This window comes from Podarcis gaigeae, assembly GCF_964106915.1.
Source record: "Podarcis gaigeae genome assembly, chromosome: 11".
NCBI classification, from domain to species: Eukaryota; Metazoa; Chordata; class Lepidosauria; order Squamata; family Lacertidae; genus Podarcis; species Podarcis gaigeae.
Window position 1 is genome coordinate 34,823,471 of NC_139687.1, and position 144,179 is coordinate 34,967,649.

A 144,179-nucleotide genomic window follows, 5' to 3' on the forward strand; every position below is an offset into this window, starting at 1 on the left:
CCTCTTTCTTTTTTGTCTCTTCCTCATCTCTTCATCACCAAGTGAGAAATGTTAGAACATCTGCTAAGTCTCCAGTGCTCAGACACCAATATAAGCTTAGGTTTGTCTTTGTAACTGAATTACCATTTTAAGCCTGCCTGAACAAAGGTCGTGTATCTGGTACTCTTCAGCAAGTATTCTGAAGTACCGTATTCACAAGACTATTTGTGTTATTATTGTTTTAAGGGGGAGGAAAGGGGTAATACCAGGAAAATCAGTCTTTAAAGCATCCTGGATTAACCAAACTAAACTAGCCTATCTAAACTTCCTTTCTAAGCTGCAAAAGGATGGTACTCTACTAAACTCAAGAATGGAAGGATAATATCTAACAAATATATCCATTTCTAGCATCTATTTACATCCCAATACTTATCACTAAGACTTATAGATGTTGGATGCCAAACCTTAGAAATTTTGAGCAAAACCTAAATAGAAGTTTCTCCATATATATCATGTACGTATACAGATATAGACAAAAGCTGTGTTGTGTTATGAGCACTGCCATCTTTACAGTGATAAATGCTGCATGAGACTGAATAATTCAAATGACATTTGTGCAGAGAGACCACCCACTTAAATAAATTTGATTTCTTTCATAATGTCCTATCCATAAACTGCTCGAACTGACAGGAATAAACAGCTGAAAGCTACAGCTAGCATATACAGTCATATGCTGCTTAGATATAATGGACTTCTAAAAAATATAAGTTTATTTCTTGATCATGTTTTGTGGTGCCTAATATGCTCCCCCAAATTCCTCTTTCATCCCATAAGCTTGCAAATAAGATTAAAAGGGGCTGTTTTAAAATGAATGCTTTGCCAACATAAAATAATGTGAGGCAGTGTTGAAACATTTTGCTTTCGTCTTGGAGCCAAGGCAACAAACTGGTGGGAACTCATTCCTTTTTTTATAAAATGACAAACCACAGTGACTCATCCTTCGTTCAAGCAGCCATTTTACCCCAATAATCTTGTTGTCATGGTTGTTCTTGAATTACTACTACTTTGAAGGCATTATGGGTATCCCTTTCCGCAAGGATAGCTTTATCATATGTGCCAAATTGTAATGCTGAGATTGAGCCGAAACATGTTCCGTCAAGGGGCATTCCCGACTCTGAGACCTTCACTGCCCAGAATACTAAGTCTAAAGTGAAACTGACCTGAAATTGGTAACAGGACAGGACAACGATCAAAGTGCAGCTGCCTCTCTTGAAATGAATCTCAGTACTTCAGACTCTCTGCATAGGTGTGTGCAGCACATTTCATTATGGTGTGCATCCAGAGGTTTTTTTTCAGGGCGAACATTTATTGATACATACTCATAAACAGTCATAAAGAACATTATTTATAGGCATCAAACAAACTAAAGAAACTAAAACTTAGGTAACTGTGAATATTTAAAATCAACAACTAAACTTTAAAAATAAAAACTTAACAAGACTCAAAATACCAACATTTTGTTGTACTGATAAACAAGCATATACAAAAAAAGAATTGGTTTTCATTACAGTGGTACCTCCGGTTACAAACTTAATTTGTTCTGGAGGTCCATTCGTAACCGGAAACTGTTCTTAACCTGAGGCGCGCTTTTGACAATGGGGTGTCCCGCTGCACACACACCTCTGGCGTGCTATTTCCACTCACATCCTGGGGCAGTGGTGTAGCGTGGGTTGTCAGCACCCGGGGCAAGGCAAGTAATTTGCACCCCCTAACCCGTGGATTTGCGCCCCCTAACCCTAACCCCCAGATGTTGCGGCCGGTGCAGCCGGCCCCCCTGCACCCCCCACGCTACGCCACTGTACTGGGGCAAAGGTTGCAACCAGGAGCAGCTGCTTCCAGGTTAGCGGAGCTCATAACCCAAAGCGAGCGTAACCAGAAGTGTTCATAAATGGAGGTACCACTGTATTCTTATATTTCACCTGATAATGAGCTAAACTAATCCAAACTGACCAAAACAGATTATGGTTTCTTCATCTTCCTGTCCTAGAGAGTCCCACCAAAGGTGGATTGCCTTACTGAAATTCCAAGGTAAAGTGTAGATTACCTAACATATCCAGATAGAAAGCTTCACCGTTTCTATAAAGATCCTGGCTCTCAGCCACAACAATTCCCATCTCAAGCATTGTCAGTAGGCCCAGCCTTAACTGGTGTGTGGGCTTATTAGATACATTTTAATTGCTTTTGTAAAGGATTACTGCTAACAGAATGCTATGACTAAATGCTTATTAACAGGATTACGTAGAAGTTGCTTATTATTATCTCTGATGGCAATGGGTCTCTTGCTTTTAATGCGTCTGTACAAAATATGGATTCTAACATTTTCAGTTAATTACAGTGGTGTTACTTGGAGGTCAGCAGAGCATGAAGTCAGCCCATCTCTGACCAGGTAGGGATGCAGCTCTCAGAACTAACCTAAACTGGTAAAAGGACTCCATGCCACAGAATAAACCTGTATTCCTAGTGGCCGAGGTGGTCGAAGCAGCATCCCCAAATGCAACCCGAGGGAATGCAACCCTGTCCATAACAGGGTAGCTCAGTCGGTAGAACACAAGACTCTTAATCTCAGGGTTGTGGGTTTGAGCCCCACGTTGGGCAAAATATACCTGCGTTGCAGAGAGTTGGACTAGATGACCCTCGTGGTCCCTTCCAACTCTACAGTTCTATGATTTCAGGACTCCTTCGTCAAAAGTTGATTATAAACTCCCAGACAAGAGCCTTGACTTGCCTGTGCTACTGCAGAGGAGCCACTCTTTAATTTATACAGTACTTTAGTCACATCAATGCTGCGGCAGAAAAAATCTAGTTGATTAAAATGAAGTTGTTCAAATATTTGATTAAAGTAAAATGGCTGGTCAATGTGAAAAGAATATAAATTAGGAAGTGAAGGGTGTTTATAAGTAAAACATGAAGTTGTCTTCCGAATATTGGCATGTTATACTGCACAAGATTCAAGGTGTATTAGTCATTGTGAGATCTGACAGTCCTGTATTGTTGACAATATTCAGTGCATTTTATGAAGTACACAGTTTCTCTGTTGACAGGAGGACTTTGTCACTCTCGACCTCTTCACTTACCGACATAATTTCCCTTGTAAGCTGAGGAACCTGGGTAGGTTATGACAGCATAGGCTGACATGATGAAGAGGTTAACAGTTTATCAAGTATTGCTTGTAGCTTTTAAAAAACAAGTTGTATTATCATTCTTTCGTGATGCTGATAGCACCAAGCTTGCAGGTTCGATCCCTGTAAGGGACAGCTGCAGGGGGATGGATGAGATAATTCTCAGGGCCCCTTCTAATTCTATTATTCTTATCATGCCATATACAAAATAACAGGCTAGAATAGTTTATTATGTGTATCTTAATTTGTACTATATTTAGAAAGATAAACAAACTAGGAATGGTTGGGGTACTGTACCTTATATGTAACTGAACAATTCAGACAAACAGGAGGCCTTATTCACAAGCGCTGCTGTGTTTGCGGAGTGTACATGACTGGGGGCCGTGGGGTATTTGGCTAATAAGTAGAATAGAAATTTTAGAGAATTGATTTATGTGCATGTTTATTTAAAGCATTTCAGCCAAAAAAGGCTTCCAGAGGAGTTAAAGATAATTAATAAACAAACAAACCAGGAGGGCAGCTTGCAGGCTTGCAATCTAAAAGACACGACATAAAGTGGAAGGCAGGGAGGCGGGAACAAACCCAGATACCACTTCTTAACATTAGAGAGTTATTTTAGAAACAGCTGGGATGGAAATACTTCAGGGAGAAGAGGAAGCAAAAGGAGTGGGCCGTTCAGCAGGCCCAATGAAGTGGCCATGCTTCCTATCTCTCCCTCTACTGCAATCTGGTGGAATGGCTGTTGCCTGTTGGAAGAATAAATAAATGCATGCATGTACATAGTTTGCATATATCACCAGAAATAATTTGTACAGAATCTCCTCATTAGTTGTTAAGTCATTCATTCATTAAAGATAACGGCTTGTTATTGAGTTTTTTTGGAATGTCCTTTGTGGCACCGTAGTATTGGAAATCACTAGTAAATAACTAGTTAGGATTGTGTGGTAAGTTACCTTACTGCACTCTCTTTAGGACTCCTTCTGTAACTTCTAAATTACATTTCCACAGACATTAGTAGCACATCAGAATATTTCACAACTCTAGTTACACATAGCCACACTGAGGCTATAGGCAGTACTTTATCACCAGCCATGTGTATCAGTCTAGGACTGGCTTTTTTCATAATATAGCACAAGAACCTAAACTGTACCAAAAATTGCTTCTGAAAAAAATACTTTTGACTGGTCGCTATCTTTATTTACTTTAGCATAATACTGATTTTATTAAAGATCTAATACTTTTCACTCTTTGGGTTGTATCCTACCAATTTATAGTTAAAGCAGACCCACTGAAATTATTGGACCTAAGTTGCTTTCACCATTTTGCTCTATGCACAGTCTGCATGCACACAAACAGTAAAGAGGGGCTATCTCTGCTCAGTTGCCTGTGAATATTTGGCTGTGGCTCAGTGGTAGAGTGGTAGAGTTGAAACAAAATATTGTTATTATGTGGGTCTATTTAAAACCATTCCTTTTATTTGCATACTCCATCTAATGGGGCATATTAAGGATTCCAGTGACAACATAATGAAGAGTTGAGTCAATAGACAACCCTGCCTGTTTCCTCAATATTGCACCTAAGAATTTACCCCTGTCCCATCCTCTTCATTGATGTTCAAATATGGTATTCCATTCAAGATGGCGATTGAGATAGTCTGGTGAGAAGAAAGTTCTTCGTTGTACTTCAGAGAAAATCTTTTTAAGCATTCCTTGATTCTCGGGGGAGATATTTGGCAGAGGCGAGAAATACTGCGTGACTTCTACAGGGCAACACGTTAAGACTTATAACCTTGAAAATATTTACAACCATATTATAAAGTGCTTTTAGTTACTGTGTTAAAGCAGTTAGAGGTCTTAGCATGAGGGTTTCTAATTTGCAGCCAGTATTTTCATCTGTTTAGGTACAGCTAGGGTGAACCAGATAGGTACAGATAGGGTGAATCAGCCCTTTGGAACTTCTTTATTACGGCCAGTTATTTTTAAGGAAAGGGCTGGTGCTCTATTGTTTTTATTGTAACAATCTGTATGTGAACATTTATATGTATATATTGTATATGTATATGCATCTATTTGAAAAATTAAATAATAATGATGATGATGTTCAAATATGGCAACTCTACATAGTCAAAAGCTTTAGAAGCATCTAAACTTTAATAGGGCAATCAAATCTGAACCGTCCTGGGCTGGTGCATTACCATCAGCATACACTTTGGGTTATCATACCTGCCTTTTTAGCACCCTATTATCCAGCTTTTATTAGCAGTTGAGCTGGTAATAGATACATATTGGAAATTTTTAGAGGGTGCAGTGTTGACCATACAGTACCAAAAAGTCCAGCAACTAGTGCTGATAGAAAAAATAGCTACTAAACTTAAAATACCAAGCAGAATGAAATGAAAAGACATATATTCTGATGATTGGCATATTCTTATTATATACAGTGTAAAAGATGACCTCCACATTATTAAAAAAAAATGGTTGCTGACTGCATGTGGTAACAGGAATTGCCACACAACTGGAATATGACTCGGGATATGTATTTGTAATGTAAGAAAATATTTAAAAACTATACAAAAAACAGTAATGAAATATCAAATCCAAAAACATTTTAAAAATCATAAGAACACCCCAAAACTTTATTTTCTGCTATTCAAGGTCAAGACTAATGTCTGTATACAGATAGATTCATTTGGCTTTAAGCAGTAGATGCTTTAATTGTGTTCAAGGGAAATAAGGTTTAGGCCATAATGTCAGTGAAAGCGTAACAGCCTGATCCTGGGTGTGTTTCCTGTGAAGAAAATTCCACTGCATTCAGTGGGCTTCATCCCTAGTAAAAAATGTTAAAGATAAAAGTGTCAGCATGGAACGCAATTCCTTTTGGAGGAAAGCCCCAGTGAAGTACATAGCTGTTCAGGTTGCGTTCCCCCTTAACTTGTTCAAATAGCCTGGGAGGAAGAGGTTAAGGCAGGGGTCAGCAAACTTTTTCAACAGGGGGCCGGCCCACTGTCCCTCAGACCTTGTGGGGGGCCAGACTATATTTTCCAAAAAAAGAGAGAAAAAGAACGAATTCCTATGCCCCACAAATAACCCAGAGACGGATTTTAAATAAAAGGACACATTCTACTCATGTAAAAATACGCTGATTCCTGGACTGGATTTAGAAGGCGATTGGGCCGGATCTGGCCCCTGGGCCTTAGTTTGCCTACCCACGGGTTAAGGCTTCAATCCTTTAACCCTTTACTAGGGAGTAGTTCCACTGACTTAAATTGGACTTTATTCTGAGTATATAAAATGCATAGATTGATAGGGTCTTGAAACCAAGCGTTATGAGGAATGTTTGAGGGAGTTGAGTATGTTTAGCCTGGAGGAGATTGACAGGAGCTATGATAGCCATCTTCAAATATCTGAAGGGCTGTCACATGGAAGATGGAGCAAACTTGTTTTCTCTTGCTCTGGAGGGTAGGAAATTAACCAATGGCTGCAAGGAAGGTGATTCAGACTAAATTGCTGAGGTTTTTTCCCCCAGTATGGCAGGCCTAAACAGTTTGACAGTGGAACAGAGTTGGTGGACTCTCCTTCCTTGGAGGTTTATTAAGCAGAGGTTGGTCGGCCATCTGTCATAGATGCTTTAGCTGAGATTCCTGCATTGCAAGGGGTTGGACTAAATGACTCTGGGGGTCCCTTCCACCTCTACGTTCTAGGTGTGCACCAAAATTGCTGTTAGGAAAATGGTGTAGTGACGTTTTGGGGGTTTTTTTTAGGCCTGTGGGGAGACTCAAGGAGGGAAATTGTTAGGGAATTTCTCAAATGTAGGTAACAGGCATTGCTTCCTTTGGGCAGGAGAGGACTTCGCCTGCATCCCGGCCTGCTTAGATAACATGTTGTTGTTGTTGTTTAGTCGTTTAGTCATGTCCGACTCTTCGTGACCCCATGGACCAGAGCACGCCAGGCACTCCTGTCTTCCACTGCCTCCCACAGTTTGGTCAGACTCATGTTTGTAGCTTCAAGAACACTGTCCAACCATCTCGTCCTCTGTCATCCCCTTCTCCTTGTGCCCTCCATCTTTCCCAACATCAGGTCTTTTCCAGGGAGTCTTCTCTTCTCATGAGGTGGCCAAAGTATTGGAGCCTCAGCTTCAGGATTTGTCTTTCCAGTGAGCACTCAAAGCTGATTTCCTCCAGAATGGAGAGGTTTGATCTTCTTGCAGTCCATGGGACTCTCAAGAGTCTCCTCCAGCACCATAATTCAAAAACATCAATTCTTCGGCGATCAGCCTTCTTTATGGTCCAGCTCTCACTTCCATACATCACTACGGGGAAAACCATAGCTTTAACTATACGGATAACTATAGATAACATGAGACCCCCCCCAATGCTCTCTGCCGCCCCCTAGAGCCTGGTCGGAAGGGGTGAGTCTAGATTAGCAGGCCTCCCAGCGACAAGCGCGGGTTAAAGGGGCGGCCTCTTCTGTCTCCCGCGGCCTCCTCTCCTCTCCCTCAGCGCTCGGCTGGGCGGTCCGAGGGGAAGCTCTCCTCTCTCTCGGCGAGGGCGGGGGGAAGAAGTCAGCAGCCCGGCGCGGGAGCGGCGGCTCTAGGACCCAGGGGGATGCGGCGCGGCCGGGTTCTCCGAGCCAGATTGCCAATTCTCCTCCGTGACTCAGTCGGCTCTGCGCAGCGCACAGTAGGCGGCGGCAGCGGCGGCCGGGGCTGAGCGCAAGCGAGCAGCAGGTCCGTGGGGCTCGGGGGGAGGCGGCCGTGTGGGGAGCGGGGGAGGGGGAGGGAACTAGGCCGGGCCCACCCGCGGGGAGCGCCGCCGCCGCCGCTTCCTCCGCCGCGCTGCCCTCCCCGCTCGGGCCTAGCGTCGCCTCCTCCTCCGCCGCCTCTAACGGCGGCCGCCGCCTGTTGTCTTTGCAGAGCGCCAAGATGGAGTACGAGTGGAAACCCGACGAGCAGGGGCTCCAGCAGATCCTGCAGCTGCTCAAGGAGTCGCAGTCCCCGGACACCACCACGCAGAGAGCCGTGCAACAAGTATCCTCCTCCCGAAGGGGTGGCGGCGCCGGGAGGGAAGGAGGGAGCGCCAGGCCGGGCGCCAGCGGCGGGAGCCCGGCCGGGCCCAACGCCTGGGCCCCCCGCCGCCGGAAGGGCAGAGGAGCCGCGCAGGAGGGAGAGATTCCGCCGGGCGGTGGAGGAGGACGAGGCCGCTTCCCTTCGGGGTCGCCGGCTGGCGGAGGCCGGGGGAGTTGTAGGCCCGGCCTCCGCCCGGCCGTGGCGCGGGCTTTGAACCGCCAGGAACGGAGGCGGCGACCCTGCTCTGGCCCCGCGAGGCTTCGCGGCCTCGCACCTGTTGCCAGCCTGGCGCCGAGCCCCGTTTGGCTTTTTAAAGGCTTGGCAGCTCCGGTGTCGGGATCTCTCCCCCCCCCCCCCCATCTCCGGGTCTGGGCAGGAGGACCTTTTCGGCCATGAATTCTTCCCCCAGCTCAGCCCTCCGCCGGTGGTTCCTCTGGATAACCTGACTGGCTTTGGACGAGACACGTGTAGAAGCGGTCCTTTGTACCCCCGGGGCACGGAGTCGTGTCGGACCACTCCGGCGCACGTGTGATTGATAGCGCCCGGCGAGGCAGCTGGCTTTGTTGGCATTTCGTTTAACAGGTAGAAAGGACGGCAGGTCGCTATTGCAGACGAAGAGGGTAAGGGTCACCTTCAGAAGTGGGGAAATAGGCTGCAAACCGTTAGTCCCCCGTTTCCTTTTGTTGCATTGTGAAGACCCATTGTCTGTTGTGGACTCGGTAGAGAGCTGATGGAGGGGCTTGCTTGTTGAATGTCGGCGTATAGGAGACACTCATACTTCTGCTAAAGGCTGGATGAAATCAAAGGTTTCTCGGTTGAAACCTCCTAAAGCATGTAGTTCTTACATGTCCATTGGTATGGTTAAGACAAAGCTTGCGGATGTATGTTTATAGCATTAGGGTCCAAAGTTACAGTGTTTGTTTTCCCTTGGACTAGAGATCTGGGTATGATTCAGAAGGCTGAACCAAAGTAAAAAGCATGCAGCTAATCAAACATAAAATGTACGACAAGGCACAGCGCTACTAAAATCAAATGATTGAACAACTGGTGGTTGATAGGTATGGTTCAGATTTTCAGTTTACAAATGTGTGTTTTATCCCCATTAAATTCAGATTTCCAGAGTACTTTACAATGAAATATCACTGAGCATGGTGTAGTAAACGGATGGGAGAAATGTAAAAAAAAAAATCTCATTTTTTACAAATAGTGGTCATGATGGGTGACGTTTCACCCACAACTCTCCAATTTTATGAGCCTATGCTGGGTCACACTAGATTGCCTTATTTCGTTTTCCCATCTACACTCCCTCGGGGTAGGCTATTGTCAGGGACAACGAACTATTTTGGAACCTAATTGCAGAAAAGTGTCACAACAGTCCATGGGTGCAGCTAAGGTGGTAGATTTCCCTATGAGTAGAAAATCATAGAATTGTAGAGTAGGAAGGGACTTGAGGATCATCTAGTCCACCCCTTGCAATGCAGGAATCCTGCGCATGACCATCCCTGGGTGGGCTCAAACCATCAGCCCTCTGGTTAACTGCCAGACGCACTGACCCATTGTGCCACTAGCCTGCTTTTTGGCTGACCAAATGGGACGAACTTACTACTTTTCTGACATGAATGTCATGACCTGCATCTTGCAAAAGGATCAGTGAGAAACTTGATCCTTACTTGACAACTGTCTAGGCTTCTCTGCTGAAGTTCTTACACTTTGAGAACCGTTGACAAAGCAGTGGGAACATAAGGAATTTTCTACTTAACTGGAGTCCTTGTAGCACCTTAACCATTATTTGTAAGGAACCTTAATTACAAATTACAAAAATAATATGCTTTTATATAGATAGTAGGAAGATACAAGCAGATATTGTTTTCAAAGCATTGCTCAATGGCTGGAATATTTGATATGTCCCTCCTACCTCTTTGATAGTTAAGTGGGTGTAGGAAGGGCTTAGCTAACAGCCCATATTCAGAAGTAATGTACACTCTTATTATTATTCATTAAATTTGCATACTGCCCTATACCCGCAGGTCTCAGGGCAGTTCACAGTTTCTCCTATTGCTTTGTGCCCAATCTGATAATCTGATTGCTGGGTTGGTTCGTTTCTGGTTAGAAGTATGATATCACAGCTGCTGATAGATGGTGAAGCTGCACCTTTTTAAAACATACATTCTTGAAATAGGTATGTGTTTGACCACTTTCTACCGTCTTGAGTTTGATACATCAACATGCAGTATGCTCAGTTGATGTTTTGTAATAGGGAAAAGTAATTGGGTACATTGCATTGCCTAGAATGCCAGACTAATTTTGCTAAAATAGATTCATTGGCTTTCTTCAACATCTCTGAAAGTGACAAGAACACTGGAAAATAACTTGGGAGTAATCAAACTCAATAGAAGAGAACAGAAAACACTCCTGTAGCGACACCACACTGTTTTCTATGGCTTGCACATCTTTCTGACATTGTTAGTAAGATGAACTATAACAACCATATGTCTACATGTGTACATACAAATATTTATTTAAAATACTTACAATGCTATTGTATACATGCCTTCAAAGGAGTTAAATTTAATTCAATGGGGTCTGCTCCCATGGATGGGCTTACAAGATTGTATCTTTACTGTCTGCAACAGCATTTTACTAGAATACTTTATCAAAGTTTTATTTATTTCTAAAATGTCTGAAATCTTCACATTGTTTCAGATTTAGATTGCAATCCTAGACATGGGTACAAATCTTTCAAAGCTGGCGTGACTCTGAGAGTGTGAGTAGCTTTCATTGCAGCCTAAGGCTGCAATCCTATCACTCTCAAGAAGGTTCCATTGGACCCAGTGGGACTTGTTTTTGAATAGGTGTGCATGGGATTAACCTATAGGATGTATAAGCATGCATAGTGTAAACAGGTATGCTCACTTAATATTGAAATGAATCTGTATGCATCAGTTGATTCTCGCAGTAGCCAGTCTGCGAGTAACTTAACTTTAAATGACAGCAAAAATCTAGGTGAGTTGCAAAAGTTAGCACTGGGTTTCTGCCAATGTGGTACTCACCAGATGTTACGGACTATAATTCACATCACCCCTGACCATTGCCGTGGCTTGGGGCTGATGGCAGTTGTGTTTCATTGCTTGAGTCTCATGGGTTGAGGCCAGCAGAGACACTAATTTGCTGCCATTTGCTTTGGATTTGACAAGGCCTAAGGCAAGTGATGGGGAGGAATGGTTTCTGTATATGCTAACCCCTACTAAGCAGGGAAGAGCAATGATCTGCATTGCATTTGCATCCAGCAGAGAGCTAGGAAACTGTATGGGAAGCTCTTAACAGCAGAAGGGAGACATAGCTATGCATGCTTCCACATGGTACTGCGTTAACTTTCCAGTTTTTTCTATTGTGGTTGTTGGTGGCAAATGTTCCTTGTTATTGACAGCCAGTTAAATGGCAAATAACAAGACCTCCAGATTTGTACTGAAGTACCTTGCTGTGTTTGCTGTCCTGATTACACTTTGTCAGTAGTTAGAAACTTTTTACTTCCAGTTTTGATCTTAAAAAACAACAACAAAAAACCAAAACAGTTTCAGCTGCATGTTTATATGTATTGAGAACTTGCAAACAATGCACAAGAAATGGTCTTTAACAGAATGCTCTACTGTAGAAACTGGAACAGCTCAATCAGTATCCAGACTTCAACAACTACCTGATATTTGTTCTTACGAAGCTAAAATCTGAAGGTGAGTCACTAGCTCTATACCATTTTTAATAAGCACTCACAAAACTAGAAAAAATACGCAGGCACTTTTCATGTTTGGGGGCTTTTTACTTGCAATTTTGTAGATTACAATCATACTGTGTTTGCTGTGTGTGATGAAAGGCACTGTAGGAATTCAGTACATACATAAATATAGTCTGTAGGCTTGATTATAATCAAATGTTCCTTATGCTGTGGTCCCAAGATCAGTTGTTTTGAAATAAATGGAATTTGCTTTCAAGCACATCTGTTTAAGTTAGGGTTGTGAGTAACAGGTATTGGTGGAGCTTTCCAAGATTCTTACTAAAAAACCCAGATGTTTTCATGTCAATGAAACTAGTCATGGTGTTAACATGGCTACAATATCTTACAGAAAAGCAAAAGTTGTTCAAGGGCAAGGGTCCCCCCCCCCAACATTTATAAAATGATGGTGATGTTAAATAGTACAGATATTTTAACTGTGGAGGGGAGAAGCAGAGAACCTTTGCTTAAGGGAGTGCACAAAATTATGCACTTTTGCTAGTCTTCATTTATTTTGAGCTACTGTTATTCCTGTGTGCAAGTCAGTTCTGCCAATTGTTTAGATATTTTATGCCCCCTTTAGTAATCTAGCTCTCTATACATTAACATTGGCTCTGTAAGAATGCATCCATCTTTAAAAAATAAAACATTCTTTTCTAATCCAGCTTTTGATGCAAGGCTCCCTGTTAGAGCCTTCTAAAGGCCAGTGTTTGGATCCATAACCATGTATTTCCTGCTAAATTATTCAAGCTCCGGATTCTTACTAAATGTGGCATTTGGATAATAAAAAAAGCACTGGTTTTTGTGACGGTAGGATTTGGTCTTTATGCAGGAAGTGTACCTCTAGTTTGGGTTTTGTGCTTGGCTATTTTATTTCCTGTTACAGTGGAATCCTATTCATGGCCTGCTTAGAACTAAAGACACGTTAAGTTCTATTAAATTTATTCTCAGGTAAGTGTATGCAGGACTTCAGCCTTAATCTGGGTGTTCAAATCATAGAATGTTTTCCAACAGAAGTCTATATTTTTAACACACTTGAAATTCTGTTTAACTAAATAAGCAACAGGGTTCATTCTTAGAATGTCGGTATCTAGCCTGGCTCACCAATTCATCCAGGAGGGGTAAAGGTAAAGGTAAAGGTACCCCTGCCCGTACGGGCCAGTCTTGACAGACTCTGGGGTTGTGCGCCCATCTCACTTAAGAGGCCAGGGGCCAGCGCTGTCCGGAGACACTTCCGGGTCACGTGGCCAGCGTGACAAAGCTGCATCTGGCGAGCCAGAGCTGCACACGGAAACGCCGTTTACCTTCCCGCTGGTAAGCGGTCCCTATTTATCTACTTGCACCCGGAGGTGCTTTCGAACTGCTAGGTTGGCAGGCGCTGGGACCGAGCAGCGGGAGCGCACCCCGCCGCAGGGATTCAAACCGCTGACCTTTCAATCGGCAAGTCCTAGGCGCTGAGGCTTTAACCCACAGCGCCACCTGCGTCCCTTCCAGGAGGGGACAAAGAAGCAATTAAGACATCCTATGTCAAAACTTTCCAAAATGTGGTTAATACAGATTCTTCTTTGGCATTTGTTTGAGTATTTGACTAAAAGATAAAAATGAAAGCTTTTTAGTAAAAATATACTAATAGGGTCTAAATTGTATTATAGTTTCTATTCCTTGATTGTACCTTAATGTGAAACTTATTTTTAAGCAAATATTTTCTTTTCTTTTCTTTTCAGATGGGTTTTAGTGTATAAAAAACCCTCATCTGCCTTATACTTTTTTTTATTTATTGGAGGTGAAAATATGGCATTGCCATACAGTAGTTAAGAATGAGACTTATTCACATGACAAGACTTTTTAGGATTTCTTTTTCCTTAAATTTTGATGCAGGCCGTGGGAAGGTCCTAATAATAATAATAATAATAATAATAATAATAATAATAATAATAATAATAATAATAAATTTATTTATACCCCGCCCATCTGGCTGGGTTTCCCCAGCCACTCTGGGCAGCTTCCAAAAGAATATTAAAATACTGTGATACATCAAACATTAAAAGCTTCCCTAAACAGGGCTGCCTTCAGATGTCTTCTAAAAGTCTGGTAGTTGTTGTTCTCTTTGACATCTGGTGGGAGGGCGTTCCACAGGGCGGGCGCCACTACCGAGAAGGCCCTCTGCCTGGTTCCCTGTAAATTGGCTTCTCGCAGTGAGGGAACCGCCAGAAGGCCCTCGGTGCTGGACCTCGGTGTCCGGGTAGGACGATGGGGGTGGAGACGCTCCTTTAGGTATACTGGACCGAGGCCGTTTAGGGCTTTAAAGGTCAGCACCAACACTTTGAATTGTGCTCGGAAACGTACTGGGAGCCAATGTAGGTCTTTCAAGACCGGTGTTATATGGTCTCGGCGGCCGCTCCCAGTCACCAGTCTAGCTGCCGCATTCTGGATTAGTTGTAGTTTCCGGGTCACCTTCAAAGGTAGCCCCACGTAGAGCGCATTGCAGTAGTCCAAGCGGGAGATAACCAGAGCATGCACCATTCTGGCGAGACAGTCTGCAGGCAGATAGGGTCTCAGCCTACGTACCAGATGGAGCTGGTAAACAGCTGTCCTGGATACAGATTTAACCTGTGCCTCCATGGACAGCTGTGAGTCCAAAATGACTCCCAGGCTGCGCACCTGGTCCTTCAGGGGCACAGTTACCCTATTCAGGACCAGGGAATCCTCCACACCTGCCCGCCTCCTGTCCCCCAGAAACAGTGCTTCTGTCTTGTCAGGATTCAATCTCAATCTGTTTGCCGCCATCCATCCTCCAACCACCTCCAGGCACTCACACAGGACCGTCACCACCTTCACATGTACAGTATTCTGGGCAGATGGCTTCCCACTACAAAGCACAGGATAAATAAACTCTGGACAAAGTGAGGTGTTGTTCTCAAGATATTACTCTAGTACCATAGGCCTTATTCCTTAGTGACAGCCATGAAGTATAAAACAATTTAAATTTTATACTTGATATTGTGAGCCCTGCTACAAGATGGCTGGTGTGTCCTGTTTCTAGGTAAAGGAGTGCTTCACTTATATTGTACAATCAAGTTCTTGGCTTTTTTTAACAGCTAATTTTAATGTGTCCCTGATAAAGATTTGCCATATGAAATATTAGCTGTGTTTAAAGCTTCTGTAGAGTATGTATTATTTTACTAAAATATTTAAATTCCACTTTAAAACTCTTCATTTTAGATGAACCTACACGGTCGTTGAGTGGTCTCATCTTGAAGAATAATGTGAAAGCTCACTTTCACAATTTTCCTAATGGAGTAACTGATTTCATTAAAAGCGAGTGCTTAAACAATATTGGAGACTCCTCCCCGTTAATCAGAGCCACTGTAGGTGAGTTGCAGGTATTTAAAAGTATTTGTAGGCCAGTTCTTGGTGGCAACTGTTTGCATGCTATGCTAAATGACTTGAAAGCTTCTGGGAGAGATGTTTTAGAGGGTTTCTTAAAATGTGTTTGTTTGTTTGTTTAATAATTGAGAGGTCCAAATATGCTAGGGTACCAATCCAACCTGATTGGATAGGATAGTGTACTGTACTTCAATATTTTAATTACGGTAATATTGGAATATTGTGGTCTATATTACCCGTAGTGAAACATTTTGAGATAAATCAGTTTAATATATCATTGGTTTCCAAGTCCTTTGTTCTTATCTTCACAGAAAACAACATTTTCTTTCTTTAGATGTTTTTGTTTTGACCATTTACTATGCTTCTGGACAAGTTGTGTGTTAAAGTAATATTTCATCTTTGTGACTAAAATTGAAATGGGTTTTAAACTTCAGCTGACTGTGAACTGCCCTGAGATCTTCGGATGAAGGGCAGTATACAAGTTAAATAAACAAGACTTTACTATATATACATTTTGGTTGTAGTGACAATCAGCAGTGTGTTATATGTTAGTTCAGGGTAGAAGAAAGTAGTTGCTGTCTACAAGTCTTTGCAATGAAAAGTCACACACAAAGTAAAGGTAGCTGTGTTGGCTCATAAAAAAATTAGGGCAATACCTTCTCTTGGGCTAACCAAAATAATCACAAAATGGTGGGCAAGGTTCTGATGAACTCCTCATCAGATTAGCAGGTGGAAGGGGTCCACATCTGGTAAGACTCTTCAGACAGAATGTGGGAGGAGGTAGCAGAGATCCGAATGAAACTCTTAGGTGCTGTGCAGTTATCAGGTTGCACAAAGACCTACTGGGAAGAGGAGAAACCGTGGCTGATTCCCCATTTCTGGAAACACAAACTCACTGCTACCCAGAAGCTAGTCATTGGAGTGTGGAGTATGGTGACATTGTTTTGACATGTGGAAAGGAGGATGGGTTAAAGCTTTCTCCTTGCACTTCAAGGAAGCAATTACTTTAAAATCGATTACATTCTGTGAATATATGGTTGGCTAACTTCTGAAACATTTAAATGGCTTTTTGCTGGACGCAGCTAAATTCTCCACAGTTCAGTCTCCTCCACACCTCCAAACCATGTTGATAAATAACAATTTCCATGCTTTTGAAATGTAACATTTTAAGGAAAATGTGTAGAGCATGATTATCAAGGTGGGGTTTTTACTTACAGAATGCAAATACAGGTCATATTTTATTCTGTGAAGTAGGAGAGGAGCACGTTTCCTTTGGCACAGCCACATTTTGCAAGTGGAAGTGTTTTCTTAGCTGATTCTATAAACTACAATATTTAAAGAAGGATTATATGAATCAGTGTTCCGCAAATGGTTTAAGAGAAGCTATTTATATTAGTAGGTCTATCCTCTTGACCACTACTTGTGATGTAGCCATTCAGTACATTGAATATCTTGGAGCTGGATCATAATGATTTTAATCAGAAGTAAGTTCCCTGCTCCCTTGTAAATGTGCACAGGGTTTCAACATTAGGTTTGAGCCACAACATTGGAAATTGTTCTTTTGAAGTCTTTACCGCTAGAAAAGTTTAGTGTAATCTGTTTTGCTTGTACTGGTTATTTACTGATAGTTCTCTTATTTCCCTCTGCCACTCATTAGAGTGTGAATATTTTTATAGCTTTATGGTATAGCTAAATGTCTTCAGACTGAAATGATTGGCTTTTTTCTGTGCTTTGAAGGTATTTCGGAGATCTTTCAGAGCTGACTGGTAATTGTTCCAAAGAGGAATGACTTAGCAACTCTGCCTAAGGGGGATAGTAGTTCCATAATCTGAACCTAATAAATGGTTTGTTATAAGGCAAATCCAGCGATCAGTTTGAGTGTGGTCAGTGTTAAGATTGGTGTTAGTTTTGTAGAGCAAAATTATTGATCTTTATGCACTAGTATAACTTGGTATTCACATGTTTACTTTAGGTGAACAAGTGTGGTCCCCAAGTGTTCCCAAAGCTGCCATAAATGGCTGCCTGCAGCTAGAGTTGTAGAGGCATTACTGCCCTGTAAATACGCAGTTGAAAAGCTGCATATGTAGCTATACCACTGCCTGCTAGATTCCCTCAACCCCTGTAGTAATGGCCAGCAGTGGCCATCTATCTGCCTAGTGTTAAACAGTGTTGCTTGGAATGTTGATTTCATCACTTAATATTTCTGTAGCTTTAGAAAAATGATGGATTTGAGAGCAAAGGAATTTCTTTACTTATCAAATTAATTCTGTTCACAGGCCGAAAGATCAAACCATCTTTCTGTTTAATATTCTAGAGAGGAAGACTGCTCCTGTTTCCGATATAATTCATTTGTTAACACTTGTATGCTTACATCAGAATACTAAATGGGTTGGTTATCTTTATTCTTTTTCCAACAAATCCAAGGTATCCTGATTACAACCATTGCCTCAAAAGGAGAATTGCAGAATTGGCCTGACCTCTTACCAAAGCTTTGTAGCCTACTGGATTCTGAAGACTACAATACCTGTGAGGTATGACTTATTTTCCATCTAGTACTACATTTGCATTTGGTAGAAGATAACCAAATTTTAAATTGCATTTAAACTGCATTGTAATCTAACCATAATTACTACTGAACAGTGTAGGAATCTATTTTTACCTTTAATCTTCCAAAAAGCGATTTAAATGATCCTGCTCACCCAAGCACATTAGTGTTGATCTGTTACCCGTAAGAAAATAGCATAACTCTCAGTGAAAGTTGATTGAAATATTGGGGCAATTGTTGTATAACAGACACTCAATAAGGTCCAGTTTTTTTGCTGCCTGATACTCAAGTGTGCAAATGTTCATTCACATGTCAATGCAATCCTACAAAAAAAAGAATTCCTGTTTAGTATTGGAGACATCCAAGAGAACATGCTAAGCAAGACTTGTTCATGCAGATTTTTGCATTTATTCAATCTTGCTCATTAACCTATGTTGTTCTAGCTCTAGGAGATCTGGGAATACTTTAGGCAGGATGCTTGGGTGCCAAAACTTCCTCTGCTTTTTGATGCCCAGATGCTGGGTGCTTTCCACTCCATCCACTTTGGAGGCTAACGTGGGGAAACCTTCCCACTTCATCCCTGGAGTCAGTCTACATCTTTTACTTCCACAGCAAATGGTTACAGGATCCCAGCCAGGTCTAACTGATTGGTTCCAGCAGGATTTTCTTTTGCTTGCATTTTTAATCTAGAAATTGCTACCAGGTGTTATTTTTTAAATAGGAGTGTACTGAGATAAGGGAGTGAGGATTTCTAAAATAATAAGGTGTCCATATAGAATTTTCAAACAATCACCAGAACGTGTGTTTATTTGGCAGGGTGCATTTGGAGCTCTTCAGAAGATTTGTGAAGATTCTGCTGAAATCTTAGATAGCGATGCATTAGATCGCCCTCTCAATATAATGATCCCTAAGTTTTTACAGTTCTTCAAGCATAGCAGTCCAAAGATAAGGTAAGAGATGACCATGCATGTTTGTATACACACACACACACACACATTTTTCACATACTTCAGTTAGCAAGATTTTATGGGAAGGTATTTTAAACATGGCTAACTTGAATGCCATTTCAGGCCAAAAACAAATTGTTTATCTAGTCTGACTGATACTCTTCCAGTTTCTGAGACTTTGAACAAATGCGTTGCATTTGCTGAAGTTCCTCAGCATCGTTTCATGAAAGCATGGTTCACTTCACTGGAGCTTAGCACCATTGTAAACAGCGATTTACCTGGCCTCTAGGAAGGGAAACTATTGTAAACCAGAAGCGTCAGTTCTTTTTGCCCAAGGCAGTTGCTGTGACGCAAGTGATTACCAAGTACAAGTGGGAAACCAGTCAATAAACTTTTGTCATTAAGGCAACGTAGGTGTATTTTTACTGGATACTAACAGAAACACCTCCAGTTGTCTCCTGGATGTAAACTCTCTCTCCCCCGCCCCACATCTTAGTGTTCCCAAACTACTCAATTAACCACACTTGAATCTTAATGTGTGTATGACATTTGGAAAGAGCCTTGACTTTGGACCTCTCTGGATCCCAGCTGCAGTGTTCATGTTTTGTAACTTGTAAATCCTTGGGCTCACTTAAAATTTGGGCATGCTTTGGAGATTACACTTGGTTGTAACTGGTGTAGAATGTTTTTACTTTTCCTGAGTCTTTTCTGGTTGCTAATAGTTGCTATACACACATGCTATAGCCATTGTACTACTAAAATAGCTTTTGGTTTCTTTCACACATCAGTTTCAAATCTGTTTTGAGTCTTAGAAGTGGTGAGTGTACTTTTTTATTTGATTTTTAAAAGAAAAAAAATTCATTTTGTAGGTCCCATGCAGTTGCATGTGTCAATCAGTTTATCATCAGTAGGACTCAGGCTCTTATGTTGCACATTGATGGATTTATTGAGGTAGGTGACACAAAGTTTCTTATCTTTTCTGAGTTTGATCCTTTAAAATTGTTGATAAAATTTTAATTAAACTATGGAAATTGAACACAAACATGCAGGTCTCCCACACCATGAAAGCAGGGTAAGAATGCAATGTGTGAAGTCGTAAAGTTGATTAGTGTGTGAAACCATTGCAGAGCCTAGAACTCTGAACAATAGCTGCTTTCAGGTTCTGTATTATATATATAGCAGGGGTTGGGGACCATTTTGGCCTGGCAGGCCACACTGTCAGGTAGCTGCGTGCAACCTGGTATGCTTCCCACATTCCCTTCCCTTGGGAAAGGCCAGTGGGCTTACCTGGTGAGGAGGAGGGCTGATGGCTACAATTTTGGGGTAGCCACGAACTGTGGATCCTTCCTTGTGAAGAGCTACAGTAGTAATTAAATGGAAACTTAAAAATGGTCCCTGCAGATATCAAACCTGGTAGAATTCCCACTATAACAATTGTTTCATAAGTGTTTCCCCCCTGCCCAGCCAAAAGGCTCTTAGAAGCAGAAATTTTATGGCTATGCAATGGATGCAATCCATTGGTGTCTGTGCATAAGTGGAATTGACTTCTGTGTGCACAACAGAACTTTCCTTCTGTCTCCTCTCCCTGCTTGCCCCCTCCCCTAAATCAGTGCTGGAGAGTTGAGGGGGGCATGGGAGGTGTTATGCAAGCAGAAGTGTGTTCATGCAACATTGGATTTCACCTAATAGCTTTTGGCTTGAGGAAACACAACAGACCCCCAGTCCCCAATATGAGCTAATCCAGTAAAAATGTCTATTTCAGTTGACAGATGCTTTTCCCCCAATGAAGTTAATCTTTTTATCTTTATAACACAGTAAAAAAAACTGCTGGAGCTCTGAAGTAAATCTGATAGTAAGGCAAAATAATAATTCTAAAAAAATAATATTTAGATCCACTTCTTTCCTTCCAAATAAGGGGATTACTAAAAACGAAACAACATATTTTAAACCTCATAGATGCTGTAAACCATTTAGTTTGCTCCTATTCACAACACCTTTTCCCCTTCAACAGAATCTCTTTGCGTTGGCGGGCGATGAGGAGCCTGAAGTACGTAAAAATGTGTGTCGGGCTCTAGTGATGCTACTGGAAGTTCGAATGGACCGCTTACTTCCTCACATGATTAGTATTGTTGAGGTAACTTTTTTGAATTTTGATTAAACACAAATGAATACACAATAGCAGTTTTTTTGTGTGTAGAAGGAGAGGGAGAAGTAAATGGGTGAGATTCACATATGTTCAGACATACATGTGTGTGTCAAATGTAAAAGGAAAGCCATACTACTTAAATTCGCTGAGTGATTTTTCTGCATATGTGGGGTTATTTTTTTATTTAATTTGTATACCACCCTACACCCAGAGGTTTCAGGGCAGTTCACAGAAAAAAAATCAAAATATAAAACCACAAAATATATAATCAAAATAAAAACAACCACCCAATAATGCCCCCAACCCATCATTTTAAAAGGGCATAGGATGTCAATCAAATCAACAATTAGCTTAAAAGGGAACGTTTTTGCCTGGTGCCTAAAGGTGTATAATGAAGGCACCAGGCGAACTTCCCTGGGGAGAGCATTCCAGACAGGGAGCCACTGCAGAGAAGGCCTGTTCTCATGTTACCACCCTCCGGACCTCTTGAGAAGGCACACAAAGAAGGGCCTCAGAAGATGAGGAAAGAGGCGGTCCTTGATGTATTGCAGTCCTGAGCCATTTAAGGCTTTATAGGTCAAAACCAGCACTTTGAATTGGGCCTGGAAACTAATTGGTAGCCAGTGCAGTCGGACTAGGATCGGTGTAATATGCTCAAACCATCTTGCTCTGGTGAGCAACATGGCTGCTAAATTCTGCACTAGCTGACGTTTCTGAACCATCTCACAGGAAGCTCTGTATATAGCGCATTGCAGTAATCTAGCCTTGAGGGTTTTTGTACTAGATTAAATATGTATTGGCTGCCATTGCAAGTCAAATACACTGTTGAGGATTGTTCTAAATGTTCTATTTTATATTTGTGATCTTTTTCCCCATTTGCCATATTGTGAAGTGTGGATACCTAAACACATTTTGTGAATTTCCTGATTCAGAATGGCTCAACTGCGATCTGCAAGGTTTTACAAACTCCCTTGCCTGCCCCAGCATCATCTCTGACTGTTGGACATCAGCTGGAGTTGATGAAAGCTGGAATCTAGCAACATTTAGCGGGCCTTAATCTTCCATCCATATCCTTAGCAGGGCATTAGAGCAAGTGCTGGTTCTCACATGCAAATGTCTGCATATTTTCTAAGTGTGATCTTTGCAGTGTATAGGACATAGCTGTCAACTTTTCCCTTTTCTTGTGAGGAATCCTATTTGGAATAAGGGAATTTCCCTTAAAAAAAGGGAAAAGTTGACAGCTATGGTATAGGATCACATGGAGAAATCTCATTATGAACTGCTCTGTATATTGATACAGTTTGCAGTGATTAGCAAACATTCCTAAAATCATGGGAATACCTTTTTTGGACACTGGGAGTGGCATGGAGAAAATTATTTAGTTATTCATAAGATTTTAATGCCCCGTAAGGGTTTCCTTCTGTCTTTCTCATACATGTGACCAGTCCCAAGTAAAGAATGCACTTTCTCAGACTTGGAAATGTCAGCACTAGGTAGCTGCCAAGCAAAACAGTTTGTAAAACTGTGGTACTACGTATTTTCAAATTAACACTAATCTACATCTACAGTGATTACTGGTTTAAATGATAATGCAGGAAACATGCAAATCTAGGGGAAGCGGAATAATCTAGGAACACACTCTCTGTCATTCTCACACTCACGCTACCAACTACCAATGGTTAGCTGTTTGTGAAATATGAGCTTGAGCAAAAAAAATATTATCATAAAGGGTCAGTCAGTGCAATGGGAAAGAAATGAATTAACTGTGGTGTTCATGCTTAGCTGGTACTTTCAGTTAAAAAAACAACTTTTGTAAGCAACCCCATTGGTGGTGGATTGCTACATTAAACTCTTTTTAATTAGATCACAGTTACAAAGAAACTGACACCTGTGCCATTTTATTTTCTTGGCATTTTGTGTAGTATATGCTACAAAGGACTCAGGACCAAGATGAAAATGTGGCTTTGGAGGCTTGTGAGTTTTGGCTGACTTTGGCTGAACAGCCAATTTGTAAAGATGTTCTGTGTCGGCATCTTACCAAGTAAGTTGATCCTACGCCCACCCCCCCTCCATAATTTTATAGATTCAGAATTTATTTGCATCATGCTTTCAATGTCTTTTTTAAAAAATGGATTTTGGGAACAGAGGCAAGAATCCATGTATAAAACGTATACATTCTTTTGCATTGATGGTAGCATAGTTGAGAGTGATCATTGGTATACCTTGGTGGTGTTTCAGTGTGTGCAAGGAAGATAACTGACACACCTTTTTAATACTGGGGATGTATGCAAGGCTGCTGAAATCTTATGCTTTCAAGTGGGGTTGAAGGGGGGGTGTCCCTGTAAGTGCTAGAGGCTAAGAAGCCATAGATGCCTCAATGAATGCTTCCTGGATACCTCCAGATTTTATTGGAGGCAAAGGAAATTGTACAGCTGCAAACCAGCTGATATTCAAGAAATGTCCTTTCTCTTTAGGTTGATACCTGTGTTAGTAAATGGCATGAAATACTCAGAGATAGATATAATTCTCCTGAAGGTAAGTGTGATTTTCCCCCCCTCATTTGTTGAAGATACGCCACTGTCCCTTATATTAGATACTCTTACAACGTTTGCCTTTAACATGCGCAATATACGCAGCAACATACGCAACATTCAACAACTCTCAGTTATTTGTGGACTCTGACCGCTTTTTTGCAACATTGCTGGTTTTTGCAGCCTTCCCATTTGTTGATTCATGGGCTATGAAGGGAAGACTCAGTGCACTGAATTAAACAATGGGATTGGGTGCAGGGTGGCTATGAAGCTAAAATATAAGGAAAGCTGTATTTTCCAGAGTAAGATAAGTTTTTGGAAATATGCCAGTTTGCGCTTATATGTTGTAAACTCAGAAGTCCACCTTCATCTTGTGAATAGAGTTAAATCACACTTTTACTTTACCCCAGTGCCCAGAGGTTTAGGGCATGTAACATAATGTTGAAGTCTCAGCTCTGCACTGATAATACAAAAACGAATACACTGACATTACTTCAGCATGTATAGGCTCTTTGCCATTTTGGTTTCTGATTATAGGGAGATGTTGAAGAAGATGAAGCTATCCCAGATAGTGAGCAAGACATAAGGCCCCGCTTTCACCGTTCACGGACGGTAGCACAGCAGCATGAGGAAGATGGCATTGAAGAGGAGGAGGAGGAAGAGGATGAGCTGGATGACGATGATACTATTTCTGACTGGAATTTAAGTAAGGCCATATAAAATACTGTGCAGTCAAAATATTTATGTGGTGAATTCATAGAATTGTAGATTTGAAATGGACTCTGCAAGTCATCGAGTCCAACTCCCTGCAGCGCAGGAGTCTTTTGCCCAATGTGAGACTCACACCCACGACCCTGTGATTAAGAGTCTACCAATTGTCCTTATTTTATTGTTCAGCAATTGTTCACCGATTCAGCAATTGTTCTGAAGTTATAATGCCAACTTTGTAAAAATTCCCTTAACTTGGTTTTTTAAAAGTCCTCTGGATTATGTTCTGTACAGTGGTACCTCAGGTTACATACGCTTCAGGTTACATATGCTTCAGGTTACAGACTCCACTAACCCAGAAATAGTTCTTCAGGTTAAGAACTTTGCTTCAGGATGAGAACAGAAATTGTGCTCCAGCGTTGCGGCGGCAGCAGGAGGCCCCATTAGCTGAAGTGGTCTTCAGGTTAAGAACAGTTTCAGGTTAAGTACGGACCTCCGGAACGAATTAAGTACTTAACCAGAGGTACCACTGTACTTCTAATTTATCAGTCACTGAGCACAAGTAGAATATTTTCTTCTGGATTTTTGCAACTGTTGCAGCTTTTCGATAAAAGGGGTGAAAACCATTTATGAAGTACAAACCCTATTGAAATTAATGGGGGTTTGAGGGCCTTTTTAGGAAATCATGCTCACAGTTGAGCAAATAAAACTTTTCAAGCTTTTCAAAAAGTTCTGTTACCTAATACATGTCTTGAGTGTTACTCAGATGTGATTCAATAAAAGCATTCAAAACATGTTGCACATCTTGTGAATTGCCTTCATGAATGCTGTAATGAAAACTAATTGAGCAGTTAAACCTCCTGATAATATGCATGGAATTATTTTGTTTTGATTATTCTATAAAGCTTTTGTGGCCTACAATTAATACGAACGTAGCATTGAGTTGAAATTTTATAACTAAAATGTGTCTCGGGTGTATTAAATGTGTGTTTGTGTATCTATTTTAGGGAAGTGTTCAGCTGCTGCTCTTGATGTCCTTGCCAATGTATTCCGCGATGAATTGCTGCCACACATTTTGCCCCTTCTAAAAGAACTGCTTTTTCATCCAGAGTGGGTTGTGAAAGAATCAGGCATCCTAGTACTAGGAGCAATTGCTGAAGGTTAGTCAGTACTTTCAAGGACAGGCTACATTCCGTGTCAGCCCCTAGCTATGCTTTTTCTCCTCCTTCTCTCCCCCCTCAAGCAGGCTGTCTGCTTGTTGTGATCTCTGTCTCTTCCTGCCCCAAACGCCACCTGTTGTTAGTTGCCTCTGCCCTCTTGTTTTCTTTCCTTGTTGTTCTCTCCACCATCCCCAGTGGGCAACAGCCACCACTTGTGTTTGCTAAAATACGTTACCTCCTGGAAGTTTGTTAATATTATGGATTGTTTTTTCATGCTGGCTTCACTCCTTTGTGTGTGTGTGTATGGAGGGCAGATTCTGCTAGGCATGTCTAATTTGTAACCTATTTTTACAGGTTGTATGCAGGGTATGATTCCATATCTTCCCGAGCTAATCCCTCACCTTATTCAGTGCCTCTCTGATAAAAAGGCTCTTGTGCGCTCCATTACTTGCTGGACTCTTAGCCGCTATGCACACTGGGTAGTCAGTCAACCCCCAGACACGTACTTGAAGCCATTAATGACTGAGTTGCTAAAGCGCATCCTGGATAGCAACAAGAGAGTACAAGAAGCTGCCTGCAGGTAGGTCAGAGTCATAAAAGTATTGCCATTGGTCCTCAAAGAACAGGGTGGAGATGTGAAACCCTTTTTCATTGTGCTATAATAATTCTGTTTGATCTTGAACAGCTTTTCATTAGTCTAGACAAACATTTTTGAAGTTGTCTTAGGAGTTTCTCTTCTGTTCTAAATGCCCTTGTTCGTTATAGCTGCTTTTATTTAATTTTTTTGTGGGAATGATAACATTTATCACTGATTCTCACTTTGCACAGAACATGAATGCTGTGTATTGTCAAGTCAGCAAGTTCTGTTCTAGGTATTATTTTAATAATTTAATCCAGAAGCACATTCAAGTAACCCATCACACCCACTAGCACTTTTGAATTTCCGTACCTTTGGAGCCTAGCTTTTACTTGGAAACTTGGGGCCTTTTGAAAACCCTTCAGGTTTATGGCTTTGTTTTATTTATTAAAATAATTTACTACCCTCTCTTCATTGTTCACACAATCCCAAAGCAAGAAACAATTTTGAAATGCAATAGAACAGTATTTCACTTAAATACAATTTAATGTGAAACCAAACAAAATATGACTACCTTGGCCAAGTACTTTAATCAGATACTTGGGTGATGAGCAAAATCTTTACTTCAGTTTAAGGTAGGGTTTCTCCATCTTCAGAGGTGTTTGTCTCAAAGAGAGGAGTGCATTCTCTAATTCTGCATACTAAATTTTTCTTTTGCTTCTTAGTGCCTTTGCTACTCTAGAAGAGGAGGCTTGTACAGAACTTGTTCCTTATCTCGCTTATATACTTGATACTCTGGTCTTCGCATTTAGTAAATACCAGCATAAGAATCTGCTCATTCTTTACGATGCCATAGGAACTTTAGCAGATTCTGTAGGCCATCATCTAAACAAACCAGTAAGTATTGTTATCCTTTCATTCAGATTAAACTGATAATTTTGTTCACCTCTTAATTAGTCCTACATTCTAGAGGCTTATTTCCTTACTTTGGTGTGTTGCAAGCGGGAATATTTCAACACACTCCATTGTCTTAAGTACCAAGCAATTTGCCCCATCATCCTTTAACAAAATTTCAACATATCTTTTACTGGCCTGAATATTGCTTCCTTTCTGTTTGTTATGAAATATTATGAAATCTGTGGTGCTATCTTCATCAAATTGGAGAACTGTGCTAAAACTAACAAAATGAATTTCTGTAGGAACGAAAGTAAGGTTCTACACTTTGGTGGGAAGAACCAGCTTCACTAATATAAGATGGGGGACACCTGGATTACCAGGTGAAAGAACCTGGGGACTGTAGTAGACGACAAGCTAACATGAGTCAACAATGTCATGCAGCAGAGCAGCAAAAAAGGCTAGTTTAGTGTCCAGAACAAGGGAAGCAATAGTACCATTCTATTTTGCCTTGCTCAGACAATACCTGGAGTACTGTGTCCAGTTCTGGGCACAACAAATTATGGAAGATATTGACAAGCTGGAACTTGTGCACTTTCTCCTTTCAACATTCCTGTCATGTAGGTTAGACTGAGAGCTAGTGATTACCCAGTGATCTTTCTTATGGAGTGAGATTTGAATCTGGGAGTCTCCAGACCATGTATGACACTCCTTTTTGGGAGTTTGTGGTTGTCAGTTGGTAAGGTAAACCTTTGGAGATTATTCCTCCATAATTTTGATACTACTGGATTTTTTGGGAAATGGTGTCACATGTTTGAAGTGGAAACAACGTTGGATTTAATGGAATTTACAATGGCTTACTTAAATGTGTCATTTTATTTCATTGTCTTTAGGAATATATTCAGATGCTTATGCCTCCATTAATCCAGAAATGGAACATGTTGAAGGATGAAGATAAAGATCTTTTCCCTTTATTAGAGGTAATTGATTGATTATTTAATTTCTTTAATGCTTAATATATTAAAAATATCTCTAAGCAGCGTACAAAAAAGAAGCAACAGACAACTTAAACGAAATATTACAAAAATACACTGTTACATATAAAAATGTTTCACACACACACACTCATTTTCCTTCTGATGCTCTCAGCCTCTGGGTCCAAGCAAACTCTCAGCTCACCCGCAAAAGTCTCACAATGGAAAGAGTTCCTGGAAACAGCAGACATCACTCTAGTCTCTCACTATAGACTTGTTTCTTAGGGGCAGGCCCAAGGTGGGTGCTACTCCCTCAAGCTCCCCCACAGCTTTGTTCTATTCAGCTGCACTCTCCACACCCAGTTCCAGATAGAGCAGGTTTGTTGAGTTTTGCAGGGAGTCCAGAAGAGGGGGGAAAGGGCTCCCCTCCACTCACTGCTCTTTCTTCACCCTCTGTCCTCTCCTCCTCCAGCTGCTCACTAATAGTTTTGCAGTTTTCCTTGATACACACACGCGAGTGAAGCTTCTCCTGGGAGATTAATTCTATGCCCATTTACAATTCTACACCCCTTTATTTGGGAATAAACCCCATTCCGACTTGGTGGGATTATTGACTATATGTGTATCAGAATGCATTGAGCTCATTAGGGTATATTTTGAGGGAAGGACACATAGGGTTGAGCTGTAGGAATTAATGATGTTGGTAATTCCATGGGTCTTGGCATGGCCAAAGCTAGAACTCTGGCCACACTGTTATGAAGTTCCTTAATTCTGCAGTTCATGTACTTCGAAAAGTTGGCCTGTCTAAAAGAAATTGTTTGTAGCAAACATGCATGCCTGCAATTGAAAGCTCATATCAGTGAATATCCCTGATACTCACTACTTTTTCTTCCACATTTCAGTGCCTATCTTCGGTTGCCACTGCCTTGCAATCTGGCTTCCTTCCATACTGTGAACCTGTGTACCAGCGCTGTGTAAATCTGGTACAGAAGACTCTTGCACAAGCCATGGTATTTTTCTGTTGTTGGCCTTTAGAGGATGGGGAGAATTATCTTCAGTTGCATTTTAAGTGAAGCTTGTTTTCTGGAGAGATTTGTAATATTATTTCACCAACTGAAAATAATGTTAATAGCAAAAATGGTTCATTGTATGTCACGTAATTAAGCCTTTTAAGCAGTGTCCAACTGTGTGTTTTTATTATAGTTGCACAATGCTCAGCCAGACCAGTACGAAGCTCCAGATAACGACTTCATGATTGTGGCTCTTGATTTACTTAGTGGTTTAGCTGAAGGACTCGGTGGCAACATTGAACAGCTAGTGGCTCGGAGCAATATCCTGACACTCATGTACCAGTGCATGCAGGTGAGGCAAATAATCCCCTTCTGCTGCCTCACTTTTGAAATAGAATGCTTAAAAACACAAACTTACTTCTGTTTCTCTCTTTCAGGATAAAATGCCCGAGGTACGACAGAGTTCTTTTGCCTTGCTGGGCGATCTGACAAAGGCATGTTTTCAACATGTGAAGCCATGCATTGGTATGTGACTTAGCAAGGCAAATTCTTCAAATATGGAGTCTTGTCCATGCATGGCATCCTTGTGACTAGAAATGCTCTTTCTATATGTAAAGGGAAATTTTGAAAGTTTTGTTTTTTTTCCTAATAGGTTTATGGTACAAAAGAGAATATATTATTGCCATCTAAGTTTGATGTAGAACTTTTCCTCCAGGACCTTGTTTCTGGCTAGGCAGTGCCTAGTAAACACATGCTTACTTTATAGCATAAGATCCTGTTCAAAATGTTGGAAATGTCTAAAGCTGCTTTTTTTGTTTCATTGAACACTTGTGGTTATATCTGCATCCCACACAAATTGGTAGCTGAGGTCCCTTGCTTGCAGTGGAATTGAATTTAACCTTATTGGGCTGTACCAGGAGTTTCTTATGCCTATTAAGAGTTTCTGTCTAAGAAAAAGTGATTGTCCTTCACATGGGTTTTCTGCTGAAGTTACATGAAACTGAACATTTGTGTGAAGTTCTAGTTGTGGGAGAGTTTTAACAGTGTGGCTTGTGTTCTTTTCAGCTGACTTCATGCCAATTTTAGGAACCAACCTTAACCCAGAGTTCATTTCTGTCTGTAACAATGCCACGTGGGCAATTGGAGAAATTTCTATTCAGATGGGTAAGGTTTGCTTCTTTAAAGTTATAGTTTGGATTTTGCATGGTATAGATTAAATTTTTTACTAGCTGTAAATTCTGGTGTTCAGTTGCACTTATGTACTTGTTATGAAAGCATATGTTCAGGTTTTTAATGAACTGTTTTATGTGTTTTTTCTTTCTTTCTAGGTATAGAGATGCAGCCTTATATTCCTATGGTCTTGCACCAGCTTGTAGAAATCATTAACAGACCCAACACACCAAAGACTTTGTTAGAAAACACAGGTACCCTACAACTGAACTCTTTGCAGTGAATGAAGTTATGCAGGTGTCTGTTTGTAAACCAGACTATTCAGAGAGTCGTAGGTAAACTGCATCAGTTTTAAAGCAAAAGCAACTCAGTTTGGATGGTGTTGCAAACCTCAGCCTTGTAATTAAGTGTCAAATTAAACAGATTTAATTTTCAATTAGCAGATGCTATTGATTAAGGACTTAAACGTAGCATAGAATTTGACATCCTTTTTTTATAAATTGTATGTGTGTTCTGTGCACATAGCTAATTTACAGAAGCCTTCTAACTATAGCCGGCAAGAGGATGCAAGCAAACTGCTATTAAAAAAAGAGTAGCTGACTATCATATATTATCTATATCTTGCTAATTTGTTACATAGTTTATTAAATATAGCATGCTCTTAAATGGAGACCTTAGAAATTGCAGATTGGTTGAAGATTAAAAGACCCTTTAAAATTGAGTTTGAGGCTTGTTCTGTGCTAGTAGAAAGCATGTTCTGTGTGTGTTTCTTTTTTTCTTTTTTAAAAGAGCTTTTCATTTTCTGAAAAATGCTAATTGTCATCTCTGTCTGCACTGTAATCTGATACCGGTGATACTAAGCCTATGAATGCAGATTTATAGTTACAGTCTGAAGTGAAAATGAATGGTTACCAGAATTTCAGTCTAGACATTGATAACTTGGCCATTGCCTTCACGGCTGTGGGTGGGAGTCAGGTTATATTCTGTGCATGTTTGTTAAATATCTAGCAATGAGTGCAAAGACTGTAACTGTATATTTTATGTTAAACTGGAAGATAAGCTACATGGTAATTTGGCACATTATGTATTGCACTATTCACAGTACGTTTGCAAACACATGATGTGTCTTGTGGAACAACTCTTTTAGATCAAAGAAGTCTCCTGGCAGTAACTGGGAGTGACACCTATACATTTTCTTTATGGTCATTGGTACATTACCTGTAGTGCTTGCTTTTTACACAGTGCAGAAGTTAAGAGACATTTGATCCCTCACCATAACTTCTAAATATTAGTTGTAAATACCCAAAAGGCTGATACTACAGATAAATGTTGAATGTGTTGTACTTTAGGTTTGTTGTGGGATATTCTGGTCTATACTGTAGGATGTTGTCATTCTTGAAATCTCAATGCAGATCTACCATCGATCTACCAAAACTAGCACCTTTTAACATTATAGTGCTTTTCCTAATTGACTTCTTATGTTGAATGGCTGCTTAAGAAATGAACTCTGTAAGAGTACTTGCCAAAAATAAATTCCACTCTGTATTCTCAACCAGTATATCATTTCCATTATTCTCTAAATAATGGGAATATAATTCTAATGGGAATTGAATGAGTGTTGCGGCAAAATCATACAGAAAACCTTGTAGCCCATAGCATTGGAAGTGATCTCAAAGGTCATGTAGGTCAGTCCCTTGCTGACACAGGAAATCCACTACTATAACATCCCTAGTTAATGGTAGGATAGGAATTGTTAATATTAGAGGCTGATTCATGTATAGCACAATAAATAATTGGAAAACAAAGCCAAAAATTTTCTTTTAGCCATATTAATTGTGATTCCATTTTATAGTGTTGGTATATCCTACACCAAATCTCATAGTGAAAAGAGCATCATCTGCTTTATTGCATGTGTTCATGAGATTGTTCACAAATGCCTGTTCTGGAGTGTTGCACAATGTCTTTTAAGCATAGGCTTCTCTGCTTCATATGAATCTGCTGGATTTTAGTATTCATGTAGTTTGCTTCAAATAATCCTTAAACATACCCACACTCTCCCTTTTCTGAAGAATTACTCTGCGAGTTGAGAGAACACCATTAAAGCCACACAGGGTCACTGTCCAAGCAGCCTCTTCACATGAACGGCCAGGTGCCTGACAGATCAGTTCACACTGAACAGATCCCTTCATATTTATGCAGGATCTTTGACTCCAGAGATTAATTCTGGCAATTGTTGAATCGTTAGATAATAAAATTAAAAGCTGCCTTATCTTGTAATGAAAAGCTAATACAGATACAACCCCTGATTCCTGCTGAATTTAGCTTTTATCTTTAAAAGAATTTTTTGAGCGTTATGAATAGAATGCCGTTTTTCCCCTGGAAAATCGTAAATTTCAAAAGTTTGTGTTACTTTGATTTTAAAATTAAGACCTGCCATTTAAATTTTAATTACAAATAGTATTCTTTCAAGGAAGCCAAGTAGCTGTGGGTTTTTAACCCTGAGAGATGGGCTAGCAACTCAGTGTAATAAATAACAGTGACTTGTTACTAAAGGTGACTCAAAATACCTTTTGATTAAATAGCGTCACGGTTTGAACCATATTATTTAGACTGAGCATTTGGATTTTAATTTGTGCTTTTGGTGTTCTCTCATTCGCTTAATTCCTTTCCCCCTCCTCCAAATAGTATGCCACATTTGCTACCCCTTATTTTTAGGGGTGGTAATGAACAGCACTGGTGAAATCTTATGTTATTATCATACACAGGTTCTGTTGGTTTCTGTTTCTGAGTTATTTGTTGTTTTTTCTTTATTTTTCTCCTTCCCCCCTCATTTGCTCATGTCTTGGTTGGCGTTTGGTGGTGTATAACCGTGATTGCGTTACCTTAGCAATAACAATTGGTCGTCTTGGTTACGTTTGTCCTCAAGAGGTGGCCCCCATGCTACAGCAGTTTATAAGACCCTGGTGTGTATTATTCAATCTTTTTTTTATTCATTTTTTCTTCACTTTCTTCTTTCTTTCTTTCTTCCTTTCTTTCTTTCCTCTCTCTATCTCACTTCTAGATATACTTTTCAGTTGGTTACAAAAATCACTATTCTTAATCATTGCCAACCATGTGACTAATCTTGTCCTATCAGGTTTGTGAGTTTTTTTAGCAGTACCGTCATGTATATATTTCATGTTGTGGCTAACAACTAATTAATGCATGGGATAAGATTGTCACATGCTTGATGTGTTAAAGCTTGATTATTAAAAGCATTTTTTAAAATCCACCAGTATGATTACGTGCATGCGAATAGCATAAAACGTTAAAACATCGCATTACATTACTTCAAACTCATTTGCGATTTGACTTGCTGTCTGAAATATATGTTTATAAACTTGTACCAAAATAGCTTGCTTGCTGCTGTAAACAAGTGAGAGATGTTCTGTTCCTGGTATTTGACAGACTTCATACTGTGGCAGTATATGCTGCTATTAGCAATGAAAGCTAATAGTGATACAATGCAGAAAATAGATAGAGGTATTTAATGGAATATAGGTCACTTGTGCACTACAAGAAAGAATTTGAAATTGGCTGATCTGGCATCTATGCTTTTATTCTATGGGTTTAATTCTATGGGTTTCAAATCAGGTTGAAAGTGTACAAAGTAAGAAACCTGACATGTGCTGCATAGTCCTTAAGCTTCATTGGGACACTTATTCCATCAAATACAATACCAGCTAAAGTTGGATGCAGAGATTAATCTAACCCTTTGTTCTTTGTTTTAATAGGTGCACCTCTCTCAGAAACATAAGGGATAATGAAGAAAAAGATTCAGCATTCCGTGGAATTTGTACCATGATCACTGTCAATCCAAGTGGAGTAGTCCAAGTAAGTCTTGTCTTGGTCTTGATTGGCTTAGATGAACACATTGCCCCATTGGCTGCAGATAAGAATTGAGGTGGTGGTGTGTTTTTCAAGGAAAAAATCAAGACACATACTGCCCAAAGTACTGTAGCAACAATGCTGGGAGACATTAAAAAGTGAGGACCAGAGATTGGTAGGACCTTTTAAGCCAGACGTGTGGTCTAAAATTTGACTTTCTGCCCCACGTTACATCATCTTATTTAGATACCAGATTTAAACTCTGCATATGGGATGAAACCAGTGGTGTTCACACACAAACTGAAGGGGCTTCTCCTTCCACAGTGGGACTTCACCTTCCTTTCCTCCCTACTGCAGTAACTTGCACACACCCAAAATCTGTTTTAAGGACTGGGAGACTATCCAGAACAAATTTTGAAGGAGGCAAAGTGGTGGTCCTGTTGCATGAGCAGAACTGCACTCAGATAGTGTTGGATCAAACCAATAATGATTCTCCAAAATGCCTCAGGAAGCTACCCCCTCTTAATTCTGTTACTTATGGTAGCCACTTTGAGATTGCTGTATTTTGGAAAAATAAGAAACTGCCCAAAGTACTTTCATAGAGTGGATAAGATCTCCATTCAGTTGAAGATTATGTCATATCCTAGATAAGCAGATAGTATTCTTGGCTCTGCATAAATGTTTTGCAAAAATTAATTTCTGGAATTCTGCTCTGTCTTTATTTTATTGAGGTATTGTTTGGCCGACATGTATTCAAATCCCTTTTTGAATAACAGTTCTTAGATTATTGGCAGACTAGAATACCTGTAAGCAAGAACTAGATAGTGTGACTGTCAGCACCTTTATTTCTATCACTTTGTTGCCACATACATACATACATACATGTTCGCCCCAGTTGGCTTCAAATAACATCAAGTGTTGGTCTGTTTCATTGTGGATTGGTCACTGCAAAATACATTGTTAAAGGCTTGGTCTGAGTATATACTATTTCAAATACCAGAATTGAAAATGGGCACTTCAAAATGTTAGTGTGATTTAGTGATATGATGATGTGTTGTTTTCTCTTTAGAATGATGAGTAAAACTCAAGAAAGCTGGGGTTGTAGTATTTAAAATCTTACGTTTTGCATTCTTCAGACCAGCTTCTAATAGGAATAAATTTGATGCAGAAGGTAGAACTTCAGGAAACCTTTTTTGGGAGGTCAAAATATCCCCCCTACCCCCACAACAGCTGCTTTTTAAGAAGTGGTGGAAACAGTGGAAGTTCAAATTGTGAAACTCCTGCTTCCTCCTCCAGTGGGGTCAAACTAGATGCTAAGTTCAGTTCTAAAAACATTTATTGCTTACCTATTCTTTTACCATCAGTGGGACTTGCTTCCAGACCAAGTGCTACAAAGAGGAACCCTGCACATTTCTCACAGTTGATCATTTTAACCTTCTTAACTAACTCCATTCTCCTGACCCAAGCCCCTGCATGTGTTTCACAATTCACATGAAGTTCTTGGAGTTCCTGTCTGGAGCCCAGCCACCCATTTGAATGCTTATACAGATCACAGATTTGTTATTGAAATCATTGCTGCTGTTCCCTCTAAAAAGCATACAGGAGAAGGAATTTGACATAGGTGCAAAAGGCTTCAGAATTTTTATTGTATATAATAAAATGTTTGATGGAGAAACTATAAAATGTAGATCTAGGCCTCATCTGCACTATACTTTTAAAGCAGTATCATACCACTTTAAAGTCATGACTTCCTCCAAATAATCATCAAAACTAGTTTGTTACGGGTTCTGAGAGTTGTAAGGAGGCTCCTGGTCCCCTCACAGAGTTAAAATTCTCTGAGTGGTTAAACAGGGAATTGTAGTTCTCAGCACTCTTCACAAACTGCAGTTCCCAGGATTCTGTGGGAGAGAAGCCAGGGCGATTTAAATGGTATAATAGCACTTTAAATGTATAGTGCCGATAGGTCCCTAGAATTTAATTACATTGATATTTCTGTGCAGAATCTGTCCATTTATAAGTACTCATCTCTAATTTGCACATTTTGAAAACATTTGCAGGACTTTATATTTTTTTGTGATGCTGTTGCATCATGGATTAGCCCAAAAGATGATCTTCGAGACATGTTCTGTAAGGTAATGAGTTATTTCACATTTTTTGTTTCATGGGGCTGTATTATTAGAACATGTGAAGTTAGAGTGTACTTAAAGTGGCACAAAAAGAAGGTAGCCTACTCTGGTGTTCTGAAAAATTGCTCTACAGTATTTCTATCTGAGCATTCATAGTTAGTGGTGAACTCATTATGATGTCCAACAGCCTGATAACTCCTTCCAGAAACTAAGAATTGTTAACACACACAGTTCCATCGCTGCCCCCCTTGATCTTTTCTAAGTAAAACAGCTGGAGAATGGAATGTGTGTGCAAGAAGAGATGAATATATGCCTAGAATCTAGGGCTTTTTGATGGAAGGAAGATAGTAAATCACATAAATTTGTGGCACAAATAGAACTCATTTTTTTAAAAAACAAGTTTTGGATCTAGTATGTGACCTTTTGCAAACACTGTAACCATTATCAATGTGCACCTAGTTTTTCTGTTATCAGATGGTCACTCTTCTAAGGCTTTTAATTCAGTTGCTCTTTGAAGAAAACATTTAACTTTCTGCTCCCCTTTAGATCCTTCATGGATTTAAAAATCAAGTTGGAGATGAAAATTGGAGGCGTTTCTCTGACCAGTTTCCTGTTCCCTTAAAAGAACGCCTTGCAGCTTACTATGGAGTTTAACCTAAAGTATTCAAGCTGCAGTACCATAATGAGGGGTAAGCTGGGTTGACTTTCAAAGCTCCTCCCTTTTTCCAGTGCATGAACTGTTCTGTATTGTGTATGTTGACTGGTGGATAAGCTGAAGTTTTAACCTCCCTCAAATAACCACAACTCTTCCCCTATTTAGCAACAGCTAATGGAGGAGACTCATTTAGTAGATTTTGTCTGTTTATTTACTCCAGGGCTGGGAACCTTTTTGGCCCCACTTATCAGAATGGCGTTGCTCGTCTGCCTTCCAAACACCCAAGTGTTGCTGTCAGTTTCTGAGAGGGAGAAGTGGGGAGCTCAGCATAGTGTGGGCACAACAGGGCAGCTAATCTTGACAACCCTACTGCCTCAATGAGTCACCTGCACCTTGCCTCTCTCTGTAATTGGCAGCAATGGCTGGTGAAGGCAAGTGAGCATCGCTGTACTGCCCCACCAATCACTACTACTTGCAGGCCAAATTGGACACATCACCTAGCATTGCAAATGATTTGGTGCTTTGAAGTCCCAAAGTCAGCACCTCCAAGTGCAGCCAAATGGAGCAGGTGCAGGTCCCTTCAGCACCTATAGCAAACAGGATTGGCCACCCCAAGTTCTCAGCTGATGCACAGGTGTACAATCTTCTTTTATTCAAAGTTTCAGAAGCTCCCAAGAACCAGCCGGTTGGTGAGCACTTTGGAAGGTGTGCAAGGGGCTTTGCAGGCACTGCCGATCACCATGCCTGCAAAGCCCCTTTTGGCCGAGCCCCCACCCTTGCCTGCTCCACATTGATGTCAGGTGCAGGGTAGGTGAGCATGGCTTGACCAAAATAGCCTCATGGGTCAAATGGGGAAGACTGAGAGGCCAAATCTGGCCTGTGGGTTGGAGGTTCCCCAGGTTAATTCCTTCTCATGGAAACATGCCAAAGGCCATAAACTGCTGCAGTAGCATTCTCTTTATTCAGCTAAGCTAAGCCTATAGCTAGCTTCTCTTCTGCAAGCTTTTTTTGTTGACTTCACATTTTTTAAAATTACCTTATGGAACCCGCCGTACCCTTGCATGGGTACAAAGCAGCCTTCATATATAAAGTGTAAGAGTTGCAGAGATGAAACTGCCAACCATTAATGGTCATTACTTGTCCTCTTCCATGGTCTCTTCTGAAGGGTTACTGGTTCTTCCTGCAAAGTCCCACCTCATGGAAGAGAAGCCACACCCCTCATTTACTCCTTGGAGAACTTGGGGTGAAGATCAAGGCTTTTGCAGGAAGGACAGGGACTGTTGCCAAGTGAGGAAGGGTTGTTTGCCGCAAGCAAGGAAATAAATTTATGGCATCTTCACATACAATCATTGATAGCAGGGTGACCGTTTATCCATATCGCATGGAATTTGCCCCCTGTCTGTTGGCAGGGGCTGAAATAGAGGGAAATATATCTGATACCTTAATTCTAGTAGTTCTGCATATAGCTTTATAACTATCCTGCTAGAGGTTTTGTCAGTTGCTTGTCTGGGATAAACATCACAATGGTATGAGCTTCCAGTAAAACATCATAGGTGATGTTTTAAACCCAGAATGACTTAAAGTATGTAGAAGAATCTACTTCAGGAGCATAGAACCATAGAGTTGGAAGGTACCCCCCCCCCTTGAGGGTCATCTAGTCCAGCCTCCTTCAATATAGGAATCTCAACTACAGCATCCATGGTGGATGGCCATCCAGCCTCGGCATGGTTTCTCTGCTGAGATTTCTTTCGTTAATTCAGCTGGCTTTGGAGTAGAAAGAGGAGAGTACCACCTGCGAAAACTGCTTGTCTTTTGCTAATAAAAAGAAAGTTGAAGGCAAGGAAATGGAACATCACTCTAAATATATTAGTACTGCTGTGACTTTCTCTTGGAGGTTCACATTGGGGAAGGGCCATAGCTTAGTGCAGGCTTCCTCAACCTCAACCCTCTGGATGTTTTGGCCTACAACTCCCATGATCCCTAGCTAGCAGGACCAGTGGTCAGGGATTATGGGAATTGTAGTCTCAAAACATCTGGAGGGCCAAGGTTGAGGAAGGCTGGCTTAGTGTATGCAGAAGGTCCCAAATTCAATCCTCAGCATCTCCAGATGTTTGGGAATGGCCCTTGGCTGAAACGCTTGTGAATGGCTGTCAGTTGGTGTAGGCAGTACTGAGATGGATAGATAGACCCTGAAGGTTTGTCTCTGCATAAGGCAGCTTCTTATGTTTTTAACTTAATCACTTTGCATTTTTGACTATGTATTCAGATCGTGGTGTATTTTGTGATAACATTATTTTAAAACACTTGTTTCCGAACACTAAATCTGTGACTTGCTTGCTTCTTTCAGGTCCTTCAGTCTGGAAGACTGGGAGGGAGCCTCGACACCCAGGGAAAAAAATGTTACCCTTTACTGGGGGGAAGGGTAAACCAGTAGGGAATACAGTACAATCCCAAGCCTACTGGGAGGGGCGGGAGGGAGGTGTTGCCGTCACTGTATTAAGCCGATGTTGGGAAATGTTTTAACATCTGGAGCTTTTGTGGGTGGAAGTCTGTCTCCTGTTACAACTCTGCACTGGATGTGAAGAAGCTCAATATATATATATATATATATATTTACAACAGCACATTCTGCAATATTATGGGGAACTGTACCAAAATGAAAACTATAAAATTGAACCATAGAGATATGTAAAGAGGAAATACACTGTGTGGACACTATAAGGGAAACCGAAGGGTAGCAATTGCAGAGAGCAAAAGGTGTGTCGTAATAAGGGGTTTCTGCATTGTTTCATCTTGATGGGATTCCTAGGTGTTGCATGTTAATGAAGAACTAAACAAATGAAGTTAGTACAGTTAAAATAAAGCTTGCTGCCTGTATTAGGAGCAGGCACTTGCAGCGTACAAATTTAAATAACCCCATAATAAAGTAATAAAGGTTAACTTGAACAAAATGAAGCAACCTGCAAGATGCCAAATGAGTCACTCCTTTTCATTTTTTTGGGTGGGGGGAGGGGCATTAGAGAAGAAAGGTGAACCTTTTTTTAAAAAAACATTGAAACTTCAAAGGGTAGTGGATATGATTTGATGGTTGTACTTCATTAGATTTAATTTCTAGAGTAAGGCATAATTCTTAATGTGCCGTTTAAGGTTCAGGCATGCATTTTGGATCATAGTGATCAAGCGTATTTTTAGTGGGAAAGTAGCATGCTTGCATCAAAGGGTGAGAGTGGTATACATTTACTTATGTTGCGCCAGTTTTGTGTTGCAGTTTACCAATTCAGTATAGCCCTGCGTTTAAAATTCCTTTATGATTCTGTGGATTTTATTTTTTCTTAGTAATATAGGTATGAAATACTGTAGTGACAATTAGGCCTCAAAATATCTTTTTAGGATCTGTTAGGATTAAGATTGATATTGTATTGTGTAACCTGCACAATGTGGAAAGCTGATATAGCTGTGCAAAGTATTGCCTCTGTGCTGTCAGTGTAATGTGCTTTCTGCATGGTTATACTAGTGATTTTTATCAAACCTAAAAATGACTTAACATGGTAAGACCTGTTTAAAGGCTACATAAATGTTAGTTGGCACGTAAAGACAATGGTAGAAAACTGATAACATGATTGCTACATTTCAGTGTTTATTCCCACCCAACGTATTACCTTTCTATGATTTTCTCCTCCGCAAAGTATGATCTTAAGAGATGCATAATTTGGTGGATGTAAAGCAGGGTATCTACACTGTATTGGCGCATGTTGGTGGCCCTTTGTATCCTAGAGAGGACACAATGGTGCAAGTTAAAAGCTACAGAGTGAAAGTTGGTTTGGATCCTCTTCATTTCATTTGTTTTTAGCTTTTCTGTTTCCCCACCCCCTCTACTCACTTGTATTCCTGTGAATAAATCCTTGTTAAGTTAACCCTTTACTTTTCTTTCCATGTGTATTTTCTTACGTACTGTGAATGTGAAAACCTAACTGGTACACTTGATCTTCTGTTACTATTAAAAAAAAAAAATGGAAGTTGTGATTAATTTAGATTGCATAAAGAATATCCCATGATGATAAAGGAAAAATGGAGAGACAATAGCTCTGCTGGTCGGAGGCAAAAGCCACACGTTTCCATTTTCCCTTAAGTGCTGCAAAATTAATCTGTGCAAAAAAAAGCAAAAGAAAAAAAAGCCATAACAGCCGCCTTACATTTTTGCTTCTCATCTTTGCATTGCAAAAACAACTACTGGAAAACTGTTTTTGCAGGGTCTGACTTTGCATGATTTGGTTCTTATAAAGGTTGTTGGATGATTTAGCCATTGCACTGACGTTCAATCTTGTGTGAGTGAATTAAAGAAATCTGGCTTCAAATTTTTGTTTGATGCACGGTAGCATGCATAAATCTTACACATTCCTCTCTTTTTTTTTCTTTACAAATTTGAGTGGATTAAACATGCTTGAAAATGACCTTTTTAATACATGTCCTATATGAAAGCCTATGAAGAATGGAATTAATGCTACTAGGTCTTGAAATCTACTGGAATAAAACTGCATGTGGTGATCTACTTTAAAATTAACTTGCTGTGTCAGTAGCTACAACTTTTCTTTTGGATGAAAACTGTAGTTGTAGCTTTTCCAATCATCAATTCCTAAGAAAGGAAATCTGAAAATTTATTTAGGGTGAAACTTGCCTTAGACAAGGGTTTGCATTAATCTTTCTAAAGACAGAGCATTAGCCCAAAATTTCTATATGGAATTCTCTAAAACAAACTTAATTTGTTTTACCCTTGTGAAGTTGAACTGTTAAGTAGCCACTTACATAAATATATATACATATATATATATATAATTTTATTACATGGGTTAATGTAGAAGGAAGTGACTGTTCTACTGTGACTTAGTTGATCAGGCAGAAAAGTAACAAACAAGAAAGCAATATTGTGGTTAAAATGATAATTATTGTTATTAAGTTCATAGCAAACCAAAACATATTCATTCTGAGTAAAGTATAGCATATTTGCAGAAACCACTTGGGTTAGAATTTGAGATGAGGAGAGCTCTGATACAACACTAACAATTGTAATTCAACTATATTGCATCATGGGATATATAAAGCATCTTTTCATGTAGTCTTGACAGTTATTTGAATGTTGACTGAATGTTGATACTGGTAGACTTGTGAGTTTGTCTTTGTTACATTCCAGTGTTCTCTGCCTCTTGGCATGCTACAAGCACGGCTTACTAAATCTGCTCCTTACACAGTGAATAAAGTGCTTAGTGTGTGAAACTACAGAAATAGCCGCTGCTAAGTGATGTAGATTTTCTACTTGAATATTTTTGTTGTAGGAACCTCAGGAGGTCAGTGTTTACTGTTTTTATATATGCCTTTGTTTTCATGTCTAAGGCCCCCTTGCTTTGAAGGATTCTAACAGTGAATAAAGCTGCTGATCAACCTAAGTTGGTAACAGAAAGTGTATTTTAAAACATTTTAAATGCATCTCTTTTGCAGTTAAACTTGTCTAATATTATAGGGTTTTCTAGTGGTACACTTTAACTATTAAGGGAAAGAAGTATCTTAATGTTCATTTCATTTCTTTAAATCTAAGGGGAATGGATACATTTTGTAAGTTTTTTTAAGCTTGATTTGTTTTCTAAATTGGTGTGTAGACATCAGTTATAAGATGTAGATCCTACCTTTTGCACCCTGATGCTTCGGCATGTTTACAGTGAAGCAAATTCTATTCCTTTAAATGGGACTTGCTTCCAGGTAAGTATGCTGAGGATAGCAGCCATAAAAGGGTGCAGTCATGGCAACATGCATAGAATAATGTTTTCAAATACATAGCCAATGGGATTTTTTAAAAAGAAACATAAAGTAATTTTAGTTTTGTAATAAACACTATTGATACACACTGTGATAATTCTGAATTTTTATTTAGCATTAGCATGAATTACTTAAGCTACATAAATATTGTGTAATTTAGATTTATACTACTTGTAAGAGGATTTCCAAAGCTGAAACCTATGTTGCTGTTTGGATAAGAAATATTCATACTAGTTTTATCTCAGGTAAAATACTCTTCTACCCATTTTGTTCAACTAGAGGCTTCTAATGTGTCTTAAGTGTTCCAATTTGTCTTTCATATAGGAACTGCCTAATGTCTTAAACTCTCGTATCTAAATTAACTTACTGTGGAACAGCAATGACTGTGCTTCAATATAAGTCACCTATTTTATTCATATTGAATGTATTAACAGAGATTTGTAACATTCTTCTTAAGAGAAGAATGCACCTGCGCAGAATAGCACCTAAAAATCAGCATAAAGAGTGCTTCATATTGTGCAGTGCAAAGGTTAAGTTCCTGATTTTTAAAATTAATTATAACTTGGCATAAATCCTTCTGATATATTTTTCTTGTGTAGATGCCTAGACCTTTTTAGCGTAGTATGTAGAGTCAAAAGAATAACACTTCTTAATGCAGTACTAAGCAGTTAACTTCAGCAGAGAGCAGACTGCTGTTGTGAGCTACTGAATACCAAGCAGTAATCTTGTAAGATAATGTTGCTGTTTGCATATGAATTTATTATGTACTGTGTAAGCATTTGGCTGTCTGGGATACTTTAATGTTGAAATGAAAATATAAATAATCTTTACATATTAATACAGTTCTACTCAACACTGCACTCAGTTTCAGATAACTTCATTTCAGAACTGTGTCCATAGCCCAGTTTTGCTCTTTCTACTTGTCAGAGCAAATGAGGGTTGGACTGTCCTGAATAAAACTTTAATAAGGGCATACATTGCAGCTTTTATTCACTAAGAGAATAAACTAAAAGATACTTAGATCTGTGTGTGCATGACAGGGAAACTAATGGTTAGTTTAGTTTAGTTTTGCTGGACAAATGCACTTCTTACGCAAAACCGTTACTTTGCAAATCTGTTTCAGGGCTCACAGTATGTTACCTGCCACGCATGCCACACCTTTACATGTCAGTTCATTTAAGAATGGAGGTCTCTTTTGGATGTGCAAGAAAGCTACAAATCCTTGGCTAATTTTTGAGGGCACTCTTTCCAAAACTTAAGGGCACTCTTTCTTCTCCATGCCCCCCTCTGGGGGGAAAAAACATAATCAAAAGTTCTCTCAATTAACTCCTACCTGTCCTAAAATTAATTGTTAAAGAGTTGGATGTACTAACAATAGTTGAAGTAGCCAGATCTTTCTGCTGACAACTTAGGTTGTATGAGTTATGCTTGAAAGCTTTAAATTGAATGTGTTTTCTGTATGTTAGAATATTCCCTTCAAACATATCCTTCCACAACCTCTAAAGCTGTATTGAGTTGATTTTTCCTGTCTGCCTCTGCTAACACAACTTCATTCTAAATAGAATATGGTTTTGATTTTTGATAAGCTGCTGAATTCTAAAGAGTTTTTTGGGGCCACCAAATATTTTGGATCATGCAGAGAATATATATTGTAATGTAGTAATTTTGTATTTACATTTGTATGATGTGACAATAGATGTGAATGTTAATCACTGCTTGACGATGTTAATAAAATTTGTTTAAATATAGATGCTGCACTCTTGATTCTTAATGGAAAGAGGAGGACTTCATTCAAGATCATTGGTTTGCTCTAAACTGAATTACATGCTTGTGTTGCTTTCAGTTTCTTTTGAAATTAGGAAGCAGTTGGGTTTGAAGTTTAGTGTGATAGCTAAAAATATTTGCATTCACACATAATGATACATCACATTTTTTTGAGATGCGAAGGGACAGGACAATGTCACATTGAGCCTTGTTCACATGCTCCCCTTTTCATCATTGCCTCCTCACTCCACAAATCTTTCAGTTTCCCTAAACAACTGCTTATTGTGTTGTGCTGGTCATGCATTATTATTTATTCCTGCTGCATATGGTCAGTTGTTGAACAAGCCAACTTAGAACTGTGGGTTATTAAGGTAGCTTGTTCAAACTAACCATCATTTGTGGTCTAGGTAGCATGACATGCTGGGGTTCGAGGAAACTGAAAGTAAGCTTTGCCAAAGTTGTGAACCTAGCCGCAGAAGGAAGAAAGAGATGGGGGAGTGTGTGAGCCCAAGGCTTGCTGTGGCTTCTCCCTACTCCATGCTTATTTCACTAAAGCATGATTTGTGAACACAGCCAGTGTGTAGACTTAGTAGTACTGTTTCTTATTTCAATTTGCTTTGGGGGTTTTTTTGTCTTTGTAGCAGCAGCAAACAGACGAAAGCAGTGAGATTTGAAGATGTCACATTAACATTTATTTGAAATCAGACTTCACATTCAGAACAGGAACATATTTAGCCAGTTGAATGTTAAGCTGGTATTTAAACTTTCTTAACATGTTTTCAGTAAAGTGAGAGATTGTGGCTTGTCTAAGATCATCAGAGAACTTGAAGGCAAGTGCACTGACAGCATGAACTGTCCTAATGTAAAATGAATTGTGGAGAAGATTGCATGATGTTTGGGGACAGTTTGCCTTTTTCCTTTCAAACAAAAAAGGGGGAAGGAATCTGTGTCCGGGGTTTAGAAAAGCTTGCAAAAGGGTGTTCCATTGTCTTTTTAGTGTTTGCTGCAGTATTTTTCTTCCTGAAAGGTTTATTGGTTTGCTCCCATGGTTTTTAAAAGGACCCAAAACTGGCATATTAATGCTTGAACTATTATGTAGAACTGGTAGTGGGCCTCTTAAAGAAATCCACAAGGCTCTCTATCCTATGGTAGCCTTCTAAGAACAGTAAATAAAGGTGCCAGCTATTCCAACCACCAGGGCTTGAACTGCATACAAGTGGGGACTCGCATATCAGAAGTAACGTCAAGGACACCAGTCACTTTGTGCTTGAGATACTTGAGCAGCTGCATTCAGCGTGGCACTTGGAAAAGTGGACGTAGTAACATGAAGCAAGGGAGCGCTGTAACTTCATAGCAACAAAGTCTTGGAACTTAGAGCACTGGGGGAAATACCTTTATGTCGTGTTCCATCCTAAAGTGAAGTGGTGCAGGTATTAGCCTGACCGAATGTCATTTATATTTATAAAACATGCATACTGGTTTTCACCTATAATGTAATATTTTAATAAAATACATTACTTACAAAAATGTAATAAAACACCGGAAGATAGCTGAAAAACGCTGGAAGCATCCTAGTTATAATTAGCAGAAGAAGGTTGGAATGACAGTGCTATCGCTGCAGAAGGGAAGGTACTAAATGGATGTGCACCGGGAAAGAATGAAGTGCTTGTAGAATTATCAGGCTTTTGTCAGTAAAACCCACCAAAACTGAAGTCTAAAATGGACATATAAAAGCATAAACTCCTATTTTAAGACCTGAATTTTTAATTTTTGTATTAGCCAATCATAGATAATATTTTGTGGAAGCTAAACTATACTAGATGTTACAGTTTAAAAGACGCGGGTGGCGCTGTGGGTAAAACCTCAGTGCCTCGGACTTGCCAATCATATGGTCGGCGGTTCGAATCTTTTGGTCCCAGCTCCTGCCCACCTAGCAGTTCGAAAGCACCCCTAAGTGCAAGTAGATAAATAGGTACCGCTTTATAGCGGGAAGGTAAACGGCGTTTCCGTGTGCTGCGCTGGTGCCAGCTCGCCAGAGCAGCTTCGTCACGCTGGCCACGTGACCCGGAAGTGTCTCCGGACAGCGCTGGCCCCCGGCCTCTTAAGTGAGATGGGCGCACAACCCTAGAGTCTGTCAAGACTGGCCCGTATGGGCAGGGGTACCTTTACCTTACAATTTAAAAAGTGTGTTTGGCTAGAAGGTGTTTAGGGTCTAGGTGGATTGCAACGGAATTTGAAGAGAACTAGGACATGTAGTATGAACATGTTATTGGGGAAGTTAAATAGATGTGTGTGTGTGCGTGCGTGCGTGCTTGTGTGTAATTATTATGATGTGCAAGGTTTTTTGAGGAGACTGCATCTGCATATATTGTAGCCTGATAGCTACAGGCTGACAGAGTGCTATTAAAACCATTCCGTGGCAAAATTTTTAGAAGATTGCCAATGCCAGAATGGTTTCCACAGTTCACTAATGCACACTGAATCCTGAGCTGGGGAGCAGAAGAAACTTCAGTGGCGTAGGAGGATTAATGCTGATGAGAAGCACTGAGTTGTTCAAAGTTTTTATTTGTTAATAGGTATAAGGTAGTGAAATTAAGGTGGTAATGGCAAGTAAGATGAGGTGGGGTGGAACAATGCTTTTGAGAAGCAAAATAGACCTCAGGTTACATGAAGGACTGAGTCAGTGTGCACTGCCATGGCTGTAGCAACACTGAAGAAGTGGGTATAAAATTAATCCATAACTGAAATGTTGAAATAAATTACGTTGTGGTGAAAGAAGGAAATATACAGAGTGTGGTAAGTTGGAAGAGGGTAAGAGGAAAGGGTGGCAGAGGGAGGAGATGGTCCAGAACTGGAGGTGAGAATATTGGGTAAGAAAGTCAGCAAGATTGGAAATGTCAAAAGCAAGAAAAAAAATATCAAGATCTGACTTTGCATTTAAAGGAGTGGGATGGGAATTAGAAACAACAAAGCAAATGGAGAGATAGAAGGGAACAGATTCTGAGAAAACCTTCAGAGATTAGAACTGTCTGGCAGGTTTTGACAAGAAGACCAAGTATACTACTCTGGGTGTTGGCCTGAGGTGTGTGGGAGAAAAAGACTGGCAAATGGCAGCAGTGCCATCAGAGGGGAATGCCAGATTTCAATGAGAGCAAGATGCTAAAGGAAGGGAAGGAGAAAGAAAAGCAACTGCTTTCTCTGAAGGAGCAGGAGATCAGGAACAAGAGAAATGAGAGCAGGAAGGTGATGATAGCAGATAACATGGATAGAAATTGGAGATACCAGATAGGCACCGGGGAGCAGGTAAGACTAAAGTAAAAAAATTAAAAAAAAATGCATGGATGACCAAGACAACCAACAAAAGGAGCTGAGTGAAGGAAGGAAGATTGAAATTGGTACAAATGAGATCCCGGGCAGCGTTATTCTTCTGCTGTAGCATTAGCATTGTGAGCAAAGGGGCTGGTGAATGAATCCAGAATCTTGAAAGTGAGGGGAGAGCTTGTTCATTTTGTAAAACGATCAATAAAAATGAGAGCACATGAGACATAAACGCTTCCACATCTCTGAACATAAGTCATTTGAACAAGGATTCAAAAGAGGAGAACATTCTCAAGGTGTACAGTTCATTATGTATTTCACTTTTAATATGGTATGTAAGGAATGCAGCTTAACGAACAAGATTTTCAGCCTGGCTGAGAACAATTTATTAAATCTAGAATAAACCACTCAACCATATAATCACTTTTCAAAATAAGCATGCCTTTTATATTGGATTTTAATCTCAGGAATGTAAAAAGACCAGTATTCTTTCTTTTAAAAACTTTTAAAAACTGGCCAAAGAATCCCCCCCCCTTGCAACCAGCCCCCCCCCCCACTTCTCACCCAATTGATTTTTCCTCTTTGGTGTGGTATGTTTTCTCACCAATTTCAGTTGGTGATTTTGTTGGACTTTTCTACACTAGGAAGGAGCAGAAATTACATGCATTAACTCATTTGTTTTTATAAAGCTTGAGCCCAGTTTTAGGCTTTTGGATAATAGCTGAAAGCGAAACTCCCTTGGGGCACTTTAAAGATGTATTATGACAAAAGCTTTTGTGAACTGGAGTCCACATCATCAGATATCTTGAAGGTTTATCCTCTTCATACCCAGGGTTGATATCTAGGACATTACTAAAGAGGCATGCTAACCAGTGTGAGGTGGTTTGGTAGTTATGCGACCAGTGCCAAAGAAGGCATCATAAACAGCCATTTGAGTGACTACAGGTACCATTGTGGCCCCAAAATCAGATATACTGGGGCTACAGGATGTCTGTACCACTGAAGCTGCAGTGCTGGAGGTGCCATTGGGTGAACGGGGGGTATGAGCAGTTTGTACAGCTAACAACCATGTTTTAGTATCTAGAACCTGAATGGAGAGGCTGAGGCCCTCCTATGAATGCTGAACTTGCATAATTCCTGACTACTCACCGTGCTGGCCAGGGTTTATGGAATTTGGAATTAAACCTATGGGAGGCCACAGGCTCCCCAGTTCTGATTAAGAAGGAATTTCTGGCAGAGGCTGATTAAAATCAGAATGCATGTCTGAAAAATGGTACATATATTGGGCATATCAAGAAGTCAATAAAGAACGCATTTGAGGTGATCTTGAAGCTAAAACAGTGCTTTTTTCTGGGGATACTAAAGGGTCCCCAAAATGTTAAAAGTGTGTCGCTTACTGTAACAACTTCATAGTGAGTACCAGTTTATTCTTCTTCTTCTTATAAAGCAGTGTAATACATAATGTTAGTTAAACAGTCCTGTGTTCTCTGTCATTCTTGGGGATGAGGTTAAAACTGAACCTGTGACAGCAGGTATTATGAAGGCAGAAGTTGAGTTAGTTTTCAAGCAGCCATGAAGGCAGTGCCTGGGGTTTCACAGGTCAGTCTGAAATCAGGGCAGCCAAACGCTTTCCCATCATGACACCCAAAGCCTCAAGGAACAATTGTGGTGTGCATACTTAGTGGGTTTTAATAATGTGGGCATTGATTATGAGCAGTGGTGGTGAATTTGCCATTGGAAAAGCATATTTTAAAGGACTCCAGAATTTAAAGACCGAGAAGAACTTGCACAAACTAAAAATGAGGACAGTGCCTGCTTAAACTAAATGAGGAAAAGGGAAGAGCTCTCTCTTAAGGGGGGAAAAATAGAATAAATCTCTAGAGAAAAATTCACAGAGTTTCTGAAAGGGCAAGTACTTTCTCACTAACATTAGTTGAGTGTTACAATCCCTGGGCTCCTTAGGGAGGAAGGGTGGGGTATCAATTGAACTGAATGAAATACATAGTGAAATAGAAATGCCACAAAATTCCAAATTCTACAGAAAATTTCAGATTACATTCCCTGTTGCCATGACAGAAGAAAAATGAGAGATGCACATAAGTTTTATCTTGTGAACTGTCCTGAGATTTATGGGCAGTATGCAAATTAATAAATAATAAAATAATAAATAATAATTCAAAAGTGTCAAGAGAAAAATGGAAAGAACAGTTCTGTGAGCAGAGAGCTCTAGAAACTGCACCCAAAAGTGCTCTGCAAAGACACATATATGAAGAATTGTGTGGAACTGTATAAAAGACACAGAGGGGAAAATAAGGAAACGCAGGACCAGTCTTCCTGTACGTTTAATAGCTGTACATAAGAACTTCAAGGTTTAAAAAAGCATTACTGTTAAAGATGGGTAGAAGATCATTAAGCTGCAAGCCCTTGATCATCAAGCTGCAAGAAGCCTATGCCAGCAGCAAAAAATTGAAAATAAGGCACTTCCAGCTTTCATTATAGAAATTCACCTGCTTAGCATAAGTGGCTATTTTTCTCCTGTTCAGTTCATGTTCAGTCTGGGTAACATCTTCCAGACATCAAGAGCTTCCCAGACACATTTGGTGTCCTTATCCACAGAGCACCAACATAAAATCCAAGTATCACAACTCAGTTCTGTTAGAAAAAGATATACTGTACTGAGACAATGCACATGCTGACTTCACTAGGTTGGACCTAGATCAAGCCTACTCACTATTGGAGGGTTTGCCATGTTTTGTCTGTTCCTACAAAAACAGTGGTGTAGTGGAGCAGGAGCAGGTGCCAACAAGGCACTGGCACTTATTTCATGGCAGGGGCAATGATGTCATCTCCAGGATTGCTATTTGCCAATCCAAACATATACAAAGAATAAAACTTAACAGCAAAAGATATTAAAACACGTCAACACCTATGCATCTGGATAGGCTTGCCTAAACAAAAAATAGTTCAACATTTCATTCTAACAGCGGCCAGCCTGATGTCTAGAGGAAGCCCGTAAGTAGCACAAGAATGCAGCAGTACTCTGCACACTTGTGATGATTCCCAGCAACTCAGAGGCATACTGTCGCCAACAGCAGAGGTCAAACACTGCCACAATGGTTGGTAACAGTTGATAGCCCTGTCCCCAAATTTGGCTAAACCTCATTTAAAGCCATCCATTCTTTTTTCTGTCCTGAATTTTCAAACATTCCACTTCATTGGATGGACCTTGATTCTAATTGTATGAGAGCAGTAGAAAAACCTTCCCTCTCTATTTTTTCCCCACACCATACATAATCTTATACACCTGTCATGTTTTCTCTTACTCTCAGCATTGTTGGTTGGATCATCCACATCTATTTTATTTTTTTATTCTATTAATATACTGCCCTTACTCCCCAAGGAGCTTGTTGGCACTCAAATAGTGTAATAGGATTTACCCTTTCGGAAGCCATGCTGATTCTCCTTCAGCAAGACTTGTTCTTCTATATGCATGGCAACTTTGTCTTTAACAATGCTTTCTACTAGTTTGTATGGAACAGACTTCAAGCTAACCAGCCTGTAAGTGGTTGATTAGATTAACATACTTGGCTAAGGGTTCAACTGCCATCAAAAGCAATTATTTATTATGACCCACTAAAATGACAAAAAATAGCAAGCAACCATCTCAGTCCTCCAGTCCTCTTCAGTGCATGCAAAGTGGGAGCAGGGCTGAGAAAAAACCTGACTTGGCACCACCATCATTAGTCAAAAAATGCTTACTGTGATAGTGTTATTTGTTGTTATATGGATTTGGCTGGTGCACATTCCATTTAAAGCACACCCACCCACAACGCAGATCCTGGGAGCCCTTGTTTAAGGGTGCTGGGAATAGTAGCTCTGAAAGGGGTAAACTGCAGTTCCCACAACTCTTTGCAGCCGGCAGTGGATGTGCTTTAAATGTATGGTATGTCCCCAGCCAGGGATGCGGGTGGCGCTGTGGGTTAAACCACAGAGCCTAGGACTTGCTGATCAGAAGGGCAGTCGAATCCCCACTACGGGGTGAGCTCCCATTGCTCGGTCCCTGCTCCTGCCAAACTAGCTGTTCGAAAGCACATCAAAGTGCAAGTAGATAAATAGGTACTGCTCCGGCAGGAAGGTAAACGCTGTTTCCGTGCGCTGCTCTGGTTCGCCAGAAGCGGCTTAGTCATGCTGGCCACATGACCTGGAAGCTTTACGCCGGCTCCCTTGGCCAATAAAGCAAGATGAGCTCCGCAACCCCTGAGTCAGCCACGACTGGACCAAATGGTCGGGGTCCCTTTTTACTATGTCCCCAGCCTTTGTGGGAATGGCAAGTGTCATGCTCTGTTTGCGTCCTTCCCATGGGCCACTGGTGATAGGCCAATGTAAGAACATAATGCTGGAACAACAACAGGTGGGCTTGGGGGGTCTTCTCTACCATCACACCACTGCCGAAGCCAACCAAAAAAGCCTCAGCGTGGACCAGAATCGCTTGAACTCTGACCAGTGGCTCAGCCTCCTCTGTTGTTTTATCCACACCCCCCCCCCCGCGGCTTCCCTCCACACCTGTTGGAAAAAGTCGCCTTCTTAAAACCTGCTTTGTTGATGCCTTTCCATCTGGAAGGCTCCCCAGGGCGCATTATGTTAAGATATCCCTGGGTGCGGTGGGAGGGGGGGATACCCAGCTTCTACACGCCCCCACCCCTCAGACCCACAGCATTCCTCGACTCGCCCGCCCACCCTCCGAGCCTCGGCGCCGGCCGCTGCCCCATAAGCTGGGCCTCCCTCCCTCGCTCGCTCCGCCCCGCCCCTCTGGAATCTGCACATCCGCCTCTCCGCGCCTGCTCACTCCCTTCTCCAGGGAAGTCGGCCGTTCCTGCGCCGCCCGTGTTGTGCCGAGCCGCGGTGCGCGCGCCTTGGCCGGCAACCTGGCGCATGCGCCCCTTGGAGCTGGCTGGCTGAGCTCTCCTCTGTGGAGAGAGGGCGAAGCAGAGGGGACAGAGTTAGAGCAGGACGACGACGACGACGACGAGGAGGAGTTGTTGTGCCGTGAAGGGAAGGGCGGCGCGCGGCGGCAGTTCCCTCTTTCTCCCCACCCGCAATTCCCGGTGGCTGTGTCGGACGGGGCCGGGCCGAGTCAGCGAGATGGTCATGGCGTACTTTGTGGAGAGTTTCTGGGTGAGGAGCTGTGGGGGGGGGTTTGGCTTCCCTTCCCTCCCCCCCCCCACCGCTCTCCTTTCCTCAGGGGCCGGACCGTGTCACGCACAATGGAAAAGAAGCGCGGGGAGGGAGAAGAGGCGACCCGGACGGCGACCCGGAGCCCGGCGGCGGCGGCGCCTCTGCCTCTTCTCCTTCCCGGCTCTTGCGCCACCTTCGGGGCAGGGTTCGGGCCTGCCGTGGCGACGGGTTGGGATACGAGGGGGGCTGCGAAGTGCGGCGGCCTCGGCTTTTACCTCACGGGCCGCTCCGGGGCCAGTGCCAGCGGGGGGGGGGGGGGGCGAGCGAGCGAGCGAGGCCGGCATGAGGGGACGACTGGCTTGTGTGGCGGGGGCTTATCCCAGGCCAGTGCCCTTGTGTGGCTCCTGTGCTGAGGGTGCCAGCCTCCCCCGGCTCTCTCTTTTCCTGGGCGGGAAGGAAATCCAGGGCACCTGTTGCTTTGCCCCGAGAGGAGGGTGACTGGGGGGGGGGGCCATGGCGGCTTAAAATGTGCCCTCCTGTCCCCGAGGGGCGTCTCTCGAGGCGGCGGCGGGACGGGGACAGGCTTCTGGGTGAGGTTGTTTACTTATCCTCTTCTTCACTCTCGCTGACAAAACCCTAGAAACTGAGGCTTCTTCGCTCAGTGGAAGTTTACTCGGGATCTTCCTTCCCTTGACTCTTCTACTAAATGCCGCTGGTGAATCTTCAGTGTCTTGTGGAATCCAAAACTACTCCATTGTAGTGCTGCTTTTTTAAAAAAGTCTTGTTTATGTTTTTTTATTAAAAAAAAAGCAAGACGAGGTCTTTATTTATGACTTAACAAGGCGATCTTACCAATCCATTAAATATAAAACGTCTTAGCAAAGGAACCAAAGAGATGAAGTAATGATAGGAACCTCAAGTCACTGTCTGGACATTGATTTTTTATGTGCTTATTACATGACTTTTGAGTTAAGCGGTTAGAGGTTTTTAACAGTATGTAGTAGAATCAACATAATCACCTAACTACAGAGCAAACCTGCTTTGGGTTTTAAAAAAATATCCTCTATACGTGCTTTCTTTCAGAGACACTGTGTTAGTGTACCTGTGCTTTCCAGGAATGAAACTGTATACAAGAACATACAGCTTGTGCTCTTTTTCTCTGCCTCTTCTGCACTTCATGATTCAGAAGAACAGCAAGCTAGTAGTTTCATGTAATGATTTAAATAGCATGGATAGCTTACTAATAAAATAATTAGATGTTGCCTTGGAATATCTGCTATCTTAAAAGTGTCACTAAATTTTTGTCCATTTAAAGTTTCTAAGAATGCTCATTCAGCTTTGATTTCCTTAAATTGGATTTGCTTTTCTCTGAAAGCTCAAGAGTCCCAGTGAATTGCTGCTTAGGAATTTTGTGAATTAGTACCCAATTGTAGTTGCTGTCTGCCATTTACCTTTTGGGACTTACTTCTGAGTAGACATGTATGGATTTGCAGCAGAAGTGAAAGAGAAAGTTCACCTGAATTCATTGTGGTGTACACCGTAGTAAGTGTGCACAGGATTTCAACCTTAGATATCTTGGGGCATTTTGAGACAAGTAATGTGACCAACTGTTTCAGAATCAACTGAAATGTTGATTATGGCTTTATAAATGTTTATATATGGCTGAATGTATTTCAAATGACATCTTTTGAAGGAAGTATCTGTTACAGATATTGGTAGTATATTTGGGGTGGCAGTTCTGCAGATATCTGTACGTTCATTATGTCCATGATCTAGTCCTTTTATGATATAAAAGTCAGAATATATAACCTATTGTTTCCTCATACTTATTGCCTGTATTTTCTGTTCCTGTATTTTACAGTTGGGTGGTGGTGGTGACTGGGGTTTTTTTAAGAGTGTGAAATATGTGGCAATTATTGATCATTGCTGGAGAAGAATATACTGCCATTACTGAAAACCTACATACCTTCTTGGTGTCAGGAACAGTTACCTTCTTGGTGTCAGGAACAGATAATGCTAATAACTTAATTATTAGGTTTAACAAATAACTGAATCCAGGTTTAACTGGTGTCAATTTCAAGGGAAAAACACTGGCAAATGAATGTTTCTAATTTTGATGAGACTAAAGGCCTATTTAAAAGTAGATCATGAATACCACTTTGTAACGGAACGTGTGAACTGACGCCATAGAAAAGCATTCTGTATGAGGTATTGTGGCCATGATGTTGAGTGAAAATATTTGTTTCTTATCGATGAAATCTACCTTCACTATATTTTTCCCTAGAAACATTTCTAAAAACAGAAACTCTGCTCCAAACTCTAGGGTACACCAAGTGGTTGAGTGCTTATTAGTTTCAAAACAAAATGGAGCCACCCCACAATAAGCTAGTTTTTTTCTGCTTCCTTGAGGAGTGCCCTAGATATACAGAATTTTATAAATTTATTAATGAAAAGAAAAGTTAAACTGCTAACAAGAACTTGGGAATTTACAGAACATTGGTAAGAGTTTAGCTTACAAAGAGATGGGTGGGGGAGGATCTAAATAAATAAATTGGTAGACTGTGAATCTATCAGTCAAGTCTATGTCTGAGAACAGTTTAAGATATGGAATTTCCATTTTACTTAATCAATTATAATATTTAGAGCTCACCTTTCCTTCAAGGAGCTCAAGCTGCAATACATGGTTCTCTCCTAGTCCATTTATCCTCACAACAACACTGTAAAGTTAGTTAGGCTTAGAGAGAGTGGCTGGCCTAAGGTGAGCTTCATGGTTGAGTGTGGTTTTGAGCTTTGCTTTTCCAAGTCCTAGTCCAACACAGCCTTTCTCAACCTTGGGTCCGCAGTTGTTTTTGGACTACAACTCCCAGCATCCCTGACTACTGACCCTGCTAGCTAGAAATGATGGGAGTTGTAGTCCAACAACATGAGGGGACCTAAGGTTGAGAAAAGCTCATCTAATCACTAGAATACAATATTTCTTGTCAGTTGTAAAAGAAAGCAAAAAGCAAATGAAGGGCAGAGGAGGAGAGGGAATTGACCTATTCAGCACCCCACCACCTCAGCTGAGTGCCCTCCTCCACTTCATAGCTAAGAGATTATTGAGTTTGACACTGGCAACTCTCTAGTGCTATGTAGAAGGCCAGCTGTAGAAGGCCAGCAGGGACAGAAACTCCTGAAATTCACTTTGCCCCAAGGCCTGAAAAGCATTTAAAGGCTCCTATTCTGGGTTCTCGGAATATACTGCAACATTGTGCTGCAGGTCCCTCTTGTTTTTGAAACTCATTAGTGATGGAACAATGATAGAACATTCCTGCATTGCAGGGATTTGGACTAGATGACTTTTGGGGCCCCTTCCAACTCTACAATTCTATTCTATAAAATGGTTTCAAAGTTATAATTAACTGTTATCCCAGTGACTTTGCCTGAAATGTATATAGGGACACGCATACAATGTATATGATTTTTCATTCACTCTGACACTTGATTTGTCAGTGAGGGTAGAAGGTAACAGGGCTAATATAAATAATCCCAAAATTTGCAGAACTGACTGCAACTATTCTGTTAATTACTTTTCATAATAAAATATGTCAGGTCTGATACTTTGGACAATTATATGTCTTTGAGATATATATGCATTACTCTGAAACTTCCTCCTTGGAGAAACTACATTGGCTTTCTCCTTGTCCTTCTGCTGGCAAGTAAAGACATTTTTGTTCCAACAAGTTTTTGGGACTGCTTTTGATGAAAGGGCTGGTGCTGTGCTGTTTTTATTGTAATTATTTGTATGTTTTAAACAGATTTTATATGTGTGTATAGTTTTACTTCTATTAATGTTTAATTGTTTTTTAATTATAGCTTTTAGTTTTGTTTTTAGTGATTCTTGTTTTTACGTAGGTAACCCGCTATCAGCCCAACCAATACATCATTCCTAATACAATGAAGGAAATATGCCAGACTGTGATGTGGATTTAATGGGCAGCAAATCCCAATGCACGTAGATTGTGTGACTTGGTTGATTTTTGCTGTTTGCTTACAGTGTATAGGTGCTGTGTGTATATAAACTAGTTAAGGCAAAATCCAAATACCAAATTCTATAATACAGTTTATAAATTGGAAAGGGACCTTTAAAAAAAACTGCAAAGAAAGCCCTGACTTGAGCACATCAGCACTGGCACAAAAAGAAAATAGGTTGATATGTTCATTGCTAAGTCTAGCCCACTGCTCAAAAGCATCCCTGAGAGAGAAAACCATCCAGCCATCGAGCAAAGAAGAGCTTGCCAAGACAGGCTAGTCTAATGTTGAACATCTCTTGCTGTTAGGAGGTTTCTCTGCATGTTTAATCAGAATCTGCTTCCTTGCAATTTCCACTCACTGTGTCTAGTCCTGCCTTCTGGAATAACAGTGAACAAGTCTGCTCCATCTTCCACATTGCAACCCTTTAGATAATTGAAGGCAGTTATAATGTTACTTTTTGATCTTCTCTTCTCGGTGCTGAGTACACCCCTCTCTTTCCACCATTGCTGATAGCTCTTGGTTTCCAGATTCTACACTATTTAGGTTGCATTCTTCTGGACATACTGGATAAGGGTTAAAGCTCTCTAGTCTTACTCTGCCAGCTCCAGCAGACTAGTAAATATTTTTGTAGGCTAGTAACTTTTGTGGGCTTATTTGCAGTGCAGATATAATGAACATATACAATGAACATGCAATTATTGTTTCATTGAAAGAGGTATTTTAATTCATAATTCTTCTAGTTTTATAGGCTGAAAGTAGTAAGGCACTGTTAAGCACTGAGACTTCTAAAAGTGGGTTCATGTTTGTATAGAGAGGTACTTTGCTTTTTAGTTAAATTCCCTGCCCCATTACAGGATAACTTATTTATAACTGATCATTTGTGGTACTGTAAACTCACATCTGGTTTGGTGCTTTAAGACCGTTTGACAGTTGCTGCTGTTTCCCTGTAACAGCCTATTAGTACACTGCATTTTTAAGTACAGGAGAAGGGGAATAGCCATCTTCATATAGGATCAGGAGATCAGATAGTGGAACACTCAAAAAGCTTGCTGTGACCAAATGACTAGACATTTTTCAGATAAAATTGCTTGTATCCGCACTGGCTTCTGAGAGGAATGGGGCTTGGACATTGTTTAGTCAGGTTGTTATGGATCCTTTTAAGCTTGTATTGCATGAGTATGTGGACAAGTTGCTTGGAAGGCTGAGACATATGTGTTCTATAGGGTCTTTCCCATCCTGACAGTTCAGATCAGCCAGAACTGGGTTGGTCATGTGGACAACTCTGAAAGATTAGTTCCCACAGTTCTTAAGGAGGCAGTGGTATAATAATAATAATTTATTATTTCTACCCTGCCCATCTGGCTGGGTTTCCCCAGCCACTCTGGTAAAGAAGCTGTATTTGAACCCAACAAATAGTGTACTTACTTCCTAGTTTCCAGTTTCCAATTTTGGAGATTTTGGTGCTGGAGTGGGTGATTTCATCCAGGTGATTTTAGAGGACACTTACTGCAAATTTTATGAAAATAGAATGGAGGATGTGGCTTAGTATGACTGTCTATCATGTGAAACCTCATGGTTGTTCAGTGTTTGCAATATTTGATAACTTAAAACAAAAAAAATCCTTCCAGTAGTTTTGACTATGGCAGACCAACACGGCTACCTATCTGTAATTGATAACTTAAGTTGGTGTTTTCAAGGCCTATTCAGATTCTGGGAAGTTTATCTATATATGCATTTACTGAAGAGAAATTATTGACTTGTTTAGCCCTTGGATGCTAGTAGTCAGTATAATATGGCTCATGCCATGGAGTATGAAACCAGCCTTCAACTTCCAGACGTTTTGGACTAGAATGCTTACAGTGCTTGTTGGGGCTGATTGGAGTTGTAGTCCCAAACACCTGAAGTGCATTGGGTAAATTATTTTTAAGTACTTGCAAAAATGTAAATACTGTGGCACGAACTTCTTTTACATTATGCAGTCTGAGATTAAATAAGAATTTTAGCTTCATTTTTTTACTTGACCTGCACAGGCAATCAGGTAACATTCATGTGTATTTGCAGTTTTATTTTATCCCCAATGACAAATCAGGAAAATATATAGAAAGTACATTATTTAACATTTCCTGAAAAACATTAATTACAACTCTGAAACTGCCAAGCTTGCAGCTTGTAATCGTATTGGTATCCACTAATTATTACTACTTTTATGAAACAAAATTTTAATGGGACATTTTCTACAGAAAAAATTAAGCATTGGAAAACTTCCTGCAGTTTTCCCACTTTGCAAAACTTTCCATGGTACATTACTGTTGTCAAACCTGTGACAATCACTCCACAATCCTAATACCCTCTTGCTACAGAATGCTCAGTATAAACTGGTAGTCACTTGCATGAGCCAATTCTCCCTCTTCCTCTGCCTTCCATTTTCCTTTTCTCTTTTGCAATTGAAACTCTCAGCCATTAAACCAATAGATTCCCACAGCTAACAAAGTTCCCCAGGTGAGTGTTGAGAACTACTAACAGAAAATGCAGAAATTGAGGAATTTAGCATAATTGCTCCTTCCAAGGAAAAGTGTCAGAAAAGACAGTAGTTCCTGTAGTAGCTAGAGAAGATAGGTACAGTGCTATAGATACAGAAGACATGTTCTGGTGGTACAGAAAGCAGAGAATTGGTGCCTATCTTACAGGGCTCCTTGTTTGAGCCGCACACTGTCTGAGGACCTAGCATGAACTTGAAAGTTCCATCTTCAGGCAATAAAATGAGTTACTCTGGTATTTTCTCATTTCTGTGCCTTCTGCCCTATAAGTTGTGAAGAGGGTTTTCAGAAACTTTTCCACTACCCTAAATTGGTTGTATCTGATTTTGTGTGTTTATATTATTATTGTCAGAAAACAAAACTGAAAGTATGTCATCTTATTAGCTGTATGGATTTCCAGAAGTTTTCTTGTTGAGAAAGGTAGTTGAACATAACAGGCTCCAGCAAATCTACTCTCCAGCTTAATTATGGTGACTAGTCTTCCTTGCTCTGGAAAGTGATTGATGACTAGGCTCAGGGAGGCTTTTAAGTTTTGCTTCTGTTTGTGATGATTAGATCAAATTCAAAAAGGTATGGAAATTCAGGAAACTGAGCCAATCTCTCTGTAGGAGGAAAGGTTTACTTATTTATGCTAATCTGTTGCAGTAAACAGGAATTACAGCTTAAAAACAAAGTAGAGGGAATGGAGGGTGAAGCTTGATTCTCTCATTAGGTTAGTAACCTTTTTGCAATCACTGGCTGTGTCACAGTCAAGCCCCCTCCCAGGCGAGGAAACAAGCAGGAAAACTCCTGTGGAATGCATTCAAACACTTCTGAGGGTTCATCATCTAGTCTACCTAGTAGCAGTGAAGGCAGCAAAGAAGGCATACTTAGCTGCCTCCATTACATTGTCTTCTTGCCATCCAGCAGAGCTTTTCTGGACTGTGTGGGGCCTCTTACAGTCTGACTTGAAGGAGGTGGTAGAACCAATGGTAGCTCGCTGTGACTTGCTTGCAAAGCATTTTGAGAATAAAATCGCTTCAATCCACCTGGATCTTAACACTGCTGTTACAGCAGATGAATCTCAAGGGATGTCCAGAGCACTGTTTTGGATGAGATTCAGTTAGTAAGGCTTGGATCAGTCACAGCGACTATTTGCACTCTGGACCCTTTCTCCTCTTAGCTGATAATAACTAGCAGGGAAGGGACAGCTGACTGCGCCAGGAAGGAGATTAATGTGAGAAGGGGTGTTCCCTGCCTGCTTGAAGGACGCAGTGCCAAAACCACTCCTCAGGAAACCCTCCTTGGATTCAGAAAGTAACCACCAGCTGGTTGCTAATTTACCCTTACTGGGTAAGGTACTTGAACAGGTGGTTGTGGACCACATCCAGGTGCTCTTGAAGGAAACAGATTTTCTAGATCTATTTCAATCATTGTTTAGGCCCTGTTTTGGCACTGAAACTACTTTGGTCGCCCTGTATGATGACCTTTGTCAGGAGAGAGATGGGAAAATCTGTCCTTGTTAATTCTTCTTGACCTCTCAGCGGCTTTTGATACCATCAACCATGGTATCCTCCTGGAGCGGCTGTCTTGAGTTAGGGGTGGGCGGCACCGCTTCATGGAGGATCCAGTCCAACAGAGATTCAGGTTCATGTGCTACCTCCCTTCTCCCACACAGCTGGGAGTACAGAAGATTTTGCTTTTTTGGTAATTAGAGTTTGCTTTATCATTGTGGTTAGTTTAAAATGGGGAACATTTTTGAAATGGGGCAAACATCCTGTTGCAAAGTAGTAGGCTACATTCCAGTAAGGGACAGGGTCAGACTCAAAAATTCATGTGTCACATACAACCACACACCATTATCACAAACAGAGAGAACACACTTTCTTCTCTGCTCTGATTTTCTTGCTCCAGATCTTTTTGCAGCGGAAGGTGCTGTAGTTGCACAGCAACATCAGACAATATCAAAAGCCTTTTCCCTCTGGGTGCTCCCTGTTGAGCACTATGTTCTGCATCCAGCCCATGGGCCAGGGATCCTTGCACCCCTGGTTTAAAACAAGCCAACTTCAGATCATTATTTCTGAAATTGCTTTGTTTAGTTTCACCATAATTTAAGGTTAAATACAAATCTAGGTTTGGACCACATGGCAAGCTGTAGGTAATGAAAAGTGGAATATTCAGATGCTTCTTGGCTATGCCAGAGAAGTAGAGAGAGAGTACCTGAGCCCAAGTATTGCTGCAGCTTCTTTCTTCTTGTGCATGTCATACTAAACAATGGTTTAGCTTGACATGTAAACCAGGTTACTCAGTTTTCACATTCAAAGTAGTCAACTTGCAATTCAAATTAGTGCATACCAAAAATAAAGAAATGGAAATAGGGTAGGGGACAGCCAAGAAAATAATCAAGTAGAACCCAGATACTCTTTTTCTTTGATGTGCTTCCTGTTTTGGCCTAGCACTTTAAATAGTAAAATGTTTTCATAATATTTTCATTTCTGATTAAAATCAAAAGGTGGTATTTGGCTGACTCAAACTTTGTTAAACAAATGTTCAGTGTGTTTGAATCAATGCTGTTTTACTCAAAGGAAGTACCATGGGGTTCAGTGGCGCTTACTCCCAGATAGTTATGCATAACATTGCTGTCTTGGAATGCATTACATAGATCGTTGCATTTGCATATAACAGAAAGCCAGTAATTTGAGTTTACTAAGCCATGAGTTGCCTACCATGCAGCCTCTTTGCAGCCATTTCTCCACTTCCTTTATGCAAAGACCTAGCATTTAACTCTTATCCATAACATTCAATTGTGTGCAAATTCAGAAATTCTGGTTAATAGCTTCAAAGCAAGCTAGGATATAAGGCATTCTCTGGGTTCATATCCTGGCTTGTTTTGAGTAGATTGCAAATGAGTTTAGCCTTTTAAGATTCCACATGAACACTTTCATGAAAAACTAGTAGTTCTTCATTTTTGTGAATAAATAGTCTTAGAAAATTCAAATAATTTTATTAGCCAAATTCTGCTCGTTCCCTGTATTTTGTGGTTCTACCAGGAAACAGCAATGTAACTATTTTGTAACTAAACTGATATAAAACATAGGGTAGTATTCAACTGAGTTTTACTTGGAAAAGATCCACTGAAATTATTATACATAACTAAGTTAGGTCCATTAATTTCATTGGGTCTCTTCTGAGTAAAACCTAGTTGAATACCACATGTAAACCTAGGGCAGTTAAAAATATGAAAGGAGAAGAAAAAACCTGTAGAGCAAATTTCATGTTGAAAGTGGTTGTGGTGGAGGAATTAAGTATACATAAAACTCAAGTTACATCATTATACAATATGTGTATCATGGCAGGACTGGACTTCACAGCTTGTTACTAGATAGTAATGCATGGCTTCTAAACCTGGCTATAATTTGTATACTTCTGTAATTTTAATATTTAATTAAGCAAGCAAATAATTAAAGTGCACTTAGTGTGGTTTAAATACTAAATATGTTCAATCTTGGGAATGCTTGTAAATATTTTATACCAATGGACAGAGTATGGCAAACAAGCAAGCCCAATTTGATCTCTTAATACAGAATGGCAAATATGATCTAATAGCATTTCAGAAACTTGGTGGGATGAAACTCTTGACTGGAATGTCGAAATTGAGGGGTCCAACCTGCTCTAAAATAATATATCAAACCGGAAGGGAGGTGGAGCACCATTATATGTAAATAATGTGTATACTTGTAAAAAGATCCGTGACTTGGAACATGGAAGGCAGATTGAGAGTCTATGGGTAAAAATATGTGGACTTCCAAGCCAGACTGAAGACTTGGATGATTACTTGCTAGAGCAGTTTACCAATCATTCAAGAAGGAGAGAGAGAATAGTTATGGGAGACTTCAACTTCCCTCATATATGTTGGAACTCAAAATATGCTAATAATATAACAACAAATTCCTCACTTGCCTTGCTGACAATTCCATCCTGTTCATTCAGTGGCCAGATGTATGCCTATGAGAAGCCTGAAAGCAGGACTTTAGTGCAACAGCATTCTTCTCTCCTGTGATTCCCAGCAATTGGTATGCAGAGGCATGCTGCCTTTAACAACATAGGTACTTGCCATTGCGGCAAGTAGCTATTGTTAGCCACTAGGGAATATTCTGGGACAAGTTGTGGGTCCTAAGAGTAATTTAATCTGGTGGACATGCTATGTCCCCATGATCAAAATGCTCAGAGTGGTCTTGAGATGAAGAATGAAATTCAATTCCAAATGAAGCATTGAAAAGAGTAAATGTTGTAATGGGTAACTTAAACTTCCCCCACTTCTGTCATGTATGTTCCATGACAGAAAGGTGAAATTTCTGGATACCCTAAATGGCTGTGTCCTAGAACAGTTGGTCATGGAACTGACTAGAGGGGCATCAACAACTTATGTACTTCTATTTTAATGACAGATAGGTAGCCCTTATGCTTCCTTTCCTGATCTGCAGTATACACTCCAGCTGAGCGTCTAACATTGCGTTTTTAAAGAGCTCCCAAGCATTTTTGAGTGATTTTGCCCACTTGACTTTGCCTTTCAGCTTCCTTTTTACAAATGTGTTCATTTTGGGGAAGTATCCTCTTTTAAAATCAAATGTGACTGTTCTGGGCTTTCTTTAAAAAATACTGTGTTATCAGATTTGCTAATGTTAATATAGAAACTGCAGCAGCTTAAGTTGCTGTATTTACCAATAGAATAATGGAAGGAAGCTATTCCTTGCTTCGTTACATATTGTAGAAACAAGAATGCTGTTGAAAAGTTGCTGCACTGCTTAACAGGAGTTTTAAAGTTCAAATATGCTGCTTGGATAGACAAGGGTGATGCCTTCTATCTTTTCTGCAGAAATTTCATATGGCACTAGGATAGTTAACAAAACAAGGAGTTCCTGTAATGTGTTTCCTGTTATGAACTGGTTTTTTGGAAATGCTCTGGTCATTTGATAGTGCTTGCACAGCTACTTTCATTTCCATGTTAGCATTAGAAGTTGTTTTACTTAGTTGATGAAGAGAATAGTCAAATTTAGTACAAACATTTATTTGTTTTACTTTATAGCCTTGGACTTAAAGAATTGCTATTGGATTCTTGTTCATTAACACTAACAGTTTGTACAGGGTTCTTTATGAACTTAAGGTCATGTATACACATGCTTCCCAAAGGGCATATGAGGAACATTGGGCTGTACGCCTTCACAGAAGGCAAATAGCTCCATGTTTGCAGCATCCTGCCTTGCATTGCATTTTCTGAATTTGTTGTGTGATAAAGTGTTGAATCAGGAATACAAGTATTATTGGGTGACATGTCATTTAGAACCTTAACAGAGTAATATGGCTTAGAATGGAAAGATTACTTTGTGGCAATCCTAACTGATTCATTGTAATCTAGATATATTACAAATGCTTTCTGAACAGATTTTCATTTTTAAATGCTAGTTAAAAGCCATAGTCAGAAACAAACTATGGTTTAATATGGATGAGCAGCATGCTTTTGTACACAGCTCAAAGTTCTCTCTGTGCTCTTCCTGCACGCCTGCTTATGCACCACCAGGAAGTAAACTGGAGTCATGATGTCTAAACCTGGGCTTTGGTTTGTTTCTCTCCAAACTACAAGTGATAACCAAAGTTTGTTTTGTTTACTGTTCATGATTGATTTGAGGGGGAAACAAACCACAAGCCTTAGTTCGGATGTCACAACAAGCCACAAACAGGCTTTTTCCTGGTGGTGTATCAACAGAAGGAGTGAGGAAGGAGCAGAGCAGCAATTTTTCAGCAGCACACATAGGCATGTTGCACGTTCACATTATATCATTGTTAGCTTTTGACAGTGGTTTGATGTGGTGGTTTAATGCCATCAGTCACTATTGTCAGAAGGAACATTTATCTAATTTGGAGCAGGGAAGAACAACACCATGGCCCTCTTGTTACTCTTGGTGTACCATGTTGAACAAGACAGTAATTGCTTACTTCTCAATATAGCTAAAAAGGAAACAGCCCTTCTTGAAGCATTTTAGAATGGGACAAACCTCTGTTGGAAGTAATAAGTATGCAAAATATTAAAACTGGAGCAATTAATTTTTTGCGCTTCATCTTTTAGTGTAAGAGAAGGCTAGTAGAAGGTGTGGACTACACAAGAGTGATGTAGTCCCCATATGAGGGTGCTGTTTGTGGTCCCTACTATTGTTGCTCCACATTTCTAAATAAACCACATTATATTAATAGTCCTACTGTGATTTACTTCCAGATACTTTGTTTCACAGAGTTTGCTTCTAGTGCTTGTGCAACTGGTTGTGGAGTGGCGCTAATGAGTGAACTTCTTCTGTTGTTAATTCTATTATTCATAACTTCAGCTAAACCATTTAAATTTTTTTTTAATCATAGGGGGAAAGGAACAATGGCTTTGATGTTCTCTATCATAATATGAAACATGGACATGTATCTACAAAAGAACTAGCAGATTTCATAAGAGAAAGGTATGTGTGTTTATTAGCTACTTATTCTGGCATACTTACATAAACCACTGAAGACATCTTTCTGAATACTAGTCAACTACTATATTACAGTTTAATGGTTTTACGTCATAATTCTATGCATGTATATTAGACATAAGCCCCACTGAATTTAGTGATGCTTAATTTCCAGGTCTGTGTGCATTGGACTGCAGCCCTAATAAATCAAGATAGCTTGGGGAGCCTCCAGTCTGTGCGCCATTATTGCCTCAGCCAGCCAGAGAGCTCCTGAACCTGAGAATTACTCGCATGCAAAGTCTTAATTCTGCCAGGATTCTTTCTCAGTGTACTGACACTCATCCAGCCTACATTGGTTCAGAACAGTCATGGTCTCTTTTGATTCAGATTTAGCAATGAAATAAACCTGGCTGGTGGTAGCATACTGAGGACACCAGAACTCAATCTCTTAGTCACTTGTTTCCAAAACATGTGCTACTGGTTGCTAAACTGGTTTATGCTTGCTGTTGGAAATGCAAGGAGGCCCTTCAAAACAAGAAAGAATGGGAGATGGTTTGGGACTCTTTATTTAGGTTGATTGACAGCATTCTGTAAATCTTAAAATGCATTCAAAATTGTTAATGAAATACAGAGCTGTAGTTTTTATAAAGAATTTTGTCACTGGGTTATGACCATTTAGAATGGTGAAACTCCATAGAGTGGATAATAGTCTCCCTGTTGTAAGGATCTTATAGAAATGTTTTTAATATAAAGTAGATGCTTTAATTTGTTTATGTTTTGATACTTATGTTTTGTATCAGATTTAATTTATTAATATTAAAGAAAAAAGAACACTGAAAGTTTTGTCTTTCTGAGAACACTACATAATCAAAATTTTCTCTTCTAGAATTATGCATGTCTATTTTTTGATCCAAGAAATTAGGCATTTTCACTAGGAAATGCAAATTCTGCATTCTAGTCATGAAAATTAGTGCTCATATCAGTGAGTTAATACAAATGTTCCTTCCCTTCAACAGAGGGAGAACCTTGGATCCCACCTAAGTTGATTTTGCAGCAATACATTGTCCTTACATAGCTTATTTTTCACATGCTATTTGGGTTTACATTAAGTGTAATTATAGACTAGTGTGCAAAGTAGGAAAATGAGCTATTTGGAGAACATCTGTTTGTACTTTAAAATATGAATTTGATACAATCAGTTCAAAAATTAAACAGAATTCGGTATAGAGCAGTATTATAAAAAAGGGAAACAATGTATTTCTGTGGTCAAAGTTAAATGTTGTAGAGAGATATCTATAGAAGTATGAACCAGTTTCCAGTAAGCAGACAGAGGAATTTAAAAAGCAGAAGCTTGAAGTGTACTAAGGGGCTTGAGTATTTTAATGGAACGTGGGGGAAAATCCTTCTAATAAATAAAGCTGCAAAGTTTCAAATAGGATTAGCTGTGCATCGTTCATACCCTTGATCCTCTGTCCCATAATTTAGTTCATTGTCATCCGTTTCTTTAAAATATTCTAATTTGTAACTCTTAAGAGTACGAAATCTCTTTCCATGGTTACTTAAAGACTTGTACTGTTGCAAGCCCTTTGGTCTTGTGTTAGAATGTTTTTATTTATTTATTATTTAAAATCATTTATAAACTTCTTTAGATTAAAAAAGAAATCTTAGGCAGAGAATATTATCTGGTGTTGTGTGTTTGCCCTTTGGCTGCTAACACAAAACTTGATGTAAACTGTAATTTGAGTCCCAAGCTTTGCTCTCATTAGTACAGTTAAAGATATATTACAGCCATATCACTTTACCCCTCATGTGGAAGAGATGTGGTGGCACTGTGGTCTAAAAACCAATGAGCCTCTTGGGCTTGCTGATCACAATGTTGACAGTTTGAATCTGCGCAATGGGGTAAGCTCCCGTTTCTCTGTCCCGGCTCCTACCAACCTAGCAGTTCAAAAGCATACCAGCACAAGTAGATAAATAGGTACCGCTGCAGCAGGAAGGTAAATGGCATTTCTGTGTGCTCTGGGTTCCATCACAGTGCCCTGTTGCATCTGAAGTGGTATAGTCATGCTGGTCACATGACCTGCTGTCTGCAGACATACGCTGGTTCCCTCAGCCTGAAAGCGGAGATGAGCTCCCCATAGTCGAATTCAGCTGGACTTAACTGTCCAGCGGTCCTTCACCTTTACCCCCTCATATAAGACACTTTCTGCTGTGTCTGAAATTGTCCAAAAAAACCCCTTTATATTGCCACTGTAGGACACTTTTTAGACCTTCAAATACATTAAGTAGAATCTAGTGCAGGAGTCAGCAACCTTTTTCAGCCGTGGGCCTGTCCACCATCCCTCAGACCTTGTGGGGGGCCGGACTATATTGGGGGGGGGGGAATATGAATGAATTCCTATGCCCCATAAATGACCCAGAGATGCATTTTAAATAAAAGGACACATTCCACTCATATAAAAACATCAGGCAGGCCCCACAAATAACCCAGAGATTCATTTTAAATAAAAGGACATTCCACTCATGTAAAAACACACTGATTCCCAGACTGTCCATGGGCCAGATTGAGAAGGCTATTGGGCGGTATCCGGCCCACGGTCCTTAGGTTGCCTACCCCTGTTATAGTGCTTTAAAAGTAATATTTCAAACAAACTTCTCCAATATTTGGAATAAAGTTGCATTGAAACATCAGTGTAACTGCCTTGACCTAGGGATATAACGTTAGAGGAATTAATCATGCAACAAATCCAAATTAGTTACCTTCTCAAGGAATGTATCTGCTAGGTATATCTGGGATTAGATTGTATAGAGAGGCAATTTTGTGCAGCAGTCAATATCAGTTTGCAAAGGAGTTTACAAAGGCTTAATAAGAAAGCACATAATATTGTTAGACACCACCCATATCTTCATGAGTAGTGTGAAATTTCAGGGGTTGCAGGCACACTTTACCCAAGGTCTGTGTTTCCTTTTGGACAATGTGGCACAGTAGAGGCTATGGTGTCTTGATGATATATGGTTTATTTACACATACTGTACAGTGGTATCTCGGTTTAAGAACAGCCCTGTTTACGAATGATTAGGTTTACAAACTCTGCAAAAGCGGAAGTAGTGTCCCGGTTTGCAAACTTTACCTCGGTCTAGGAACGGAAGCCGAATGGTGGAAGGGGACCGGTAGCAGGAGGCCTCATTAAGGAAAGCATGCCTCGATTTCAGGATGGTTTCGGTTTAAGAACGGACTTTCAGAACGGATTAAGTTCGTAAACCAAGGTACCACTGTATATACAACCTGAATTTAGATCAGACCACCCAACTTTTCATACCAAGTGGGCCTCAAGAGAACTGTGACATAGAACTCATGGGCTGCACACCACCTTGTCACACACACATGGGGGGGGGGGGGTTGACGACACCCCAGCCCTCATGCTGCCTTCCTAAAGCTGGCTAAGGAAGGCACCAGGCTTTGCGAAGGAGATTTAAGGTTCTGGCAGGACCTAATGCCCTCCCTCTCAAAGCTGGGAGAGCCCTAACTAGGCTTTGTAAAGGGGATAGAAGGACTCTAGCACCCTGTCAGAGCCCTCACACTTTCTTCCCAAAGCCCAGCACTTCATTTACCTGGCTTTGGGAAGTGAGCATGAGGATTGTGAAGGGTAGGGGCATCCAATGCTGCTGACGACCACGTGTTGGACCACCCTGGTCAATATAGAGGGGTTCAAACCATTATACTCAAAGAGGGTCTCTTGCTTCTCCCATCAGCAGAGCAGCATTTGGGTCCAAAACACAGAAACCAGCCATATTCTTTCTCCTGTCTGTCTGTCTGTCTGTCTGTCTGTCTCTCTCTCTCTCTCTCTCTCTCTCTCTCTCTCTCTCTCTGTAGTTTCAGCCTACATGCTGTCCCTGGATCCCCTTCTTCTTCCTTGTTGCCTCTAACAGACTGAAAAGGATTTTCCTGAGCCTACATTATCCAGACTGAAAACCTAAACCCCTTTTATCTCTGCCCACTAACACACACTGGAGGAGGGGCTCCATTCCTCTTGATAGCAGGCATTGAAAATGTCCTGATGGCTCAGCTTTTGATGAGTCACAACCCGTCTTTGTCCCCCTAATGACCCACACTCAGCTATTCTTCTACCTACTGGTTCATGTGACTCTTAGAAAAAAAGCACACCTTAGCAGATTGAGTTAAAATACATGATTTTAGGCTAGCTTTAGACTAACTTAGGTAGCGGTTTGTTAACAAACAGTGCATTTGTTCATGTGCTCTAAGATTTGTATGTATTTCACTTTTGGTCTGCTGATTGCTGATTGTCTTCTTCCGTTGATAGAGCTACAATAGAAGAGGCATATTCAAGATCAATGACAAAGCTAGCCAAATCAGCAAGCAATTATTCACAGCTTGGGTAAGTTATGATGATTAAAAACAAAATAATTTTGTGCAGGTTCTTGGAGGAGCTTTTCTGCCTTTCTCTGTATAATATAATATTAATACTTAATTATATTACAGAATTATCTGGAATGTGTGTGGATGTATACAACACTTAAAACTGAGCTCTGTATGTGTGTATATGGCTTTGAGAGCCAGTGTGGTGTAGTGGTTGAAAGCGGTAGTCTTGTAATCTGGGGAACCGGGTTCACGTCTCCGCTCCTCCACATGCAGCTGCTGGGTGACCTTGGGCCAGTAATACTTCTTTGAAGTCTCTCAGCCCCACTCACCTCACAGAGTGTTTGTTGTGGGGGAGGAAGGGAAAGGAGAATGTTAGCCGCTTTGAGACTCCTTAAAAAGGGAGTGAAAGGCGGGATATCAAATCCAAACTCTTCTTCTTCTTCTTCTTTCTCTTGTGTGTGTTTTCTGAATAAAAACAAAAACCTTTGCATTTAAAGAATATGCAAAATGTTTGTGTATTTTGCATGAATTTGCTGAAGCATGATATACTCTATGTATGGTAGAACTTGGGTAATTACGTGTTGAATATGGGAATGAAAAGAATCTGTCCTACCTTACAAGGCAATAGCAATTATTATAAGATAAAGTATGTAAAGATATAAGATAAAGTATGTAACTATTAGCCTGGTAGCTGCCACATTCATTCAGTAGAAGGAAATATGTGGATGCAAAGCTACTTCCTTTACTGAATTGAATTTGGGCAGCCCTTAGTAGCTTACAAGTTTAACCCATATGGGACTCTCTCTTTAGTGGAAATTTGACATTTAACTTCCTAGAGGAGTAATACTTTAATAGGTGCTCCATTTGAATGTTAAAAAACCTAAAACATTGATGAGTTCTTCATCTAAACATTTGTAAAAACAATTGAAAGTTATTCACTGTGGTTATTTTTTATTTATTTTTTGCTTTCAAGCTATTTCAGCACTAAAACCCCCATTTTCTCTCTCTTATTTGTAGGACATTTGCACCAGTCTGGGATGTTTTTAAATCTTCATCAGAAAAATTAGCAAGCTGTCACTTAGAACTTGTTCGGAAGTTGCAAGAACTAATAAAAGAAGTGCAGAAGTATGGAGATGAACAACTAAAAGCTCATAAAAAGGTTGTGTGTAGTCATTTTAATGCATTTTAATAACTTCAGATGAAAATATTAAATTGTTAGTGTTTAACACACATGTCATATTTAACAGACTAAAGAAGAAGTTTCAGGAACTTTGGAAGCAATGCAAAATATTCAGAATATTACTCAGGCCCTTCAAAAAGCAAAAGAAAACTACAATTCAAAGTGTGTGGAACAGGAACGTTTGAAAAAGGAAGGTGCAACACAGAGAGAAATAGACAAGGTAATGTTTTAAAGGTTTAGCTGCCTTTCTTTATAGTTTAATAGTCTAACTGCACAAATAGAAAACATCCATACGGCATTGCTGCTTTTAGTGTTTTTCAGCATAAAAAATAAGGATAATCAAAGGATGTCTTCTGCGTAAAACAAACAATAGTATGTTATATAATAGTATAAAGTAAGGTTCTGTTTGCTTATTGAATTAGCTTGTGTCTGCACAGGTGCAACATTTTGAGATTCACTGAGGCTGTAATCCTAACCACCTGATGTAGATGATGAGGGTGGGCCAGGATGCAGCATGGGCTCTTCTCTGCCAGCAGAGAGTAGTGTCACTGAGTTAACTTTGCTGTGACAAATGCCCGAACACTGCCTGAGTGGGCAAAGTCTCCCACCAGTGGTAGCCAAAAGCAAGCCCTCGGGAAACAGCATGTTCTGGTGGGATCCACTAAGATCCATGCCACTGTAGATCCCTGAGGAGCTTGATCCTTTGGCTCCTTAACTTGCCAGCCCTACAACTGGCCCAGCAAAAATACAAAAAAGCTGCATCTTCCACCCTGACTGGCAGGAGCAGGCAACATTTTGGAGTAGTGGAACCACAACAGGATCCAGTCTTTGACCCGTGTTAGGATTGCCCTGCTCAGTTTTGTTCATGTGTTCAGTTATGTGTAACCCCTGCTGAATTTACTGTGAGGAAAACACATTTTCCCCAAAGCACCTTCTATTAGGCTATGTAATATGTCTCAGACTACTAAAAAATAGTTACCATCCATCTAAATAGATGTCTTAACATGGTCAGCATGCAATAGACTCTGATGCCACAAGCAAGTATGATTACTTTCAGCTTGAAAAGTGTAGCGGCATTTGAATACATAATGTATTTGACTCCTCTGAACAATTCAGTTTTCCACCGTTGAAGTGCAAAGGAGAAAATGATTATGGTAAATTCAACTTTGGGTCTAGTTGGCATTTTTCTTTAAAACAAGCATAGTGCTACACTGATACTGTGCAGTGTAACTGAGCCAATAAACTTGATTTTAATGGAAAATCGAATATATGTAGTGAGATTCAGGAAAGATTAACACCATAGTTTTCACTACTTGTTTATATATAATTAAATAAATATTTGAAAGGATTAGTAGAGAAAAGATATTAAAATAGAATTGTAGAATTGGAAACGGATCCCAAGGGTCATCTAGTCCAACCCCCTGCAGTGCAAGAATGTCAACTAGATCACACATGACAGATGGCTATCCAACCTCTGCTTAAAAACATCCAAGGAAGGAGAGTCCACCACCTCTCGTGGGAGTCTGTTCCATTGTTGAACAGCTCATTTTCAGAACTTCTTCCTGCCATCTTGTTCTATGTTTTCCCCTTCGAGTTTCAACAAACTCAGTTATTTTAAAATGTGTTAGAAATTACTAACAACTGTGTTTTAACATTGCAAGGTGATATAGCAACTTAGTTTCATGTGGTATGTTGTTTGCATGAGCCCTCATGTGGTAAGAACTGGAAATTACTGTGAGGGAGCAAAACATGAAATTGTAAGTCAGCTAAATTGATTGTAAAAAGTATGCCTTGTTATTTCTTCCTTCCCTACAATCATTATTATTATTATTTTATTTTAGGCAGCAGTAAAATCCAAGAAGGCTACCGATACATATAAACTCTATGTTGAAAAATATGCTGCAGCAAAATCTGATTTTGAACAAAAAATGACAGAAACTGCACAGGTAAACCTTCTTTTCAGTATCTGCAAGGCAAACACTATAATTTGCACAGTCTCTGCTCTTCTCACTTACAATTTCCAAGGAGTCTGGAAAAAGAGAATACAGTCAGCAAAATAAATAAAAGTGTTTCTAATCTGCACAGTTGGCTTTAAGTTCTGGGTTCAGAATTTGAACTTTTGTGTCAGGAAATACTTTTGGAAGTTTTAAGTGCATGGGATAGAGAAACAACATTATACTCCCCCTGGCTAATTTCTTCTTACATAATGATTTGCTTCTTTCACCTGGATCAAATTTATTGTGGAATTTGTTGTGCTATTTGAATATTGCCATTTTAGTTTTGATATTAAACACTTAACTTTTGGTCCTAAAACTGTTGTTAATAAATAGAGAAATAACATAAACATGAAAAATATGTGAAGTATGCCTGCCATTTAAGGCAAGCTGAGAGCTTCCTTGGCAAAGAATGTCGTATTTGCAAAGCAAACAAACTGTACTGTGTTTGAGTTTGTGTATTTTAAGTTAGTTCTTTGTGTTGCACTAGAACAGAAGCTTCACATTGCATACTTGTTGGAAGATTCTTAATGCACATCTCTTTATTTTGATTAGATTTGGCATATCAATTTTTAAAAGTACAATGGCATTTATAGGATTGGATTGAACTGAATATCAATATAACTTTGTCCATTGGAGTTGTTGGTGACTGCAACAGAAGGGCAGAGTAAAAAAATAAAACAAATAAACAAAAAAGATTGATATAATTTCCTTGATCAAATTAAGTTCAAAATTTTGAATATAAAATATATATGCCAGGATTTAAGTTAATAAAGCAGAAGTTTCAGCTGTAGTCAATGAAGGCTAAACCTCACACGGGCCTTTTTTTAGTCTCATATTTTTCAGTTTTTTAAGTGTGCTGTCTAAACTCTTAAAACCCACAAAAATGGGTCTGTTTCAAACATGATTGTATAGGGGGGGAAAGACTTTTTTCTACTCATCATACTAAGACTTTAACTTTCTGCAGTAGTAATTTCATTTGGCACGCGGGTGACGCTGTGGGTTAAACCACAATGCCTAGGACTTGCCGATCAGAAGGTCGGCAGTTTGAATCCCCGCGACGGGGTGAGCTCCCGTTGCTCGGTCCCTGCTCCTGCCAACCTAGCAGTTCGAAAGCATGTCAAAGTGCAAGTAGATGAATAGGTACCGCTCCGGCAGGAAGGTAAACGGTGTTTCCGTGCGCTGCTCTGGTTCACCAGAAGCGGCTTAGTCATGCTGGCCACATGACCCGGAAGCTGTACACCGGCTCCCTCGGTCAATAAAGCGAGATGGGCGCCGCAACCCCAGAGTCGGTCATGACTGGACCTAATGGTCAGGGGTTCCTTTACCTTTAATGTTCATTTACTGAAATGTTACATGTGGCTGAAATGTATAGACTTTAGGTAGGGTTGCCATACGTCTGGAAATTCCTGGACATGTCAGGGATTCAAACGGCGAAATAAGCATCCAGTGGAATTTTGAAAAACAGAAGAAGCTGTACTATGTATAAGTGAATTTTCAGTTACTGTGGATAGGGCCTTACTTTTTCACATGATTGGTAGAATCTTTGCAATATTAAGCAGCTGAAGGATGAGTTAGAACCAAGACTAGATACAGCTTAACTGATGAATGTCTTCCATAATCCCAAATGTGAAAGCAAGCTAATTATGGGAGCTCAGTGGACAGTTCAGTATATCAGTATTTGAAATCCAGTTTTGACTTAAGCTGTTTTAACTCTTAAATAAGCCCTAAACACAACACTTATTTGTTCTGCAGAAATTTCAAGACATTGAAGAAATGCATCTGTTCCATATGAAAGAGATTATAGAATGTTTTTCAAATACAGTCAAAGAAGTTCACTTACAAATTGGCGAGGTGAGTTTTTTATAGTCTTATTATTCAGGCTATAAATTAAGATGTATTTCATCTTCACTGAAGTTTGTAGGTATCCAAATTTAGCAGGAGTTGTATTTAATCTGTTTCTGTAGGTGTGGAGGAAGATATGGGTGTGTGATAAACTTTCAATCAAATTTTATAGATTGTTCCTCCAGTACCTGTATCAAGATGTAAAAATAATTTTGGTGATTATGTCTTTCTAGGATATGAAGAAATAAAAAACATATTTGGGCCCATAGAGCTTAAGTCTGTGGGAACGCCCCACCATCAGACCCTCACTTTTCATACTTACGGTTGTAAAGAGAGAAAAGACAGCTTTACAAAAGTCTAGTTGTGAGGAGCTTCACTTGAGATGATGGAGGTTAACCTCAATGCAGTAGTGGTCTTTGTCTTGAGACCTCTGGTACTGGGAAGCATTGGAAACTACAATCTGCTATAGTTTCCATGTTTCCCAGTATCTTTAGATGCCTCAGAACTGGATATCTTCTGCTGCTTTGATGTTCCTTAAAACATTCACCCTTCCTCAGTTCAAGGGTTAGATTGGGAAAAGGGTGGTCTGGTAGTGGGGAGGGCTTGAGGAGTGGCACTGAGTCAAAACAGTTTCTAAATGGGTCCAAATTTTAGTGTGGTTTGAATATAACTTATAATTGGCCCAGACAGGGAACTCATATATTCACAACTCTGAACACCCCGATCCAGAAATCTGGTGGTAGCATGAGAAAACAAATGTATGTGACTAAGGTTGTTGATCTTTGTCACTTGGGACAGGGGCACTTCAGTCAATGAAAGTAGTGCCCTCCAGATGTTGTTTGAGGACAACAACTGTCTTTCTTCAGCATTGGTGATGTTGATAGGCACTGATGGGAGTTACAGTTCAACAACATCTGAAGGGCACCACATTGGCAAGCTCCATTCTGGTATATCTGGCATGGGGCATAATTATTTTGCTGTTACCAAACAAATTTACTTGGAAGTTGGTGTATCTGGCATGGGGCATTATTATTTTGCTGTTGCCAAACAAATTTACTTGGAAGTTGGTCCCCTTGACTTTTATTTACTATAAAAAGGATGCCCCCTGAATCTAAATGAAGAAAACTCTTCGCTAGGCACAAAGTGAAAAATATATCTCTATTGGCATTTAGCATAAATGAATCTTGTCTCATAGCTCATTTCCAGGAGTAAAAATTTGACTGCTGAATTTCCATACTGAATGCTTTTATCGTCATCTTGACTGTTTGAATTCTAAAACTTTAATTTTTTCCTTCATGTAATTCAAGAGATCAGTTTGCCCATCTAGGATCTAAAAACAACCTACCATAACAGTTTATATCTATTGTACCTTGTGTTCTAGTATTTTTATAGTTGTGCAGTATTCATTATACTATTAGAATGTTGATGTAGCATTTTTGCATATGGTTAAAAAGTAACGCTAAGCAAAACTTATTTTTTATTCCTCAAATCATTAGTTTGAGCTAAAAATACAAATATTTGAGATCAAAGGGATGGTGTTTATGATTTTGAAATTGTTTCTTTACACTTTTTTTGTTTTGGCCAAATTCTTATTAGGAGTTAACTTAGATGGAGACATGGATGTGGTTTAATTTATATCATTGCATGTTTATATCAATTATAAACAGATATATCATGCTTATACTAAAAATGAAAGTGCCCTTGAGGGAGACAGAATGTATTTCTATCATTCAGATATTCTGAGTAATCCTAATATGTTTGGAAATGAAAGAGAACCTCAGTATGCCATTTGCAGACAGATTTGGACCCAAACAACTTTTTTAAAGAAACTAAGTTGTTCATATAAGACACACATTTCAGGATCTCAGAGGGCCGTAGTAGTCCTAGCTTATTATATTAACAGTACAGTGTCTAAAATCCAAAGAGTGGCCAAGACATAGTCAAAAATATTGTGCTAGCTCTGTGATAATATTTACTTCAAACAACTAACACCCCCCCCAATCATATTACAAATTGCTTTTGAAACTAAAAGCAGTTTGCCAGTCACCATAGGGAATGTTTGAGAAAAACAACCCTAAGGCTTACAGAACTAGTTTCATGGTTTTTTGAGTCACTTTTTACTTATAAGAGCAAGATGGGAAGTGTAATAATTGAGCAATCCGTTAGTGTGCAAATTGCTGAAGCCCACAAAGTTATATTTACTAGTGTTCTTTTTCTCAAAGGTACATGAAGAATTTATAAATAACATGGCAAACACAACAGTTGAAAGTTTGATACAAAAATTTGCTGAGTCGAAAGGTACAGGCAAAGAGCGACCTGGTAAGAGATACAAAATAATTGATTTTTTATTTTTTAAAATAAAAGATTGCTTGATATTATCTTCCAGTGTTCAATGCACACACGCGTGCGCGCACACACCTCCATCTATGCTCCTCTTGAATAACTGATACTATGCATATAGAACTGTAATTTACTGGCAGTAATGAATGTAGATATTTAGTTCACTATCATGATTCTTTTTTTCTTTGGATAATGCCAGTTCAAAGGAAAAAAAATGCTGGGGGTGGGACAACTGTGAAAGGGTGAATTCCATGCTGGGTATCATTAGGAAAAGAATTGAAAATAAAACAGCCAACATGATAATGCCATAGAAATCTAGGGTGCAAAAATACTTTGATTACTGTGTATAGTTCTGGTCACCACACTTCAAAATGGATATTGTGGAGCTGGAAAAGGTTAACCAAAATTATCAAGGGGATAGAGCAACTCCCCTATAAAGCAAGGTTATAGTTTTGGGTGCTTTTTGGTTTAGAGATAGAGTAAGTGGAGGCATCATAAAGGTATATATGGTGTAGGGAAAGTGTTCAGGGATTCCCCCCCCCCATAAACCTAGAACTTGTGGACATCCAGTAACTGAATGTTAGAACAGGACTGACAAAAGAAAGTACTTCTTCAGTTGGTGCATAGTTAAACTCTGGCACCTGCTCCCACAATAAGTAATAATGGTCATCAACTTGGATGGCTTTAAGGATGTCTAAGAGGATTAGACAAATTCATCCAGGATGAGGTTATCAATTGCTGCAAGTCATGGTGGCTAATATAACACTGAATACCAGTCGCTGAAAATGGAAGAAGGGAAGAATTCTGTTTTGCTCAAGTCCTGCTTGCAGGCTTCCTATGGGCATCTGGTTGGCCATTGGCCTCATTCAGCAGGCTCTTCTTACATTCTTACAATATAAAAATAGTTTTGAAATCTTTTATTTCCAGTCAAACAAAGGTTAAATTCCTTCCCTGTGACATTCAAACAGATTAAATTATTGATTCTCCAATCATATTCTTTCCTGTATTCAGCTGTATTTTTTATTGCCTAATTGTGTTATGCTTAAAATAGTCCATAAAAATTAATAGCTGTGTTCTGCAAACAGCTGCCAAGTTTACCATAATTGTTCTGAACTTGTTGCACAATATTTTTAAACCTTGTCACATTTGTTTCTAGGCTAGCATTCTGATGTTCTGCAGATCGGTTACATGTATCCAAGGCATTAATTTCCATGACTAATGTGCATATATTACTTAGCATTATCTTATTTGATGTAGTATTGGAAAATCCCAGTAGAGACAAGACTTCAAGGGCTGCAGTTTTGTACCCATGTACCTTGGCAGTGAGGCTTACTTCTGAATAAACATGTATAGGATTGTAAATCAGCTTCCAGCTGTCCTCATTCTAAAAATAGAAACCTTTTTTATTTTTATTTTTTCCGGGATCATTAAATGCACATAAAATACAAAAGAGGAAATGTTGTAGAAATGGCTGATTTCAACTACCCTGATGTAGACTGACTACATATATGTTCCAAAGAGGTAAAATTCTAGATACCCCAAATTACTGTATCTTAAAGTGGTTGGTCATGGAACTGACCAGAGGGGCAGTGACCTTGGACTTAATCTTTAGTAGTATCCATGACCAGGCATCAGATATGTGTTGTTAAGTCAGTTGGGAGCAGTGACCACAGTGCTATTAAATATACATGTAAATGACTGATTGCTAAGAAAATCCAACACGGTCAGGTTTGATTTCAAAACAAGAAACTTGTCCAAAATGAAGGGATTTGTAAAAAGGAATTTGAAAGGCAAAGTCAAAAAGGTAAAATCAGATGCTTGAGAGTTGTTTAAAAGCACCATGTTAGAAGTCCAACTGGAGTGTATGCTGCAGATCAGGAAAGTTAGGAGGGCCAAGAGAATGTTAGCTAACCCTCATTTTAATTGAACATCATTGTATTCAAAGCAGAACACAATACCTGTAGACACCATACATAAGTGCATGCACACAGCAAAGTTGATGTTGAATTACAATAAGATGCAAAAAAAAAGTTAAGCATTGACAACTTAATTAGAGCTTAAATGAATGCAAAACAAATACATTACAATTGATTTTTACAACCCCTGTAGAAATTCCAGCCAGGAATTTACAGACCACATTGGCAGCTGTACCAGACCCAATTAGTTCTCCCTTACTTTAAGGGTAATACTTGAATACACTTTGCCTTCTCAGCTTCCATATTTTGCTTGAACATAGATATGCCCACAGTGTATATTAAAGGACAGAAACGGTATAGCCTCTAGGTTTCTGTTTTTTATAAATAAATTGCTTCTACAACTTTCTGCAGTGCTGCTTCAGTTTTTAAAAATAAGTATTGCTTTTTTATTTTGGCAGACTGAAGTTACAATAGGGCATTATTTGACTGAGCAGATGAGTAGTGTAAATAGGAAAAAGGAGAGAATCTCAGGTTGATAGAGTTGGAGGAAATCAGTTTTACTATTTCTTTTTTAATTCACTGGCAGTGTGCAGGACGCAGTAGTTAAAAGTTGTGATCTAGTAGTATACATAAATGATTTACAAAACCCATGGGCTGCCCCAGCTATTATTCAAGGAGGTAAAACCTGTTATGGTTCCTCACCTGTACACAACTCTTAAAGGTACAAGAACCCTGAACTCGTCTACATTTGCTCTTATGCATGTATGTAAAACACATTCTAAAATGCTGGGAAGGTTAGACTGTTCTGGTAGTTCAACTGGTTAACACTTCTTCTGATAAAGTGTGGAAGAGATAAAAAATGGGTATACAAGACTACAGTCATACCTCGGGTTACAGACGCTTCAAGTTGCGTGTGTTCAGGTTGCGCACCATGCTGAACCCAGAAGTACCATATGTTCCGGCATATAAGATGACTTTTTAACCCAGGAAAACCACCCCAAAAGTTGGGGGCCATCCTATACGCTGGGTATATGCGGAGCCACCTGTTGGGAAGGAGGAGAGGGAGCCGGTGAGCAGAGGTTCCCCTTCTGCCGTCGCTCCTCCTCCCTCCCCACGGAAGGGGACGCAGCCTCCTGTGACGCAGTGCGTGGCCCCGCCTCTTCCGTACCGGGACAGCGCGTGTTCGTTGGCCACTGCTTTCTCCTCACCACGGAAAGTCCTTCCAAGTGTGGTGCTCATCCGCATGCCTACTGCTGCCATCATGGGAGCCAGATCCGGCCTCCATTGTGGCTTCGCTCAGCTCACGGATGCCATGAAGAGCCTGCCGCAGCGAGGTTGCGCGCGGCTTCGGCCAGGGCTCCAAAGAGCTGGGCATCCCCACAGGTGAGGGCCAAACTCTATCGGAGGCCAAACTCTATAGTTTAACAGCAAAAGTTGGGGGTCATCTTATACGCCCAGTCGCCTAATACGCCAGAACATACGGTACCAGAACAGGTTACTTCTGGGTTTCAGCGCTTGTGCAGAAGCGCTAAATTGCACTTTGCGCTTGCGCAGAAGTGCGATCCATGCATGCGCAGACGCAGCACTGCAGGTTGCGAACACTGCGGGTTGCGAACGTGCCTCCCGCACGGATCACGTTTGCAGCCCAAACATCCACTGTACTAAGATACAGCTTGGACTTCAACAGGATGAACCCTTAGATTGTTTGCTTGGAGGAATAGAAAGTAGAAAACATACACAAGATTTGTATATTTTGAGTCTTAATCTTCTGGGTAACAATGGCATAATGTCATATACTAAAACATCCAGTACATTTGTGGGTTTTAAAAGACATGCAGTACAGTTAAGGCCCAAGTTATACAGAACCATTATTTTCATTCTGCATTGTGTGAGTGGACTTCTACTCATTCCACTGGCTTTTAACTTCCTCTTGCCCTCCCTTCACTTAAAAAACCTGCTCCAGAAGGTCCTCCAATGTTAAAGCAGATTTTGAGGGTGCGCAAGGGACTGCAAAGAGTAATGTGAATTCCCATTGTGTGGATGGAATTACATTACATATGCATATGGACAACTTTGGATACAACCCATAATACTCAAAATTATCCTGAACCTCATTGTTTCATTTTCTTGTTCATATATTCTTAGAATAACAAGATCTAATGCATCTTGTTTTCTTCGCTGATCACAGACAAGACAGAGCTCCAGCACTAGTTCTTTATTTCATGGGGAAATTGATCTGGATCCACTCTGGTTAAAGTTAGTTGTGTGATGAAAGTCCGTAATTGGATTTACATTAGTCATGATTGAACTGTTCTGTTGCAATGTGATTGGGTCATGACTAGCTGAGTTGTAATCTAGGTATGATCATAGTGGTGTATGGTCAAATAATCTGATACATGGTCTTCCCCTTTAACATAGCATCTTGGTGAATTTTTGTTAGGACATTAATTAATAAGCATAAAACTAACCTTTCACAGCAGGTTAAAATCCTACAAAGATATGTCTAGGTCTGACCTGTCATACTTTGTAGCTCACAAAAATGTTTTGAGATTTATCTTTATTGTGTTTCCTTTTTTGTTCTTGGTTTCTTAATTTTCATTTTAGTACCATGAATTAATATCATGGATATTGTTTGAGTGTGCTGATTGCATTGTGATCACTGACTCTCTGTAACCCAGGGAATATAACTTGGCATTGTGTTAAATGATTAAAATTCATTTTCACTGGACTTGTCTTGATAGAACCTTTCAGGTGTAAAGAATATGAAATGGAATTTTGTGAATTTGACATGTATTTACCTTCAGTGACACAGGTACTACTGGCCTATTGTTGTTCTAAAGGGGAAACCCCTAAGTAATTGAACTGCTTTGATTCTTTAGTATCTCTGCAGTTAAGGCCAGTTGCCAATCATAGTAAATATTTGTAAACAATATGTATTGCATTTCTTTTCACATGCTAGATTTTTTGATTAACATCTTTAGTGACTTTGTTTTGTTGTAATGATGTGGAAGAGATAAAAATGCATCTTGTCTTTCCAAGTCTAAATATAGCCACAGTTATCTAGAGAGTGGTTTGGTTTTTATTTATCAGTCAGAAAAAGCTACTGTTGGAGAATATTATTGACTGACAGTTTATATATCTCTCATTTTCAATTTGAAAATTTGTTGGTGCTAAATATGAAATGGCATCAGATGTTAGCAAGGAAAAGATTGCTTGTGTGTTTGTACATACAAAATTGACCTTTGTGATCCAGCTTAACATCTAAGTACTAAGAGCAACCATTTGTTTTGACAGCAGAATTAATTGAGGCTAAAACAGTCGAAATTCCACTTGTATCAAGCTGTTCATTAGGAATTGCTCTCTGGCTTTAGTGCTGTCAGAAAAATAACCTGTTCTGCTATGATTAAATAGCAGAATGATGGTCGGTCCACTGCATTTGAGAAAGAGGTTGAATAAACTTTCTACTGCGGAAACAATTCAGAAGTGACACGCTGCAAGGGGGGTCAGAATGTGCATTGATATCCAGCTGAGCTGTCAACTGGCACTGAGCCAGACACGCAAAGCTTTGCCATTTTGAAGCAGCATGTGAGGCATATGCAGTTTTTTAAAAAATTGTCCTCCTTTCATGCATGATTTAATGCCAGAGGGGAAAAACCCTTTTGTTTTCATCTAAAACCAAGCATATTGTCTGCAGTTATATTTGCAACTACAAGTAGCTTTTTAAACTTATGTCACTTTTATATAGAGGCTACTTTTTATTATTCAATGTAACATTTTAGCAATATGTAAAAACCAGTTTGTTGAAGTATTAGTTGGATAGCATTCCTTTATGCTCCACAAAATATGTTCCTAAGATACTCTCTTTTTTGTTTTAATTTCCATTGTAAAGCTACTAAAATATTTTGAGAATGCATGTGTACTGTTTATCTCTTATAAAGCAAGAATTTTCAACACACATCCTTTTTTCCTCCTTTCCTATTTAAATAGCCAGCATACAGTATTTTCCACTTCATTCATCTTTTCCCTTTTTTAAAGAGTTCCTTCAGACCCATGAGTGTGTAGCTGCTGTCTTCATCAAGCTTGGCTTATCCATTTCTGCAGAATACACACTAGTTGACCGATCATGACACTTTTCTCTAACTGGTTGACAAAGCATTTAACTGTTTTCAAGGCCATTAGTGCCACTTCACAGATTAATTAGGTGGCAGGTGACACTGTGACATGACTGGGGTTTTTTGGTTTTTGTTTTACTGTCTCATTAATCTCTCTTGAGAGATGAAGTGCATCACTGGTAACTATTTGTCTAGCATGCAAAAGATCAAAATAGAATTGGATGTAATACTATATTTACTACTATTACTTCATCAATGTAGTTTCCAGTTCAGCTGAATTTGTCAAAGTGGTGTCAGCTATGTTTGTTTATCCTTCTTAAATAATTGTGTTAACAGCACAATATCAGACTCCTGATACTATATGCCTTATATGGTAATGGAAGATATGATTTGCATTTATATGTATATTTCTTATAACATAATACCATATGTTTAAGATCATGTAACTTCTGGCTTCCTGTGGATCAGTATAACTAAATCAGTGGCAGGAAGCCTCTTTTAGGCCGCTGTTGTGGACTGGCTGGATTCAGAGGAGTGGGTGGGGGCACCAGTTGGAGAACCCCCAAGGAAGTAAGGCTTAGAGCAGCTTTTCTCAACCTGTGGGTCCCCAGATGTTGGACCACAACTCCCATCACTCCTAGCTAGCAAGGCCAGAGCTCAGGGATGATGGGAGTTGTAGTCCAACAACATCTGGGGACCCACTGGTTGAGAACTGCTGGGTTAGAGCCAGGGGACTGGTGGTGGGATGACAGTGAGTGGTCAGAGGGAGAAGAGGGAGCAGACTGCGAGGAGGAGGTGTCAGATGCTGAAGAGGAAACAGGGTTTAGTGAGCAGGAAGATGCCCAGCTCCAACTGTCCATTCCATCTGTAGCTATGGTAGACTAATGCTTGGAGGCAGTGATGAATTAGATGAGGGTTAATAAACTATTATTTAATCCCAGTAAGATAGAGGTACTATGGATAAGCAGTTATGAAGTCTAGGAATTGAGGAGGTGGAGTATTTAGGATAGGGTAGCACCCACCCACCCCCAGTGTAGCAGGTACATAGCTTGTATGTATTTGAGCCATAGCTATCATTAGAGGCACAGGTGACCTCTGTAGCAAAGGACTGCATACAGTATACAGTGAACGCTCGGGTTGTGAACGTGATCCATGTGGGAAGCACGTTCACAACCCGCAGCGCTGCGTGTGTGCACATGCGGGTTGTGATTCGGCGTTCCAGTATTTCCAGGTTCAGCGTGGTGCACAACCCGAAATCGCGCAACCCGAAGCGTCTGTAACCCGAGGTAACCAGCTCTAGTTCATTCAACAGCTACAACCTTTCCTGGACCGAGATAGCTTGCTATCAGTAACCTATGTTGTAGTGACCTTGCAATTGGATTATTGCTATGAGCTCTACATGAAACTGCCCTTGAAAATGGTCCAGAAATTGCAATTAATGCAGAATGCAGCTGCCAGGTTGTTAACTGCAATATCCAGATGGAATCACGTAACACCTATCCTAAAAGCTCTGCACTGGCTGCCTGAATGCTGCCAGGATCAATTCAGGGTGTTAGTGATGGTTTAAAAAGCCCTATGTGTCTTGGGGCCCAATTATCTGGAGGAGCGCTTCATCTAATACCAGCTAATTCATTTCTTGAGATTGGTGCGCTCTGTGTCTTTGTGTATACTCTTTTCCCAGTCTCTGCCAGGATTCAAGTGAGGCAATACACATAGAAGTGCTGCCTCTGTGGTTGGATTGTAATTCTGGAATGATGTCTCCTTAGTTGTAATATATTTGTACTTTAATTGATCTCCTACATTTTTTAGTGTATATATGTTATTAGTGCTGTTTTGTTTTATTCTGTTCATACGTTTGTACATCACTGTGGGTTGTTTCCGAGGGTGGCGGTTTGTAAATAAATACATAATTTATTGATTAAGTTTACTTTGTGTGTGGATCTCAACTTAGAAATCATTTTGGTAGGGGTGTAAGTCTGTAGGTACTTGTGCTTTAAAAGCTGTCCCATTAAAGGCTGGATAAGTGGTCTACAAGAACTCTATCTAAAAACTACCTGCAATCCTGTCTAACAAACAAACAAACAAACAAACAAACAAACAAACAAACAAACAAACAGGTTCATGTGTGGTATATCTATATAATTCTGCCAAATGCAATATGTGTATAGTAAGACATTTTTGTCTTATAATACTCATTGATAGGTTTTATGATCTTTCTGAATTCAAAATCTAGTGAAGTCCAGGAGCTGCTCATTGGTTAAAGCAGTTAAGACAAAAATCAAGAGAAAGGTGTATACAACTGGGTTTTATTCCAGAGTAAAAATACATATGCTGCACATTGTATTCAGTAATATTTGCATGCGTCTTAACATCTTTATGTTACAAAGAGGCATCATTTCAGTTCTTTCATAATCACTGTTCACACATTTATTTGAAAGAGAAGCAGCTAAAACTAACATGCATGCACAGTCCAGGCATTATGTGTAGCACAAGCATTTTATATCCTGAAGGCATTTCTCCCCTTAAATCTCATTGAGATACCTATTGCATAGAAGTACCGGTAGATTTGGTTGTCTTTTGAATGGCCTAAACTGTGTTATTTTATCCTTAAACTGTGAAGGGGTTACAAAATGTAACTTCCTGAGTTTAGATACAAAACTTTCTTATTTACAGTTTGTAAAATTGCTCAACTGCACTTTAATTTTCAGAATAGTCTAAAAAGTTTCTGTTAGTATTACAAAAAACATCGATATAGTCTCTACTTGTGCAGTAACAAGTAGCCTCTTTTTGTAGTTAAAACACTGTCCTAGTTCTTGGTATGAAAAAAAGAATGCCACTTAAAATCAAATTATCAAAAAACAATTTTGGAATGCACTTCATAATAAACCTTGACCATTTGGTCTGATGGCTGGGACCGAGGGGAGTTAAAGTCCAGCAGCTACAGATTCAAGAAGATGAAATCACATTAGGGGTTTGACTGGTCTCAGTAGGCAGCCAAAATTTGTGCTTCTCATTAATCCTATTCTTAGGAGAAAATAGATTCTCATTCATCATGGTGAAAAAGCCTCTGTCATGTGAAAAGTAGTGATCATTGTCACTGTTTTTTCACTGTTGCCAAAGCTTAGTGCAGTCTTAGGGATGAGACTCTGCCCTTCTCCAGCCTTGGGAGAAGGGTGGGGGTTCTTTCCAACCTTAGGCTAAAGGCTCCTCCAGACTGGTGGTGTTTTTGCAGATGTCTTCTGCAACATATAATTGACACAATAACAGTGCATCAGTGCTGTATGATTTTTTAAATTGCATTTTATTGGTTTTTTTCTTCTAATGTATGTATTTTATTATATTAGTCTGACCCCCACCCCCCAAAAACCTTTAAAATTGCCAGGAAACAGCAATTGAAATGAACTGTGCTAGATGCTGCATATTTTAAAATTGCATTTCAATTGCCTCTTTCATTTCTCATACATTATTATTTTAGTCCATGGACTTGTTTGGAACCCACTGATCAAACAAATTGATTTAGTAAATACTGCCGCCCTAGTCTTGATGCATAATGTTTCTCCATAAATTAAAACAAGAAACAGCATTAGAATAACATTGATTTTCCATCATTTAAAGGACTTATTGAATTTGAAGAGTGTAATACAGCCAGTGCAGTTGAAGGTGAGTTTTTCTTGTATTGTTTATCATTCAAAATGTACGTCTTACATCATTTCTAGTGAACATTGGGGAAAGGGTTAAAAAAAAATAAGGCTGAAAAGTAAGAAGTGAAGTCGTTTGCTCTAATTAAGATGAAATGAAGTTAATATATTTCTGATATAACAGGAAATGATCAGCAGCCTTATGTTTTGTCTCAATTAAGAGTCAGAACTTGCTCAGTGTGGTCCCATCACAGATGCTAGAGAGAAGTTGGCTAACTTTCAGTATCCTATTAGTGAGGGAGTGGCAAATTTCACTCACATGCATGCATGTGAGTGAAATTCATATACATGTGAGTGACATTCATATATATGTCGTCATATATGAATGTCCCTGTATCTAAAGCATGCCATTTCCAAGTATCCCATAGATCTTCTGTTCAATACTGTGGTGTTGCTTCTTGGTGCCCAAACCACTTATTAGCACCTTAGTGGAAACTAAGCCAGGGTGTCTTGGATGCTTTCTGTTGATCTAATGGCAGAGCTAAAGATTGGGGTTGATGGTTTGAAGTAGTTCCATTCTTTTTGTGAGAAAAAATTCTGAAAAGATGGCTTCACACGATGGAATTTGTCCTCTAGGATGCACCGGGTTTCATTTTTGTCCTCCATACTTTGGAAACCTCTATAAAACAAAGGGGAGAAAACGTATGACATATTGGAATAATATACCAATAACATTTAAGCTGGTTCTGATGAAAAGGGATAGTACTAAGTTCTGGAAGCATTGAACAGATACTTTGAGTGATAAACTACTTGAGGATGACAAGACTAAAACTCAATCCAGGCAGGACAAGATGTGGGTATTGGTAGTTCTCTTATGTGCAACATAAAATGATACATAATATCTTCATGTTATTTACCGCAATAGTGTATCTCATTCTGGATATGCCTGAGTCAAGTATCATTTTCTGTACATAAGGGTGCAAGGATTACTCTGCATACAGATCATTTCCATATTTACAAACTCGAGCTGCTTGCTGGAGATTCACATACCTATTCTGTTAACTAATATTTAATTTTAATTTCCATCTAACAACACATTGTCTGCTTTGCAGGGATAAAGCCTAGAAAAAGAAAGCATTTTGGGTTACCAATTAGTAGAAAGGGAAAAGATGCAGAATCTGTGTAAGTATGTTTCAAACTTGTTAGTAAATTGTTTAATGTTTGGTTTGTGTTTTTTTAAAAAAAGCATAAATATTTCTATCTTTTTAAATTTTATTATTAATGCTGTAAGAGATAATGCTCCAATAAATTCCTATATAGCCCTCCCCCCAAAAAAACCTTCCCCAATTTTTAAGTATGGGGGTCACAGTTTGGGAATCTTTATGGATTCTAGGTAGCAACTGTGGCTAGGAGTGCTTTTCCCTAAGTCAGGTTAGGGCACAAGCTGCATCAAATTTTTGGAGGATCATGGCTATTTCTTAGGGTTGGATTACTATCACCCGTTACTGTAGCACCCTGAATTATCATCAGCAAGACTTCTGACTGGAGCCAGGATTTTGAGGATGGGACTCCTTTGTTATGGTAGTTTCACAGGCTGTGCATCCCACCATTTTCTGAGGTGTGATCAGTGGCAGCTCTTGTCAAGACCTTTGCCCCTGTGTCTACTTCCCCCAGGAAATCCTCCTGGCCACTTCCCTAATTTTCCATAGGCAGCTAAATACATTGTTATTCTAGCATCCCAGAATTTATGTGTAGTTATATATGTGTGCTTTTATTAATGTTAGCTGCTGCTGCTGTTGTTATTTTTGTTGCCTTGGGCATTTTTTTTACCTGAAAAGTGATATATGGAAATGGAAAATGGAAAAGTGATATATGAATCCTGAAAAATTAAATAATTGTCTATAGCCTGATTTTAAAGGTGTTCTAAAGCAGCTATGTATCTGGTGAGATGTTAACTAGAAAACCAAAAGAGTTTTTGGTAAATAAAAGCCATAGCTATTATAACAATTCACTATTTTTTTTAAACAGGGAATGTCCAGATGCTGATTCAGTTGTAAGTATTCTTATACTGATTAAAGTTATTCAATAAAGTTGTTGTTGTTGTTAATTGAATTTATATACCGCGCTATACCCGAGGGTCTTGGCGGTTCACAGTCTCTTTAGTTTCAAACAAGTTATGTATAGTGTGTTCCTTTCATCATTTGTATTTCTAGTTCCTCTTGGCCATATTATCAGTGTTTAATTTGAGATGACAGAAAGGTGGAACTCCCTGTGGCTGAAATGAAAGAATGGATTTCCAGAATAATCTGAAAATTTTCCTGTAGAAATGGCAGCTATCAACCCATGTATTAGGCCTCCAATATTCTAGAAAATTCATGGGTTTGGTTTCTTTTGTTTAAACAATTTTGTGAAATGAGACTGTCTCATAATAAAAAGCACAAAATAAACAGATATAAAATGTATATCTGTCAAATAAACTTTTTCTCTTGTAAACCCACTCTGAAGTTGCTTTTTTCTGAACTGTTGCAAGAAGCCCTAGCAGATCAAGTTTGTGTGTGATTTTATGTTGCTCAAACTGATACGTTTATTCCAGGAATTAGGCCATTCACAGAGTGAAACATTAGTCGGGTTGACTTACAATGTTTACTCTTTGACTTGTTTGTTTTGTTGCTCATTGTTTAATAATTAATGAAACAAATCCAAGTGTAAATGTGTCTGGCATATTCCTTTCAAGCTATACCAAGCGTGATCGCTCACTCTCCCCTTCCCCAGAAGAATAACTCAGTTTCATAGTTTTCAAAACATAAATTTTATTTCCTTTCTGTAGCATTTTCAAAGTGTTACACATATACTCAGTCTCTTTTAATGCCAGTTTTACTAAGAGGCAACATTCTTCAAACTTCACTTTATAACAAAAGTTATGCAAATATAACAAATATGTGAAAAGCACTAAGTAGAGTATTTCCCACCATCAATTTTCTGTCATCAAATAGATGTCCCCAAATTGAAAATGTTTTCGGTATTGTTTGAACTGGCTGGCATAACTCATTTTAAATATCTTCAAAATGTATCCATGTGTTTTTAAAAATGTAGCATTGAACTTGTAGTTGATAGTGACTTTCTTGTGTAGAAGCAGAAGGAAACAAAAAGCTGGTCTTAAAATATTGATCACTGCTCTAATGCACTTGAATCCAATGCCTTTAGCCAAGGCAATTTAAATGCCTTAGTAGAGATGGTATAATAGTGATTGTGTTGCTACCAGTGTAGCCTATTGTGGTGTTCACCTGGTCCTTTGAAACATAGATCCCAATATATAATGAAATAGATCAGGGGTGGGGACTTCCTTGACTCTGGGAACCAGATCCTTATCAGGATCAGTCTTAGAGGCCAAATTTGACAGGTGGGCAGGGTGTATTGCTCTTAGGAGGCTGGGGAATGTGTTAAGAACCCCCTAGGCTACCACTGGATAGGCAAGTAAAGGTTTTAGGTCACATTGAAGAGGACTTACCAAGGCAGATATTTGTAAGCTGAAATATAATTTATAATTATTATTTTGTAGTTACTATTCTTTAGCTAAATAGCAATATTTCATAAGTATGAATATAGCAACAGTAGAGCACTGTAAACCAGCTGCTCCATATCTATGCTTCTGGACCACCACCTTTTCCACATTTTACGCTCGCATAAAAAGCCAGCTTGCCTGCTGCTGCTTTGGTATTGCATCCTTGTTCACAAGCTATCCAGAGTCTTTGTTTAACGGTCTTTGTTGCATTTAGCTATGATAGGTAACGCAATAGCTTTCCAACTTTAACGATATAACTTCAGAAGTTCTTTGGTTGTATGAGAATGTACACATGGCCTCTAGCTATTTGTATTTGTTCGGTTTACTTTGTTGTCAAGTCTCGTTAGGACATTTAACATGGTTAGCTTGAGGTCAAGCATAACAAAAGCTTCGTGATTCTAAACAACTAGTGCTAAGGTATTGAACCGTGTGATGCCACTCTTTTTAAACCATGTTGCTTTATAAAAGCAAAATGTGCAAGTTCTTGAAAGAGAAACTGTCTAAAGAATCTGGATGAATATTTTCTGATGCATTTTTCTGGTTTCTATTATGAAATTGGTATTTGTTGAGAAATTTGTAATCCTAAGAGAGAGAACTTGTTTTGCAATGTATAAAAAGTGTAAAATTGCTAATCTTCAGGGAAAGGACATAAGCATAATTAATGGGTCTATAATAAAGCTGTCATGTGATTGCCTTACCCATTAAGCATTCTGTGTAAACTAATGTCAGTTGGCATAGCTCTGTCTGTTCTTGACCAAAAATTACTATTACGATGCAGTAGAAGAAACTGCTTTTCACATTGAGGTTCTACAAGCAGTAGATGCAAGAGTGATTCTTGCTTCTGCTTTTCTGGGATAATGTGAAGTAGGTATAACTTGCATCCACATTTTGTTGCTTCTCTGAATCAGAATCAGAATCCGATTGCTTCTCTGAACCTGCCAATGCACCCAGAGTTTATTACATCTGTAAAATTTCAGGGCATTGTGATGGTGCATTGGCATTTTCATTATGAGAGCCTCACATCCAGGGGGTCGGCAACCTGCAGCCCATGTGCCACAAGTGGTCCATGGGGGTCATTTAAACGGCCCATGAGCTGCCCCCAACCGAGCCGCCCACTCAGCGAGCCGCCCTGTGCTGCACTAAACTGGCGCAGCACAGAGCAGGGACTCACTTCCATGGCACTGGAAATCGCGTGTGCAGAAGCTGAAAATTGCATCTGCATAGACGCAGGCACCGGAAATCACGCGATCCAGCCCACAGAGCGATCTCCGCAGGCGTGAACAGGCTCAGGTCCATCTGTACATACTCAAACCTAAATTGAGAGGCTTTGGGGGTTACAGGTTATCTTACTCTGTATTACTCTATATTAGCTTAATTCTATATTAGCTTAATTTCACCCATTCTAAACCCTAAATGAAGTTTTTAAAATGTATTTAAAATTTCCTTCAGAAGGTTGAATAGCATGCATAAAAATAGTAAAGCAGTGTAAAATAGCAAATACTATATTACGTCTAAAAGGGGTCAGGGCTTCCTGAATGTCAAGATGAAAGAAAAGTAATTGAAAATGCCATTTGTGCTGCTATCATGTGCACTTCCCCCCCCCCCCTCTATCATGTGCACTTAATTGGGAATGAATCCCATAGAGAAGCCATCTGTTCCTGGTGCACACCTTGATATAGCATTGCTGTTAAGAGCAACATATGAAAATGCCATAACTGTTCTTGGTAGGTTGTAACAAACCAGTGCTGGTCTTGCAACAGAGTTGTAGGTTTCTGGCAGCTGGCAGTAGTTTATACCAGGTACAATATTGGAACAATAATCAAAGGCTGCAATGTAGTCTGTCAAGGTTATGAAAGCAGGAATAATAGGTCATAAATTCTTTCTGGAGTATGTAATTCCTATGCTTGATTGGTCAGCTATCTCTTGTTTTAAGTGTTATAAGGGGGAAATAGCTTCACTAATGTGGTATATTGTGTCTAGTTCAGTGGACAGTGTTTTGGACATAGATTTCAAGAGTATCTTTTTTCTCCAGACTCTCTAGCTAGGTTTATCTCCCAATTTTGATTCGCCAATTGTACAAAATGAACTGTGAATGTTATAAGACTTGTAAAGTACCAAATTATGAGTGCTGTAACCTGATTCCTCTGAACTCGTGGCTTGAAGTTCTGATGACATAAGCACTGCTGCTTTCATAAACAGGTTTAAAGATAATCAACACTACATTATGCTTGCTTTGACATCTATTGGAAAAAATATTTTGATAGTGATGGTCATCTAATAAGTTACCTGCTTTCTTTCCAGAACATTCCAGATGTTGATGATGAAGGTTATAGCATTAAACCAGAAGCTAGTCAGAATATCCTTTTATTGTAATGCTTAATTATTAACCTAGAGCATGAGCCTGCTGGATCCATGTCAAAGGCCAGTCTAGTCCAGCATTTTGTTCATGTAGTAGCTAACCAGATGCCTAAGAGATGCTTCAGATCACAAGCAAGAGAATGCTTGATAGCATTCTCTTGCTTGTGATCTGAAGCAACTGCTACTCAAGGCACCCTGCTGCTTGATACTGCAGCCATTGTGACTAGTGGCCACTGATAACCTTATCTTCCATAAATTTATCTAATCTCCTGTTAAATCCATCCCAGTTTCCTGTGTATTCCACCATTATTGAATAACCCTGCTTTTTCCACAATCTGCATGTTATCTTGTTTTCTAAACTAGAAAGCCACAAATATTGTAACCTTTCCTCATAGGGAAGTTGCTCCAGCCTCTGCATAATTTTGGTTGCCTTGGCTGTGTACAATCTCTTCACAAAGCTTTATGAATATGTAAAGGACTAATATCAGTGATTTTTGTGGGTCTTAAAAACCCTGTTTAGCAACTTATTAACTTGCAGTTGTTCTGTGTTTGTGTGTATGCATAGAGCAGTGCTATTAGTCATTATGTGATTAACTTCATGACGTTCACCTTAACTGCAAATAACATACCAAAGAGAACCACTTCTATTCTTCAAGTGATTCTGACTCTGAAGATGATGAACCAAGGAAGTTCCATGTGGAAATTAAGCCTGTACAGGCAAATAGTAGTTCTCATTATACAATGCCTTCACTGGATGAATTAAAAGAATCAATAGGGAACATCACACTTTCACCAGCTATATCTGTAAGTAAACTGAGCACAATATTTAGTATATCAGGCACAGTCGGTAAATAGTACTTTAAAACTAACCATTTTAGCACAAATGTAGAATATCTCAATTGCCTATTTTTAATAAGTTATGGATTTCAAATGATAAAAGGATGAATTTTGGAATGTGGTATACCAGGTCTTTGGAGCAAGAGTAGAGACACTGCCTGTGTATATATGGAGTTAAGGGAGTACATATGAGGTTAACATAGAGCCACTTTTTTATTAGCAAGAGCCTCATTATTCAGAAACAAACACCGCAGCCCAGCTTTTGAAGCTATATTCTGAACATATTATGTTATATTCTAATTGTAATCATATATGCTGAAGTCAGATTTTTAGTTTAGAGAGAGTTCTTTGTGCGTGTTAGAATTACAATATTTTTGGCATGGTCCTACCCCATGCCAGTCAAGGCAGGCGAATACATTTTATTGGATTCCTATATTCCATCTTAACTGTCTTTAGAAAAGTGAGAAATGATCAGGTTCCATCCTACAGTGCAACCTGTCACATAACATTATTCGTAACTACAGTTTGCATTTTACATGGATAAATATGTCCCTGGCTGACTACAAATTTATCTTCCCCAGACTATATCTGCCTCGAGTGTATGAATCCAACAAACTATTTCATCTGTGCTTTGGCTTTTTCTGTACTGGAGTGTCTGCTGCTATTATGAGATGGAGTCTGTTTCTCAAAAGGCTAGGGAGAAGGGTTTAAAACAGTGTTTCTCTAACTTGGGTCCCCAGCTGTTGTTGGCCTACAATTCCCATCATCCCTAGGTAGCAGAACCAATGATCAGGGATGATGGAAGTTGTAGTCCCACAACTGTAGGGAACGAAATTTGAGAAACACTGGTTTAAAATAAAACATTTATATATAATCCAGTACACATCCATTTTAACTATTTGTGTGTCAAATCTGAGCTTTTTCTATTTTTTTGTGTTGTTTTCTTTGTGTAAAGGTCATTCTAGATCAGGGGTTGTCAACCTGTTCCCTACTGCCCACCAGTGGGCATTTCAGGATTCTAGGTGGGCGGTAGAGGGTTCTACAGCACAAGCTGATTCCTCCTTCCATTGAGCACTGGTGGGCAGTAAGGAAATTTTACCATCAAGAAAGATGCATTAGTGGGCAGTAGGTATAAAAAAGTTGACTACCCCTGTTCTAGATCAACGGTTGGGCTCTAATACCCATCAGCATGGCTACTGGTTGGGTGATGGGACTTGTAGTCCAACATCATCAGAGGGCCATAAGTTAGCACACACACCCAGCTCTAGATAAAGATGGATACAAATATACAACTAGTGATTCAGTATTTTGGTATTTGAGATCTCCAATAAACAGTTGGTACCATTCAGACCAGGGATAGGGGTGGCGCTGTGGGTAAAACCTCAGCACCTAGGACTTGCCGATCGCATGGTTGGCGGTTCGAATCCCTGCGGCGGGGTGAGCTCCCGTCGTTCGGTCCCAGCTCCTGCCCACCTAGCAGTTCGAAAGCACCCTTAAGCGCAAGTAGATAAATAGGTACCGCTTTATAGCGGGAAGGTAAATGGCGTTTCCGTGTGCTGCTCTGGTGCCGGTTCGCCGGAGCAGCGTCGTCACGCTTGCCACGTGACCCGGAAGTGTGCGGACAGCACTGGCTCCCGGCCTCTAGAGTGAGATGAGCGCACAACCCTAGAGTCTGTCAAGACTGGCCCGTACGGGCAGGGGTACCTTTACCTTTTTTTACCATTCAGACCACACCATCAGGATTCTTGCCTTTTTCTTTAAAATGTTAAAATTATATTTTACAGTTAGGCTTTTTTATTACATTAACGTTATGGCTTGATGCTTCAAGATTTAAAGTTGTGGGGAGGGGAATACAGTAGTACATTTAACTTGCACCAAATCGTATGTAATTATGTTTTCCCTATTTTATTTTGTATGCTGACATCAGAGACATAGTCCTGTAAGTATTAAATTATATTTACCATAGTTTACTTCTAATTAAAACTTAGCCGTGTGGGCTGGTGATTGTTTTGAGTGTGTGCATACATGTGTTTCATGGTGGTGAACTTCAAGCTTGCTTTTTTGCTACACTTCTAAGACACTTTGAAGCGTTAGAGGCAATTGGCCCCTGACCTTATACTGTGTGAGGTCAGGGGCAAGGGGACAAGTGGCTGCCTCTTGTGGAGCAGTGTGGTCCCCATGACAATCATCTGAATTGGGGCACTATGTCAATTTCATATGAGCAGCTTTTTAAAAAACAAAAACAAAAAAACTGCATTTTGCTTCCTTAGCTGCTATTGATCAGTAATTTACTTTCATATCAGCCCAGCACAGATTTCTCAGGGTGGCTTCACAATTTGACGCTTAAGCAGAAGCCATTTGAAGCTGCTCCCACATGGCTACTAATGTGCACACAGGTTATTTCAAGAAAATGCAGAGTAGCAGCTGCTTGGCTTTAAAAACACCTGCCAACAGTATTCAGCCTTGGTCATGAAGAAAAAAAGGAAGAGGACCAACTTAAGTGGCATAAAGTATTGGCTTGCAATAGAAAGCAGTCATCACATTGCAGCAGTTTTAGGCAATCTGCATGGAATGGGATGGCCATATTGTGAAAAGCCACCATCGGTTAATTTTACCACAGATTGCAAACTTAATCTCCAGAAGATCTACCCAATATTTCACTACCTGTCTCTACCAGTTACTTTGCCTGTTAGAGGTACTAAGCCTAATAGCTAGTGGTGGCTTTGAAATTTATCTCCAACTGCCAACTCTTTAGTTTAGGAAGAAAATATTTGTTCACTAAGCATTGTTCATTTTTGTTATTTTTCATCTAGGCACAAATGAACCGGAATTCATCCAGTAAGTGTGTGTGAACAGCTGACCATCATCTGGTTTTTCTTATGTTTATATTGGACTTTAACTTCCTGTTCATGAAATCATGCCTGTATAAATTGTTTCTTGTAAATGAAAAGTTGTATGTGGTGGAATATCAGGGAGTCCTAAATCAAGGTTTGTTTTTTTTCTGTTGCCATGTTAATGACTTTAATGACAATTCACTCCCCTGCCCTCACCCACAGAATGCAAAAGTCTGCCTACATTTGGTAATTGTCCAAAACAGATATATATGTCCATAATAAAATTGATTAATAAAATGACTGTGTGATATTAGATGGTTTTAATGGAACTCTTAAAGAATCCGACAGTAGAACCACACATTAAAGCTTAGTGCTTGCATCCTGGCTTTAGGGTCAGGCTTTAGGTTGCAGTCCAACTCCCCTTGGTGCCAGGCTTGTGGAGAAAATGGATTTGGTGGAGATATTCCTTCAGGCACCCCTGCCAGCCTCCACCCACAGAGTAACTGCTGGCATGGAGCTCTTCATTCCATTTGCTGGATGGACAGAAGTACTGTGGGATCCCCTGGGGCAGTACCTCACAGCTCCCAAACAAGGGTGTTCCAAGGTGGGGCTGGCCCATGCTGGGATCTGCTGGATCCTTAGCCTCACTGATGTCACTTGATGGCATCTGACCCAATATAGGCTTAGTTGCTGCTCTTACTCCACCATGCCCCGCTGCTGCTCAACCAGGATTTGGATTGTCCTGTAAGCTATTTCTAATAGCACTTCCAACTTTCAAAAAGGAATAATATATTTGTCCTGTTAAACTTTTCTAAAACCTTATAGGATATGGTGACAGTTTGTACATGCTGTTAAAAGAACTAGCCTTCACTGGAGCAATGTATATAAAATATGTGACAAAGCTCTTCTCCTGTGTGCTGGTGGTGCTCAAAGAAGACTTATCTAGCTTGGCCCTAAAAGGAAAAACATTAGAGAGTTGTGCTCTCCCAGCTTTTTGATTTTGGAGCGGGGCATTCAGAATCAGGACTGAAGCCTGAGGAACTACAGGTTAACCCCCCCATGCTATTTTCAGCTGCTATTTCCCTGTTAGGGCAATCATACAAGTACACTAGTTCCTTAATGGGGTGAGTAGGAGCTAGGGAAGGACACGGGTGGCGCTGTGGTCTAAATCACAGAGCCTAGGGCTTACCGATCAGAAGGTCGGCAGTTTGAATCCCCGCAATGGGGTGAGCTCCCGTTGTTTGGTCCCTGCTCCTGCCAATCTAGCAGTTCAAAAGCACGTCAAAGTGCAAATAGATAAATAGGTTCCACTCCGGCGGGAAGGTAAACAGCGTTTCTGTGCACTGCTCTGGTTCGCCAGAAGCGGCTTAGTCAAGCAGGCCACATGACCCAGAAGCTGTACGCCGGCTCCCTCGGCCAATAAAGCGAGATGAGCGCCGCAACCCCAGAGTCGTCCGCGACTGGACCTAATGGTCAGGGGTCCCTTTACCTTTAGGAGCTAGGGAACCTTTGCAGTTGGCAGGGTGCTACATGACAGACTGATCTACATGTTCCCATATAGAAGTGACTTCCATATAGGAATTTGTCAGGTATTAGTTACTTGAATACTAAAAGTTACTTTGTCAGCACTGTGTACATATGTGCTTAATTGTAAAAACATGTCTCTTTCTAGATTTGCTTAAGGGTTTAAATACCTATTAAATACTTAGTGATTTAATACAAGTTATTAACCTTTAACTGCAAAGACAGGCTTGTACCCCAAATTTTCTTATGAGCATGTTCAGAAATCAGGGTTTTCCCACAGGCCTGTTACCAATGCACCTCTGAAAATCTGTTTTTGAGAGCTGGAAGTCTCTTGAGAATAGTGCAGGGGGCTATAGATAGAGAGAAATTGTTGCAAAAATCAACCATCTTCTTACATTAGAAGAGCAAATTAGAATCCAAGCCATAGTTTGAGAAGGATATTGTAATGCCTGTGTTTTACAGTAAAACTATTTTGAGATCAGTATCTTGCAAAACTCACTTCCTATTTATTTTTCTATTCATATCCTGTTTTTTTTAAAAAAATTGGAGTCTTCAAAGAGGCTCTCAACATTTATAAAATGCATTGGAAACATTAAAAACTATACATCTTAAAAACTAACAAACTGATTCCGTTTAAGCAGGCATTTGATGTCCTTCCACACCCATGTCCTTCCTGGATTCCTTCTCACACAGCAATTTTTGTTATAAACACTTTTGGCAAAAGCAGAAGATTCATACTGTGATGCATTTCCACTTCATGTCAGTGTTTGAGTTGTTTTGTATTACATCTTTGCCATTTAAAACATTACTTTTATAAAGCTGGCTGATTTTGTTAATTAAATGTCATGGCTTTCAATTGTCATAATATCTTTTAGGTGAAGAATTAACAAAATCAAAGCTTTCTGCTTCATCTAATGAGTAAGTTTTACATTAGACATTTATTTTTATTTGAAGAGTCACTGAATATTAGGTTTGAAGGGCTTTCTCCCCGCCCCCCCAGATTCCTGTGTTCAGTGTTCAGTTCTGATGTGACAGTTTAGGTGTGGGCTGCTTGAGACTCCAAAAGATGAATTTCTGCATTTATTTATATATTTTTTCATCCTTCACTTTGGATGCTTACCTGACCCCCCTTTTAATTTGTGCTCATATCATGTGATACATTACAATGTACATAGCTTTGCATCTGAACATTTATATATGTTCTGCCAGAAGAATATAAATCACTTTCTTGCTGTCATAAGCCAAAGTATTTTTGTTATCCATAAGTAAAAAAAAAAAAAAAAAAAGTGCCTTAAAGTCAACCTAAATTCTACAAGGCCATATTGGAAAAAATAATAGCATCGTTGCAAACCAAGGCCAAAAAGAATCAATTAACTTGCTAGCCATGCATGATTCCATCCCCACCCTGAAGTGCTGCTCTTAGAAGCTGCCATTATATAGGAAGTCCTTCAGTGGAGTGCTAAACAGATTGCTTTGTCAGTGCAAGCTTTTCTGCTTGTCTGAGGGAATGAACTGCCCTCTCCTCCCCCCATGCGTTGTTTCAGGAGTTCCCCTGCCCCTCCTGAGTAAATTTGGGGGTACAGGGGACACGTAGTGGAAGCAGGGGAAAGCCCAATTGTACAAATGGAACTGGGGGGGGGGCAGTTAGTTGAATCTGGCCCATAGTTATTGTGTGTAAAATGTATTTTGTTCTATCTGAATCAGAAGGTTTTTTAAGTCAAATCAAAAAGACTTGTGACAGAATTTGATTCAGATGCTTACAGAAGGGGTTTCATTCCATCCGCCTTTTCCAAATAAAAAAATATGGTATAGCAAATTTCAATATGTCCTCATCACGTACCATGTTTTTCTTTACTTTAAAAAATAATAATTTAATAATTGTTTGGTCAGCAGTTGTTTGATCTTATTTTACAAACACACAAGTTCCCAAAGTGGTTTATGGCACATAAAATAGAAACATCAATAGCAAAAGTAACATTGGCATGTCAAACAATTGACAGTTTCAGGGACAATGTCTATGATAATTCAATAGACCATTAAAAAGTAACCCAGCAGCTCAAAGCAGCTGTAGGAGTGCACAGATGTAAAATTAGATTAAAGCTACAGTATTCACCCGACTAAGCTGGCAGTAAACCCCATTGAATTCAGTAGGGCTTATTTATGAGTAGAAATAGTTAGGATTGCATTATTAATTAGCCAAGTTCTCAAAAATGGCAATAATGTATTAAAAGTTATAAGAATTGTAATACTTTATATTGATTTAAAAAACCACTAGTATTCTCCCTTTCAACATTTGTAAGGGAATAGTTTCTGGTGTAAAATATTTAAGTATGCATTATTATTATTTTAATATGCATATGCAGCTTCAACTGTTAGTTCAGTTCTAAAAACATACCTGGTATGATTTATACTCATTTTATGATGACTTATAGGAAGGGGAATAATGACCTCCTGGCATGGGATCCACTCTTTAGGAATTCTGGTGATTCATCCTCCCTGACTTCAACAATGTCTTCATCTTCATCAGGTAGGTTTATTATTAACAGAGAAAATCCTGTGGAAGTGCCTCTTTTCCCATTGGAACACTTTAATGACAAGTGTGCAATGTAAATAGGATTTTCAAACGTAGTCACAGTAATGTCAACTTACATATGATTTCTAAAAAAGAAAATGCTGATAAAGAACATGCAGATCCCACTTACTGAACACAATTTGTTCCCTGGAAAATATTTGCATAACGAGTCCATGATTTCCATTGATTCCTAGGGGAACATTTCTAATCTGGGATTTTTCTGATCTCTCTTACCACTTTTTCAATGATTTTTTTTTAAATGATTGTAGCCAAACAGAGAAAAAATGATTTGTCCAATCTTTCCTCCCCTGATTTGTCCAATCTTCTTCTCTCCCTCCCTGCATGGTTTCTGCCTGAAAATGGTTCCAGCTCCCCACCCCTCAAGTACCAGTGATACACACCAGGTCACCCCATTCATTCATGATCAGATCATGGATCAGCCTGGTTTTATTACAGACAGTAATGAAGATGCTGCTTCTTGATTGAGTCTTGCTCTCCTGGCTTCAGCAAAAGGAACTCGAAGCCTCCGGAGCACAGCGGTTCCTCCTGCTGCGCTCCAGAGGCTTCAAGCGGCTATCCCTGAAGCCTGGAGAGCGAGAGGGGTCGGTGCGCACCGACCCCTCTCGCTCTCCAGGCTTCAGCGAAAGTAATGCAAAGCCAAGAAGCGCAGAGGGAGCGCTCCCTCTGCACTTTGGAGGCTTTGCGTTGCTATTGCTGAAGCCAAGGAGCCTGCATTCACTCCATAGGATGCACACACATTTCCCCTTAATTTTTGGAGGAGGGAAAGTGTGTCCTATAGAGCGAAAAATACGGTACTTTCTAGTGCTACTTTTTAGAGTTGTATTCATCCTATTGTTACCACTTGACCACCAATGTTGTGGTCAGTACTGTTGAACTGTTTAGTCCAGTAGTTTCTATGTTTAAATTAGTTTTCTATTCCAATAATTAGTGTACTAGAATATTTTATTGCTGTTCGTAAATGTAAATTTTATAGAAATATATTAATCTTTACTATTGCCTTCCAGCAAGACCAACTACCCCTCTTTCTGTGGGTACCTTAGTGCCTCCTCCAAGACCAGCTTCTAGACCAAAGTTGACTGCAGGGAAACTCAGTGGAATTAATGAAATTGTAAGAGCAATACAACTTGCCTTAAGTTATATTTATCTCTTAGTGTAGCTTTTCCTACTTAACTTTTGTATGTATTCATGCTTTTGCATTTTGTTTTCAAGCCAAGGCCATTCAGCCCTCCTTTGACCTCCAATTCCAGCCCACCTCCTTCAGCTCCTTTGGCGCGTGCAGAGAGTTCCTCCTCAATATCATCTTCTGCTTCATTAAGTGCAGCAAATACACCTACAGTTGGTAAGGAAGTCTATCAGTGATTCCCTGTGTAGTATCTAATTCTAAAACTTTTTTAGCCTTTGAAAAATGGATATAAAAGCTATTTATAAATCCTTTATATGAGATGTGAACATAGGCGCCGACTCCATGGGGCCTGAGGGGGCCCGAGCCCCCTCAAAAATTCGTTTGGGGGGGCTCTGCCCCCCCAATAATTTAAGAAAATTATTACCGTAAATTTCGCTCTATAACACGCAGATTTTTTCTCCTAAAAAGTAAGGGGAATGTCTGTGCGTGTAATTGAGCAAATGTGTGGTCCCTGGAGCTGACTCGCCGGAGCGCAGGGGCAAAAATCAGGCAAAAATAAGATCGGGCGGGCGGGCGGAGGGAAGGCGGAAGCTGCTGCTTTCCTGCATTCTGCCTCAGGGTCTCTCTGCCCACCTGCTTCTGTTGCTGCGTTTGCTCAAACTCAACAAAGAGCAGGGAATCCCCTGCCCTCTTGGCAAGCAGAGGGTTAAGGAAAGGATCGAGTCCTTCTTTCTAATTCTTTCCTAGTCACACTGCGTGCAGGCTCCAGCCCACCACCTCCTCCTCTCCGTGCTCTAGGGACTCGCAGGTGGGAGAGAGAGAGAGAGAGGGCTGGCTTGGGGGGGGGACTTTTGCCTTCCTTTCCTCCCCCCCACCCCGTTAAACTCCTCCCCTGCATTCTTAGCCAGCTGCTTCTCCGCACACCCCTCTTGTGCTTCTTGTCCCTTCTGTGTTTTTCCTTCCCTCCCCAATTAAAACGTGGTGACAAAGCACGGATCCACATGGATCCTCAGGATTTTTGCATTGGGTCACTCCAAATTCACCATCAGATCACATTACATGTCCATGGCTACAGTCTGTACCAAAAAAATCACGCACCCACTGTTGCCTGGGGCTGCAATGGTGCAAAAACGTGGTTACAAAGCATGGATCCACAGGATTTTTGCATTGGGTCACCCCAAATTCACCATCAGATCACATAGCATGTTCATGGCTACATCTTGCACCAAAAAAATCACGCACCCACTGTTGCCTAGGGTCACAGTGGTGCAAAAACGTGGTTACAAAGCACGGATCCACATGGATCCTCAGGATTTTTGCATTGGGTCACCCCAAATTCACCATCAGATCACATAGCATGTTCATGGCTACATCTTGCACCAAAAAAATCATGCACCCACTGTTGCCTAGGGTCACAGTGGTGCAAAAACGTGGTTACAAAGCACGGATCCACATGGATCCTCAGGATTTTTGCATTGGGCTACTCCAAACTCACTGTCAGATATTAAAAATCTTTATAAAATAGAGAATTAAATACATACAGAATGTTAAATTTTCAGTTTTGAAATATTAGTACTAGTTTAGTACTGTATTTCTATATTACTATACTACTGTATTAGTTATTTTCAAATACTTAAATATTTTTAGGGTATAAGACCCAATTAAAGCCCGTTATTTACATACAGTATTACAGTATTTACATACAGTATTAGGCATACTGTATTAACTTTATTAACTGTATTAAAGCATTAACTTTGAGATATTATTTTTATTTAATGAACCCTCAGCCTTATTCAAAGTAAGCTTAAATTAGCTATTTCACTTATTAATCAAAGTGCTATTACTGTGCGACAGCAATATTTTATGTTTTATTCTTTTAATGATAGTTTAGGATTTATTTAAATATCATTTCAGTCTTTTCAGAGCTATATATTCACTGCTCTGTAATCGTCTATAAGCATAATTGTTACTGTAAATTAAATTAGCTTTTTACGAAAATACCGTGCGTGTTTATGTTTAGTTTCTTTTTTCAAAGCCAAAAAGTGTTTCAGGCTTGTCGAGTTTCCCAGAGTGTGGAGTTATAGAGAGTCGAGTTTTCGGGGTTCTAATGTTGATCATATGACTCTAAAATACTTTTAAAAAACTTTAAAACTCACTAATTTTCATCTAAAATTTAGAAAACCTCCCGGGGCAGGACCCCGGTATGGGCCCCCCCAATATTTTTTATAAGTCGGCGCCCCTGGATGTGAAATAATTTGTTTAGGAATAAAGGAGCTGTTCCAAAAAGGGCATGAATGCATGCACACACACCACACACACATTGCAAACATACAATGACAGGATTCATTTTAACAGGATTTTAGACTTTAAACATAAGTGATCTATATTTTTCTACAAGTGGGATATCTGCATGATAAAGCCTATAAGGTACTGATAAGTTTCTTTTGGAGAGAATACTTATTTTCATAGGTGAAGTTTTTCTCCCTCTGCGAAAAAGCTTTTTTAAAATACTTAATTATTAAATAGGTTGTCTGGTTTTGTTCATGATAACAAGCAATTATCCTAACAGATTTATCTGGATTGATTTTCAAAGATTTAAGATGCAGCATTTGACAAATCTGGCCTTGCTCTTTTAAAAATCATTGTATCAGCTGAATGGAAAACATTTTTAATGTGTTCACCAGCAGTACGTAGAATGTTCAGCTGTTGTCTGGGGGTCATGTTAGCTGTCTTATAACTTCTGCCTCATCCTTCAGGCCAAGAGAAAGGAACTTACGCAGCTTCCTTCTTTCCCTCCTTCTCTTGGTTGGTTATAAGTCGCTTTGGATTGCCTTTGGCAAGATTTAATTAAATAATAATAATAATAACCCAAATTATTTTTGTAATGTGTTATTTTAAGTAACATATTTAAAGAAATTCCTTCTTTTTCATCACCATCTTCCTAAGTAATCTTTTTAAAAGTTACAGAACATACAGAATTACTTGGCATTTATTTTGTTTTATACATTATTGTAAGAAACATTCAAAAATAAAGCCGTATTCACAGTGTGGGGATTCCAATGCCCAGCTGGCTTTGTCCCCTGCTGTGCTTGTGCCAGGCCTGTCAGCATATGGGCCCTGTGTACATGGTCTCTACCCCTCAAAGCCATCTGTGTGAGGGAAGAGTGTTCTGCAGATTGGGCCTACATAGCCTTATTTCCAAGGAGCAAAGAGGGCCAGTAGGTGTTGTTTCAGTCTTCCACCACACATAGATATTATGTCACCTGCATTACTCTGAAACTTTTTGTTGCTGTAGAACTACATGGTTTCTTGTTCTTTCCAAAGTGGAAAAAATGATGTGATTATCTTACTTTAAAGTGGGCAAGGAAAAGTTACTTTTCTGCAGTCATTATAGAGGAAATGGAAATAATCGACATTAACTGGTGGAGTCCTTTGTTAAATATAGACTTGTTATCTATATTAAATTGTTGATATGATGTTATACATACATATATGCATGCATGCATGCATGTATGCACAGGTATTTTCTTCCAAAAATCCTAGTGCAATATCTTAAAATCTGCATCATCTAATATTTGTACTTTAGTATTAAGTCTTACATTAATAATTAATGTCTTTTGAAATTCATAGCTGAAGTAATCCATCTTTGAAGTTGCTAACATGATAGGAAATGACATCAATAAACTCTATGCATTCTAGGTATTTCACGTGGCCCTAGCCCTGTCAGCCTTGGAAACCAGGACACTTTGCCTGTTGCAGTGGCCCTTACTGAGTCTGTTAATGCCTACTTCAAAGGAGCAGATCCCACAAAGTTAGTGAAACATTTGTTTTGAATTTTATATCTTGCATTAAAAAAAAGATTAAGGTTTTTGTTTTGTTTTTTACTTTGGAAAAAATAATGGAACTTCAGAAATGAAATTCTAATGTATATTGTCCAGTGTCTATTTGGATAAATACACTGCTGATGAAAGTATGGATTATGTTGTTAGATAACTATTGAATGTCATTCAATACCTGCATCAGACTTGGTTTTCATTTTTATTTGTGAATGATTCTTAGGGTAATATTAAGCTGTGACTTCCAACTTGTACATCAGACTTCTGCTTATGCAAACAGGTCTCCCTTTTGTCTCTTTCCCTCTGTAGCCCCAAAAATTTGCTCCATAGGTTGGGAGACTCCATAAGGTTGGGGGGACCTTCTGGAGTAGCTGGGGAATAGATGAGGAGACAGGTAGCTCCCTAGAGGAGATGAAAAGTATCACATCTACTGTTGTGGCATTGGATCTCGCTGTTCCTGGGAACAAAGTCTACCCAGTACCATATTTATATACCACTTTTCTACATAAAAAGGCATAAAAGCTAACATTGTATAAGAGCACATAAGAAGCCATTTCAGAGTCTATACATAGCATTTATTACCTGTTTCCGAAAGGCAACAAGTTAGGCAAGTTGTTCTCTTGAGGGAGGGAATTTTACAGTTCTGGAGCTATCACAGAGAAAGTCCAGCTCCCAACTGGAGATGGTCTAGCATCCAAAAAAAGACCTCAAGCAATATTTCACTGGTTGACCATAATGGGAGTCATGAGGCATTCCAAAGGTACTCAAAACTTGTGCCATATGTTTAGAACTTTCTGCTGAAATCTCTCCTTGTTCTAAAATTGCATTATAAATGAGCAATCTTAGTAAATTTGATTGTTAACTAATACTTTTTTCCAGTTAGATTGTTATAACAACAGACATGTTTTGACTAAATGTAGCATGCATCCTAGTTTGTTGTAAAAGTAATGCTTGTAATTTGACATCTTTTTTTTTAGATGTATTGTGAAAATCACTGGTGATATGACAGTCTCATTCCCAAGTGGAATTATTAAAGTCTTCACCAGCAATCCATCTCCAGCTGTGCTCTGCTTCAGGGTAAAAAACACAAGCAAACTAGAGCAGGTTCTTCCAAATGCACAACTTGTATACAGGTTTTGTATTTTTTTATCTAATAGTAAACTATCTAATCTATAAATGTGCTTTGTTGCATTATTATCTTTTTATACATTCTCTCATGCTGACACCCTGTTCACCCTGCAAATATGCTTTGGTAAATTGCATTGTATATTTTATGCTTCATTCCAATTCTAGTGTTACTTTTAGAGATTTAATAAACTTGCAAGTTTCCATTAGAGCTCACTTAGAACAAATTACTGAAATAACCTAATTTTAAACCATAAACATTTTTCGTAGTACCATGATTCACAGCTCCTTAAAAAGCTCCCCCACCCCCCGCCAGGTTCACCACGCAGAGTCCACATTGCATGCACACACAAGACGTAGAAACAATTCCCAGAGGGGTAATTCATAGAGCAGTAGTGGGTCCATGGTGTCTGAGAACTGGACGAATGCTAAATAAATGGTGGTGCTAAAGAAATGCATAGTGGCAGTGTTAATTAACCATAATGTCCACAGCAGTAGTGCACTGTTTCATGAGTAACAGGGATGTCTTCCCACCTCCTAACTATGCTGGTATTCCCTACCCCATGAAGCTAGTTGCATTTCCTCATATGGTTTGATATTACAAACAGATTACATAGCATGCTTCGTTTCCTCAAGGCAAGCATCTAATGCTTTTTGTGATTTTATTTTATTTTATTTACATTATTTTTTGAAACATATTAAGCTCCTTCATTTGAGGAAGGATTTAATCCAGTTTTGAAACATGTGTTAGAGAATAGTTCAGACATTACTCATCACATGAAACCGGAAAACTAAAAATGTATCACTTGTAAACGTTTAGGTGCAATCTTAACTTGTTGTTGATTTGTGCCTGTGTGCCATCATAAGGATATGTGTCATGAGTCCCCATAGGTGTTTGGCTTGCAGGTTGAAAGTATGGCAATACATTCTCTTATCAGAATTCTTTGATTCCCAGGAAATCTGAGGGTTGCTCTGCAATTTACTAGCTTTCTGCAGGCTCAGGATATGCCATATATCTTCAGGATTCCTTTTTAAACAATTGGCCGTACACGACACACAGAGTACCTCATTCATTCCTGAGAAACTACAGCCTTCATTTTGAGTTTAGATATGGATTACACTGGTCTCTTAATCGCAGTCACCTAATTTTGAGCCACTGAATAAAAAGTTTATTTCTTTACTCAGTACAGAACGTGTTCACTTAGGGCAGCTGCTCAAGCTGGACAGAAACTGCTGTGTAATAGACACATATGAGAGTGATTAAGGCTACCATCTTAGAGCAGCTGTCTCTCTTACTGGACAACATGAATTTCCCCCAGGATATGCTGTTTGTGTGTTTAAAACTAGCATGCTTTCTTCTACAGGATTAAACATAAATATAATTTGTGCAACATTTATTATGAAGTAAATTAAATTCATCCTGGGCTGCTCCTGTCTGTGTGTTACAGTGGAAGTAGACTTCTAGCTACTTCATATAGCACCCACTCTGTAAAAATGCAAAATTGAGTATAAAATTGTAGAGGTAGTGTATTGCAACATTTTTACCATCATACTTTATTCATTTACTTACATACTGCTTTTTATTTATACATCGTAAAGCAGTTCACAATATGCATAAAGAAATAACAGTTGAACTTTCCAGATAGTCATATAATTTCAGCAACTACAGAAGCCAAAGAATTTGCATATAGGGTGCTGAGGCAGAGAATGTGTGAAATGTCAAGTCTTTCTAGTTATATATGGGCAGTGGGAAGTGAAACCAGAAACTTCCAGGTTGTAATTTAGCCTCTCTGCTACAGCAAAACATCATGAGCAGAGACAAAGTCACTGTTCTGCAAATATGCAAGAGTTCATTTAGTTTTAATCGGTGGGTTCCATAGCAGCTCCCATTTGTCTGTTTGATCTTCTGCAAAGGTATAAAACAGTTCTTCTGTGTGTGCTGCGGACCCTTTGGATCCAACCCCCATCCATAGAAGTAGTTTTAAAAGACGGTTAAAAACTTTGTATTCCTTCTTTTACAAAACATTTCCAATATGTAAGAAATCTAAAACCTGTGTTTTCACCAACTTTTTGTGCACAGTGATCCATCACAAAGCGATTCCAATGTAAGAGATTTTTGGATGGACATGCAAGCTGTTACAGTCTACCTCAAGAAGCTATCGGAACAGAATCCTTCGGCTTCTTACTATAATGTAGATGTTCTAAAATATCAGGTAACCTTTTATTTTTTACTTACACCACACTCGCTTGGCCTTGCATCTGACTGCAAAAAAAGTAATTGACTCTCCCTTGATTAATTTGTTCAGACTGTTTTTCCTCCCAGTATTTATAGAAACATTCTGGTATTTTCTTTTTAAGGTGCATATATGATAGCCTAATACTTCTGATCTTGGCTGTTGTCCTAGCTACAACATGCTGTTTGTTGCCTTTTTTGCCCAGATGGGTTCAAAGATCAGGACGAATACTTTGCAGTACTGAAAGACACATCTTGGAGCCAAGAGTTCATAACTTCAGTCTGTGTCTTTATCATCTAAAAGTATTTCCTGGCAATGTAGCCATTTTCAGGAATTTTTATAGTACAGTAATGTGGTTAATGTATACATATTAAGTGTAAAGCTTCTGATTAAGTATATTGCAGAACACAGCACAAAATTGAAACTTTTTTGTTTTCATTATTGGACCTAAAAGTCATTATTTGATTATTTTCAAAGGTATCTTCAAATGGCATCCAATCTACACCTCTGAATCTTGCTACGTACTGGAAGTGCAATAGTAACACTACTGATGTAAGAGTCGATTACAAATACAACCCGGCCTCTATGGCAGTGCCAACTATGCTTTCTAATATACAAGTCATGGTACCAGTTGATGGAGGTGTAATGAATATGCAGTCACTTCCTCCAGCAAAATGGTAATTTTTTAAAAAAATATTATTATTATTTTACTGCTGATACTACATGGAATTCATTCCACTATGCTGCTACTGTTTTACATCTAAAACATTGTGAAAAGCAATCCTTTTATTTTTAAATTTTTCACACCATGGTACTGATATTAGGAGTGCTGTACATCTCCTGAAAGATAATACACAGAAAATTAGGTTTTCTGCTTTAGTACAAACCTTCAACAAAACAATTTTTTCAGGATATTTTAGACTACAAAGTTAATTTCCTTGTTCTGCCCAGCATCTAGCATATTCTTGTTAAGTAAAAAGAAAAAATTAAAATTAATGAAAATATTTATTTATTTAAGCAATATATATCCTGCTACGATTGTCTCTTATCAGTTTACAGGCATACAATACCAAAAAAAAGTACAAATCAATTTAAACTATAAAATCAAACTTCAGTTAAAGTGCCTGCTGGAATTAAAAAGAGAAGTCATCATAGGCACTGAACTTTCAAAAGGAAGCCAGCCTGTATGACCTTTACCTGGAAGGGAGTTCTATAAAAATTTGCCATTAGGCTGCAGTCCAATAACCAGACTTTACTTCTTAACAGGAATTCAGAGCAGATGAAAGCTTTATGGAAATTATCTAGTATTTCAGAAAAATCAGAAAATGGAGGTAAGAAAGTATTTTTAAAAAAATTATAGTTAACCACTATATATTTCTTGTTTATTTTCTATTTCAAATTTAACAAGTAAGCAGTGGAAAACTGATGCACTGATGTTTGGTATATAGATAATTTTATACATTTCCACATTTTTATATGTATTATATATTTATATCAGTGTATTTACATGTCTTGGGGGGGCCCTTTCAGGCGGAAAAAGATGCCTATTAATGTATTTCTGGGATGCGGGTGGCGTTGTGGTCTAAACCACTGAGCCTCTTGGCTCAGAAGGTTGGTGGTTTAAATCCCCATGACGGGGTGAGCTCCCGTTATTCGGTCCCTGCTCCTGCCTACCTAGCAGTTTGAAAGCACGTCAAAGTGCAAGTAGATAAATAGGTACCACTCTGGGAAGGTAAATAGCATTTCCGTGTGCTGCTCTGGTTCACCAGAAGCGGCTTAGTCATGCTGGCCACATGACCCAGAAAGCTGTTTGTGGACAAACGCCGGCTCCCTCAGCCTATAGAGTGAGATGAGCGCCGCAACCCCAGAGCCATCTGCAACTGGACTTAAAGGCACTTTTATGATTTACCTTACCTTCAAAAATAAATTCAACTATATATTTGCAGTTTTAAAGTTGGCCTTGGATATTATAGGCTGTCGCTTTGGTCATCAAAATAGCAATGAGAAATAGTGGTTTTGCCTATTTATCCTAAACTCAATTAAAGGAAACCATGGATAAGTTTAAATGAGTGAGTGTGCAAGCACAGGCTGTGAAAATGTGGTCACCACCTCCTCTAGTCCTTCTACCACACTACCTGGAGCTAGGTCAGCTGATCAGTGCAGTCAGTGAGCCCCAAGTGCCAACTGGAAGCTTAAGTTCCCAGTTGCTCCTTTGCAGCTGTGTCTTAACCACCCCACATTTGACATCACATTACATCAGGTTTAGAGCAAGTGGATGTGGTTTGAGAGAAATGCCATTGCAAGCCACATTAGAAGTCCTACTGGGCCTAAATAGGTCCATGGACTGAAGGTTCCCCACTGCAGATGTTGACTTTTTATGTGCTGAAATGTATTATTGCCTGTATTATTGACTTATCAAGGTATTCTCCAAATTATTTCCCATCCAGCTAGATGGTGCATTACAAACCAAATCCTTAATTATTATTCACTTTGTGTGTGTTTTTCCCCTGAATAGGCTCTGGCTCCCTCAGAGCCAAATTTGACCTTTCAGAAGGACCCAGTAAGCCAGCAACACTTGCAGTGCAATTTATCAGTGAAGGAAGCACACTTTCAGGAGTAGACGTTGAACTAGTAGGCACTGGCTATCGGCTTTCCCTACTTAAGAAGAGATTTGCCACTGGTAAGAAGCATAATCCTAATAGGGCATACATTTCTTACTTTTTTAAATCATCAGTGGGATGTGGTTAATGCAGTACCAGTTTTCCCTTTCATGGAAGTCAAACATACCTCCTGAAAGTACACTGTGACTCACTGTGGTTCTGCTATACTCAGAACCATGAGTGCAAAGGGGAAACATTTTTCTGTAATGTAGTAGACTCAGGAGAGTTTCCTGTGTCAGTCACAGTGCTTTGACATGAATCTCCCCTTCACATTTTACAACATTTACAATGGCAAATACCCAATGTATGTTCTACAAGCATATCTGTTGAGAAAAGTGTGTGGGGAAAACCTAAGTTCTGTACTCACTTGACATCTTGGAATATAAGCAACTGAGTGCTCTAACATATACAATTCAAACATTGAAAACAGTGCCACCATTTTGGCTGGCTGTGTTAGCCAACCAAAAATTATGATTGCCTGTCCCTGTCTCTCCCCTTGTTGGCTCGCTCCCTCCCTGCCTTTCCTGTAAGTAAGGCTGGCAAAAGACTTGCTGCTTTGGTTGAAGTTCCAGGTTTGGGGAGAAGAGTGGAACTTGTGTCACCAGAGCACAGGAACCTCTTTGCTATGGCCAGTGGAAATGTGGAAGCATACCGTATTTCACTGCATACTAGTCGCCACCGTGTAATAGTCATGCACCCTTTTCTCAGACCCCAAAATTGGTCCCAGAGCATTCCCTGCGTAATAGTTGCAGAGGTAAATCTGAGGCAAGCTGGGAGTAGGCACAGGGGGCTCCTGAGGCAGTGAGGGCCAGAGTCCAGGCCCTCACTGGCTTGCCAGCTGGAGGAGACAAGACAAGGCAAGGCAAAGCCAGGCCTGGGCTGGGCTGCTACTGCTGCCACTGCCACTACTGTCGCCACCTTGGACTTGCAAAGAAGGGGAAGCAGCAGGTGGGCAAAGGTCTCCACTGCCCATCCACCACCTTCCTCCGCCTCTGCACGAGCAAATAGCCTTGAGAAACCCAGGAAGAAAGAACTCTTAACAATGACTGAAGCCGCCACCTCTCCCAACAGAGCTTCGCGCTGGGAGAAGGCAAAATCCAGCGGAAAGGGTGAAGTCTGTGCCTTTTGCTTTGTATTGCAACAGTGCTCTGTTAAGAAAACCGGAGTCCATAGCATGTTGTTGCTTCTTACCATAATTCACCTTGTAATGGACGCACCCCCCCTTTTTTGGAAGGGAAAAATTGGCACAAAAAATGTGACCATTACGCGGCAAAATACGGTAATTTAAAAATATTGCCTTAGTTCAAGAATCAATAAATCATTTATTGTGTTTGACTAAAAGCCATTACAAATTCAATTATAGATCCACAAGTCAATTAAAACCTGTTAAAAGAAATACAGAGATATACATCAATTTACAATAAGTCGCATTAATGAATCGCCTGCACAGTCTACAGCAATGTCTTTTATATGGCTAGCATATTTTAGCAGTTTTAGCAAATAGGGCTGTTTTGTATGTGACAAGTGGATCTTAGTTGTTATCTTTAAATAGAAGAAAATTGTTTTTAAGTAATTAGTATAACTGTTTTTCACTTTATTGAAAAGGTATTAACTACAGAAGCTTTTTCTGTCTTTCAGGTCGATATATGGCAGATTGCTGATGAGCCAGTGTGGGGGCAGATGAGTTCTCTCAATGAACAGAAATTCACTATTTTACTACCTTTCCAACACTATTTTAACATGCATTTATTTTTTTTAAAATGTGTTGCTTAGTTTTTGAGTCTTATATCCAACAGAAATGCACTTTCCAAAATAAGTCATTTAAAACAAACTATCTATTTTATTAGCACTGAAGTGAACTCCAACACTATCTGTAGGTGGTCATCTGAAATACTGGGAAACAAGATTACACAAATGCTTAATACTTATGTAGCCTCAAAGCCAAAATAGCAGTCATTTCTGGTATTTAAAAGGTGTGGTGCTTTGTGATACCAAAAGCAACCACATTATTTTAGCTTTCTATAAATATTACTGAAGTATACTTTTTTCAGTTTCAATATTGCCATTTCATTTAAAAAAGTGGCAAAGTAATTTTTGTTTCATTCTTGTATATTCATGTGCCATATCTGGTTAGAGATGCGTATACAAAATAACTTGATTTTCATATACCATATATAATTAAGTGTATATTATTTTATAAAAGATGGTTTTAAAAATGTAAAGTGCAATGTTTTTTTAAAAAATTGCAACAGACAACAGATATTTACTTCTGCCATTAGTTAACGTTATGGGAGTTGTAATTTTTAATTAATGCTGTAGATTAATTTATTTTTATATGGAATGTATAACATTTGTGCCTTTTTAAAACTGTGCCTATCAAAATGTCTATATGCCTCTTATTTCTTTTTTTCTATGTCTAGATCTTCCATACAGAAAAGCTGATGTTTTTCTGTGTAATATGTACAACTACATAATTTCCTAAAGCAGGGATTTGGAAGGGAAACTTCAAATAACTCTAAAACAGCCGCTAAAATATTACATTGCTTCCTTGTGGGTTGAATGCAATAAATGCAGCCACTGTAAAGGGAACTGCTTGACTTTTATATATTCACAGAAAAACAACTTGATATCAAAATTTAACTTCAGTATCACCAAAGATGTGTAAAATCCTGAAGGTGTGTTAAATAAGTTTAAAACAATTTATACAAGAATATTTATAGCATTCCCTTTTGCTAACTATAAAGTTTTGAAGTTTCAAGTGCTTTCAAAGGTGACATGAATGTAAATGTAGTAGCTTTAGAGAAGTAATATTTTTCAATGTTTATTTTGAGCAGAACAAAAATTGTCATTCATGCTAATTTCAACAAAATTGATAAACTTAAAAATTGATAAACTTAGCATTTGAATGTTTGGATTCATCACTTTTTAAACACAGTGGCTCTAAACATCAACAGAAGTGATCTAGTGGGATCATTTTTAGCACAAATTCAAACTTTTAAAGCTTGCTATGTATTATGTTGTTAAGAACTTGTTAAATCCTGAAATAAAAAGTTAAGGGGATGTGGAATTCTGTGCACTTCTGAATTGCAGTGTCTAGGGGGGAAATAATTAAATATAAAAATGCTTATAAAATCAGTATTGGATTGACCAGTCAGCTTTATATATAAAATGTAGGTATATAATGCTCTTAGCCACAAATTTTGGAGAATGGGAACACACTATAAAGGCTGAAACTAGAGGCAAGTGCATATTAATGCACGTGTTACATAGATTTCAAATGAATTTATATTCAAGCTGAGCCAAGTATCCTGTCCTCCCCTCTCCCCCACTTTAATCTCCTGCAAAAGGAGACAGAATATAAGAGATTTTGGGGAGACAGGAACAAAATTAGGAACTTCTGGCTGGAGGGTGGGCTTGCGTTACAAAGCGGCTGAAGGTTGTTTTCATTTTTAACAAACAGAAAAATAAACTCTTTACTGCCATTTCAAGTGGTGTTGCCCTGAGCAGTGTTTCTTTTGAAATTAGAAACAGAATGTCCTGTAAGAATGACCCACTGTCATGACATAGTGTTGTTCCCAGCAGCACTCTTGGAAGGAAAAGAGGTGTCTGTCACCATTGGTCAATGACATAGTAGAGTTTCCATGGGGTGTTCTGTCCCTAATTTCAAAGGGAAGGCTGCCAAGCTGCTGAAGGCAACCCAGTTGCCTCTTGAACCGACAGCAAAGCTTCCCCCCTTTAAAATAAAAATAAAAATGCCACCTTCTCTTTAACGGTAATCCCACACCACATACCCAAGATTCTTTGATTTCACCCATTCTCTGAAGACCAGATTAATCTTGGGTGGGAGTCTTCTCCCACTGCCCTGCCTCCCAAATGCTGAAAAAACTCTGGGCTGAATATTTTAGCCTAGTCATATTTTATACATTCATAACTAAGTGTAGGGTTGCAGTCAAAAGTTTTATAGTGAATTAGTTTGCCTTTTAAATGTTTTGATTGTTTTATCAAATCTTAACTGGGATTTCATTGCAGCAATATATATTGGATTTTCATATTTTAAAATGTTAGTCTTTACTCAATTATTACTAGAATTTTAAAACTAAAATTGGCATAAATTGGCATTTCAAAAGGTACAGTCTTTCACCAGAATCTTAATTGTAATCTGCTAATGCAATCAAAACTGCTTGAACAGTTTAATCCTTACTATTGAAATTCAGTTTATTTTGTTTTTCATTATTAATCATGTATTATTTCTAAATTCGTGCAAAAGCTAAGTTTCAGCACTTTTAATCTAGCCTTAATACCAAGTGTTCTCAAACATACATTCGCAAAGAGTGCAGGTTGCAATTTTGAAGCCATACAAGTTTATTAGCATATTTGTAAAGAACTCTAGAAATTTTATAAAACCACAAATATCTGAAAAACTGCATGTAGCAAGCTGGCTCTTGCTTCTTTATAAAAGTGATCTGTTTTATAGCTGCCTCTTGAGAGAATTTGTAAACACAACTCTAAAGGGTTTTAGGTTTGTATGAACTGTAAATTAGAGCAATATAAATCTCCTAGAAAAATTGTAAATACATCTGATCTTTCACAAAATGTAAAAAATATTGCACCCCATAATAAACATATAATATATAACTTATAAATTGACTCTGCTGTTTATATGCTATCTCAGGTCAAGGACAGTCTTCTCACATAAAATGTGTTGGTTTTTTCAAACAAAGGAAATACTTTTAACATGTTTGTATTTTATTAAAGCATGTGGTACAATAGGGTTTTTTCCTTTCATTTTAAATGATACTTAAATGCAACCTAGCAGCCTCCTATGGGCAGATGGTTCTCTTTTTCTGTAGGAGCTCATTGGGCTGAAGAAGTTCATGGGATCTTTGTACCATTTTTGTTTTTAAAAACTCAAGGGATTTGGCAGAAGGAAGCAACGGGTTTAGAGTAGGTCCTATGCCAAAAGTAGTCTGCCTTTCCACTTAACAGAAAATGGTTTGGTTTTCTACTTCCTTTCCTCCCATACAAGAAAGTTGTGGGAATGGAGGGTAAGGTATATGACATAACATTGCACAGTGTATCCTGTATCGGAAAATTCAGGCACAATAGGATGATATGGGTGTGCATTCTTAGACACACACACACATGCCCCCCACACATACACTCTTGCACTTATGCCCCCATTTTCAGGAGGCCAGGTGCTTCGCTAGAACCAAAAAAGAGGGTGTGTTTGGAAACATAACAAGCAGAGCTACAGTAATTAATCAAAGATCCCATTATCAGTTTTAAATGTGCCTTGATTTAGGAGAAGGAAGAGGAATGCCTTCTTTAAAATGGGTGCCTGCTATTTCCTTCCCCTTCCTGTTAGTAAGGGGAGGAATCAGATGGAAACTTTGTGTGCTTTCACAGGCCAGCACCATTACTGGTGCTCACCGCTTGGAGAAGTCAGGCAGGAAGAAGGATGATTTATCTGCTCCACTGCTATGACAAGCCATCCTACTGAGTAATTCCCAAAGAGGCAGTAAGACTGCCATTCTGCAGATTTCTTTTGGAGTAAGTCCCATTGAACCAGCAAGACTTACGATTGACTGGATCTAGAAAGCAAGTTTTTTTTCCTTCAGTATCCTGGGCTATGTAGTTTATATACCACTTCACATTTCAAAGAAAATATCTAAACATTTTACAACCTAAGAATATCACCAATAAAAATCTAATGCAAAAATATATCCACATTTTAGGGCAACACAGATAACTATTAGATAATATATCCTCTTAAACATCCATATCAGCTGCAACAACTACCATAAGGGCACCGTAACAACTACCATCACAAATGGACTTTGTTTTGCTTTTCTGCATTACTAGCTTTATTATAAATTATTTTGATTCAAAGTTTGTGACGCCAGAGTTGAAGTACTCTGTTAAGTGTCCCACCTTGTCTTTTAGCTGTGATAGTGTATACAGTATACATTATTTGAGAGCAAGAGCCAACAGGCTTCACTCAAGAATTTCAAAGTCTGTATTTTCTTGTCTAAATCTATTCCAGTGCCAAATACACTGTTACTACAGTTTGTATTCCTGCCATGTTAAAGTGTCAAGTTCTTTTTGTGTCTCTGGTGATAAACCAGAAGTAACCTCACAGAGGCAACATACTTTCACTAGGTTTATTTTAGTTATTCGGTGTTTGCTCAAGCAATGGGGACGGTACAGTGGTACCTCTGGTTGCCGACAGGATCTGTTCCAGAGGTCCGGTCGGATCCAGAGTTTTCCGCAACCTGAGGGCCGCTTTTGCGCATGCGCGTGGTGAAAGCTGGTAAAATACTTCTGGGTTTGCCGCGCTCGCATCCTGAAGTTTACATAACCAGAGGGTTACGTAACGGAGGTTCAACTGTATTTGCATAGGATAGGCATATCTCCTTTCATGGTCAAGGTCACCTGGCCAGTTAGCTAAACTGTCATCAAAAGAATATGTGGCAGGGCCTGTTTATACAATGTATAAAACTTTGTTTCCAAAGCGACTTAGAAGTGGAGGACCTGATCTGGTTAAACTGGGAGCTTATAAACTTTGTTGTCTACATCACCTGTATATTTGTTTTTTATGCAATGAGGAGCCAATTTTACATGGCAGCAGTTGCTAACCTGAGGTCCTCCAAACCCTGTTGGACTCTAGCTCCCATCAACTCCAGGCAGCATGGCAAAAGGCCAGAAATTATGGGAGCTGTAGTCTAGCAGCATTTGGAGTGCCACAGGTTAGCTATGCCAACTATTCTGGCGTGGCTACCTCCATGAACATGAGAGTGCAAGTTTCTAATCTAAAATACTTTTTGTGTGAAACATTTTATTTATTTGATAGAATGAGTTCAACCATACTAGCAAAGTGTTCCGAATTCAGATCTTCCTAGCTTGGTTAAAATCGCCTGCAAAACAGGATAGCCATTTCATTGAACCCATCATAAATTACTGTAGTAAAAATCCTACACTTGGCTGGATCCTACCACAGTAGACTGGGTCGATGTACCGCTTCTTAAAATAGTTGCCCATTTGGTTAGGAGCCCTTTGTGATCTCAGTGGCAGCTATACTATCACTACAATGTAAGAATGAACCCTTAGTTGCAAGCTGGCAAATGTAGACCATCTAAATGTACAATTACTGGAGAGTGGACTGCCATCTTAAGAGGACACCCTTGGACCATGAACTGTTAAAAAATTACCACCCAATGACAAATATACCCATTAAGTGAAAGGTGTTGGAAAGGATGATGGCAGTCCAGCTTCAGGGATACGTGGAGGAGTCCTAATGTCTGGATCCATCTCCGTCTAGCTTCAGGACAGGTCATAACACCCTATGTAGCACCCATGGCAGGTCTGTCACCCTGGTTAATTACATTTGTCAGGATAGAGATGGAAGGAGGGCATGTAGCCTTGCTCATTCTTCTTGATTTTGCAGAGGCTTTTGATACCATTAAATGCTATGATATCCTTCTGGAGAGGCTCAACATGAGAACTAGGGGTACTGTACTTAAATTGTTCTACTCCTACCTCCACAATTTCTGTTCCTTGAGCGTCTTGCTAATTTAAAAGCCAACTTTCTTCCCTTGCCCTCCAACGACGGGGGCGCCTAGCATGAGGGACCCCTCCGGGCAGCCACAGAGTCCCCCCATTCCTGCTCTCCCAGCCCTCAGGCACTTTCCCTGCCCAGTCGCCGCCCTCCGCTTGGCGGACGCAGGCGCGCCTCCCCGCCCGGTGCTGAGGGGGCTTCTTCTCCACCCCAGAGGGCGCGCTTGCCTCACACAGGACGGCGCGCTGGCCGGGTAAAGAATCCTCTCTTTCCCTTCAGAAGCGGAGACCGAAGGGAAAGAGGGAAAAAATCACCGCGCGGCTCCCGCTCAAGGTCACTCCGGGCGGCCCCAACCCAGCAACGTCAACCCCCGACGCCGAAGGCAGGCGGCCCGGCGGTCGGCCAGCGGCGCAGCGCCTCACTCCGCGCCCCCCAGCGAAGAGAAAGCGGCGCTCCTCGAGCCGCTCTGCTTGGAGGTATTCGCCGCGCTTCTTGTGCCGCCAGCAACCTCTCTCGGGTCAAGAGGCGGAGGGGGGGAAGAGAGGCGAAGGTGGGGGAGCCTATCCTGGCTGCCGTGGCGGGAATGGCGGCTGGGGCCGAGGTGCAGGAGGCGAAAGAGAGGCTCCCTTTCCCCCAGAGCGCCAATGAGAGGCTGGAGCTTTCCCGCCTCTGGGGAGGAAAACAACAGCCCGCCCGCCTTCCTCCGGGTGCATTAGGCGAGGGCCGACGCTTTCCCCATCCTCAGGGCATTGCAGCTTTTCTCTCTCCCCCCTCACAGCTTCCTGTCATGCTACCGCACTCCTCTGGGTGGCGTTTAAGGTGGTGGTGGGGGGGTTGGTACGTGCCGACCATCACGGGGGTGGACATGGCGTGCGTAAAAGCGCTTGTGTGTCTCGGGCTGGGCGCTTGCCCGCCAGGTGTGTCCTTGGGAAAAGGCCGCGCTTTTGACTCGTTTCATTTCTCAGGCCTGGGTTGCATGGTGTCCTCGTTGGGTACAAGGGGTCCCCGCTCTTCACGCTGAGGAATGGGAGCTCTTGCCCCATGCAGTGTGGCCGCAGCTTCGTGGTAGAGCATCTGCTGGTCTGGGAAAGTCATGCCCTGTCTCAAACCTTAGAGAGCAGCTGCCGGTCAGTCAGTAGCGATGGACCAGTGCTCTGCCTCTGTATCAGGCAACTTCCTATGTTCCTATGCTGTCTCCTTTTTACAGGTCATGCTCTCTGCCCTTACCTTTACTGCTGAACCAATAACACCCAGGAGCAACCATGTCTGTGTGTACAGGTTGCTGGTGCCAGATCGGATTAGTATATTCACTTCCTTACCTGCTAACTGTAGTTGGATGACACAACATTTATTGTCTTACTAGCAAACTGATTTCCCTCCTTTCACAGACACTGCACACAATGAGTTTTGGCATTCTTAATGTTTTGTTATGGGGAAAGGGGATGCATGCAAACAGTGTAAAAAAAAGTTAGAGATCTAAATGGGGAAATACGCATACTTGCAGAAAAGAATGTTTCAAAGTCATTGCTGAACTCATTCTTCAGTAGGGTCATGTCAACAGATCCTTTAGGAGTGTTTTGCTCCTGTTGACTCAGCATTTAAAAAAAGAATAATATTTCATTTATCTCCTGCCTTTCCTCCAAGGAGCACCCACTTCTGCATTTTATTTGCACAACAACCTTGCAAGTTGGTTAGGCTGAGACTCAGTGACTGGCCGAAGGTCACAGCTGAGCGGATATTTGAACCAGGTCTCCCAAATGCAATTCAATACTTTAACAAATGTGCCTATTTGATTACAAAAAAATAGCTTCAGATTTAACTGCAGAAGTGCTTCCAGCCATATGTACCCTAATCTTTTCTTATAAGTTTCAAAGGTGCACTTGTGCATGGCTGCTTGCTAAGGCATACTTTTATATGCATCTCTGGCAGGCAACCAGTGACTCTCCTGATGTTGTTGGACAGCAACTCCCATCATCCTTTGCCCTTGGCTGTGCTCGCTGGGGCCGAAGGGAGTCAAAGTCCAACAACAACTGGAAGGCTGAAGACTCTTCACCCCTTGTCTATGAGCTACGTGTTCCTCATGTGTTTATCTTTTCTTCAGTCATTATCAATAAACATCTGTATTGAATGAAAAAAGTCACTTGTGCATCTGTCTGGCAGCAATCTATTAACATCCAGAGCTACTCTTGATTTTTAATAATTTCTAGCATTTAATGTTATCAGCATAGATAACTGCATATATTGGAAGCCACGCAGTACATGTCATATGCAATCTCCTGTTTGTGTTGTAGTTAGAAGCCCATTATTCATTTATTTGTCCTTATTTTTTGATGCAATGAGGACCTCACATCTCACTGTATTGTTAGGAACAGAGGAAGTTGCTGTGTGTTGAGTCAGACTACCTGTCCCTCTAGCTCAGTATTGTTTACTCTGACTAGTAGTGGCTCTCAAGGGTTTTAGGCAGGAGTCTTTCCTCCACCGTATTGGGAGATGCCAGGGGGTGAACCTGAGACTACCTGCATGCACAGCATGTGCTTTTCCACTGAACTATGATTCTTTCTCAACAGGGTGTTGTGTTTTGGTTTTGGTTTACAAAGGGGCAGCAACCCTAAAGCTTCAGCAAGTTTTAACAAACTAAAAACTCCACTTTATAAACACACACAAGATTATTATTAGTTATCCAGTTAAGGTAAAGGTAAAGGTACCCCTGCCCGTACGGGCCAGTCTTGACAGACTCTAGGGTTGTGCGCCCATCTCACTCAAGAGGCCGGGGGCCAGCGCTGTCCGAAGACACTTCCGGGTCACGTGGCCAGTGTGACAAGCTGCATCTGGCGAGCCAGAGCCGCACACGGAAACACCGTTTACCTTCCCGCTGGTAAGCGGTCCCTATTTATCTACTTGCACCCGGGGGTGCTTTCGAACTGCTAGGTTGGCAGGCGCTGGGACCGAACAACAGGAGCGCACCCCGCCGCGGGGATTCGAACCGCCGACCTTTCGATCGGCAAGCCCTAGGCGCTGAGGCTTTTACCCACAGCGCCACCCGCGTCCCTAGTTATCCAGTTAAAGCTCCTAATTCAATAAAGTTTTAGTTTCCTTAGTTTTCAGTGGGAGTCTGTGGGTGGCAGGTATCTCGTATTCTAACCCAGATCCAGCTACACTTGGGTTGCTGTCCTGTACCCAATTACTTGAGAGCAAGCCTCTTACTTCTGAAATGTATGGGAGCAAAGCTCACTGTTAAGTGACAGTGAAATCCCTTGGAGTTCTGGTCAGTCATTACAGCTGTTGAGTTGGCTTTAAACAGGATTTAATCACAACACATTTTAGCTAATTCTGTGTTAGTGTCTGTTAAGTGTCAGGAATTTAATTCAGATAGATTAATTAATTCAGAGGTTTCTACTGAATCCTGTTCATGTTTACTCCAAAGTCTCATGGAGTTATTCTTGAGTAAATACACATTGGGTTGGAGCCACAGTGTACATCATGATCTTTTCTACTGTTTTGACTTCATAATTCCCATGGCATATGACCGTAGGTTCACTAATACTTCAAATCTTAGTTTCCTCTCTCCTTTGCTGCAGTTCATGGGTAAATTCGGGTAGCACATAAATGCCAGATCTTCAAATTGTACAGTTGGCACATTCTACGTTGAGACAATGTGGGGGTTGTGGGGTTGGCAAGCTTTGATGACTACATCAAAAACCAAATAGGCACTCTTAATGTGTTATGGTAGAACTTCCTTAGTTTTACAGATTAAAGTTAATTGAAAATGAAACTATATAAATTTTCTAGCGTAGGCGCTAGATTTCCCAATGTGAAACCCACAACAGAAAGTTCTTTGTGTTCATTCTTTTGTGGTATTGAAAGAATTAAAAAAATATGCCCGACTTCCCTTTTATATATATTTGTGTCTGCTAAATTACATTGCTACAAGATTGGTGAAGAAAGGACACTTTCTCTAAAATAGCAATAAAGACGTCCATATTTTTCTTTTATGTAGAATTTATATCATTTCAAATTATTTCCATTTGTCCTAGTCTTATGACTTTCTATAATGTTTTAGAAGGGAAATATGAAGCTTTGTTTATGGAAGGCTTTACTCTGCTTCCAGTTTGATGCTATAAATTTACCAAATGTAGAAAGAAATCACTTCTGGAAAAACCTCCATGCACAAGGACCCTATCTGTGAGTGGGGCGCATTTCGTTGCAGTGTCTTTAGGGACTTAAAGGCCATGCTGCCCTTTGGCACACCTGAGGATCTGCAGTGCCAAACTAAACTGCACAGGATGTGTATGTTGCTTTTTCTCTCTCTGCCTACTCCATTCTGCACACGGATAATCAGAGAGTTCAGGCACATTCCTGTATCCCATCCTGAGCACGATTATTCTACATGTGTAAAACCTCTGCAAACCGCTTAGAGGTTCTATTTACAATTAAGTGGCATACGAATTCTCTTAAATACAGTGGTGCCTCGCAAGACGAAATTAATTCGTTCCGCAAGTTTTTTCTTCTTGCGAGTTTTTCGTCTTGCGAAGCACGGTTTTCCATAGGAATGCATTGAAAATCAATTAATGCGTTCCTATGGAGACCGCTTGCCAGGCTGGCGGTGCGGAGAAGGGCTTTTCTCCCCACCGCAAGCCTTCAGGACAGGTACGGGAACAGAGGGGAAGGCGCGCAGTGCTTCTCCTCTGTTCCCGGGGCTTGCGGTGGAAGGAGGGTTTTTCCTCCCCACCGCCAACATTCAGAACAGCATTCTGAATGTTGGCGGTGGGAAGGAAAACCCTCCTCCCACCGCAAGTCTTCAGGACAGCCATCCGAAGGCTGGCGCGGGGAGAAGGTCTCTCTGCCCCACCGCCAGCCTTCGGAGCAGCCATCCGAAGGCTGGCGGCGGGAGGAGGTCTCTCCGCCCCACCGCCAGCCTTCGGAGGAGGTCCGAGGACAGTGGGGAAGATGCGCTGCGCTTCCCCGCTGTCCCGGAGATTTCCCTATGGGCTTTCGTCTTGCGAAGGAAGCCCATAGGGAAATTCCTTTTTTGAAGCGCCTCCAAAATGGAAAATCCTTTCGTCTAGCGGGTTTTCCGTCTTGCGAGGCGTTTGTCTTGCGGGGCACCACTGTACATAAAAGCTCATACTCCTCTAATTGTTCCATTCTTTTCAATATCCCCACAATAGAGACCAGGGATGCTGTTCCCTTGTGATGGAGTAAAAGAGTTGTCGTTGCGTTATGAAAATCTTACAGAGCCCCTTGCAAGGGGCAAGATGTAAATTCTTCACAGTGTATAGCTTTTAGGTGTTTTATGCATTATGGGCTTAAAACACAGCTAAGTTGTTCTTTTTCCCATTTGGATTGCAGCTGGTTTGGAGAAAATACACATGATCAAAGCACAGCATTTCCTAAGAAATTACAGGAAAGATGTGAGTTAACATTGGTTGTACATTGCTTCCTAGGCTGCAGTGGGGATGCACTGGATACAGACTAAACAGGAATGTGTACACAGCATTATTTACCTTACCCTACAGCAATGTTCATTGCCTAATTTATCACTTTTCTTTTATCACCTAATTTATCACTTCAAGAAGCTTATATTAGCCTACAAGGGGCTTATTGGACAGTTTCTCATATGAACACTGGACAGATCCAGACCTGTTGAGCTGTAGCAAAGGCTTCATACACACCATACATGTAAAAAACATTAGTTCCCGCAGGGAATCCTGGAAACCGTAGGTTACCCCTTACAGAGCTGCAGTTCCCAGCATCCTTAAACAAAGCACCATGTGACTTGTTAAGCTCCCCCCCCCCCCATGTTGGTGTTCCTGGAAGGAGTCTTTTACTTGTATCCACACAGTGGACTGGGATATTTTGGCTAGTCTGTGCTGTTCCCCAATATGTCTCAGATAGGTAGAACCATTGGGTTTATAATTCAACATGTCTTGCATGATGCCAGGGTGCTGTCATTTTCCTCCTTTATTGAGGGCAGGTGTCTAGAGGTAAGAGCAGGGTTGAAGTTGTTGCCTTATGAGCTGAAGCTGATCACATGGAATAAACCCTCTTATGCAATCCTGCTAGGATAAAGTGCTGGGGAAGATGGGGATCTGCTATTTCATCCCCTCTGGATCATGTATATCACTTTGAGGAGTAAAATCCTGGCCTGTTTTGTGCACAATGTGGGTTTGGGGCTAGGAAGCAAACTGCATTTTTCTTCATGGTCTCTCTGCAGTCCTTTATTTCTTTACAAGGAATCATTGCAATCATAATTACATTTTTACAGGTGTGAAGGTTTGCAATGTAACTTGTGTTGTGACCAGCCACACAAATGAGTGTTTGCTTTCTGTTTTAATAGTTGCAAATGGACTTTGGACTTCTGTCCTTCTAAGTGCATGCAAATCCTTGCCTCTTCCTGCCTGCCTGCCATGGTCTTTATTTGTCTATCACATTTATATCCCAAGATGCTCAATGCATCTTACATGGAGTTGGCCCATTTTATCCCCCACAGCACCCCTGTGAGGTACACTAGTCTAAGAAGGATTGCATAAGGCCTCCCAGAGCTTGTTAGCTATTGATATCTGAACTCAGCCCTCAGTCAGAGTTAGCACTCCAGCCCTACCTTCCCCCAAGCTGCTTCCTTCCAGATGTTTAGGACTCCAACTCCAGCATGGCCAAAGACCAGTTGATGAAAGTTGTAGTCTAAAACATCTGGAGGGCACCAGATTTGAGGTAGGCTGCTGCTCTAGCCATGCACCACAGCCTGTCAATCTCTCTACATTTCAGCCACCCTGAGAGTTTATTCAATTCTACTGAATTAAGTTTACAACATTTACTAGCTTCATTGAAACAAACCTCAAGTCCCTGGTGCAGCAAGAGAGAGCCATCTGAGCAGGGATACCTACAAAAGTGAGCAGCCCTGCCTCAGTGCTAGTGATAAACACTGATACATGTCCATCATTGCTTGCAGCCAACACTTTTTTCCAATCTGATCCCCTGAGAACCTTTGGGGCCAGGGAAGGTTGTGAAGTCATGGTAGGAGCTTGCTTGTACTATTGTAAACAAGCCCTTCACTGCAAATTGCATACTGACTCAGGGACCTCCAAGTGAGAGATGCTGAGGAAGGACACATAGAGGGTTCAGAGACACTGTGTTGCTCAAGTTACAGATAGGTAGCCGTGTTGGTCTGCCATAGTCAAAACAAAATAAAAAAATTCCTTCCAGTAGCACCTTAAAGACCAACTAAGTTAGTTCTTGGTATGAGCTTTCGTGCACATCTGTGTATCTGAAGAAGTGTGCATGCACACGAAAGCTCATACCAAGAACTAACTTAGTTGGTCTTTAAGGTGCTACTGGAAGGAATTTTTTTATTTTGTTTTGTGTTGCTCAAGACACACACTTTTTTTTTTACTTCCTTTGGGGCCTTAGAAATGGAAGAGGTTCAAACTCTGAACATGAGCTCTCTTTCTCTAGTGACTCACCGCCCCCTTGTTTATCTGTGTGAGGTGCCTTGTCTTTGCAGCCTATGCTTGAGGTTCCTGGTAGTTGTTTGCATCTGTAAAAGATCTGAGAAGACTAGCCTTATTCATCATTTGTTGTTTGTGCAAAGTGTGCTCCTTCACCACAGTTCCTAGTAGGGAACAATTCCCACTTGTTGTGTTCCAAACTCTCCAGCCATGGAAGCAGAAGGCTATAGCCCTATGCCACACATGTTGATGTATGTGAACTATATTCTAGTTTATGTACTCCTGGGGTTAATGCCACAACTGGTTGCAGAGTTGGTCAGACTCTCCTGCCATCCGTTGTATGTGGTGGGGAGGTGGTAACAGAGAGGGGGAAGGTGGGGCTCGTATCTTGAGCTTTACCCTGACTTCAGTGAAAGTATTTTCAGATTGAGCTGCCTCTTATTCTGATGTAACATAGCGTTCTCATAGGCAAGACCACTCCCTGAGCAAGCAGAGGATTCAGCTAAATTCCTCCTCTCCCATGTCATATCCCCAACTCTGCCTGGGAGCAATCCTTTTCCCACCCAGCAGGTGTAAATAAGGGACAGACTCAATATGTGAATTATCTGTTGTTGCCCTTGGCTTAATAATCATAGTCCTCTTTTCGTTTTCGTTCTCAGGCCTACTGAAGTGGTAATGTCATTCTGATCTCCATAGAAGAAAACTTATTATTCCTTGGTTTGAAGAGGGATTTAAAAATAATAATAATAATGTATCCAGTTCCTGGTTCCATGCATGAAGGAGATAATGGACATCCTAGGAAACTTATCTCTTTCCTTTTCGTTTTTGGCATTACGTTGTTATGTGCTGGATTTCTGCTTTCGATGTTTGTGTTGCAGACGTGCCCAAGTGGTGCCTTTGGTGACTGTAAAGGAGCCCTCAAAATCATTGGGCCTCTGCTTGCTGTTACTGGACTAGTTTGTATAATTCTGGCGCAATCGAGAGCTAAAGGCTACCTCAGAGAGGTGCAATTGCAAGATGACCAGGTGTACGGGTTTGTTTTTTGTCGAGGAAACTGCCAGTTTGCTCAGTTCCTTGTCTTTGGTTTTTTATTTTTAACTAGTGGGATGCTAATCAGCGTCCTTGGCATTTGGATTCCGGGATGTAGCCCAGGTTGGCGCTACCAGCAGTTTAACCATAGCAATACTTCTAATGTTGAACTCCAGGATTGTGGATTTCATTCTGTTCAGACCATGGGACCTTTGATTGTGCTCATTGGATTGTGTTTCTTTGTGATAGCTCACATTAAAAAGAAACAAAACATAAATTTCGTCCAGGAGTCTTCTGTCAATGAAGAAGAACAGCTGGATCCTGAAGCATTTCAAGTTACAGTGGGTAAGTGAATGACACAGCCAAGAAGTCTTCCAAGTGGGCGGTTCCTAGATGTCAACAACAGGAGACACTTGCAAGAACACCCCATTCCTCCCCAGCACTTGAGGGGTGGATTAGGAGGGGAGGGAAGAATTTTGGAACTGGAATGTGGGAATGGTAGAAGAAGAAGTCAGGGTGGGTAAGAAGATAAACTCCAGAATCTGACACTGAAAGTATAGTTGCAAGGACTGCTTTTAAAGTACAGTACACTCCTCAAAACAGTGGAGAAATTAATGAGAGAACTGGATTCTATTTTACAAAGTATAATAGCAATACTGCTTCACATTGTGTTGAGAGCACTTGTCTCAATAGCCCCTACAACAGCAGTTTAGACCTTCCAGTTTATGGTGTTACACCATTTGTGTGTCTAGACGAATGCAGATCTTGAAGCTTTAATCTCCAAGCATTTACAAAATATTTTAAGTTGCCCTGTGATCCTTTGATGAAGGGCAGTGTGGAAATTTAATAAATAATAACAATATTCTGCATGCTAATAAAAGTGCAATTGTTTTCCAACAAAGTGTAGTAGGGAAAGACTGATAAGAGTTTAATCAAATGATTTGAAGATGCCCTAATGCCTGGGAGTGATGATTCTTAATGAAATGCACATCACAAGTAGGGCTATCTTGCGTGTTGCTCCAAAGAGAACTGCAGATAAATTTGACCTTAAAGTGTTGGATTTTTCTTTTGTAGGTGATACTGTAATGGTATTCCCACCACCGCCACCACCTTATTTCGCTGACTGTCCACTGCAAACAATAACTCCTAGCGTGGTAACAAGTGATTTGCCTTTAAGTGAAAATCCTCCACCGTACCACAGCACTTTTATTAATTGGTAAGATCATTTTTTTAAAAAAAAATTGAGCATTTTGAGCATTTTGCACATGGGCTAATGCAGAGGTTGCCAAAGTGGGCACCAGTGGGCATATCAGTACCTCAGGTGGCACCCACACAAGGTCCCAGCAAAAATCTCTTCAGAAGTCAACAATACATGAGACACTGTTTGCTGCTCCTGCTCAGTTCCTTTTTGCTGCACTGCCAACATTGGGTAGGCTCTCTTAACAAGGCCCATATTTCACTGGATGCCAGGATTGGACATCCACCCTTACTTTCATTCTGAGTAGAAGGAAGGTACAAAGAAGTTCTCACAGTGAGCAATCACTGCATTGGCTTATGTAGGTATTTCCCCCCTCTTGGGGTTGGAGGAATTCCTACTCCATTTTGAGGTCTTGGCTCTTTCTCTGGTCTTTTAAACGTGGCGGCCATTTTAAGTTGTGCCACACACTCCACAGTGCCCACTAGTCAAAGAAGACTGGCACATCCATTACCAGAGAAGATGGGTAATGGATGTGCTTAAAACTGGACTTTACATGGAAGACCAACAATTGGCTCTCCAAATACCTTCTTCCCTTCTTTTTTGTTTAGATTAGAAAGCAGCCATGAGGGGTGGGGGACACAGGAGAGAAGACTGGGTGGGTACATGGTGATGTTGCTTGGGTTTGCCTTTTCATGCCGGTAGGCCTATTCGGCTGTGTAAACCTTTTCAAGAGGAGCTAGTCATTTCTATGATTTTGTATTTTTTAATTATACTTTATGTTTTATTCACCTACATAGTTTGCTGTATACCACCTGATATTTTATATGAGAGGGCGGCCTATAAATATTTTAATCAATAAATAAGCAGATTCTTGGTTTTCCCAGCACCTGGGTGCCAGACCCTAGTGCTATGCTGCTGCGAGCTCCCTGGAAGAATATAAATGTTATAAACAAATTAAACAAGTCACAGGCATTCCATCTGAACGTACACTTCACATTACATCATTTCCATCATTATATTTCAGAGCCTTTGCTCTATATTTTCTGAATCAACCAGAAATGAATCCAAGAAGCCTTTGCATCCCATGGCATGATTGGGGCCTCTTCTTACTTAACAAATAAGATCTTTCACAGGTGCTGCTGTTGCGTACTGATTTGCATACACCATGGCATGGGAAGGGTGTGCCTGTGTCCTTTTTCATTGTAGTATAACACTGCGTGATTGGCTTCCTGTCAGAAGTTCGCACTTCTACATTGTCCATAGGCAAGGATATATATGAAGCAATTCACCATGTGCAAAGTACTCCTTGGCCTCTACCAGTTAGAATTAAACTGGCTGTATCCATGCCAGATGTAATTTTACCACTTTGGTGAATAGAACATTCCCATCATTGCTTTTAGGCACCTTGGGTACTATATGTAGAAAGGCGGGGTATAAATCGAAATAACAAATATAGAGAGATTAAACATGCCAACATGTGTACCCTTTCATTATTTCTTTGCAGAGCACAGAATGCTGATGCATCAAACCTGGTTGCTTGAAGAGAGAATGAGCTACTGTATACAATGTCAGGACGTGATTCACCTTCTGAGAACTTAATCCACACTCTCTCATCCTTCTGAGCCATCTCAAAATTGTAAGGGCAAACGAGCAGCTGTAAATAATGAATGTGTCTTTTCTTCCTCTCCTTACATCACCCAGATGATCCATTGGCATCCGCTTTGAACCAGCTGTAAGAAATACTCAAGAGGGAAGGTGTATAAAAGGGGAGAGAAAGAGTACTGTTAAATTACAGGGTGAAAATAGCCTGGAAGAGAGATGGAGGAGCTTTGAGCCAGCAAGGAGAGCAGCAAGCTCCACGGGCAAGAAAGTAGAAGGCCTGCCAAGCCAAGACTTCTGTTACTGGAAAACGAAGCCAAGGCAATCTACAGAGAAATACTTGGGGCACGAAGGACCCAGCACCTTAACACCTCTTCATTTGGCACCTTGTATGTAACTGGGATACCCAAAGCAATGTACGTCTCAAGTCAAGTCAGCTACCATCTGAACATAGTGCTGTGGCACATATCAAGCAGAAGGAGGGGGAAATCTGGTGGCTTTGTCTTTCTGTTTCCTTTTTCTTTTTTTGGCTGTTGACAAACTCAAAAGACAAGACACTGGAGACCTCAGAGCACAGTTGCGTGTGTGTTTGGGCTGACCCTCATGTTAACAAATTGTACATGTGAGATTTTCAGTTGATTAAACATTATGGCACAATGTATGTGGTGACTGTAGCACTTGAGTGGTGTGACCAATGGCAAGTTTTAGCCTATAGAAATAAGAGCCAAAACTGCAAGTTATGCGGGCTCCATGGCTGCTACTCTAGTAGTAGTAGTAGTAGTAGTAGTAGTAGTAGTAATAATAATAATAATAATAATAATAATAATAATAATAATAATAATAATAATTTATTTGTACCCCACCCATCTGGCTGGGCCTCCCACTCTGGGCAGCCTCCAACAAAGATTAAAAATACATCAAAATGTCACACATTAAAAACTTCCCTGAACAGGGCTGCCTTCAGATGTTTTCTAAATGTCAGGTGGTAGTATATCTCTTTAACATCTGACGGGAGGGCGTTCCACAGGGCAGGCACCACTACCAAGAAGGTCCTCTGCCTGGTTCCCTGTAGCTCTGCTTCTCGTAGTGAGGGAACCGCCAGAAGGCCCTCAGTACTAGACCTCAGCATCCGGGCAGAATGATGGGGGTGGAGACACTCCTTCAGGTATACTGGGCCGAGGCCGTTTAGGGCTTTAAAGGTCAACACCAACACTTTGAATTGTGCTCGGAAACGTACTGGGAGCCAATGTAGGTCTTTCAAGACTGGTGTTATGTGGTCTCGGTGGCTGCCCCCAGTCAGCAGTCTAGCTGCCGCATTTTGGATTAGTTGTAGTTTCCGGGTCACCTTCAAAGGTAGCCTCACATAGAGCATTGACCAATGGTGAGACAGTCCGCGGGCAGGTAGGGTCTGCCTGTATACCAGATGGAGCTGGTAGACAGCTGCCCTGGACACAGAATTAACCCACACCTCCATGGACAGCTGTGAGTAGTACAATGTGTAGTTATAAAACCTTCGGTGTTTCCCCACTTGCAGCTCATTGGCTGCTGCATACAGCAGGCAGGGAATCTCTGGACATGATGGTATCACATGGTTCTTATTTAATTTTACTGGGGGAGTGTGTCATGGGAGGGGCTCAGTTCGGCTTTAGCTGCACTTCCCCTGTAATGCTTGTGGTACCTGCCCAACTGAGTTATTAAATAATAAATGATGGCGAGAGAATGAGAGAGAAATTCTTCGCCAACTCAAAATATTAGAACTCTGGGGGAACATAGAGTGGACATAGCTGAAGACAGAAAGTGCTTTTTCACACTGTGCATAATTAAGTTGTGGGCTTCACTGTCACAAGAAGTGGTCATGGCCACCTGTTTAGATGGATTTTTTTAAAGGGTTGGGAAAATGACAGAGCATAAGTCCTCTGCCTCCATGATCAGATACTCAATGACAACAGCAGAATGGGGGGATCACTATTGTATCCATACCCTGCCTGTGGGCACCCCAGAAATATTTGGCACACCAGTTTTGGAAACCGTATGCCTTGGTCTGCTCAAAGAGCTGCCCATTGGAGCAGCAGGATTGATATTATTTTACTGAATTTCTTCCACACCCTTCACTATAAGGTCCCAGGGCAGGTTACGACAACGACAAAATACTAAAATCAGCTAAAACAACTGAAGAATAGGTGGGCCACATACAAATATATAACACTTGTTATAGCCTAGCTCTGGGACCTATCTGCCACTTAGTCCAGCAGCAGAAATTGGAACTGACTCGTGCTGTTCTTCCTCATATGTACTTTAATCTGCATTGTCTAAGTGTCGAAGCTGCAACCGAAGAGTCACTTAATAATAATAATAATAATAATAATAATAATAATAATAATAATAATAAATTTTATGTATATCCTGCCCTCCCCAGCCGAAGCCAGGCTCAGGGCAGCTAACAACAATAAAACAGTACAAAAGTACAGCACAAACAACACTCTAAAATCATTAATTATAAAATTAATTTAAAATTAAAAGGAGTTCTACAAATATTTTGCCTCTTAAAATGTTGAAACTGCACAGCTACCACTTGCTGAATTATTTGGGCCCAGAGTCTGAAATGTATTGAGACTGAAAGCAAAAGTCTTTTGCATTCCTACTAACAAATGCTTTGGTGTCTAATTCAGAGCATTCACAGTCATTACATAAGTCATAATCCCCATGAACATCAGTTTTAGCTGGTGTTTAAGAGCACTACATCGGAGATGAAGAGAGTTAATGCTCTAACCCTTCAGCTGTGGTAATGACTGATTTCATGTGAATTGCTCTTAGTGTAAAATCACAGTGCAGGGCTTATACCAACTGGACCCATTTATTTTTCACTAGGCCTCTTCTGTGAGTTTGACCTCTCTCACTGAAACCTGCTATTTGCTCATCTATAAACCAGGAATTACTAGAGAAGATTTAGCGTAAAGGACACTGCAGGTACCTTGAACTGGCAGGTTTGCAACAGGAAGGTTGAGCTCTAATGAATCCCAGGCAAACTTACTAGAGAGTAAAACACATTGAACATAATGGGACTTACTTCTGAGTAAACAAATGCTGCATTTATTGTGATATACTGAGCGTCTTGGGTTTGTTGGTTTGTTTTTGCATGATGTCATTGCAGGCTTTTAAAAAGATTTTTATCTTTTTTTAATGCTGGGGCACATTTTCGACACGTTTGCTATCATCGACTCCCAAGAACTTCCACAGTACACAGATTTTTCATTTAATACACATATTTCTTATAAAACATAAAAAACCTTATTACAGTGAAAATGTAATCTACAAAGCAAGTAATCAAAGCAGTCCAGAATCCAGCCTCTGTAGAAAATGCTAAACACTTTCTCAAAGTAGGAAGGCTTAACTGAAGTAGTAGTGCCCCAATTGTGAAATATTCAGAATGCTACTTGCCAGGTTCCTAGTTTGATATGAATTGTATGTTTTTACAAGCCTCTGATACGAAATAAACTTACTCATGACTGAGTGAGCACCAATAAAATCAATTTCAGTTAGAAGCATGGTAGAGTGCTTTTGCAGAGCTTTCATTAGATGACAATTCATGTAGTTATGCAGAAAGACATTCTCCCAATTCTGTCATGAGTTAGGAGTTTAAATAAAGTTAAATAATTACAGTAACTACTCCAAAACGGAGAGGGAAATGAGATGAGCAGGCAAAAAAAAGGTCTTCCTTTGTCTCTAGCCAATGACTGTGACAATGTTCCCCACAGGGCATTTGAGAGGCAGGCAAGGGAGTATTTTGAAAGATACTACAAGGGTTAGGAAGCTGGTGTTACTCTCTGAAGCCTGTACTAATGTAGTTAGGCATGTTGAACATAGAAACGCTGATGGCAGCATTCTGCCTAGAGATTTTACAAGGAGAGACGCTATAAAGATCAGCTTCTTAGAAGGTGTGCTAATCTTAACTTTTCAGTGCCAGCCAGGGAACAGCAACTATAAAATGAAATCATAGAACTGAACTTCCTATTACAGTTCTGACCCAAAAGAGGAAATAATCCTTCTGAGAAACAAATGTACCTCTTAGCAGTAATTGTAAAATGCAGCAATGAATAAACACCTTTTGGCACGCTTCATAAAGGGCTCAGCCACGCAGTCTGAGAATACTCTTGCAAGGTCACCTTTGCATGCTGCAAGAGAAGAAATAGCCATTCAGAAAGATGTGGAAATCTGATAGGAATCCGGTTAGGGCAGATATAGCTTTTCACCTGCTACTGCCAGGGAAGTCTGCAGACGGCCCCTTCAAGCCTGAAGCCAACCCTGAATAAAAGGCAGTGTCTGTCGTAGGGCAGTAGATGCTCTGAGTGGGTGCTGTAGTGTTGCCAATTGTGTTGTCTTCGTCTCTCCACCCTAGTTTGCCAAGACCGGTGTCTAGCCCTTGGATTCCATGCTAGACCTAGGTCTTGCAAAGATTCAGTGGCCTTGGCTGATGCAAGGAAAAGGGCAGGGAAATTATCTATGCTGCACTTTGCAGCCTCTAAATGTTTTCAACATTAGGGCACTTAAAACCACTTAAATCCTGTAGTCGGGGTGGTACTATAAGTTGAGTAGGTTTAAAATGTGAAACTTGGCATAGGTTCAGTTAATCTATTTCTTTATTTTTATTTTTTTTTAAAGCCCAAATCTGGATTGCCTTGTCAAGCTTTTTGTTTTAAAATGTAAAGTGCAGGTGTTGGCAGAGCAGGAAGTGAGGTGGGTGTCTGCATTCCTGGCTTTGTTTGTTTTCCTTGTGGTTTCTGATCTTCCATATCTTTTTCTCTGTGAAGCTTCGGATTTCTTAGTTGTAATCTATGCTTACCTTGGGTTAAACTCTGTTGAGCACAGCTTGACTTTCTTCTGAACAGGTTACACTTGTGCTTATCTGGGAGGCTGGTGAGTATCTGGGGAGCAATACATACTAGTTATCACAGTGGTGGTTCTTGCCCATTGTCACTGGTAGGGCAGAATGCAGAGAGCCCAACAGTAGGTGGCGCCAGAGCCAATGGCAGGCAGAGCCAACTAATTCTACTTCTGTCCTCTTCTTCCCTGCTGAGTTATACAAGGGTAGCTGAAGAGAAGGGGGAAGCTAATAGGCAGGACCATCTCCTGGACTGATTGTAAGTATAAAGGCAGGCAGGTGCAGGCTGACTCAGAGTAGACTGCGGTTGGTGGGGCAGTGCCCCTTTTTCCCTAATGGAAACGTCATCTGGTGCAGAATGTGGTAACCGGATTGCTGATAGGGGGACATCTGGCTGACAATATGTGAAACCATCTCCACTGGCTGCCCATCTACTACCCAGCCAGGTTCAAAGTCCTTGTCGTCATTTACAAAGCCCTGAACAACTTAAGGCCCAGGATACTCCAGGGACTGCCCGAACCCTTATATCCCAGCTCAATCACTGAGATCATCTGCAGGAACAATGTTGTTCATTCCCCAAATTGGCAAAGCTCCTTTGACAAGAAACTGAGCCTTTAGTGTCATTGGCTCAGTATTGTGGAATACTCTGCCAACACAGATTCAGCATGTGCTGTTTCTGAAAACCTTTCAACTCTGTCAGGCTTATGCAGGGGAAATAAGAGCACATCTTTCCACAAGAGCTAGCGGTTTCTGATCTTGACTTCTTAAATGTGTTTTTTGTTGTAAGGTTTTGTTGTGCAATTGTGAACTGCTCTGCTATAATTTATAAATAGTGGTGTGTATACATATATTTATAAATAAGTAAACAGCTTCCATTACTATCCCCCGTGAGATGATTAAGTTCAGAGTCTAATGTTACCCAACTAGCACTATTGTGAACAGAGTTCTTGTATAACTAGTGCAAACTTTCTACTTGGTACGTCCTATCAAGGACATCCTCCTTCCTAGGCATTCCAGGACAGGTTTGCACAGCAATGGAATTGGGCACTGTTCAAGATGCCTTCCCCTGTGTGTTTTCCTTCACTCCTTGTCAGCTGAGCAGTTCTGAGCTCATGGTGTCTGATAACCACAAAGCCGGTGCCACACTCCTTTTCTTTTTTGGGGCTAGTAGGAATTATATTGGGATGGGCAAAATATGAAAGGGTCACTCGCTTCAAATGGACTCTGTTGCTCGGGCCTATTGTGCTTTCAGTAGGCGTGACTTTTTTGCTGATTGCTGTATGCATGTTTAAAATGACTGCTTGCAAATCATGCAGCCCAAATGAAGGAAGAGCATCTGACACAGGCCAGACTCCTATTGGACAATCTGTTGTTTTCACTAGGATTAGCCAGGCTATAAACTTCCACGGTGCTACAGTGGTGCAGTACATCCCTCCTTATTCAGCCCAGGAAGGTATTGGCATGAATTTTCATCAAGTATTGAGTCATCCTGGAGTTCCTCCATTCTTCGGGCCACTAATTCCCACTTTGAGCCCTCCTTGTTACTATAATGTCAACCTCCTGGATAACTCTTTTTCTGCAGATGAGAATTACTCTGCTTATCTTCCTGCAGACACGAGAATCGGAAGGTAAGTTACTATGTGCACACTGCATTTCAGTTGCAAGGTCTTTTACATGCACTGGTTAGTGGCGTTAATGAAGCATTGGCGTAGTCTTTGCTCAGACAGAATTTCAATTACTGACTTGAAATAAGAGCATTGCCTGAAGCAGCAGCCATAACTGGTTCACAGATATTGCCGTTCCAATTAATTAATCATGCGGCATTCATGGAGCATTTTAATCTTCTATGTGTTGTTATTTTTCTCTACCAAGTACAATCCCCCCTTTTTTAAATGTATCTGTTAACCTCCGATACAGAATTATTTTCATTTTGTCAAAGTAGCATTAGGAGTGGATTAATAGAGATAGAACTCTAGATTTTTACCCCAGAATCTATTTTTCATGCCAGAAACCTGTAATGGTATGGGGGAAAGGTGTTTCTGAGCATACTCAGAATATGCTTTCCTCAGCACTGGGCAAGTATATCCCCTCCCCTTCCTATGGTCTTGGAAATTAGTTTAGAAGAGCAGATCTGCACTGCATGCCCTTATAAGCTCCACAGCTGTTCTCACACTGGGACTTACCTGTCCCCAAAGAATGCATTGGTGTTTTGTGACTATCATTCTCTGCAGACGCAGGCTTTGCAACCTGCATTAAAGGGGGGGGGGAGTTTGGGTTTTTTAAAAAAATAAAATAAGATACCTGCTTTTGTTAGGCACCTGAATTTTTGCTTTTCAGTTTATAAAATTATTCCTTTCCCTTCACCACATTTCCAGGTCAAGTGACAAGTCTCCCAAGAACAGAAAGAGATGCTGAATGAAGACCTTTACAGTGACATATCTCCCCCACCATATGAGACTGTTTCCACAGTGGTCATAAATATAATAAAAGGGCATCCCTGACACTTCTATGTAAGGAACAGAGATTGCTTCTTGAAAACATCCACATATACTTGAACAAATAGGAACCAAAGAGACTGAGGATTGTCTATTGAGGTTTTTGCTTGGTGATAAGGTCTTGCTTAGAACAGGTGTTGCTCATTTACTGAGCACCTGAGACAAAGGCAAGTGAGCGTTCCTTCTAAATGTGAAACATTTTGCATTTGGCACCATATTTTAAAACCACCTGGCTGGTTGGCCTGCTCACCTAGTTTTTCCTGGGCTGTTGATTTTCTCTATTCTCAGGAGGCAAAGAGTACGTGAGTGGTTACTCTTGGGTACTGAATTTTATTCTAGGTCACATGTAGAGCCTAACTTACATTAAGCACAGGTACTCTCTCTTTTTTTTTTTTAGTTGCCTAGAATTCCTAAAAACTGTGGTTCAAAAGTATTGTTGTCACTTTGCAGCTGAGAGTACGCAAGGCCACTGGTGGGCTTGTGCAGAGGAACAAATAATATGAATCAGTTCTTCAGTCTGCCCGCAGTGACATACAGATGCCAGGCTTTGGCCAGCTGTCATAACCAGACAAATAGTTCCTATAATTGGCTCTTCCCTGTCTTCCTGGCCAGGTCAGAAGTCCACCAGCAGTTTTGCATGGTGCTGACAGCTGCCACCACTTGGTGAAGAAGGCTCTCTGCACCAGATCAGTTTTATCAAAGTGTGCCTCGTTGCACTCCTGTTTTGCTGCTCCTGTGATTTTATTTAGTGCTATGGTTTTCGTTTAATCCTTGTAATGATCGATCTACTGTTTTAAATTGTAATATTTTATGAAACCTGCCCTGAGACCTTTTGGGAACGGTCAGGCTATAAGTGTTAATTTCTATAGGAGAAATGGGGTGTGTGTGTGGAGGAGGTACCTACCGAACATTGTTATAAAAATAGCATGAGAGAGGCGTGAGGACAGAAAAGCCAAGGCTTTCAATGTCTGTGTGCTAATTCACAGAGCATGGGAAGTAAGCAAGGCAAATTCGAATTCCTAGGGTTGTGTCTGATGAAGTAATTGAATGAGCAGGATGACTTCTTCTTGCACAATAGAACTTTTCCTCTCCTCCACCCCCTCCCCTCCAGCCTCCCCCCAAATCTGCTCTCAGGACTCCCTCAACCCTCCAAAGCAAATTTGGGGGAATGAAGGGGAAACACATGGAGGAGAGGGAGGGTAACTGCAGTGACTTGAGGTGCATTCAGACATGGGAAATGTTGTGTTTTCCTCATATTCCTGTCATATTGCAGTACCTGTTGTGTTATGAAACTGCGGCTTTTTGACTGACATACCTGCCTGTTATGCTAAATTTCATTCACACCAATGAATATATTTGGACTATGTCACTATGCCACCATGCTTTCCTTACCTGTGCTTCTGTTCCCCCATGATCTCTACATGAAACCAGCAGAATAGAACAGTATGCAGCCCCACAGCAACCTTAGGATGATTCCCAAAGCACTAAACTATGGCTTAGAGTCACATCCAAGCCCTGAGATGTTGGCACAATTGCAGGATCTTTCAGAGGTTAGAATAGGACACACATGATTCTGTTAAGGAAAGCCACAGTAAGTGGCTCTCTACTTGCAGTTTTCCCTAAGGGACTGCAGTTTGATTTCACATACACAAGTCTGTTAGATTAAAAAATAATAACATTGGGAACCTAGGAGAGTTGATCTGTTAAAAATGCTTAGCTGCCCATCTCTTTCCCTTTCTTCTCTGCCCTGAGAAATCTTAAGAAGTATCAGAGTTGGGCCACATTTCCCAAGGATTGTAAGAGAGCTATCTAAGAACGACTGAGCTGGTTGCAATATGCATTTAGGTGTGTTTTGGAATATGAGCTCAAGCAGGCAATTCATACTGTTCCTTATCTCATAAGAACAATGCAATATTTGTGATGGTACTTTGCTTCTGCCTTTTTTTAATTGCCAGGCTAGAAGTTTCCCACATTCATTTGCAGATTCAAAGTTCCTTTGTCTCATCCTTCTTAATTTCCATTCTATTTCTTGATTTAAAATCTGTGAATATTGAATCTGAAGAGCTTTAATTTCCTTTTGTGTCTGCGAATTCTTTGGGTTTCGTCTGGTGAAACTATTGAGGAACTGCTCTAGGTCTCAGACTTCTTTGGCATTACTGCCAATGAACACCAGGGAGCAGGAGAGAGGTGCAACTGCAGGAACCAAACCTGGCTGTTGCTGGGAGTTTGTAGGCAATAACTGAGATAAGTTGCTTATCTTCTTCACTTAACAACTGCTGAGCCAATAGGGAGATGACCTCTGTTTCTGCTTGCCCTAAACAGCTTTCTCTTCAAATTTTAGAATGGGACAGTCCATAAAGTTGACTCTCTTGTCACAATTTGCCACTGCGGTCTCCATACACACAATTCAGCTGCTCTCCAAGCCCAAATCCTACATAGCATGACCCTCCACCACATATCTGTAGTTGCTGTAAAATACAAATCCACATGGGAGTCACTCAATCTGTACCAGGGTGCCTGCATCTCGATTCACTACTAGGACTCAGATTTGGAACATATCAAGCCAGAACAAAGTGCCCTTGAACAGCTGAAGAGTGAGTACATTTACGTCATCACTCCATAATACGAGTGACAGGGCTTTCTTTTCTTTTAATGCGCAACCAGGTTCAGAACTTGGGAGTTTGGAATGGTATCCCTCGTTCTCTTGGACCAGATGTTATTTTCTGGAACTACTCTATTCTGAGTCTGGTTGAACATTTGAAAAAAAAAACCCTTAGCACACATCAGGAATTGCAGTGGTGGAGAGGCTTGAAAATCAGAAGGTGGCATTCAAACCCAGGCCAGCTTAGGAAACAAAGCACTGTATGGAGCAGTGGTTTTCAACCAGTGTGTCATGGCACCCTGGGGTGCCTCAAATGATGGTCAGGGGTGCCGTGGGCAACACAGGCCTCTGTCCCTCTTTCTTTCCCTCACTCCTCTGATGCCCTCTTGTGTCTCTGCCTCCCAAGGGCTTGTGTGGCTGTTTGTTGCAGCAGCCCTGGCGACGAGGGTGTCCGGAGAACCCCCAAGGAGAGGGCAGGGGAGGGGAGAGGAGAGGAGTCTGAGGGAACACTCCACAAGGGAGAGTGTTCAAAAAGGATTGAGAGGCTGCCTGCTCTGCAGGCAAGGGGTGACACAACTGGGCTTCTGAGGCTCAGAGCGCTTTTCCCCACAGGGGGACCGCAGAAAGAATGTTGTTGGTCAAGGGAGCCATGGACTCAAAAAGGTTGAAAACCTCTGCTATGGAGGAACTGTGAGGTGGAGCCTCTCTTGCTGCCTCCTCACCCCAATTTTACCACAGCTCCTTAAGGACAAAAGAAACCCACAGCCTCCCATTCCCGCCAACATTGTCACCAGAGATTTCTTTTTGTCCTAATGACTTTTGTTTCCATTTGCCCTGAAGCGTGGCGTACAATTGACTCAATCAAATTTACTTTTAGTCAAATTTAAAAATAAAACCAGCTTGGTATTATTTTTAACAGTAGTTTCCCATGTTTGCAAGGAAACACACTGGAGTCCGATTAGGGAAATCCCCTTTCCGGGGGCTTCTGTATTCAGTGGTATTTCAAGGTCATGCTACATTCTCAACAATTGCTGCCACTCAGAATTTTTCAGGGCAGAGCTATATAAAGAATATATATTTGACTATATAAAGAATAGTCAAAGACGCTCTCTGCAAAGCAGCCTCTTGAAAAACACACATGATTCCTGGCAGTCCTTAAAATAGTTAATTTCATCTTCCTCTACTTTAAGCCCAATAATCTGCAAACGGCGACTGATGCATTAGAGATTTACAGCTACCATAATTTATGTCATAGTAGATCACAAATCCTTTTTTTCCTTTTCTCCTTCCCTCCCCCTGGCCCCCGCTCATCGCGTTCCATCCTTTTAAACAATATTTGGCAGCAGCCCACTGCTATGGAAACTGGACTGTTTTACATTAGTCAGTAGTACATTTAATCATTCCTCCGAAATGATTTACTATGGATTACAAATTCTTATATGGCATTTTAAGTTAATGATTAGACAAGTAATAGATCATCAGCATGATTGGTCACATATGGGTTGTACTTATGTAGCGGGGAGATTACAACAAAACGTTTTTGGTTCTGCAGAGTTTTGCTGTTTGTAGTCATGCTGGATCCACAGAATGAGAAACACAGCCCTCCCCCTGTTCCCACCACCCACCTCTGTGCAGGAACTGTTTCTCCAGTGAAGGATTCCCCAAAAGGTGTAATGCACATGTGAATACTTCAGACACATAGGGACCCTGGAGTAGGAGAATTCAGAGGGTAGCTGTGATTCTTCTAGATTAAATTATCCTTTGGATCCCTTCTAACTCTACTGCTCCATTATTCTATTGCTCCATTATTTGCAAGGTGTGTACAGTTCTCCACCAGGAAGCAACACCTCAGCTTCTATAACTTTTGTAGCTTTAAATAAAGATCTATGAAATCATGCCAGTGCAAACATTACCCCAGTACAGAGAGCACAGATACTTGCATGGCTGCATTTGTGTGAACAGAAGCAAATTGCATTGAATCAGAACTCCTCATTCCCCCACCTACCACTGGACAACTTTGACAATTGTGAGGAACCACTCGACTGTCAATCACCTGACATCATAATGACATCAAGTGATTGACACCTGCCCAAGTCCAAAGGAGGTAGCTGTAACAGTGTGTGTATTCAAAGCAGAAAGGAAATTGTGATGCACTGAGCTTACAATACTAATGAAAATTGTTTTATCGTACCTCTTTTGTGATATACATTTATAATAAAACACCTGTGATAGGTTGATATGCATGGACAAAGTTGCCTCTAGTGTGTAGAGTAGAATCCATGTCAGACATTTCCTCTTTTTTTCCCCTGGCTCTTCCTTCTCCATCCTTTTAAAGGCATGTACAGCACAATCCTACAAACATGTTTACTCAGAAATAAGCCCCACTAAATTCAATGGGACTTATTTCCATGTAAGAGGGACGCAGGTGGCGCTGTGGGTTAAAGCCTCAGCGCCTAGGACTTGCCGATTGAAAGGTCGGCGGTTCGAATCCCTGCGGCGGGGTGCGCTCCCGCTGCTCGGTTCCAGCGCCTGCCAACCTAGCAGTTCGAAAGCACCTCCGGGTGCAAGTAGATAAATAGGGACCGCTTACCAGCGGGAAGGTAAATGGCGTTTCCGTGTGCGGCTCTGGCTCGCCAGAGCAGCGATGTCACGCTGGCCACGTGACCCGGAAGTGTCTCCGGACAGTGCTGGCCCCTGGCCTCTTGAGTGAGATGGGCGCACAACCCCAGAGTCTGTCAAGACTGGCCCGTACGGGCAGGGGTACCTTTACCTTTACCTTTACTATGCAAAGGACTGTGACCTTAGGAAACAAGCCAGAGAACCTATTTTTACTGTGGGTGACACTAAGGTTTCATATTCCTATCTGCTGTGTAATTTCATCTCAGCTTTTAGTCTTCCCTAAGACCACATCCTGGGCCAAACAGCTCCTTTCTCTTAACTGCATCCTAAACTGTACCGACAAGGGAATCGGTTTTGCATTAACGATCACGCTATTAAAGACCGTGTTTGCAAAAGAGATCCTGGGCATGCCATCCTTTGGGAAACAATCACTTTCCTTGTACTTTGTTCTCCATCTCCAGCATGTTTTAAAAGAAAGGCATTGATTTATGTAACTGTTATGGAACAACAACCAGCCCTGAGCAAACCCACAACCACCACCTGGAGAGATCCTATGTCCAGCTCCTTAGACATATCACCTCTATTAAATTATCCACGGACAAATGCAATTTGCGGATGGAATGCTCTGGTAAACACATTTAGATTATCCTATTTGCCGGGCCGTAATAATATAGGGGGGGGGGGGGAGAGAGGGCTGTGATACTGTGCATGTATTAATCTGGGTCCCAGCTGCCTTCATCTCTCTCCCCACCCCCGGATGTGGCTTCTCTAATGAAGCTCGCATGCCCTTGTATACATTACAGCTCCAGAGTGTAATTTTAGTCAGTTGTTTTGATGAATTTCACGGTACCCATCTGATCTGCATTTGTCTACACGGAAATCGTAGCCCTGG

At 40.4% G+C, this 144,179-nt stretch overlaps 4 protein-coding genes and 1 long non-coding RNA gene across 7 annotated transcripts; 4 read left to right on the forward strand and 1 right to left on the reverse strand.

Moving 5' to 3' along the window:
- The first annotated feature begins 7,502 nt into the window (after positions 1–7,502).
- On the forward strand, positions 7,503–40,606 carry TNPO1 (transportin 1). 2 transcript variants are annotated; one of them, XM_083703195.1, is made up of 25 exons: positions 7,506–7,883; positions 8,070–8,183; positions 11,875–11,950; positions 15,211–15,360; positions 17,800–17,906; positions 18,737–18,870; positions 19,737–19,818; positions 20,879–21,001; positions 22,936–23,054; positions 23,488–23,548; positions 24,082–24,250; positions 25,260–25,412; positions 25,767–25,992; positions 26,715–26,886; positions 27,777–27,863; positions 28,760–28,867; positions 29,061–29,219; positions 29,305–29,392; positions 29,933–30,031; positions 30,196–30,291; positions 32,925–33,000; positions 33,811–33,910; positions 35,962–36,036; positions 36,577–36,719; positions 39,033–40,606. In XM_083703195.1, exons 2-24 carry the CDS (start codon positions 8,079–8,081, stop codon positions 36,682–36,684), a joined length of 2,673 nt encoding a protein of 890 aa, XP_083559321.1. In that variant the 5' UTR covers positions 7,506–7,883; positions 8,070–8,078; the 3' UTR covers positions 36,685–36,719; positions 39,033–40,606. The 2 variants fall into 2 exon arrangements, 1 of the variants encoding a protein (XP_083559321.1); XR_014556282.1 differs by lacking the exon at positions 32,925–33,000 and having other exon boundaries at positions 7,503–7,883.
- Positions 40,607–52,614: 12,008 nt separating this feature from the next.
- On the forward strand, positions 52,615–116,509 carry FCHO2 (FCH and mu domain containing endocytic adaptor 2). 2 transcript variants are annotated; one of them, XM_083703196.1, is made up of 26 exons: positions 52,615–52,750; positions 65,689–65,780; positions 70,097–70,171; positions 71,173–71,314; positions 71,403–71,555; positions 73,177–73,281; positions 75,085–75,183; positions 77,397–77,493; positions 87,158–87,202; positions 88,293–88,362; positions 89,209–89,233; positions 93,044–93,098; positions 93,726–93,904; positions 95,865–95,876; positions 96,751–96,775; positions 99,171–99,213; positions 100,728–100,822; positions 101,893–101,996; positions 102,098–102,227; positions 105,711–105,822; positions 106,825–106,980; positions 109,053–109,185; positions 109,684–109,883; positions 110,473–110,537; positions 111,722–111,886; positions 113,505–116,509. In XM_083703196.1, exons 1-26 carry the CDS (start codon positions 52,718–52,720, stop codon positions 113,525–113,527), a joined length of 2,433 nt encoding a protein of 810 aa, XP_083559322.1. In that variant the 5' UTR covers positions 52,615–52,717; the 3' UTR covers positions 113,528–116,509. The 2 variants fall into 2 exon arrangements, with proteins under 2 accessions (XP_083559322.1, XP_083559323.1); XM_083703197.1 differs by lacking the exons at positions 95,865–95,876; positions 96,751–96,775 and having other exon boundaries at positions 93,726–93,929.
- On the reverse strand, positions 52,663–79,787 carry LOC310827406. The gene is made up of 3 exons (XR_014556354.1): positions 79,094–79,787; positions 58,443–63,684; positions 52,663–58,367 (listed from the first exon to the last, which is right to left on the reverse strand). It is a non-coding gene; the product is annotated as an uncharacterized lncRNA (long non-coding RNA).
- A 3,259-nt stretch (positions 116,510–119,768) lies between the features above and the next one.
- On the forward strand, positions 119,769–131,353 carry TMEM171 (transmembrane protein 171). Its single transcript, XM_083703332.1, is given in 6 exon segments — positions 119,769–119,897; positions 127,526–128,240; positions 128,970–129,109; positions 130,599–130,631; positions 130,635–130,691; positions 130,693–131,353. Coding segments are annotated over 5 exon segments (981 nt in total). The 5' UTR covers positions 119,769–119,897; positions 127,526–127,615; the 3' UTR covers positions 130,819–131,353.
- Positions 131,354–136,605: 5,252 nt separating this feature from the next.
- On the forward strand, positions 136,606–137,446 carry TMEM174 (transmembrane protein 174; the record flags this gene model as incomplete). Its single annotated transcript, XM_083703790.1, is given in 2 exon segments — positions 136,606–136,718; positions 136,720–137,446. Coding segments are annotated over 2 exon segments (597 nt in total). The 3' UTR covers positions 137,204–137,446.
- Positions 137,447–144,179: the final 6,733 nt, after the last annotated feature.

What these genes read in the sequence shown, in the direction of transcription:
- TNPO1 (XM_083703195.1), top strand. Translation starts at nt 8,079, where the DNA reads ATGGAGTACGAGTGGAAACCCGACGAGCAGGGGCTCCAGCAGATCCTG. An exon ending in AAGACTACAATACCTGTGAG is followed by an intron (nt 17,907 to 18,736) that starts GTATGACTTATT and finishes TTTATTTGGCAG; the next exon opens with GGTGCATTTGGAGCTCTTCA. An exon ending in ACATTGATGGATTTATTGAG is followed by an intron (nt 19,819 to 20,878) that starts GTAGGTGACACA and finishes CCCCTTCAACAG; the next exon opens with AATCTCTTTGCGTTGGCGGG.
- FCHO2 (XM_083703196.1), top strand. Translation starts at nt 52,718, where the DNA reads ATGGTCATGGCGTACTTTGTGGAGAGTTTCTGG. An exon ending in CTTTCTGCTTCATCTAATGA is followed by an intron (nt 99,214 to 100,727) that starts GTAAGTTTTACA and finishes GATGACTTATAG; the next exon opens with GAAGGGGAATAATGACCTCC. An exon ending in AATGTCTTCATCTTCATCAG is followed by an intron (nt 100,823 to 101,892) that starts GTAGGTTTATTA and finishes ATTGCCTTCCAG; the next exon opens with CAAGACCAACTACCCCTCTT.